The sequence below is a fragment of the Hordeum vulgare genome, chromosome 1H (genome assembly GCF_904849725.1).
Source record: "Hordeum vulgare subsp. vulgare chromosome 1H, MorexV3_pseudomolecules_assembly, whole genome shotgun sequence".
Lineage (NCBI taxonomy): Eukaryota > Viridiplantae > Streptophyta > Magnoliopsida > Poales > Poaceae > Hordeum > Hordeum vulgare.
The window spans coordinates 272,378,226-272,522,404 of NC_058518.1; positions in this window are offsets into that span (position 1 = coordinate 272,378,226).

A 144,179-nucleotide genomic window follows, 5' to 3' on the forward strand; every position below is an offset into this window, starting at 1 on the left:
TTCTTGTCATCTTTTCCGGTGAATTCAATTCAGTTATCCGTGGTCATCATATCCTTTTCAACCATTAAATTCTTTCCGATGTTGGAAACTCTTTCAGCCTATCTTTTTTATTCATTCCTCTCTTTTCTATCCGGAGTGTTGAAGATATCTCGGAAGTTTCATGTTTTCAATTCTTTTAATTATTTCGAGGTGCTAACCTCATCTAGTTTTCTTGTACCGGTGCAATATCTCCCGTTCTAGTAATCTTTTCTAATGGTGGTTTCCTTGAGTGGGCCCATAACCCACAGGTTCTTTCCCAAGATCTTATCTGGCTTCTGTAATCTTTCCCGGAGATCTCTAATTCTTTCTACTATGACATAAGTATGATTTTCATTAGTCATATTCCTTCTTAAAGTCAATTTGAATTATTTCTCATATTTGTCTCAACCTTTCATTCTTCTTTATTCCGGAGTGTCTCATTAATACTGGTGTGTTCCTCGTCATCATTCTCAGCTTGCAAATTCGAAGGGGTGTTTCTCTCAAATCTTTTTCCATTCTGGTGAAGATTGTCATCTCAGCTTCGTGTTATCCTCTCATTTGTGTCAATCATGAGTAATCCCTTTCTTGCTATCCGGTGGTTTTATGAGTTATTTTCATTCTCGTTCCTCCGAAGGCCATCATTTCAGAAGATTCTTCGTTCTCACCTTTCAGCTTTCTTCCTCAATTCTTCTCCATTGTTGTCTCTTCGTCCGTCTCTCGATTATTCCGGTGCCTTATTCAAGTTTTCTGTTGGGTGGCTCAAGATCTTTTCATTCTCTTGTATCTCCCTTAATTCTTGGTTTTCCCATTCAATTGTGAATTCTCAACGGTGCTTTCTTCAATTATGCTTCAAGTGGTGCTTATCTCTCTGCCTCTTCAAGATTCATTTGTAGAAGAATAAGTTGTATGCAAAATCCGTTGCTTGTCATCAACTAAACTTGATGAAGGAGGAGCATAACATAATTCTTATTCTTGTTCATAGTAATCTGAATTCTTCTTCCGGAGTGGATCATGGTTTCAATTCTTTTCTCGTGTGCTTATCTTTTTCCGGAGTTCCAAGTTCTTTTAAGTATCTCTTTGTGAGGCTTCATCTGAATCCTGGCAAGGTCATAATCTTATTCTTTTCTACCTTCTTATCTTTGCTTCATCCTTTTGTTACGGTGGTCCTTCATGGTGGCTCATCAAGGTTTCAATTCGTTCTCAACTGTTCTTCAAGATTCTTATTGGAGAACTTCAAGTTTTTCTTTTCTTGCATTTCCAAGTGCATTTGTTCTTCCTTATCCTTTGAGGTGGTATTATAGCAGTCTTGTTAGTGTAGGAGTCTCGAAGAGATTTCCTTTCAAGAATGAGTTAATTAAACCCACCAATCCTTTGATCATGAGATTATTCTTAACCCATGATTTCTTCATTGAGCTATCTTGGTTTTGATTTCACCTAAAGCTTTTCCTATGGATTGTTGCTATCATGGTGCTTGTCATTAATCCAAGTTCTCAATGTATCCTCTTGGTGTAAGATTTGTTCATATCTTGTTTCTTCCAATCAATCCTTGTTTCTTTTAGTGGTTGGTTGTCACCTCATATTTGTTGAGAGGATTTTCGTAAGCCCACTACTATCTTGTTCTTTTCGTTGTTGTTTTTCCAACAACTCCGTTCAATTCTTCTTCCAAAGATGCTTGCCAAGTTCATTGGAGTTAGTAGTTGACACTCTCTCTTCATTCTCTTCTTCCGCTTGAGCTAGTTCATATTCTCTTATTCCGGAGGCATTGTGATGTTGCTCTTTTGGGTCTATCTTCTTGTTCTGTCAAGATTGTGGTGTTCCCTTGTTCTATTTAGTTGTTTGTTATGTATATTGTCTATTTCTTCCATCTTATCGAATTTTTTGTCCCATTTTCCTACCGAAGTGCTGCCGAAATTTTCCGTGAATTCTTGCTTCTTTCTCATATCATTACTCATCGCTTTGCAACCTTCAAGGATCGTTGGTTTCACTCGTTTGTCAAAGAAGTGACTAAGTTTTTACCTCTTGTTCTTTCTCATCCGCTCCCCCTTTCATTCTTGGATCTCGGGGCGAGATCCTCTTGTAGTGTAGGAGAGTTGTGACAGCCCGATGCCGACGTTCAGAAGATTCCCCTCTCTTTTCGCTTTCGTCGTGTGTCTATTTCTTCTTTTATCGCATCATCATTGCATCATTCGCATCATCTGCATTGCATCGGCATCTCCATTGCCGCCAGTTTTCAAAACTTGCATCCGTTATTAGTTGCCTGTTCACGTCGTTGTTCGTTCCGAGCCTGACCGCAAACGCACGCGCCCGCGGCACCGTCGTAACTCTATTTTTAAAGCGTGTATAAAACTTTCTCCGATAGAGCTGGAATTTGTCGTGCGGTTTTATTTATATATAGGTAGGCCGCCTATCAAGTTACGTCGCAATCGGAGTCCGTCTGATAGCTGAACGGTCGACCGTAGCGGCACCGTATTTGGTGTACCGTCGGATATTTTTTCGGTGTTTTAAAATCGCGTTGCCGCGCCGCACCGTTTCCCTCTCTTCCCCGACTAGCCTACTCTACACGTTCACTTAGCCGACCGCGCGTTCGAGCTCGTACAATTCTGATCGCATGGGCAAAAACGGGGCCGAATTCGGATAACCCTAGCCCCCCGTTTGTCTATATATTGACCCCCCTTCCTATTTATTTAGACAGCCAACCCCCTGCCACGGGATCCGCACACCTACCCCCGAAACCCTAGCGCAGCCTCCCACCTCTCTCTTCCCTCCAGCCGCCGCGGGCCCACCGAGCCCGGATCGGGCCCGGGCAGGCCCAACCGGCCGCCGCCGCCGCCCGTTCAGCCTCGTGCCCCGAGCTCCCCACGCCTCCTGCCCGCAGCCACGCGCCGCTGGCCTCCCAAGCGCCTCCCCGCCCTCTAGCGCGCCGCCTCGCTGCCCCTCGTGCCTTCCCCATCGGACACGCTTCCGTCCGCCGCTCACCGGCCTCCGGCTGCTGCCCACCGGAGCTCCGCGAGGAGCTCGCCGCAGCCGCCTCCTCCCGCAGCGCCGCGTGCCCCGCCACCCACCGCCGGCCGGATCCGGTCCGATCCGGTCCGGGATGGGGCCCCTCCGTCGTCCAGCCGGTGCCGGAGTTCGGCCAGGTCCCGTGGAAGTCCCTCGCCGGCGTCGCCCGTGTACCTGCAACGCCGCGCCAGCAGTTTCGTCGTGGGGGAGACGGTCGCGTCCAGCCTCGGCTGGGCCCCGAGCCGGCCCAGGCCAGGCGCCCCCGCGGTGCGGCCCAACAGCAACTGTCGCGTGGCCGAAGAGCCTCCCACGGCCCAGCGCCTCACCTCCACCGCCTGGGCCCCGAGCCCCCTGCACCAGGCCGGCCCAAGTGGCCATGGTGAGCCAGTCCCCCGCCTGTGTCTTTTTTTATGTTGTGCCCAGTTCAGCCTGTTTAGCTATTTAGTGATTTTTTTTTTGGATTTAGTATATATTCCAGAAAAATGACGATATTTAAACGTCCGTAGTTCCCAACTCGTGTGTCGGATCGCGACGTGTAGCATATGTATCTCATGTAACTTTTCGAGTAGAACACGATTTTACAACTTGCATAATTATTTGAGGTGGTTTAACGTGCCAAACGCCTAGTTTTGCATGCTGTTTCAATAGGACACGCCCCGTATTTAATTTTCGTGCAAGTACGGATTGCGCGTATGCCGTAGTAGAATGCCCATGTTTTAGGAATCATTTTTGCATGTATTTTAGGGCGGTCATTGATATTTTTGCGTGTAGGGAATTGCCGCTAGATTATTTTCCGTGCCTAGGCCTTTATCTCGCATTTATGCGTGGCATTATTTTTGTTGTGCAACCCCACATATTTTATATGTTTTAGGGGTAGAAAAGTCCATTGGATTTTTCTGTGCAATTAGTTTTAGCATTAGAGCAAGTTAGTTCGCAAGATATTTTGCTAAGTTGCCCTTTTGTTTAATTCGTAGGATTTATTCCGTGCCTCGTTTGAATTAGTTGTCAACTAGGGAATTCTTCTTAAATGTTTTGTTTAGCCCCTGGTATTTTTAGTTGCAATAGAAATGCATGTTTAGGTGTGTTTTTATTGCCCTCAAGTTGCTAGAAATAGTGCTGATTTGGAGGTGCTGAAATATTTCTATGTGTGGAATCTGTTTTATTTTGTTGCTGTTTTGTGTTGCTTCTATCTTTTGATCTGTAGCTCTTTTGAGGTTGGTCCAATGGAGTTAGTTGTACCCCTTGTGTTTCTCTAGCATGCTGTAAATTGTCATGCCATTCGGGGTCCCGTAGATATAGGTTTTGTTGCTGTCAATATAGCTTCAGATCGAAAACTGCACTTTCATGAGGTGTTATTTTCACTAAGTCTGAAATAGTGTGTGGGAGGCCATTTTGTGACTTCTTTCCCTAGTGATCCATGATGCCATGCTAGTAGTTGTTAGTTGTTTGTAGTAGTGCTTCTTGCCCTCTTTCGTGCCATGCCTTGCTTGAGCATATCGGAGTTGTGTACCCCGTAGTTGTGGGGTGTAGAATATGCTATGTGGTTGATTTTGGCAGATTGTAGTGATTTCCCGTTTTGCTCGTAGATGTGGAACCGTAGCTCCGATTTGATCGTGTCCTACAGGAAACTTGCTTAGATTCTCGCGTAGTTTCATTTTCTCTTGCTGTTTGTATGTTTTGAAGTGCTCGTAGCTGCCGTTGCACACATTTTGCATTCATGCCGTCATATCTTGCGGCGTCCGTATCTTTTGATCCGTAGCTCCGTTGGAGATGTTCTCTATGTGTAGTTTGCTTGAAATGATGCGTAGAATCACGTGAACCTATTTGTTTTTCTGTTTAACAACTAATTAAATGTGTTAATTCAGATCTGGACAGAATTGTAAATTAACATGTGAGGTCGTCTCGGAGATGCTATATGTCATTTCCGACCTCATTTAAAATGCCTAGATAGGTAGTTTAATTATGCTTCACCTCTTGCCATGTTTAACCACAATTAATATTGCCGTGTACCTAATCGGGAGTGAACTAAACAATTAAACGTGGAGTTTCGTCAATATGCAACTCGTTGCATATTGAACTTCACTTAATGTGTAGTGTTTGATTGGGTGAACTGTCTTGCCGTGACTTGTTTGCATTCAGCCTGTCCATGCATCATTTGTGTTGTTGCATCGTGTGGTGAATTTCGTGTGTTGATTTGTGTTTCCGGTTTGCTTCGTCTCGATAGAGTTCCGCAAGCGTGTCGGATTGTGAGGACCCGTTCGACTACGTCAGTTCGTCTGCTTCACGGAGGCATTCTTCTTCCAAGCGGGATCTCAGGCAAGATGACCATTTCCCTAGATACCATTACTATCATTGCCATGCTAGTTTACCGTTTCTATCGTTTATGTCTCGTTGCCTACCACATGTTAAATATCAGCCTCTCAACAATGCCATGATTACCTTCAACCTGTTCGACCTAGCAAACCACTGTTTGGCTATGTTACTGCTTGCTTAACCCTGTGTTAGCGTTGCTAGTTGCAGGTGCAGGTTCTTCCATGTGAAAGCATGGGTTCCTTGTTATATCACCATATTTAAATGCTATTTAATTTAATGCAAATATATACTTGGTAAAAGGTGGAAGGCTCGGCCTTTCTAGCCTGGTGTTTTGTTCCACCTTTGCCCCCTTAGTTTCGGCTACCGGTGTTATGTTCCATAATTGAGCGCTCCTAACACGATCGGGGTTGTTATGGGGACCCCCTTGATAATTCGTTTTAGATTAAAGCTGGTCTGGCAAGGACCAACTTTGGTAGTACATTTGCCTTATCACTGATGAATTGCATAGGGAGTAATTAAACCGAGGAAATTTAATCAACCCCCGGGCCAGTGCTCCTCATGAGTGTTGGTCCAAATTGGCAGACTACGGGGCCACCGCGGGGCAACCTGAGGTTTGGTTTCTCCTTGTGTGACCCATCCGTCGTGTCCTGAGAACGAGGTACGGGACTCCTATCGGGATCGTCGACACGTCGGGCGGCCTTGCTGGATTAGTTTTACCTTTGACGAGATATCTTGTGCATCGGGATTCCGGTGATGCTTTGGGTAATGTCAGAGTTGAGGTTTTCCACTAGGGAATCCGACGAGATCGCGAGCTTCGTGATTGAGGATTTCTATGCGGCTTGTGAAAATTTGTGATGGACTAGTTGGAGCACCCCTGCAGGGTTAAATCTTTTCGGAAAGCCATGCCCGCGGTTATGTGGCAACGTGGTAGCTTTGTTTAACACTGGTTCTAGATAACTTGAAGTTAATTAATTAAAATATGCCAACTGTGTGCATAACTGTGACTGTCTCTTTCGTGAGTTCCTTCTCCGATCGAGGACACGGTGGGGTTATGTCTGACGTAGGTAGGTGTTCAGGATCATTCTTTTGATCATCAGTAGTTCACGTCCGCTATGCGTAGATCTTCCCCCTCTTATTTCTGGTACTCGTAAGTTTAGCCACCAAATATATGCTTAGCCGCTGCTGCAACCTCACCACTTACCATGCCTCACCCATTAAGCTTTGCTAGTCTTGATACCTTTGGAAATGAGATTGCTGAGTCCCCTGTGGCTCACAGATTACTACAACACCAGTTGCAGGTACAGGTAAAGGTTACCTGACGCGAGCGCGTTGATTGTTCATTTGGAGTTGCTTCTTCTTCTTCTTCTTCATCGATCTAGGATGGGTTCCAGGCCGGCAGCCTGGGATAGCAAGGATGGACGTCGTTCTTCTTTTGTCATTTATTTTCGTCCGTAGTCGGACCCTGCTCTTACTCTTGATGATTATGTAATGTACTGATGTGACTCTGATGTAGCTTGTGGCGAATGTAAGCCAACTCTTTATATATCTCTTCTTTTCAGGACATGTACTTGTAACGATATCCATTCTTGCGACACGTCGAGATGCGCTTCTATCCCTGACGAGGCCCTCGTGCCAAATTGAGGATAGGGTCGCATCTTGGGCGTGACAAGTGGGCTCCATTTCCAAGTATGCTTCGCAAAAGGCTTGAAATTGGCATAAGTTGCTGATTGATGTGGGGCCCAGGTATTGAGGTTGAAGATTGAAGAAGTGCAAGGCGTCTTGGAAGCATTTTGAGCCACGGGGAGAAAAGCCTCGTTCAAGGTGATCGCTGAAGATCATAACTTCTCCTTCGGCGGGTTGCGGTCGTAATTCTCCAGCAGCGGCTCTCCATCCAATCACTTCCTTAGGAGATAAGACTCCTACTGATACGCATCGTTGAAGGGCGATGTCACCATTTTTTATGGCAGCCAATCACATTTGGATGGTTTTGACATACTGACACATTCAGGAAGGAAAAGAGATGGATGCATGCGTTGGCGGGTTATTTCGATGAACGAACTTGTTCGAAGAAGCAAGGAACTCGAGAAAGAAATAATAAAGCAGTCTACAATGTTCAAGTCGCCTTAACGTAAAGGCGGCTCACCAAGATGGCGAGTTAGAAGTATATCAAAGAAGCCGGTATGAATGTGAAAACGGCTTATGGAGGAACCATGATTTGAGATTCCACTAAGTACGGGACAAACAACTTTCTACCAAAGTGCACAAAAATATGGATCTATCAATGGTTCACGAAAGAGAAGCTTAATAGTCCTAGATGACAGTAAAATATGGAGCAGCAAAAGATCGTTATCAAATGGGTCTCATGAAGCATCTAGGAGAAGTTATACAGGGAATTGGATACACTACATGCATCTGAGAATTTGTCGTCTGCCATGGCTGACGGCAAAGGGGGGAACCCCGGACGGCAAAGGCTTTGCTGTCCGTCAGCTGACGGCAAAGTAGACGGCAAAAAAATATCCGGTGAAGAGGTTATTTACCGTCTGCTTTTGTAAGGCGGACGGCAAAGAATCTTTGCCATGAGGGGGCAGACGACAAATAAAATGGGACGGCAGATCCACAGACTGTCTCGTCAAGTGCTAACGGCAGGCTTCTCCTCTTTGCTGTGAGCCCCCTCTCTCCCTCCCCACTTTGTCGTCTGCCCTCCTCCCTTTGCCGTCAGCCATGTTTGAGGACGACGGAAAAGGGGGCACCCAGCCCCTCTCTCCCTCCCCTCTTTGCAGTCTGCCCTCCTCCCTTTGCCTTCAGCCCCCTCATGGCAAAGGGGGCAGCCAGCCCCTCTTCCTCCACCTTTGCACCTAGCCCTCACCCCCTTTGTCGTTAGCCCTCACCCCTTTGCCGTCTGCCCTAAGTCCTTTGCCGTCTGCCCCTTCATGGCAAAGGCTCAAAACAGCCCATGTTTATTTTATTTTCTATTATATCCAGCAATTTTCACAATAATCAGGATATATATATATATATATATATATATATATTTGACAGAAATAAATTAGTTTTCGTACTCATAACCATATTAAAATAACTTCCATCCATAGTACATACATATTATGCAAGTTGCATCCGTACTAAACCATATATTACACTAGTTTCATCCATACATACAAAGTTTCATATAATTCTGTATACTACAATAGTTTCAGTACAAGCTTCCGTGAAGCCATGGTATAAGAAATCATATTCAAGCATTTCATCAATATAATCCAAGCTTCTTGTGAAGTGAATGTAATCTGCAATATGACAAATAAGAAAGTTAGAAGAAGAATACTAGATGAAGAAGAGAAGTATATATAGGTTATTTCGGACAGAACTTAGCTAAGTATAGGCCATTTAATAACTAAGTTAGGTGGAATAGGTCATCTTGGAACTACATAGCCTTATTATGTCATTTAGGAGAGAACTTAGCTAAGTATAGGTCATTCTAGAGCTAACTTGGATAAAATATGTCAATTTGTAGCCAACTATGATTATTAATCCATTTTGACCTTATTATGTCATTTTGGAGCTAAATTAGTAATTTTAATGAGCTAACCAAGGTTCTTATGATGTTTTTACCTAACTATGCTAATTATGTCATTTTGGAGGATAATTAGTTAAGTATGTCTTTGTTGGGGAAAATAGCCTACGTAGAAGAAGAAAGAGAAGAAGCAATAGGAGAAGAAGAAGGAGAAGTAAAAGAAGAATAAGAAGGAGGAGGATGAGGAGGAGGATAAGGAGGAGGAGAAGGAAGAGGAGAAGAAGAAGAAAAGAAGAAGGACAAGAAGAAGGAGAAGAAGGAGGAGAAGAAGGAGAAGGAGCTTCTCTCCTCCTTCTCCTTCTTCTCCTTCTTCTTCCTGCTTCTCCTTCTCCTTCTTCTTCTCTTCTTCTTCTCTTCTTCTTCTTCTTCTTCCTTCTTTTAATTTTTCCTCTTTCTTCTCCTCTTGTCCCCTTCTTCGGGCTAAATTAGCTAATTATGCCGTTTTGGAGCTAATTATGTCATTTTGGAGGATAATTAGCTAAGTATATGTCTTTTTTTATTAAATATGCCATTTTGGAGCTAACTAAGCTAATTATGCCATTTAGGTGGAAGTCAAGCTAAGTATAGGCCATTCTAGAGCTAAGTTGGGTAAAATATGTCATTTTGGAGCCAACTATGATTATTAAGGCATTTTGGAGCTAAATTGGCTAATTATGACATTTAGGTGGAAGCCAAGCTAACTATATAATATTCATGAGCTAACCAAGGTTCTTATGATGTTTTCACCTAACTAAGCTAATTATGACATTTTGTAGGATAATTAGCCAATTTAGTCTTTGTTGGATGAGTGTAAGCTGCGTAGAAGAAGAAAAAGAGAAGAAGCAAGAAGAGAAGAAGAAGGATAAGTAAAAGAAGAAGGAGGAGGAGGAGAAGAAGAAGGAGGAGAAGGAGCTTCTCTCCTCCTTCTCCTTCTCCTTCTCCTTCTTCCTCCTTCTCCTTCTCCTTCTTCTTCTCTTCTTCTTCTATTCTTCTTCTTCTTCCTTCTTTTCATTTTTCCTCTTTCTTCTCCTCTTGTCCCCTTCTTCGGGCTAAATTAGCTAATTATGCCTTTTTGGAGCTAATTATGTCATTTTGGAGGATAATTAGCTAAGTATATGTCATTTTTTTATTAAATAGGCCATTTTTGGAGCTAACTAAGCTAATTATGTCATTTAGGTGGAAGTCAAGCTAAGTATAGGCCATTCTAGAGCTAACTTGGGTAAAATATGCCACTTTGGAGCCAACTATGATTATTAAGGCATTTTGGAGCTAAATTGGCTAATTATGTCATTTATGTGGAAGCCAAGCTAACTATATAATATTCATGAGCTAACCAAGGTTCTGATGATGTTTTCACCTAACTAAGCTAATTATGTCATTTTGTAGGATAATTAGCCAATTTAGTCTTTGTTGGATGAGTGTAAGCTACGTAGAAGAAGAAAAAGAGAAGAAGCAAGAAGAGAAGAAGAAGGATAACTAAAAGAAGAAGAAGGAGGAGGAGGAGGTGGAGAAGGAGCTTCTCTCCTCCTTCTCCTTCTTCTCCTACTTCTTCCTCCTTCTCCTTCTCCTTCTTCTTCTCTTCTTCTTCTCTTCTTCTTCTTCTTCCTTCTTTTCATTTTTCCTCTTTCTTCTCCTCTTGTCCCTTCTTCGGGCTAAATTAGCTAATTATGCCTTTTTGGAGCTAATTATGTCATTTTGGAGGATTATTAGCTAAGTATATGTCATTTTTTATAAAATAGGCCATTTTTGGAGCTAACTAAGCTAATTATGTCATTTAGGTGGAAGCCAAGCTAAGTATAAGCCATTCTAGAGCTAACTTGGGTAAAATATGCCACTTTGGAGCCAACTATGATTATTAAGGCATTTTGGAGCTAAATTGGCTAATTATGTCATTTATGTGGAAGCCAAGCTAAGTATATAATATGCACGAGATAACCAAGGTTCTTATGCCATTTTGAGCTTATTATTTCATTTTGGAGCTAGATTGGTCATTTTAATGAGCTAACCAAGGTTCTTATGATGTTTTCACCTAACTAAGCTAATTATGTCATTTTGTAGGATAATTAGCCAATTTAGTCTTTGTTGGATGAGTCTAAGCTATGTAGAAGAAGAGAAAGAGAAGGAAGAAGAGAAGGATAAGGAGAAGTAAAAGAAGAAGGAGGAGGAGGAGGAGAAGGAGGTGGAGAAGGAGAAGGAAGAGGTGAAGAAGAAGAAAAGAAGAAGGACAAGAAGAAGGAGAAAAAGGAGGAGAAGAAGGAGAAGGAGCTTCTCTCCTCCTTCTCATTCTTCTCCTTCTTCTTCCTCCTTTTCCTTCTCCTTCTTCTTCTCTTCTTATTCTTCCTTCTATTCATTTTTCATCTTTCTTCTCCTCTTGTCCCCTTCTTCGGGCTACATTAGCTAATTATGCCTTTTTGGAGCTAATTATGTCATTTTGGAGGTTAATTAGCTAAGTATATGTCATTTTTTGTTAAATAGGCCATTTTGGAGCTAACTAAGCTAATTATGTCATTTAGGTGGAATGCAAGCTAAGTATAGGTTATTCTAGAGCTAACTTGGGTAAAATATGTCAATTTGGACCAACTATGATTATTAAGGCATTTTGGAGTTAAATTGGCTAATTAAGTCGTTTAGGTGCAAGCCAAGCTAAGTATATAATATTCATGAGCTAACCAAGGTTCTTATGCCATCTTAAGCTTATTATTTCATTTTGGAGCTAAATTGGTCATTTTAATGAGCTAACCATGGTTCTTATGATGTTTTCACCTAACTAAGATAATTATGTCATTTTGTAGGATAATTAGCCAATTTAGTCTTTGTTGGATGAGTCTAAGCTACGTAGAAGAAGAGAAAGAGGAGAAGCAAGAAGATAAGAAGAAGGAGAAGTAAAAGAAGAAGAAGGAGGAGGAGGAGAAGGAGGAGGAGAAGGAGAAGGAAGAGAAGAAGAAGAAGAAAAGAAGAAGGACAAGAAGAAGGAGGGTAAGAAGGAGAAGGAGCTTTTATCCTCCTTCTCCTTCTTCTCCTTCTTCTTCCTCCTTCTCCTTCTTCTCCTCCTTCTCCTTCTTCTCCTTCTTCTTCCTCCTTCTCCTTCTCCTTCTTGTTCTCTTTTTCTTCTCTTCTTCTTCTTCTTCCTTCTTTTCATTTTTCCTCATTCTTCTCCTCTTGTGCCCTTCTTCGGGCTAAATTAGCTAATTATGCCTTTTTGGAGCTAATTATGTCATTTTGGAGGATAATTAGCTAAGTATATGTAATTTTTTATTAAATAGGCCATTTTCGAGCTAACTAAGCTAATTATGTCATTTAGGTGGAAGCCAAGCTAGGTATAGGCCATTCTAGAGGTAACTTGGGTAAAATATGTCATTTTGGAGCCAACTATGATTATTAAGGCATTTTGGAGCTAAATTGGCTAATTATGACATTTAGGTGGAAGCCAAGCTAACTATATAATATTCATGAGCTAACCAAGGTTCTTATGATGTTTTCACCTAACTAAGCTAATTATGACATTTTGTAGGATAATTAGCCAATTTAGTCTTTGTTGGATGAGTGTAAGCTACGTAGAAGAAGAAAAAGAGAAGAATCAAGAAGAGAAGAAGAAGGATAAGTAAAACAAGAAGGAGGAGGAGGAGAAGAAGAAGGAGGAGAAGGAGCTTCTCTCCTCCTTCTCCTTCTCCTTCTCCTTCTTCCTCCTTCTCCTTCTCCTTCTTCTTCTCTTCTTCTTCTATTCTTCTTCTTCTTCCTTCTATTCATTTTTCCTCTTTCTTCTCCTCTTGTCCCCTTCTTCGGGCTACATTAGCTAATTATGCCTTTTTGGAGCTAATTATGTCATTTTGGAGGTTAATTAGCTAAGTATATGTCATTTTTTATTAAATAGGCCATTTTGGAGCTAACTAAGCTAATTATGTCATTTAGGTGGAATGCAAGCTAAGTATAGGCCATTCTAGAGCTAACTTGGGTAAAATATGTCATTTTGGACCAACTATGATTATTAAGGCATTGTGGAGCTAAATTGGCCAATTAAGTCATTTAGGTGCAAGCCAAGCTAAGTACATAATATTCATGAGCTAACCAAGGTTCTTATGCCATTTTAAGCTTATTATTTCATTTTGGAGCTAAATTGGTCATTGTAATGACCTAACCATGGTTCTTATGCTGTTTTCACCTAACTAAGCTAATTATGTCATTTTGTAGGATAATTAGCCAATTTAGTCTTTGTTGGATTATTCTAAGCTACGTAGAAGAAGAGAAAGAGAAGAAGCAAGAAGATAAGAAGAAGGAGAAGTAAAAGAAGAAGGAGGAGGAGGAGGAGAAGGAGAAGGAAGAGGAGAAGAAGAAGAAAAGAAGAAGGACAAGAAGAAGGAGAAGGAGCTTCTATCCTCCTTCTCCTTCTTCTTCCTCCTTCTCCTTCTCATTCTTCTTTTCTTGTTCTTCTTGTTCCTTCTTTTCATTTTTCCTCTTGCTTCTCCTCTTGTCCCCTTCTTTGGGCTAAATTAGCTAATTATGCCTTTTTGGAGCTAATTATGTCATTTTCGAGGATAATTAGCTAAGTATATGTCATTTTTTATTAAATAGGCTATTTTGGAGCTAACTAAGCTAATTATGTCATTTAGGTGGAAGCCAAGATAAGTATAGGCCATTCTAGAGCTAACTTGGATAAAATATGTCATTTTGGAGCCAACTATGATTATTAAGGCATTTTGGAGCTAAATTGGCTAATTATGTCATTTAGGTTGAAGTCAAGCTAAGTATATAATATTCATGAGCTAACCAAGGTTCTTATGCCATTTTGAGCTTATTATTTTATTTTGGAGCTAAATTGGTCAATTTAATGATCTAACCAAGGTTCTTATGATGTTTTCACCTAACTAAGCTAATTATGTCATTTTGTAGGATAATTTGCCAATTTAGTCTTTGTTGGATGAGTCTAAGCTACGTAGAAGAAGAGAAAGAGAAGAAGCAAGAAGAGAAGAAGAAGGATCAGTAAAAGAAGAAGGAGAAGGAGAAGGAAGAGCAGAAGAAGAAGAAAAGAAGAAGGACAAGAAGGAGAAGGAGCTTCTCTCCTCCTTCTCCTTCTTCTTCCTCCTGCTCCTTCTCCTTCTTCTTCTCTTCTTCTTCTCTTCTTCTTCTTCTTACTTCTTTTCATTTTTCCTTTTTCTTCTCCTCTTGTACCCTTCTTCGGGCTAAATTAGCTAATTATGCCTTTTTGGAGCTAATTATGTCATTTTGGAGGATAATTAGCTAAGTATAGGTCATTTTTTTATTAAATAAGCCATTTTGGAGCTAATTATGTCATTTGGGTGGAAGAAGGAGAAGGAGCTTCATGTAATTGGCGCTAAGTATGCTTAATAAACCATATTGGACGATTATGCGGTTGTTAAGCAAAATGCTAGAAATAACATACCATTATCGTCATCACGGCGATGAAGCGCGGTGGCTCTGGCTTGTGTCACCTGGAGAAGGCTGCCCTGGAGAAGGCTCCACTATAGAAGGGTCGTGCGATGCGTTTCGGGATATATTCTGCACCAAACATCGTTTGCAATGTGTCGTTAGCATGATGACACTCTTAAGATCACTGCATTGAAATGAAACTCACCGTCCCCGCCATGTTAATGATTGGCATCGGCGGAGCTACTTGGCCGGTCTTCTCGCACATATACTGTACATTTAGTTTCGACAAGTCAAACTTTTTAGTTATTAATGAAACGGACATTAAAATGCAATATTTGAAATAATATGAAGAAGAAACTTACCAAGAAGAGCTCGTATATGGCCCTGTTAGACGCATCATTCCGTGCCCTCTCTGCCTCCAGCAATGCAGTCGTCCTTCCTCCAGCTCCTTCATCTCCTTATCCTTCTCCACCAAAACCGCCTGCATTGCCTCTCTCTCTTTTAGAATAGCAGCCCGCAACACAACTCATTGTTAGCATTGTAATCATATTGGTTCCCACGCACAACATAATGCGGAAAGATAGTTGAGTCCATTAAACTAACCTCGATCGCGAGCTCGACTGGCCGTGGACGAGGTATTATCTCAGGACAGGAGCTCGTTTGGCGTGCCTTTATCTGCTGGAGATTGCTAGGAAAATGTATAAGGTCATCTCCAATGGCGATCGAGCCATGGGGCCTCCTGTTGCCAGCTACCATCACCAGCTCTAGATCAATAGGCCCCTCGCTCGGGTTAAAGTCCTCCCCTTTCCTCGCCTTCCCGTGATCTCTGTACTTCACGAGCTTGTGGTGGGAGGAGATGTTGGTGAAGTTTTCTGGATGCTCGAGGTCAGACTCAGAAAATGTCTTGACCATCTTGTACGAGGCAGTATGGGCCATCGCATACAGGTCATACATCTGTGGCACCTTCGTCTTATTGTGATGCGCCTAAAAGAGAGTGAGAGGAAATTGTATTAGTAAAGGGCTCAAGATAACATTAAGAATGAATTGCATGAGGCATGAAACAAACCACATACCCAGTTCTCGCCAAATTGATTAAGTTAACGCTCCCTTGATGGTGTGGCACACCAACCATTTTTCCACGCCTATCCTTGGCGTTGTTGTGGTTGGCCTCCCACGTTTCAGAGCACAACTGATCCACCAAGGCCTCCCAACAATCCATCTTATCCACACACCATCTCGGGGGCACCTAAGTTAATAAAGATAAATTTGAGCGCGTAACAGCAAAATCAAGGAAACTAACTACAAAGCCTTAATAATATGTAATTACCTTCATGTAATGCTCCTTCTCCATCTTAGAATCGCGACACTTCGCCTTGTCCTTCCTAATACGCCGTGAGGCATAGTAGTCTCGAACAGCCTGCACCCGAGCCTCGTGCCGAAAGTTTTGAAGTAGGCGGCAACATTCGTTTTCGATAACCTTTGCCACGTCCTCCTCGTATCCCTCCTCACACCTATAGTAGGTCTGCAAACGAGACAAGACCGATTAGTACAATAACTAGCTATGGTTGATTTATAATTGCGTAAAGGAGAAATTACCCAGAACTTTCGGATCACCATGCTGGCCCTTGTGTGGCACAAAACACCGTCGATCTCCACCTGAGCACCCAAGTATTGCTCCCAGGTCATTCCTACCTCTCTCTTCCGACCGGGCAACGTAACAAACCCCGGGAAGTTTTGACGGCAAAGCACACCAAGGACGATGTTGGGCTTGCGGACACCCTTGGCAACAATCCAACCCCTGCAGTATGAAAAATTAAAGCCAAAACATTTGATATTTGAGAAAATGTGAAGGCAAAAGGTTAAATAAGAGTAAATTAACTTACTTGTCCCCATTTGGCTTAATCGACCACCTCTGCTCGCGGGTCACCGGCACGAGCGGTTGCCCCGAACTACCACGCTGGTAGACGGTAGCCCCCTCACCCAGCTCCTCGTCGCTATCAGCATGGCCACTTGGCTCAGGCTGGGTCTCTGGGGACGTACCCTCATCCCTGCTTTGCTCCGGAGTCGCCTGGAACGAAGCCTCTGGGACACATGTCTCGTGGGTCGAAGGCTCATCGACCTGAGGCTCGTGAACCGGAAACCGTGTAGCCTCCACCTCAGACGAATTCACCCTAGAAGTCCTGTGCTCAGGTGAATCATCTTGGGGTGGCGGTGAGGAAGGCGTGGCATCCACCGCCCTACCTCTCCCGCGGCCACGTGTACATTTAGTACAACATAAGTACCAAGATGAGTAATAAAATGTATATAAGTACCAACATGACTACAACATAAATACCAACATGAGTAATACCTTTAGTACCTCTCGGCTTCGCGGGGGGTCGACCTCCTCTCACGGGGGCCGCGAGAGTCGAAGAAGCGGCGACTCCATGCATAGTAGAGAGCAACGCTCTCCGAAGAGGCGAGTCGGGAATGGAAGTACCCATCCCACCACCCGCCGACGAAGAAGGAGCCGCGGAGTGATTTCGACCCTTTCCCACCATCTTTCAACACCTGTCATGACAAAGAGTAAATGAAATTAGTACAACATAAATACCAACATGAGTAATAAAATGTATATAATTTAAGTGTATCATCTTCATAAATACAAACATGACTAATAAAAATTGAATACCTAACATGAACTCAATATTTATATATAGTAATAGTTGAATACCTCACATGAACTAATAACAATCGTGCTCGTCTATATATGTTTCGGGGTCAATAAATGCATCATGATCATCACTATCATCAATAAATTCATCATCATCATCACTATCAGGAAGAACATGTGGAAGGCCACCATTATGTAATCGGTCAAGAAGTGACAGGTCATCCGTAGCAGTAACCTCTTCTTCTACGGCTCTTCCTGTTCGGGCTCAGGGGTTAAGACGGATTCACTGTCACTGTCTACTTCAATGTTTTGGGGTGAAGTAGAGCGGTTCTTGAAACGTTTCTTGGACATGCGTGTTTCATGGAAGAATTCTCCTTCATATGTGTCTGGGTTAATGTGAGGTTCGTAATCCTCTTCATTGAGGGTAGGTGGTCTAAAATGTGGTGGCACTTCATAAACGACATCCCAACCTTTCAGATTTGGATCAGTTTGGCAGGCCCATGGTAGATAGAAAACTTGTGTCGCCTGTTGAGCCGTAATATAGACATCGGGAACATCTAAGTGGATGTTTTGGTTGATTTCGATTAGTCCTATATGTTCATGATTCCTTCTAGTCTCCCTCGGCTCAAACCAATAACATTTGAAGACTATGACGCTCGGTGGGTTTTCACCATAGAATAGAAGTTCATAAATTGCTTCAACTGTTCCATAATACTCGGTGCCTCCTTTGCCGATAGCATAGACAGAACAATTTGTAGTCATTAGGTCGGACATAGATAACTCTTTGCCAAAGGTAGGAAAGTGATACACGTTGATGTTGTATTTGTCAAATGAACGGACCTTATAGTCAAAACCATTAGCGACTTGTCTCAACTCGGCGTCCATAGACTCTGCATCAGCCAACAACTTTAATACGAAAAAATGGATGCATTAGCCGCAAATAAGACCAAGAAATCAAATGGACCATTACTGGTAATTAATTATCCTTTGTTTGAACCAAGAGATGAAACCGGGATAGTCGCCTCCATGCTTTGCGAGAAGCTCATACTCTTCGACGGAATCCTTTTCGATGACCGCTCCATCCGATAATTCGGCGACGTATCGACTATATCAAATATCCGGGAATAAGAGTAGTTGAAAGGAATTAGAAGTTGCGGAACAATAATTTACCGAGAACTTACTCGATGTACGGCCGCACTTCTGTTAGGTTGGTGAAGATATACAGTGAAATTGTCCGCCATTCTTTGACATCCAACGATTTCTCTTTCGAAGCACCTGATGGTGCGAGCTTCCCTTTGAATAGGCTGAGGTTGGATCGACCTTTTTTTGGATCGCCATCATTGTACCAAGGCTTCGGGTTATGCAAATGATATTTTTTGGCTTCGTAGTGTGCTGTCATGCAGTTTGCTGCCTCCTCAGTAATGAATGCCTCGGCCATCGATGCTTCAATTCTACGTTTATTTTTACACTTAGCTCGAAGCGTCTTATGCATCCTCTCAGTTGAGTAGCACCATCAATTTTGAACGCCCCCCCCCAATCTTGCATCAGTCGGGAGATGCGAAATCAAATGCTGCGTTGGATTAAAGAAGCCCGGTGGAAAGATCTTTTCTAATTTGCAGATCAACTCCGGTGCCAACTCTTCCATTTGATGGGCTTCCTCAAAATTGCCCTAGGTCTTCGTGAGCAAGCAAGTTCGATGCACACCCAGTAGTTTTCCTTTTGAGCTTTCACATACTTATAGCTCTAGTGCATCTCTTGTATGGAAATCCCTACTCATTCACATTGATATCTATTAATAGGCATCTCCATAGCCTATTGATATGCCGAGTCAATGTGACCATCTCCTCCTTTTTTGTCTCACAACCACCACCACATTCTATTCCACCTATAGTGCTATATCCATGGCTCACGCTCATGTATTGCGTGATAGTTATAAAAGTTTGAGAAAGTAAGAGTGCGAAAACTATTACTTGGCCGATAGCGGGTTGTGCATGATTTACTTTAGTTCTGTGAGGATGATGGAGCATAGAAAGACTATATGATTTTGTAGGGATAACTTTCCTTGGCCTTGTTATTTTGAAAGTTCATGATTACTTTGCTAGTTTGCTTGAAGTATTACTGTTGTCATGTCAATAGCAAACTATTGTTTCGAATCTTACGGATCTGAACATTCATGTCACGTCAAAGAAGTTGCAAAGGACAACTATGCTAGGTAGCATTCCACATCAAAAATTCATTCTTTATCACTTCCCTACTCGAGGATGAGGAGGAGTTAAGCTTGGGGATGCTTGATACGTCTCCAACGTATCTATATTTTTTGATGGTTTCATGCTATTATCTTGTCAAACTTTGGATGTTTTGGAGGCCTTTTATATATTTTTTGGGACTAACTTATTAACTCAGTGCCAAGTGCCAGTTCCTGTTTTTTCCATGTTTTTGACCCCTTTCACAGGAGATTTTAAAACGGAGTCCAAACGGAAGAAAATCCCCGAAAAGACTTTTTTCATAACGGAAGAAGATCGGGAAGCTTGAGAGCCAAGGCAGGGAGCCTCAGGGGCCCCACAAGCCCCCACCCCGTGGCCAGGGGGGAGGCCGCGGCCCACAGGCTTGTGGGCCCCCTGAGCGCCCCCTGACCTAGGGGTTGCGACTATAAATTCCCTAAAAATCCCAAAAAAATCAGGAGATCATCGAAAGTACTTTTCCGCCGCCGCAAGCTTCTGTGTCCACAAGATCCCATCTGGGGCACGTTTTGGTGCCCTGTCCGAGGGGAGATTCAGATACCGAGGGCTTGTTCATCAACACCATGACCTCTCCGATGATGCGTGAGTAGTTCACCATAGACCTACGGGTCCATAGCTAGTAACTAGATGGCTTCTTCTCTCTCTTGGATCTTCAATACAATGTTCTCCATGATCTTCATGGAGATCTATCCGATGTAATCTTCTTTTGCAGTGTGCTTGTCGAGATCTGATGAATTGTGGATTTATGATCAGATTATCTATGAATCTTATTTGAGTTTCTTCTAATCTCTCTTATGCATGATTTCATATCCTTGTAATTCTCTTCGAGTTGTGGGTTTTGTCTGGCCAACTAGATCTATGATTCTTGCAATGGGAGAAGTGCTTGGTTTTGGGTTCATACCGTGCGGTGACCTCACCCAGTGACAGAAGGGGTAGCGAGGCACACATCATGTTGTTGCCATCAAGGGTAAAAAGATGGGGTTTTTATCATTGGTTTGAGATTATCCCTCTACATCATGTCATCTTACTTAAGGCGTTACTCTGTTTGTCATGAACTCAATACACTAGATGCATGCTGGATAGCGGTCGATGTGTGGAGTAATAGTAGTAGATGCAGAAAGTATCAGTCTAATTGTCTCGGACGTGATGCCTATATGTATGATCATTGCCTTAGATATCGTCATGATTTTGCACGGTTCTATCAATTGCTCGACAGTAATTTGTTCACCCACCGTGATATTTTCTATTTTGAGAGAAGCCTCTAGTGAACACTATGGCCCCCGGGTCTACTCCACACCATATTTTAAGCCTTACACTTTTTACTTCATTGCACTTTCCGCCTTCAGATCTCACTTTGCAAACAATCTTGAAGGGATTGACAACCCCTTTGAAGCGTTGGGTGCAAGCTTGTTTGTGTTTCCGCAGGTACACTGGACTTGATGAGACCCTCCTTCTGGATCGATACCTTGGTTCTCAAACTGAGGGAAATACTGACTGCTCCTGTGCTGCATCACCCTTTCCTCTTCAAGGGAATAACCGACGCGAACAAGAGAAGTAGCAAGAACAATTCCTAGCGCCAAGGAAGGACTTTTTTTACCTTAGCACCTACCTCGAGACCTTAAAGACTCGCGACCTCCTGGACCGCGACCTCCTTACCACCATGATGACCCGCCGGATCCTGCCTCTGCAGAGGCGGCCGCATCTGATATGTCAGATGGGCGGCTGCCATGATCCCTGCCGTCTTTCCACCAAGAACTTCCGAGCCTGTGCGGTGGCTCGGAATGTGAACCTGATCTCCTCCGCCAATATCGACGAAGGTGGAGGTTGGGAATGGGGAATGACCCCTTACGACCGAGCCCATCCGGCTCCAGTGGTAAGTATCTTCCCAATCTTGTTTTGTTTATCTTTGAACTTGTTGTTCTGTCTTTTGAGCCGGCTGCCGACTCCATTGCTTAGCTGTACGAGAGCCTACAAGTACTCGACCCGCCCGCCGCCGACATGGAGACGTCAGATCCCTCAGAAATCGAGGATGAGGGGGTGATCGAGCCGTGAGCCGCTGCCTCCGAAGGTTCGGAGGAAGCGCTCAAGTCGGAGGGCTCCGAGCCGCCTGGTGAGCACCTAAAGCCCTCCCTTCTTGACTGGACGGATGATGATGAGATGCCACCTACTCCGCATGATGCAACCTTCGGGGAGGATCCAGAGGATCTTGAGGAAGTTACCAGCCCTCCATTGACGCGGGGCCACCACAAGGGTGGTGAGACAGCAGCTCCTGGTGAGACGGCCAGGAACAAGGGCAAGGGGGCAGCCACATCCAAGACGGCCCCCCAAGCGTGCCGCAACGGGACCTCCAACCGAAGGACGCGGAGGTGGAGCCAAGAAGCATCGCGCCGACGCCGGCAGGAAGCGGGTGCCCATCGTGGCGGGGTAAGAGTCCTTTGTTATCTCTTTTTGATTTGTTGTGCAAGGATAGGTTCCTCAAATAGTACTTGGCAGGGAGGCAGCAGACGTGGAGGAAGAAACTGCCTCCGCCACCGAGCGAGTCGGCTAGGCGACTGCTGATGCTGCCAAGAAGGCGTTGGATGGCGAGTCCACCCTTCGCTGGGAATCGACGACGAACAAGACGGCCGCGGGCCAATCTAAGCCCAGCCGTGCCGAGAAGCCCAAGGAGAAACGGTCGAAGGCCAAGCACGACCCCGCCAAGAGAGTGCGCGTGGAGGAGCCAGCTAGCGATGCGGCTCCGAAGCGCGCCCAAGGGGTTGAGCCAGCCAAGGCCGCCGAGCCAGCCACCTCCACGGCAGTGGACCTCGAGGTGATCCCCGACATGCCGGAAGCTGATGTAGACGGTGCGCCGGAGATGACCATGGAGGCGCCGGATGTGACCATGGATTCATCGGAGATGGCCGATCCACCCCCGGCTGCGGAGACGGCGTCGGCCAAAACATCGAGGGAGCCGGCCACCAACCCACCACGTGGAGATGGCACCATCGTCGCGGCCAGCCGCCGCTCGGACGCCCCAGGAGCTGGCCCGATCGCCGGGAGCCGCCCCATGAGGACTTGGCGCGTGGCCAATGCTGAGTGTGCAACATTGCCCCCAGGCACCGAGCTCAGCGGTGTCCCGAAGCTGGTGGTGTTGTTCTCCAGTAGCCGTGACAAGGTGAAGCAGGCAGCCCTGGTGGCCCAGTGTGACCTAGAACGTCTTGAAGAACGAACCAAGGTGAGTCTTCTGTCTTCTGCATCTTCTCTACCTTGGTTTGACTTTTTTCTTTTTCTGCTCTTGAATCAGTGGGGGCGCGCCAGTGCACCCTCTGGGTGTAGCCCCTGAAAATTGGGCCGGCCAAGCATTGGCCGGGCCGAATCTCCTTGTGCTATGCTCGTCTTTGCTTTTTTAGTGGGGGTGCGCTAGCGCACCCACTGGGTGTAGCCCCCGAGAATCGGGCCGACTAAGAGTTAGCCAGGCCGAATCTTACTTCTTGCTTTCTTTGCCTTGTTCGTAGGAGCTTCATGACGCCCAAGTGAAGGCGTACAACATGTTGTGGGCCCAGAACCAGGCGGTTGATGGCCAAGTCAGCGATCTTCAAGGCTGGCTGGACGTTGTCGTCTCGGAGCGAGACGCCTTCCGCGAGGCGGACAGGTGGTTCTAGCAGCAGCTAAGTCTTCTCGAGACGGAGAAGAAGCATCGTGAGGCGTCCCTTCAAGCCGAACTGGAGCAGCTGTGCACCACCCTTCAGGAGAAGGACACCTCCAATGCTGCCGACACGGAGCGCCTTAAGACGGCCCATCTCGAGGAGATGAAGATCAAGGACACTTCCCTGAAGGAGAAGGAGGATGCCCTCATCCAAAGGCAGGCGCAGCTGGCTAAGGCGATGGAGACGGCCGAGGCCCTCCGAGAAGAGCTCTCCCGCGTGACTCAAGAGAGCACGGCGCGGGAGCGCGAGGCCTTGGAGGAAGCTCGCGAGACCGACCTCCATTTCAACCATTAGCTTTTCTTTATCTTGTCTTGATATTTTCTTCTTTGTTGGCATGCTCTCTTATTCCTCTTTGCACCACTTCCCATACCCCAGGGATCTTTCCCGGGACACGAGAAGCGGCTGAAACGGCTGTGGAGACCAGCTGCGAGGAGCGTCGCGCTGCTGGTGAGGAGGTGGATGCCGATGTCGGCTGGACTGTGGAGGAGATTGTCATTGGCATCAGGGCCCGCCTGCTTGTACTGGCCGACTCCCTGGAGCGGCTCCAGAGTGCACGCTCGTCAATGATAAGGGCTTTGTGGCCCGAAGCCGTAGAGCCGGCGTCAACGAGCCGGATGTCCTGTTAGCTTGAAGCCGGTAGCGCCCGCCTCAACGCCTGGCGTGCCTCAGCCGCGCGCGCTGCTGCATACCTGGCAGTGCTTGGCCAAGTCCTGGTATCGAAACCTGGACTTGGGCAAGCTCGCAGCGCAGCGCGACGGCTCAGAGCGGGAGCGGCAGGCCATGGAGGACCAGCTGCAGATGAGGGCCAGCGGCATCGCTTCTTTCGCTGCGTGGGACGAGCTCAACTTGGAGCATGATGAATATGGCAACGTGGTCCCTGAGGACTTGTTCCATCTTTAGCCGTATGACGCCGATGGCAGCTCTGCTGAGGCGGCCCTTGAGGAGGAAGTTGCCGACTCCAGCAGCGAGGCTTATGCGGACTCGACCGCGAAGGACGGATCCGGAGGCTCTCGTGGTGGAGACGGCGCATCCGCCTCGGGCGTAGCCGGCGATGGTGAAGCCACCACTTCAGGAGCTGCAGCCGGGGCAATAGACGGAGCTGCCGCCCCTTAGCCTGTCCTTTTGTGTTTTTTCGTTGTCTGCATTGTATCGTCAGTCCAACAGTTCCACCCACTGGGGGTGTTTATTGTAATGAACTTCGGTCGTGGGCCTTTTGAATGCTTTTGAATGTAACATATGTTATTTCATTTTGCATTGAATTCGTAAACACCATGCTTGCTGGCTCGTATTTTCATCTTTTGATTCCTGTTTGACTCCTTTTTATCCAACTCCTTTATTCTCTCTAACATCCACCTCGCCATCCTGACAGCCGGGAGCCGGTCTGTGACTGGGACGAGGCTTCTGCCTTTGAGGATATTGGACGTAGATTTTTCAAAGCCATCAAGACTTTAAGACTCAAAAATGAGCCAGCAGAGGTCGGCTAGAATATTGAGATGGAAAGTGATGAAACCTACCCGGGCCGGCAACCCTTTTTGTAGTTGAACTTTTCATGCAACCAGCCTTCCCTGCCACCGCCTCGTTAGCCAGACAGCCGGGAGCCGGTCTGTAGCTTGTGCGAGGCGGCAAGGGTTCGACCCGCCGTACACTATACACTCATCTACAACTAAGGAAATCGTTCGGTTGGCTAGCGAGCCCCCGAGCCTGTGGAGCCGGACCAAGGGACTCACAAATGAGTGAAAACTCTTGCCACGAATCTGAAAGAGGTGTGTCCCAAGCACCGGCTTGAAACACCCATTGCATTCATTGAAAATCCCGAAAAGGGAGGAAGATACATACGTACATGCTCTTTTCTTTTCTCTCTCTTGCATTCTAGCAATAGAACGGGCGAAGCAATGACGCGTTCCATGGATGCTCCATTTCTTGGCTGGAGTCATCTCTCTTGCGCTTCCTTGACTTCTCGGCATTGATCAGATAGTATGCATTGTTATGCAATGCCCTGCTGATGATGAAAGATCCCTCCCATGGGGAAGAGAGCTTGTGCTGGCCGACTGTTCGCTGGATTTTTCTGAGAAACAAGTCCCCCGCTCTGAAGGAGAGAAGCTTGATCTTCTTGCTGTGGTAGTACCTCAGCTTCTGTTGGTATATGGCCATCCGGCTCAAAGCTAGATCCCGCGCCTCCTCGAGAAGATCAACACCGTATTCTCTTGCTCCTTCGCTTATGTCTCTGTGTATAATGTGACCCGAGGCGAGTCAAACTTGACATCTGTGGGGATGATTGCCTCGGACCCGTATACCAGAAAGAATGGTGTGAAGTCGGTTGACCGGTTCGGCGTGGTGCGGAGGCTCCAAAACACAGCCGACATATCTTCGATCCAGCAGTCGGCTGACCTGAGAAGTGGCGCCACCAGCCTTGGCTTGATGCCAGCCAAGATCAGGTCGTTCGCCCTCTCCACCTAGCCATTGGATTGTAGGTGTGCCACCAAAGCCAAGTCGAGTCCGATGCCTTCCTTGGAGCAGTAGAGTGCCAAAGCAACCTAGTCATTGTCGGTGATGATGTTGTGGGGGACGCCGTAGCGGACAACTATGTCCTTGATGAGCCTGATGGCCATCGGGACGTCAAGCTTCTTTATGGGTCTAGCCTCGATCCACTTGGTGAATTTGTCGATAGCCACCAAGAGGTGTGTGCTACTTCTCGAGCTTGCGTTGGTTTTTCCCTTGAAGAGGAAAGGGTGATGCAGCAAAGTAGAAATAAGTATTTCCCTGAGTTTGAGAACCAAGGTATCAATCCAGTAGGAGTATCAAGATGAGGCACCAATCTACCTGCGCAAAAACAAACAAAATTGCACCGAACACGATAAAGGGGTTGTCAATCCCTTCATGATTACTTGCAAGGTGAGATCTGATGGTGATGAAAGGTAAATAGAAACAAAAGTGCAGCAAGGTATTTTTGGTGTTTTTCTATGTAGATCTGAATATATGATGTGTAAAATAGACCTGGGGGCCATAGTGTTCACTAGAGGCTTCTCTCATGATAGCAAGTATTACGGTGGGTGAACAAATTACTGTCGAGCAATTGATAGACTAGCGCAAAGTCATGACGATATCTAAGGCAATGATCATACATATAGGAATCACGTCCGAGACAAGTAGACCGATACTGTCTGCATCTACTACTATTACTCCACACATCGACCGCTATCTAGCATGCATCTAGCGTATTAAGTTCATAACAAACGGAGTAACAACTTAAGCAATATGACATGATGTAGAGGGATAAATTCATGCAATATGATATAAACCCCATCCTTTTACCCTTGATGGCAACAACACGATGCGTGCCTCGCCACCCTTTTTGTCACTGGGTGAGGACACCGCACGCTATGAACCCAAAACCAAGCAATTCTCCCATTGCAAGAATTATAGATCAAGTTTGCCAAACGAAACCCATAACTCGAAGAGAATTACAAAGATACGAAATCATGCATATAAGAAATCAGAGGAGACTCAAATAATATTCATAGATAATCTGATCATAAATCCACAATTCATCGGATCTCGACAAACACACCGCAAAAGAAAGTTACATCGGATAGATCTCCATGAAGATCATGGAGAATTTTGTATTGAAGATCCAAGAGAGAGAAGAAGCCATCTAGCTACTAGCTATGGACCCGTAGGTCTGTGGCGAACTACTCACGCATCATCGGAGAGGCAATGGTGTTGATGAAGAAGCCCTCCGTGTCCGAATCCTCCTCCAGCAGGGCACCAGAACGGTCCCCAGATGGGATCTCGCGGAGACAGAAGCTTGCGGCGGCGGAAAACTATTTTCGTGGCTCCCTCTAGAGGTTTCGGGATTTTTGGGAATTCATAGGCCAAAGAGGTAGGGCAAAGGAGGCAAGGGGGGCCCACGAGCCTGCTAGGCTCCCCCCTAGGGCGCTCCTAGGGGGCTCGTGACCTCCCACGAGGCCTTCTGCCTTGGTTCTCAAGTGTTCTGCGAATCTTCTGTTATGGAAAAAATCATCCCGCAGGTTTTATTCCGTTTGGACTCCGTTTAATATTCTTTTCTGAAAAAGGTCAAAAACACGGAAAAAACAGAAACTGGTACTAGGCACTCAGTTAATAGATTAGTCCCAAAAATGATATGAAATGGCATATAAATGCATTAAAGACATCCCAAGTTGATAATATAATAGCATGGAACAATCAAAAATTATAGATACGTTGGAGACGTATCAGTGCGTCATGCCAGCTCGAGCGGTCTTGAATGGCCCCACCATATCCAACCCCCAGATGGCAAACGGCCATGACAGGGGGGTGGTTTTGAGGGCTAAAGCCGGCATGTTTCTCTGCACGCCAAAGCATTGGCATCCTTCACACTTGTTGACCATGTCCACGGTCTCCTCGAGGGCCGTGGGCTAGTAGAATCCGTGGCGGAACGCCTTGGCCACCTGGGTTCTATAGGCGGCATGGTGCCCACACTCATGCTTATGTATGTCTTTGAGGATCTCCTCCCCTTTTTTGATTTCACGTAGTGCTGGAACACGCCAGTCACACTACGCCGAACCATGTCGCGATTGATGATGGCGTAGGCTGCTGATCGATGCTGAATCTGCCTTGCCTCCGCCTCATCTTGAGGAAGTTCGCCGCGAAGGAGGAAGGAAAAGATGGGTTGAGCCCACGAGGGAGCCGACACAAGGGCTGGCTCCGTCTCAACCTGAGTATCAGGGGCTTCTGTAGCCCTCGCACCTGATGAAGGAATCGCATGCTCAAGACTTTCTGTCTCTGATGCCGTTGTGGCAGCCGCCACGCCGTCTACATCCATGACGGCCACCCACTGGGTGTCGAGCCGACAGGATTCGAGGCTTGGCATAGCCGGAATTGTTGTTGTAGCCGGCGAAGCAGTCGTAGCCGGCACAACAGTTAGAGTCGTCAGAGCCCGTGTAGCCGGCACAGGAGTTGTAGCCGGCAAAGCTGGTGTAGCCGACGTCGCTGGTACTAAGGGATCTGCCGGCACAAAAATCAATGTTGACTCCGGAGACGGCTTGATGGAGGGCTTGTGCAATTGTTCGAGGGAGACACCAGCTGGAATTGCCTGCCTTGTAGAGACACTTTTGGCTAAGGTATCCGCCGCCTCGTTGTCCTCCCTGGGGACATGATGAAACTCACAACCCTTGAAAGGGCCGCTGAGTTGCTCGACGAGGAAGCGATAGCTCGCCATGTTGGCGTCCATGGCGTCCCATTCGCCAGAAACTTGCAGCACCACGAGATCCGAGTCGCTGAAGCAAAGGATCCGTCGGATGCCAATCTCTCCGGCAAGCCGGAGGCCATGAGCGAGCACTTCGTACTCGGCAATGTTGTTGGAGGCGGCAAAGTGTATCTGGAGATCATACTTGAGTTGGTCTCCTTTCGGAGACGTCAAGACGATGCCGGCTCCCAGACCAGTTCGCAACTTCGAGCCGTCAAAGTGCATCCGCCAATGAGTAGAGTCTGGAGGCGGCGGCGCGAATTCCGTTTCGCCCCAATCGACGAGGAAGTCGGCCACCACCTGAGATTTGATGGCAGTGCGCGGCTCGTAGCGGATGTCGTGGTCGGCCATGGAGATGGACCACTTGGCAATCTGTTCCGTAGCATCACGGTTGCCCATGATTTCTGAAAGTGGAGCAGTGCTCACCACAGTGATGGCATGCTCTTGGAAGTATTGCTTCAACTTATTTGCGGCAAGGTAAACACCATAACACATCTTTTGACAGTGGGGGTAGTTTTTCTTGGAGGCGGACAAGACCTCGCTGAGGTAATAGATAGGGCATTGCACTAACAGCACCTTGCCCTCCTCCTTCCATTCTACTACCAAAACCACACTAACCACGCGAGTGGTCGCTGCAATGCATATGAGAATGGGTTCCCTTTCAGCCGGTGCCGCCAAGATTGGCACGCTTGAGATGACGCGCTTGAGGTCGCGGAAGGCTTCGTCAGCCTGGTCGTTCCACTCGAACTCTGTTGTTTTGTTCATTATTTGGTAGAGTGGAAGCGCCTTCTCGCCGAGTCGGCTGACGAACCGACTAAGGGATGCCAGGCAGCCGGCGAACTTCTAGACATCAAGGATTTGAGACGGCTTCACCATCCGCTCGATGGTTCCGATCTTCGCAGGGTTCGCTTCAATTCCACGAGGGGACACGACGAACCCCAAGAGACTGGAGTGCTTCTTGGTCTTGACGATGATGTCATCCACATAGACGTTGATGTTCCTGCCGATTTGCAGCAGGAGGCATTGCTGCATGCAGCGCTGAAACGTAGCACCGGCGTTCTTCAGACCGAACGTCATGGTGGTGTAGCAGTAGGCCCCGAAGGGCGTGATGAAGGAGGTCTTCATGCGATCAGCTGGATCCAGCTTGATTTGATGGTAGCCTGAATAAGCGTCCAGAAATGACAGCAGTTCGCAGCCGGCTGTGGAGTCGATCACTTGATCTATCCTGGGCAAGGCGAGAGGGTCTTTCGGGCACGCCTTATTCTGGCTGGTGTAGTCGATACACATTCGTTATGTATTATTCTTCTTCAGCACCAGGACTGGATTGGCCAACCAGTCCGGGTAGAAAACCTACATTATGAAGCCGGCTGCGAGCAGCCAGGCGATCTCTTCTCCAACTGTGCGTCGCTTCCCCTCGGCGAAGCACCACAAGGGTTGTTTCACCGGCTTAGCATCCGGCCGCACATGAAGCTTGTGCTCGGTGCACTTCCTCGGAACCCCTGGCATGTCTTTTGGAGACCATGTAAAGATGTCCTGATTCTCACGGAGGAAGTCGACAAGATCGCCTTCCTATTTGGTGCTGAGATTAGCACCGATGGTGACTCACTGCTTGGGGTTCGCAGGGTCGAGTGGCACCTGCTTGGTTTCTTTGGCTGGCTTGAATGAGCCTTCGCCGGCCAACTGGGATGATGGAGTAGGGATCGCCGGCTTCTCGGCAGACTAAGCCACTAGCCGGTCGATCTACCTTTTCTCCTCAGCAATCACCATGGCGTCGGCCAGACGGCTGCTGTATTGTCCGCACTCGAGCGACTTCTTGTAGTCGCCAGCGATGGTGATGATGCCCTTTGGACCCGACATCTTCATCTTGAGGTAGGCGTAGTGGCGGATGGCCATGAATTTGGCCAGAGCCGGTCTACCCAACAACGCGTGATACGGGCTGTTGAGATCCACCACCTCGAACCAGATTGGCTCGCGGCGGAAGTGCGCCTTATCACCAAAAAGGACGTCCAGCTGGATTTTGCCGATCGGCGAGCAGGACTGTCCCAGCACAATGCCATGGAAAACAGTGCTGGTCAACTGGAGATCCTTCTCCTTTAGCCCAAGCTTGAGCAAGGTGTCGAGGTAGAGGATGTTTACGCTGCTGCCGCCGTCGACCAACACCCGGCAGAACCGGCAGGTGAGCCTCTTGGAGGCGAAAGTGGGGTCGAGGACGAGCGCGTATGAGCCATGATTTGACATCACCGCAGGATGATCCACCCGGCTCCATTTAATTGGCTTTTCAGACCAATGCATGAATTGGGGAACCGGGGGGACCGTGGCGTTCACCTCATGCCGGCGTTGTCGCTGGTTGTGCTTGTCATCACCCTCACTGGTGAAGACGACGTTAGCTCCGTCTTAATGGGGGTAGTCGTCGTGGAGACGACTGTCGTTGTGAGGCGGCGGTGGTGGAGCCGATGCCGTCCGAGGAGTTGAAGCACGAGGCACCGTAGCTGCACCTGGGGGAGCCGGCAGACCCTCTCCTCGCGACAGTCGCTATGCAAAGCTGCACCATCGGAGGGTATGAGCGGCCGGCTTCGCCCTAGTATGCATCTTGCATGGCGCGTCGAGCATTTGCTCGAAGGTGAGCTTGGGCTGCCAGTTGTTCTTCCCGGTCCGCTGCCGTTGAGAGCCGGCTTGAGTAGCCGGTGCGTCTTCCTCCATGCTAGCCACCTGCTTGCTATTGGAGCGCGAATCAAGCTGATCCGCCTTGCGCTTGTTGTTCTGGCCACCTAGGTTGTCGCCAACCGGCTTGGGAGTAGTCAGCGTGGGGACAATCTTGTCCGAGGCGGTGACCTTGACCCGCATTGCGGAGTCGGCCATGGCGTACTTGTCTGCCTTGGCCATGAGCACCGCCAGACAGGTGGGCTCAGAGCACATGAGCTTGTGCTTGAGGAGAGTGCCGTCTCAGAAGCCGTCAATGAAGTACTGAATGGCTTGTACGTCATGCACTCCCTCGCGGGAGTTGCGCAGCTCGGTCCAACACGTGACATAGTCGTGAAGGGGTTCGTCGGGCCTCTGGACGCACATGGCCAGCTCGCGAGGCCGGCCAGGGTGCTTGTAGGTGCGAGTGAAGTTGCGGACGAACGCCTCCTTGAAGTCAACCCAGGAGTTGACGTTGCCGGCTGGAAGGCTGTTAAGCCATGTTCTAGCCGAGCCGGCCAGCATGAGAGGCACGCAGCGGGCGGCTACGCGCTTGTTGCCTCGAGCGATGCCGACTGCAGTGGTGTAGTTGATCAGCCAGTCTTCTGGCTTCGCTGTGCCATTGTACTTGGGGGTGTCCCGAGGGAGAGTGAAGCCTCGGGGAAACGACTCCCCTCGGATCCGAGGGCCGAAGCACGTCAGACCGATGGGGCCGTCCTCTTCTAGGAGAGTCGACTGCGCCAGGATGTTGAGGTGTCTGCGAGCATCGTTGTCACTGTGTGGGACGCGAGAGCCGATCCGGGCCGTGATCGGAAGGGTGTCTTGGGAGCTCGTGGCATTGGCCCTGTCCCGATGCCTCAGAGGAGGAACCTCACGCCCCGAATCCCCCTTGTCGCCACCATCTCTCCGACGCCAGCCAGAAGTCGGCTTGCTCTGGCGCTGAGAACGCCTGTCTTGGCTGGCCTCGCCCTTCTGGCCGGAAGATCCCTCGGCATGATGACGACCGCTGGGGTTACGGCGTGCTCCGGGATCGGCTCCTGGAGACTCCGATTGTGCTTGACCAGGGTCAAGCAGTGTCTGCTGCTCATTTGAGGCGTCAAGGAGACCCTTGACCCGCTTCTCCTAAAGGACGCGCTCCTCGCCCTCCAAACCTGGCATTTCTGCCTTGGCCGCCTGAGCAGGCCGCAAGTTAGCCGCAGGGGTCTCGTAGATGGGCTGCTTGCAGCCTAGGATATCGGCCACAACCCGGCCGCGGCCGCGGACCGTGTCGGGCCAGCTAAGACCATCAGAAGCCGGAGTGAGGCCATAAGCAGAGTTATACTCGCGTTGCGCGGCCTCCATGTGGTGTTTGGCCATGGCAATGACAATGCCCTCCTCCAGGATCTGCCTGCGAGCCTCCTCGAGCAAGGCTCACACGTCGGTGGGATTTGTTGAGGTGGCAATGGGCGTCTGCAAGTCGGCAAGGGTAGCACCAAGCGTGTCGGCTGATACCGCAGCGGGATCAGCAGCATCTGTTGACGCCTTGCCATGAGCCTTGCTGGTGCCGGCGCCAATGACCATCACCTCCATGATGTTGGAGACGAGAGCGACGTGATATGGGGCAAGACACCCCGCAGATGACGGTGGACCGTCAAAGACGAGCACGTCGCTGGGGTACTCATGAAATGCAGGTGTCTCCCCAAGGGATAGCCTACTGAAGCTGGCGCACAACGCGTCGACGTCGATGTCCTCGCCGTGGTAGCGAGGTCCATCGTCAAGGCGCAAGTCGCTAAAGAGAATGATGAGGTTCGCAACAGCAGCGATGACGACGCTGGGGAGTGACTCGTGGTTAGACTTTTCATAAGAATCCGTGAGACGGACTGGGACGTCGATCAACATCGCAGAAGCCTCCTCAAGGGTAGGCTCCACGGGTATGTTGATCGGTCCGGACGCGAAGCATCCGGTAGTGTAGGCGAAGCGCCCCGCCCAATGCGTAAATCCAGCCGATGCCGCGGACGGCCCCATGGTGCGCGCCAAATGTCGGTGTTTACTCACAACATATGCCATGGGTAGGCTAAAGATGGTGGTAACTGAAGTGACATCGGTGGACGCTGGGGACGAGGTTGGTACAAGCATGGAACGCAAGATGTACCTAGGTTCATGGCTCTCCATAGAGATAACACCCCTAATCCTACCGAAGTGTATAATGTACGAATGAGGATACAATGTGCTCCTGGAGATTTTCTACAAAGGAAGAAGAAGGAGCAGCCGGCTCGTGTCTACCTCTCCTGTATGAGTGTGTGTGTGAAGGATTCACCGACCGTCTGCATGAAGGGGGGTCGGGGGGTTTTATAGACGAACCCACCTACCTATAATAAGGATAAAATTACATGAGTGGGGCCCGGCTGGCAGCCTCGCCGGCTGGCCAGGGGGGCCACGGGGGTGTTGTCTTATCGCTGGAGGGGCCCGCCGGCTGCGAGGTCCCATCTGGCTATGGGGCCCATCGGCTAGCCAGTGAGGCTCTCGCGCAAGGCCGACGCATGATACGTGTAGTACGTCCGGCGTCGTCTTGCGAGATTCATCATGGGCCGCCAGTACGGCCGTCTCCACTGTTCCCACGCCGAGTGTGATAATGGAGTGGGAGTTTGACGGGCCGACACTATGCAGGATGATGGATCGGAGCCGGAGTAGGTCAACGGCATGGCCGCCGACGATGTACCTGTCGTGCGCTCCAATCCAGTACCTTGGGTGACGCGTAGCCACCTTTAACCGTAGGGTTTCGTCATGACCTACAGTCTGATGTGACTTGAGCGCTGATGACCCACAAGTATAGGGGATCAATCGTAGTCCTTTCGATAAGTAAGAGTGTCGAACCCAACGAGGAGCAGAAGGCTCTGATAAACGGATTTCAACAAGGTAATAACTGCAAGCACTGAAAGTAGCTGTAACAGGTGATTGTGTAGTGAGGTGAAACGTAGCGAGCAAAAAGTAACAAGTAACAAGTAGTAGCAACGGTGCATCAAGTGGCCCAATCCCTTTTGTAGAAAGGGACAAGCCTGAACAAAGTCTTATAGGAGGAAAAACGCTCCCGAGGACACACGGGAATTTCTGTCATGCTAGTTTCATCATGTTCATATGATTCGCGTTCGTTACTTTGATAGTTTGATATGTGGGTGGACCGGCGCTTGGGTACTGCCCTTACTTTGACAAGCATCCCACTTAAGATTAACCTCTCTCGCAAGCATCCGCAACTAAAAAAGAATAATTAAGATAACGTCTAACCATAGCATTAAAGTAGTGGATCCAAATGAGCCCCTCACGAAGCAACGCATAGACTGGGGTTTAAGCTTCTGTTACTCCAGCAACCCATCATCTACTTACTACTTCCCAATGCCTTCCTCTAGGACCAAATATGGTGAGGTATTATGTAGTCGACGTTCACATAACACCACTAGAGGAAAAACAACATACATCATATCAAAATACCGAATGAATATCAAATTCACATGACTATTATCAGCATGACTTATCCCATGTCCTTAGGAACAAAAGTAACTACTCACAAGACATAATCATAATCATGACCAGAGGTGTAATGAATAGCATCAAGGATCTGAACATAAACTCTTCCACCAAGTAATCCAACAAGCTTCAACGACAAAGAGTAATCAACACTACTAGCAACCTTACAAGTACCAATCGAAGTCGTGAGATGAAGATTGGTTACAAGAGATGAACTAGGATTGGAGAGGAGATGGTGCTGATGAAGATGTTGATGAAGATGCCTCCCCTATGACGAGAGGAGTGTTGGTGCTGACGATGGCGATGATTCCCCCCTCCGGGAGGGAAATTTCCCCGGCAGGATCGTCCTGCCGGAGCTCTAGATTGGATCTGCTCAAGTTCCGCCTCGTGGCGACGGCGAAACCACGAATAACCTCCCTCTTGATTTTTTTCCAGACCAAGACACTTCACATAGCAAAAGAGGGGGGCTAGTGGGCCTTCAGGCAGCCCACAAGCCTGCCCTGCGCCACCAGGGGTGGTGGTGGCGGTGAGCAAGCTTGTGGGGCCCTGGTGGCCCCCCTCCGGTAGTTCTTTCGCCTAGTATTTTTAATATATTCCACAAAAAATCCATGTAAATTTTCAGGGCATTTGGAGATGTGCAGAATAGTGGACTAGGATTTGCTCCTTTTCCAGTCCAGAATTCCAGCTGCCTGAATTCTCCCTCTTCAAATAATCCTTGGAAAATAAGAGAGAAAAGGCATAAATATGGTATCACAAGTAATATAACAGCCCAATAAGCAATAAATATCAACAAGAAAGCATGATGCAAAATGGACGTATCAACTCCCCCAAGCTTAGACCTCGCTTGTCCTCAAGCGAAAACCAAGTTCCATAAACATGTACACATGTTTGGGGACGAAGGTGTAGAAAAAACATAATACGGACATGAGGGCATCATGATCACACATAGAACAACAATATATCATAAAGATTCTTATGGGAAAGTAACAATTCCTTCACAAAGCAAAGCATGAAGCAAAAAACCTTATCAAGAAGTAACCAACAATAGTCCATAGTTATTGAAGCAATTGCAATTTATCACAACATCAGAAAGAGTCAAATAAGAGCTGTCAGGCAAACCCACATACTCAATCATCTCTTTTGTTTTCTACAATTGTTGTAACTCACGTGGTACTCATGGTGTCAAAGTTTCAGCTGGACACAGAGGAAGATAGGGGCTTATAGTTTTGCCTCCCAACCATTTACCTCAAGGGTAAAGTCAACAACAATAAAGCATAAGTACTCAACTCCAAGTTGATATATGAATGTAGATCTTTCCCAAGCATGTGACGGTAGCCAAGACAAAGGCAAAAAGGGAATTGGTGAAGATCACCATGACTCTTACAAGGGTAAAAAGTAAAGGTACAAGATAGGACCTTCGCAGAGGGAAGCAGAGGTTGTCATGCGCTTTTGAGGTTTGAATGTGTGTCCTATTAGTGCGGAAGAACGTCACTTTATATTGCCTCCTGTGATAAAGAACTTTATTATGCAGTCTGTCGCTTTTATGTCTTCCTCACCACAGGTTCGTACAAAGCTTATTTTCCACACACTAATAGATCATACATATTAGAGAGCAATTTTTATTGATTGCACCGATGACAACTTACTTGAAGGATCTTATTCAATCCATAGGTAGGTATGGTGGACTCTCATGGCAAAACTGGTTTGGAGGTTTATGGATGCACAAGTAGTATCTCTACTTGGTGCAGGAGTTTTGGCTAATATGAGGTGGAAGCAATCGTCACATGCTAAGGGATCTCTAATCATATAATATTGTTTGGAACCAAGCAAACACAATTCATTATGTTGTCTTCCTTGTCCAACATCTACTCCTAAGCATGTAATAGTTTGGTGAGTGCTCACAATTGTAAAAAGTGTCTAAGATGATATATTTATATGTGAACCTCTCTTTCCTTATTACTTCTTATTAATTGCAACAATGACTAATGTCTATGTTGATTTATTCTCAACATGTCTCAATCATCAGACGTGTCATAAGTGAAGTTATCACTTTCCATAAGATCGTCTCATGATCTTTCATGCTATCGTTCTTTTCATACTTTTGATCATGGCACAAAGCAAAGCCCTTAACTAAGACACTCTTTATTATATAACTCGTAAGCTCGAATACATCGGGGGAGAGACAAAAGCAAAAGACTCAAACTAAAAACTAAAGACTTATTCCTCTAAAAGAAGAAATAAAAACTGAAAAGGAAAGAACTAAAACAAAGGTAAAATAAAAAGATATAAAGGTGATACGATACCAGGGCAACTCCCCAAACTTTGCAGAAGCCAAGGGGATTGCCCATACCAATGCTTAGTTGTCTTCCTTTGGTGGTGATGGTGGTGTTGTTGGAGCAGTCTTGAGCTTGTCCAATTTCCACTTGAGCAAAAAGTTCTGCTCCCTTAGATCATCATTTTCTTCCTCAAGTTTCAACACTCTATGGCAAAGTTCCTGCTTACTCTACTGCAAGAAACGATAAGGGATAAACAAGGTCTTAGGCTTCTTCCTAAGGTCAGGGAGGCTTGACTTCTTGAACTCCACATGGGTGTTTGCAGGTTGAGGTAGAGGAGCCTCCTCTTCATTGGAACTCGTTTGCTCCTTCCCTTTGGGCTCATAGTCCTCTTCCTCATCAGTGGTCCAGCCATATGGTTCCAAGTCCCCATCAATCCTAGAGTTAGAACGATCATCGGCCACATAGATCTCTTCTTCTGAATCTTGAGAAGACATCTTGACCTAAATCTGTGGCAGACAACAAGCTCGAAACGAAAACAGAGGAAAACTGCGCGATACGGAGATCAAAACGTTCGTGTGACTATATATTGATTTTTTTTCTAGGCCAGAAGGAGTCCTCCACAAGAAAACGGAGTCCGGGAGGCACACGAGGTGCCCACAAGCTTGCCCACCACCACCAGGGGGTGGTGGCGGAGTGGGCCCTTGTGGCTTCCTCGTTTGCTCTCCGAACTGCTTTTTATTTTTCTAATTTTCCAAAAATTCCAAAACTGAGGAAATTTCCTATTGGAAAAGTATCGGAGTCCAATTTCTTGCCGAAACAGATACGTCTTCGTTTTCAAGGTCTGAAACAGGCTGATAAACATACCTTATGTACTCCTCTGGAGTTATGACATTGATGATATTGGTCTCAACATTTATGGGAGTACCAGAGATGTAATGCTTGATTCTTTGCCCATTTACCACTCTAGGAAAATTTCCTTCCGTGTTATTGATTTTGATGGCACCGGAACAATATACTTCCTCGACAACATAGGGACCTTCCCATTTAGAGAGAAGCTTGCCTACAAAGAATCTCAAACGATAATTGTATAGTAGGACATAATCACCTACATTGAACTCTCATTTCTGTATTCGTTTGTCGTGCCATCTCTTAACCTTTTCCTTGAACAACCTGGCATTCTCATATGCCTGGGTTCTCCATTCATCTAACGAGCTGATATCAAACAACCGCTTCTCACCGGCAAGTTTGAAATCAAAGTTGAGCCCTTTGATTGCCCAATAAGCTTTGTGTTCTAGCTCAAGAGGTAAATGACAGGCCTTACCGTAAACCATTTTATACGGTGACATGCCCATGGGATTCTTATAAGCAGGCCTATAAGCCCATAGTGCATCGTCAAGTTTGCTAAACCAGTTCTTTCGAGATCTATTAACGGTCTTTTGTAGGATCAACTTGATCTCCCTATTACTCAACTCAACTTGACCACTCGACTGAGGATGATAAGGAGATGCAACTCTACGGTTGACATCATACTTAGCTAGCATCTTGCCGAAAACACCATGAATGAAGTGTGAACCGCCATCAGTCATCAAGTATCTAGGGACTCCAAATCTTGGGAATATGACTTCTTTAAGCATCTTAATAGAGGTGTGGTGATCAGCATATTTAGTGGGGATAGCTTCTACCCACTTAGTAACGTAATCCACAGCAACTAAGATGTGAGTGTACCCATTGGAACTCGGGAAGGGTCCCATATAATCAAAGCCCCAGACATCAAATGGTTCAATGACAAGTGAATAGTTCATAGGCATTTCCTGACGCTTACTGATGTTCCCTATTCTTTGGCATTCGTGCAAGACAAGACAAACTTACGGGCATCCTTGAACAGAGTGGGCCAATAGAAACCTGATTGCAATACCTTATGGGCAGTTCTATCTCCAGCATGGTGTCCTCCGTAGGCTTCGGAATGACACTTCTGCAGGATCTGTCCCTGTTCATGTTCAGGCACACAACGTCTAATAACACCATCTACTCCTTCCTTATAAAGGTGAGGATCATCCGAAAAGTAGTGTCTCAAATCAAAGAGGAATTTCTTCTTTTGTTGATAGGTGAAACTGGGTGGTATGTATTTGGCTACGATATAGTTTGCATAATTGGCATACCACGATGCACTATGTGAAGTGCGGATGACATTTAATTGCTCATCAGGAAAGCTGTCATCAATTGGTAGTGGGTCATCAAGGATATTCTCTAGCCTAGTCAAGTTATCTGCTACAGGATTATCAACACCCTTTCGGTCAACGACGTGCAAATCAAATTCCAGTAGCAGGAGAACCCATCTGATCAGCCTAGGCTTAGCGTCCTTCTTCTGCATAAGGTACTTAATAGCAGCATGACCAGAGTGAATAGTGACTTTGGAGTCAACTATGTAAGATCTGAACTTTTCAAATGCAAACACGGCTGCTAAAAATTCCTTCTCCGTAGTGGCATAGTTTCTTTGGGCACTGTCTAGAGTTTTACTAGCGTAGTGAATGACATTCAACTTCTTGTCAACTCTTTGTCCTAGAACAACACCAACAACATAATCACTAGCGTCACACATGATTTCAAAGGGCAAGTTCCAGTCAGGTGGTTGAACAATAGGTGCGGTTATCAAAGCCTTCTTAAGTATTTCGAAGGCTTCCTCACAATCCTCATCAAAAACAAAAGGAACATCCTTCTGCAAGAGGTTGGTAAGAGGCCTAGAAATCTTAGAGAAGTCTTTAATGAACCTTGTATAGAAACCAGCATGACCTAGGAAACTTCGTATACCTCTATATCTATGGCGCAAGGCATTTTCTCAATTGGATCTACCTTAGCCTTATCAACTTCAATGCCTCTTTCAGAGATTTTGTGTCCTAAGACGATACCTTCATTAACCATAAAGTGGCATTTCTCCCAATTCAAGACGAGGTTGGTTTCTTCGCATCTCCGTAAGACTCGATCAAGGTTGCTGAGGCAATCATCAAAGGAAGACCCGTAAACAGAGAAGTCATCCATGAAAACCTCGACAATCTTTTCACAATAGTCAGAGAATATAGCCATCATACATCTTTGGAAGGTGGCAGGTGCATTACATAAGCCAAAAGGCATACGTATATAGGCAAAGGTACCGAAAGGGCAGGTGAAAGTGGTTTTCTCTTGATCAGATTGTGCAACAGGTATTTGCGAGAAACCTGAATAACCGTCTAGAAAGTAGAAGTGTGTGTTCTTTGATAGCCTTTCTAGCATTTAGTCGATGAACGACAAAGGATAATGATCTTTCCTGGTTGCCTTATTCAGTTTTTGGAAGTCTATCACTATTCTATAGCCGGTAATAATCCTTTGTGGGATTAGTTCATCCTTATCATTAGGAACGATGGTGATACCTCCCTTCTTAGGTACGCAATGTACTGGACTTACCCAATCACTATGAGCGACAGGATAGATGATTCCTGCTTCCAGAAGCTTTAATATTTCTTTTCTAACAACCTCTTTCATCTTAGGATTTAATCTACTTTGATGATCAACAACTGGTTTAAAGTCAGGATCGGTTTTAACCTTGTGCTGACATAGAGTAGGACTAATACCCTTAAGATCATCAAGAGTATATCCAATAGCAGTGCGGTGCTTCCTCAGAGTTTTTAGTAACTTCTTCTCTTCGCGCTCTGAGAGGAGAGCACTAATAATGACAGGATATATCTCCTTCTCATCAAGATAGGCATACTTAAGAGTATCAGGCAACTGTTTGAGCTCGAACACAGGATCACCCATTGGTGGGGGAGGATCTCCAAGCAGTTCACCAGGCAGATTATTCTTCAGAATAGGATGTTGTTCTAAGACAATTCTATCTATCTCATCTCTCTCATCCATATGCATATCATTTTCATGCTCAAGCAGATATTGCTCTAAAGGATCCGTAGGAGGTACGGCAATAGAGGCAAGAGAAATGATTTCATCTCTACCAGACGACGCTCTTTCATGGGTTTGTCTACCAAACTTGGAGAAGTTAAATTCCTGAGACACACCCTCGAAACTTACTATGACAGTCTGCTTAATGCAATCAATGTGAGCATTGACAGTGTTGAGAAAGGGTCTACCAAATATGATGGGACAAAAGCTATCTTGTGTAGTACCAAGGATGAGGAAATTAGTAGGATACTTCGTCTTACCACACAGGACTTCTACGTCTCTCACAATTCCCAGAGGGCAGATAGTGTCTCTATTAGCTAGCGTAATGGTGACATCAATGGGTTCTAACTCAGCAGGTGCAATCTCATCTTTGATTTCATCATATAGAGAACGGGGTATTGCACCAACACTAGCTCTCATATCACATAAACCATGGTAACAGTGATCTCCTATCTTAACAGAAACAACGGGCAGGCCAACTACAGGTCTGTGCTTGTCTTTCGCGTGAGGTTTAGCAATTCTAGTGGAGTCCTCACAGAATTTGATAACATGCCCGTCTATGTCTTCGGCTAAGAGATATTTGATAATAGCAACACTAGGTTCAACTCTAATCTCCTCAGGGGGTGCAAGTGGTCTAATGTAACCCCTACGTATCACAGTTGGAGCTTTAGAATAATCCTTCATCCTAGCAGGGTATGGTGGTTTCTCAGTGTAAGCAGAAGGAACAACAGGATCACTAAAAGCTATGATTTTCTCCTCAACTAGATTGGTTTTGGCTATGTTGCTTTCTACAGGAGGATGATATTTAAACCACTTCTCTTTGGGAAGATCAACATGAGCAGCAAAAGATTCACATAGAGAAGCTACTATCTCAGAGTCAAGTCCATACTTAGCGCTAAAATCTCTAGAAGTGTTTGTCTCAACAAAAGATTTAACGCAATCAAACTGGAAATTCATACCTGACTCCTTACCTTCTTCAAGCTCCCAATCTTCAGAGTTACGTTTGATTCTTTCCAATAAATTCCACTTGTGATCAATATCCTTCTTCATAAAAGAACCGGCACAAGAAGTGTCAAGCATGGTACGATCTTCATGAGAAAGCCGAGCATAAAAGTTTTGAGTGATGATTTCTCTCGAGAGCTCATGATTGGGGCATGAATATAGCATTGATTTAAGCCTCCCCCAAGCTTGAGCTATGCTTTCCCTGTCACGAGGCCAAAAGTTATAAATAAAGTTCCGATCACGATGTACTAAATGCATAGGATAGAACTTTTGATGAAATTCCAATTTCAACCGATTGTGGCCCCATGATCCAGCATCATCACATAGCCTATACCATGTCAACGCATTATCCTTCAAAGATAAAGGGAAGACTTTCTTCTTTACCTCATCCTCGAGCAAACCTGCAAGCTTAAATAAACCACAAACTTCATCTACACAGATTAGATGAAAGTCTGGATGTGAAGATCCATCTCCTGTAAAAGGATTAGCCAGCAGTTTCTCAAGCATACCCAAAGGAATTTCATAAAAGATATTTTCAGTAGGTACCTCAGGTTGAGGAGCAACTCCTCGTGCTTCCGTTCGTGGTGAACATACCCCGAACAAACTCCTCAAAGGAAGAGTTTCCATAGTGACAAGTGACAATAAATTTCAGCACAATATATAAATGTTTCCTTACCAATTTCCACTTACCAAAGGCGCTTCACTCCCCGGCAACGGCGCCAGAAAAGAGTCTTGATGGCCCACAAGTATAGGGGATCAATCGTAGTCCTTTCGATAAGTAAGAGTGTCGAACCCAACGAGGAGCAGAAGGCTCTGATAAACGGATTTCAGCAAGGTAATAACTGCAAGCACTGAAAGTAGCGGTAACAGGTGATTGTGTAGCGAGGTGAAACGTAGCGAGCAAAAAGTAACAAGTAACAAGTAGTAGCAACGGTGTAGCAAGTGGCCCAATCCCTTTTGTAGCAAGGGACAAGCCTGAACAAAGTCTTATAGGAGGAAAAACGCTCCCGAGGACATACGGGAATTTATGTCATGTTAGTTTCATCATGTTCATATGATTCGCATTCGTTACTTTGATAGTTTTATATGTGGGTGGACCGGCGCTTGGGTACTGCCCTTACTTGGACAAGCATCCCAATTATGATTAACCTCTCTCGCAAGCATCCGCAACTACAAAAGAAGAATTAAGACAAAGTCTAACCATAGCATTAAACTAGTGGATCCAAATCAGCCCCTCATGAAGCAACACATAGACTGGGGTTTAAGCTTCTGTCACTCCAGCAACGCATCATCTACTTACTACTTCCCAATGCCTTCCTCTAGGCCCAAATATGGTGAATTGTTATGTAGTCTACGTTCACATAACAGCACTAGAGGAAAAACAACATACATCATATCAAAATACCGAACGAATATCAAATTCACATGACTATTATCAGCATGACTTATCCCATGTCCTCAGGAACAAAAGTAACTACTCACAAGACATAATCATAATCATGACCAGAGGTGTAATGAATAGCATCAAGGATCTGAACATAAACTCTTCCACCAAGTAATCCAACAAGCATCAACTACAAAGAGTAATCAACTCTACTAGCAACCTTACAAGTACCAATCGGAGTCGTGAGACGAAGATTGGTTAGAAGAGATGAACTAGGGATTGAAGAGGAGATGGTGCTGATGAAGATGTTGATGAAGATGCCTCCCCTCCGATGAGAGGAGTGTTGGTGATGACGATGGCGACTATTCCCCCCTCCTGGAGGGAAATTTCCCCGACAGGATCGTCCTGCCGGAGCTCTAGATTGGATCTGCTCAACTTCCGCCTCGTGGCGATGGCAAAACCACAAAAAAGCTCCCTCTTGATTTTTTCCAGACTAGGACGCTTCATATAGCAAAAGAGGGGGGCTAGTGGGCCTTCAGGCAGCCCACAATCCTGCCCTGCGCCACCAGGGGGTGGTGGCGGTGGGCAAGCTTGTGGGGCCCTGGCGGCACCCCTCCGGTAGTTCTTTCGCCCAGTATTTTTAATATATTCCAGAAAAAAGCCACGTAAATTTTCAGGGCATTTGGAGATGTGCAGAATAGTGGACTAGGATTTGCTCCTTTTCTAGTCCAGAATTCCAGCTGCCTGAATTTTCCATCTTCAAATAATCCTTGCAAAATAAGAGAAAAAGGCATAAATATGGTACCACAAGTAATATAATAGCCCAAGAAGCAATAAATATCAACATGAAAGCATGATGCAAAATGGACGTATCAAGCGCCCTAGCCGGCTAGTTGCTTAACCAGCTAGCTTGGGAATGGCCGGCTCGCTTCTAGCCGGCCGGCGTGGCCTCGATGGCCAAAGGGATGTAGCCGTCTCGCCTTTAGCCGGCAGGAGCTTCCTTGCCGGCCAGAGAGATTCGGCCGTCTTGCCCCCAACCGGCAGGAGCTTCCTAGCCGGCCAGGGGGACTTGGGTTCATAGAATGAGTCGTATTGTTCCTTAAAGGGCACATATTCAGTAGGTGGGGGAGGCTTCTCAACCACAATAGCGTTGGGGAGGTTCCCCACAAGCAACAAACCAAGAGCAGAGTTGTCCATGGGGACAAAAAGCGGAAACAGTAAAACAAAAACAACACGTACAACGTAAAGGTTTCCTTACCAATTTCACTTACCAATAGCGCTACACTCCCCGGCAACGGCGCTAGAAAATGGTCTTGATGGCCCACAAGTGTAGGGGATCTACCTTAGCCTTTTTGATAAGTAAGAGTGTCAAACCCAACGAGGAGCAGAAGGTACTGACAAGTGATCTTGAGCAAGGAATAACTGCAAGTGCCGAAAGGTAACTTTTTATGGGTTTTCTAGTATAAGCAAAAAGGAAATAAATGCAAGTAAAGTAAATGGTGCCGAGGTGCAGAAAGTGGCCCAATCCTTTTGAACACAAAGGATAAGCCGAGGCACTAAACTTATAAAGACTAAGGCCTTCCTGAGGACACGGGAGATATAGTCAAGTGCTTTCGCCATACTCTGTCTAGTACTATGTTTTGTATTGATAAGTGTTATGTGGGTGGATCTTAACTAGTGCACCGTCTAGGCTAAGACAAGTACACTCTAATGATTAATCCCTATTGCAAGCATTCGCAAATAGAAGAGATAAATTAAGGCAAAGCCTAACCATAGCAATAAGATTTAGGATCCAATACTGCGTCATGCAAAAGTATGCGAACTGGGGTTGAGGTTTCTGTCACTCCGGCAACCCACCATAAGCATTCTTTATACACGATGCATTCCCCTAGGTCCTTAAAAAGGCGAAGTCTTATGTACTCGACGTTCACATAACAACACTAGAAGAATAACACCATAACTTAAATATCAATCAACACATCTTACTTCAACATCATATGACTACTAGCATCTACACTTTTGCCATGTCCTCAAGAACTAACGGAACTACTAACAAGACATAAAAAAGATCATGATCAGAGGTGATGAAAATATGATTAACAATCTGGTCATAACAATAATTCTCCAACAAAACTCAATAGCATTCACCACAAAATATTAATCAACACCGGTAGAGTAGAGGGGATGAGTAGTGCAAGGTATAACTGCAATTGCAATGGTGAAGTTGACGGGATGAAGATGGAGATGGTGCTGGTGATGGTGATGACGGTGATGATGATCTCGATGATGCCCGTGACGATGGTGATGACGATGAGGACGATCTCCCCTTCCAGGAGGAGTTCTCCCTGGCGAAATCTGCCCGTCGGAAAGGTCTTTTCTTCTGTCTAGGTTTCCGCCGCGGAGGAACTGCGAAAACTCTTCTGTCCCTGTAACTTTTAGGTCAAGGGGATAATATAGGCCAAAGGAGAGCACCGGAGGCGGGACCCACCACCCAGGCGGCCTCTGGGCGCGGCCTAGGGGTGGCCCACGCTAGCAGGTCTCCTGGGTACCCTGTGGCCCCCCCTCCGTCCTCCTTCGGCCAGTCTTCATGATCTGTTCGGAAACTTCTTCCCTCAAAATTTCAGGGCAGTTGGAGATGTTCTGATATTGCAACTCTTTGTGCTATTTTCTCCGCTGAATCCTGCGTCTGCTGTTTTGGCACCGGAAAGTTGTAAACTGTGTAAAATAACCCAAAACACTATAAGTACATCATCATAATGTGAAATATATCAATGATAGAGACAAATTATGATACAAAATAGTGATGCATTTTGGACGTATCACACATGACTATCAAAAACAAATCTAAGACCCCTGTCAACGTCTTCGCCATTCGACAACGATCTCAGGGACTACACCCACTGGGTGCACTCAGCGTGCCCCCAGTGGACTAGAAACCACTCGACTAAGTCATGATTTTACTCGAGGAGAAACAAGCAAGTGTACACCAAAATAAAACACCCAGTGGGTGTAGAGTCAAGATGGACAGGAATTCAATCACAAATGAACTTACAATCACACTTAGTCGTAGATTGGCACGAAGCGCTGAGCTAGCATCATAAGCCAACTTGCTCGCATCGTAGGCCTCCTTCACTCGCAGCATCATTTGCTTAGCCTGCATCATGGCTTCTTGACTATCTCCATTCTGGTCCTCTGGGACATGGTGCAGAGAGAATGCGGGCATCGGGTGAGTTGGTGCTGCAGCTAAGGTCACAAGAGTGGCCTGAAGTTGTCCGATCGGCGCTGAAACCACAAGAGTTGAAGGTGCTGGCGGGGCACTCGACAGCAGAACCTCAAGTCCAGCTTTATCTCTAGAAGAGTCAACAAGCTCTTGAGACAATGTAGCAGTCGACCTGTGAGGCTCCTCGTCGTCGTCCACGTGGATGACAGCTGCAGCTGCCAATCGACAACATTAACTTAGTCAATCGACGAATTATTTCCAAAAAATAAAGCAGGGTGAAGATTTGTTATACCTTGTTGAGAAGTGTCCACGTCAGCAGTTTCAATTCCATGTGCTCATCTTCGTCTCGCGGAGGTGACGTCACCGAGGTAGCAGCTCTAGCAAGCAAATTTCACTCGTTCAACAAAAACATGAAGTTCAACAACAGCAGAAGAAGGAAAATGAACACTCACGTTGAGGCAACAGGCACGGTGATCTTCATACGGGGCAGAGCCTTCCGAGGTTTTGGCAGGGCAGACTTAGGCTGCTTCGCAGCCTTTTTAGTCGACTCAGAGGTTGCGACCCGATCGCGCTTTGGATTCCTGGTGCATGATGTCAAGGTTCTCCTTGGGACACCCGCTGGGTCCTGGCATTGCTTGGATCATTGCTCGGTGCACGGAGGAGACTGAACATCTTCCTCGCTCTCCTCTGAGTCGTCCTCACCACCTTCACTGTCATCAGCATAATCAGTGTCTACGCTGCCACGTGCGCTCTCTTCTCCGTCATCAGGCTGTCCTCCGTTTGGTACGGGCGAGTAAATGTTCGTTAACTCCTGCAAGTTACAAACAGTAAAGTCAGTCGACTAAAGATCCGATCACTCGACAAAATATGAAAGCATTCGACAAAGATATAACTCACCAGGTTCGGCGGCGGGTTCGTGACAGAGAAGGGCAAGATTCGCTTGGCTCCCACAGGGTTGTCATAGGCTCCAGTGATGCTTCTGAGCCATTGTGCATCATTCTCCTCAGGGACTACCTCCAGATGTGTCCGAGTGGTATCTTTGATGCCCGAGTAATGCCACATAGTGTGGTCCCTCGCTTGAAGGGGTTGGATTCACCGACTGAGGAATGCCTTTAGTAGGTCCATACCCGTCACTCCACCACGGACCAAATTTACTACTGCATTCACTAATATTCTACCTGGAATTTTTGTCCTTAGCCACGTTCAATGTTCTGGGAGTGGTGGGGCGCTATAATGTGATGGGAGGAAAACCAGCCGACATATTGGGAGATGCAACATCCTTGCAATAAAACCAAGTCGACTTCCAACCCCGAACGAATTCAGGAAGAGTTATTGCCGGAAACGCGCTTTTGCTCCTCTTTTGGAGTCCCACGCCACCGCATAGTTGGGTGACATGGCTCTTACTGTGACTAGATTTGGCTTTTTTGACCGACTAAGACCGAATGGTGAAGATGTGTTTAAGCAGACCCCAGTGAGGTGAACAGCCCGGGAAGCATTCACACAATGTTATGAACGCAGAGAGGTATGTAATTGTGTTCAGAGGATAATGATGAAGTTTTGCACCGAAGAAATTCAAGAACCCACGGAAGAACGGATGGGGAGGTAGAGAAAAACCTCGCTCGATGTGGGAGAGGAGGAGGACCCACTCCCCGTCGCGCGGCTTGGGCTCGGTCTCTCCCTCCGGCAATCTCCACGACTTGTCGGCTATCAGCCCGTCAGTGACGAGATTCTTTACATCCTACATCATGACGGTCGACCGAAGGAAATCTCATTGGACCCACCCCGGCGGCGCCGAAGACCGGGCGCCCGACGGCTTCTTCCCCTTGACTCCCTTCTTGGCATGTACGAGCTTCTCCATCTTCCCCATTGTCATCGCGGCTGCGGTTGTCAAGGCGGAGCTGAGCGGCGCACGTGGAGCAGAGAGGGGCGGAGGAAAAGAGGGGAATTGCGGAGGATACTGTTCCATCCCTAGCATCATCTCGTTTTATAATTGTCCGAGTGAGTCGCTGACCTGTGGGGCCGCTGAATCCCTGTGTATCTAGATTTCAGAGGAAGCGCATTACGTGGCGCTAAAGACGGCGTGAAGATCGAGGCATCATGCCCCAACTTGCTATAGTTGTTGCGTCATCATCGCGCGACATGCACTTACCAAATTTTCGAATCCCATGAAATCGAGACCTGACGAAGCGACCCATCACATCAAGGGACCCTGCTTACCATTCGAACCAGATTCTGTACTCAAGTTCACTCCAATGCATGTCAAGACAGAATCGATCAAGGTGAATGACAAAGACTTCAATCGACCCATACTTCTGTGAAGCCCTAAAATGCGTTAGGGATCTGTGTGTCCTATGAGAATCTGCATCGACCCATTTTCCACTCGAACCCCGATCCATTCGGGGGCTAATGATGGGGATATGTACATAGCGTAGGGTCATAGGCCTGGCGTACATGTCCTACCCAAGGACACTACATTGGAGGACTTAAAGACTACAAGGAAGACTCCCACTAGAATCACCGTGGCGCATATGTCACTCGATGTATGCATCCACTCCGAGGCTTCTCCCTCCATTCGATGGTTTCCTTTCACTCGGAAGAACCAGAAGCCAGTCTACCGCAGAAGATCAGAAGCCACTCCAGGGAAGCCAATGGGCGGGCATTCGACTGGACGCCATATGTAGTATTTATTACGTACGTTACGAGTAACGTTAACCTTTATTACCATGATCGAACCCTTGGTTGTTGGGGATGGATGAGGGGCAACGCACTCTATATAAGCCACCTCCTCTCTGCACAAGGATTCGCACCCCTTGTAACCAACACATTCCACATGACAAAAGCTCCTAAGCATTGAGACGTAGGGTTGTTACCTCCATGAGAGGGGCCTGAACTCATACATATGTGTGTACAATCTCGACGTAGCTAAGACTCTGCCCTCTCCTTATGTACCCCTAACTTCTACTATCCGACTTGTTCCCACGACAGCTACCAAGCTTCTCCTTTCAAGCGTTCAACCTCATTATGTATATGATAGTGTAACTCCACCATACGAATATTCTTGGCATCAATTCCCTCCTAATCTTTAGTCATCTGCGTGCAAATTTTGGTTAACTCCATATTGTGTTCCTCTTGATTCTCTGTTGTAACACGCGTTTCGACGAGCTTCATCATCTCACCCATCAAGTCAGCTATGGCGTGAGTCGACGTCTTACTTGACCCGACCACATTTGGAGCTCGCGCCAAGCCACCAGAACCATTCGCCGCACCAGATTGCGTAATCAAGAGCCAATGTGGTCCCTACCATCTAAACGGTGACTTGTCGAGGCTGTTGAAGTGACCCTCGAACAATCTCGCCATTAGGGTAGCCCCCAAGCCTGCCATCAAAGAGCGGGCAGATGGACTCGGTATCTTCGATCGAAGACTCGCCATGAAAAAAAAGACGAGAGTGTCCCACTCGCCGCAGAGTTGTCCATGAGGTCCACCCCCTGAGTGAAGCCGACGAAGTCATGACTCCGCGATCTTGGACCCGGTGGGGTCGGGCGAGCTGAGCTGTCTCCATGATGTCGGTGCAGATGTCCGACTCGAGTCCTGACTTGCTGATGAAAATGTGGATCTTGCCGAAGGGGTCCCGGTACCCGTACTCAATTGAGCCGGCAATGGGACCCAGCCTGAATCGTTGATGTAAAGTTTGTTGTGGCGACTCTTGGTCATCTTTTCGATCATGTATACCTCGATCCTTGGAAGATATACTTCCAAGAACTCAACACTACCGTGTGTTGGCCCCATGATGGGCGCCGAGTTTCGTATATTTGTCACGACATATGACCTAGCGATAGGACTAAGTCTAGGATCCATTGGAACTAGGTGGTTGCTTGGATGGGGTTGATCGGGAATGAGATAAAAGGGTTTACCCATGTTCCGTCCCTCCAATGAAGTTAAAAGCCTACGTCATGTTTTGTGTGTTCTTGATGATGATCTCGATTACAAGGGTGCGGAATTGCTAACCTAGGTCTCGAGGATTTCTTACTCGATCTTCTACCTAGGGGTCTCCCCTTTATATATATATATATATATATATATATATATATATAGGTTGAGGCCCTGAGCTTACAATAAATTCCGGGTGGAACCACAACCCGTGACCTAATCTATCTCTTACTTTATCTTATTTCTCAAGTAAGGGAAAAACCTCCTACGACTCTCTTTGTGTGGCGTCCCGCCAAGGACTAGTCCATGAGCCGGCTTTCTTCGATAAGCCGCCTCCCGGGCTTTGTGCTTCAGGGCCTTCATAGCCCAAGTAATATCCCTACTCATGAGCCGCCATCAAGTAACTGGGTTATACCCTAGATGGGTCATCTCGTGGGGCATATCCCCAACAGAAAGTAACATTCGTATGATCTTGTGATGGCAAAGAAAGAAAAGTGACATAGTGCATTATAAAGGTTTCTATCATAAGGGGCATTATAAAGTGATATTCCTTTACATTAAATAGCACATGACAACCTCAGCTTCCCTCTGCGAAGGGTCTATCACTTACTTTCATGTATTTACTTTTATGCAAGAGTCAATAATGTTTATCCCTATTCCAATGTATTAATTCTTTAGTTGACAAGCGTCATGTGTTGGGGAATGATCCATATATATATATATATATATATATATATATATATATATATATATATATATATATCCAATTGGATGTAGGTGATCATGAGTCATGATTATTGACATTGTCCTTGAGGTAAATAAGTTGGGTGGCGGAAATAATGAAGCCCCTGTCTTCCTATGTGTCTGGTGGAAACATTTGCTCCAAAAGTAGGCACTGAGTGTCAGCAATCATAGAAGACTAAATGATGGTTAAGTATATGAACTTGCTAAAATAAAAGTTCTTACATAGACTCTTCTCCGAAATATGATGAATTGTGATTGTTACAATGACTAAGAAAATAGTTTGTTGATTGTCAATAAAGTTTATGCTTCATACTCCAATAATTGTGGACATTTATTACTTGTTTATGAGAAGTTATATGTTGAAAACTTTCTGCTATGTTATTATTCATGAATCTCTCATGTTTGTATTTTTTTTTATCGATACCTTTCTCTCTAATTATGTGGTCATCATTATCGAGTTTGGCTTTCGCTTGAGGATAGGTGAGGTCTAAGCTTGGGGGAGTTGATACGTTCATTTTGCATCATAATTTCTTATCGATAATTATATTATTCTTGGTCACTATTCCACTTTATGATACAATTATTGTGCATTTTCTCTTTGAATTTACAAGGTACATCACAAATAGGGAAATTAACGGAAACTGGAATTCTTGACTTGAAAACTAAGAAAAAGGTTGAAATTTCTGTGGACTCCAAATGACCTGAAACTTCATAAGGATTTTTTGTGGAATATTTCCGACTTTATGGAGCAAAGAAGTACCCGAGGGGGGCCACCTGTTGGTAGCAAGCCAAGAGGGCGCGCCCATTGCCCTTGTGCACGCCCTAATGGCTTGGGGCCACCTCATAGCTCCTCCGACCCTACACTTATGCTATATTATTGGTTTTGACCTAGAAAAAATATAAGAAGATAATTTAGAGATGAAGCGTCGCCGTCTCAAGGCGGAAATGTGGGCACATGCCCTTTTGCTCTCCGGGAGAGTGATTCTACCCGGGAAACTTCCCTTTGGGAGGGAAAAAATCAAAGCCATCATCATCACCAATACTTCCTGCTTCATGGGAGGACCAATCTTCATTAATATCTTCACCAACACCATGCCATCTCAAACTCTAGTTCATCTGTTGTATTCAATCCTTGTCTCAAAACCTCATATTGGTACATGTGGGTTACTAGTAGTGTTCACTACATCTCGTAGTTGTTGCTAGTTGGCTGACTTGGTGGAAGATAATACTTATTTATGCGTTATTATACCTCAGATCATTTATCATATTTATTATACCTTTGATCTTGAACATGGTGATGATTAGTGTCACGCCCAAGATGCGACCCTATCCTCAATTTGGCACGAGGGCCTCGTCAGGGATAGAAGCGCATCTCGTCGTGTCGCAAGAATGGATATCGTCACAAGTACATGTACTGAAGAGAAGAGTTATATAAAGAGTTGGCTTACACTCGCCACAATCTACATCAGAATCACATCAGTACATTACATAAACATCAAGAGTAAGAGCAGGGTCCGACTATGGACGAAAACAAACGACAAAAGAAGAACGACGTCCATCCTTGCTATCCCACGCTGCTGGCCTGGAACCCATCCTAGATCGATGAAGAAGAAGAAGAAGAAGCGACTCCAAATGAACGATCAACGCGCTCGCGTCATGTAACCTTTACCTGAACCTGCAACTGGTGTTGTAGTAATCCGTGAGCCACAGGGGACTCAGCAATCTCATTTCCAAAGGTATCAAGACTAGCAAGCTAAATGGGTGAGGTATGGTTAAGTGGTGAGGTTGCAGCAGCGGCTAAGCATGTATATGGTGGCTAACTTACGAGTACCAGGAATAAGAGGGGGAAGACCTACGCGTAACGAACGTGAACTACTGATGATCATATGAATGATCCTGAACACCTACCTACGTCAGACATAACCCCACCGTGTCCTCGATCGGAGAAGGAACTCCCGAAAGAGACAGTCACGGTTACGCACGCAGTTGGCATGTTTTAATTAAGTTAACTTCAAGTTATCTATAACCAGTGTTAAACAAAGCTTCCACATTGCCACATAACCGCGGGCACGGCTTTCCGAAAGATTTAACCCTGCAGGGGTGCTCCAACTAGTCCATCACAAATTACCACAAGCCGCATAGAAATCCTCGATCACGAAGCTCGCGATCTCGTCGGACTCCCTAATGGAAAACCTCAACTCTGAGATTACCCAAAGCATCACCGGAATCCCGATGCACAAGATATGTCGTCAAAGGTAAAACTAATCCAGCAAGGCCGCCCGACGTGTCGACGATCCCGATAGGAGTCGCGTACCTCGTTCTCAGGACATGGCGGATGAGCTAGACGTCGGGATCGCTAAACCTCTGGGTGACCCGAGGGGCGCCGGACATCGCTCAGGTGGGGCCAACACTCATGAGGAGCACTGGCCCGGGGGTTGATTAAATTACCTCGGGTTAATTACTCCCTATGCAGTTTATTAGTGATTAGGCAAATGTAGTACCAAAGTTGGGCCCTGCCAGACCAGCTTTAATCTAAAACGAATTATCAAGGGGGTCCCCATAACAACCCGGTCGTGTTAGGAGCGCTCGTTTATGGAACATATCACCGGTAGCCGAAACTAAGGGGGCAAAGGTGGAACAAAACACCAAGCTAGAAAGGCCGAGCTTTCCACCTTTTACCAAGTATATAGGTGCATTAAATTAAATAGCATTAATATGGTGATATAACAAGGAACCCATGTTATCACATGGAAGCATCTGCACCTGCAACTAGCAACGCTAACAACATGGGTAAGCAAGCGGTAACATAGCCAATCAGTGGTTTGCTAGGTCGAACAGGTTGAAGGTATTCATGGCATTGTTGAGAGGCTGATATTTAACAGGTGGTAGGAACGAGACGTAAACGATAGCAACGGTAAAACTAGCATGGCAATGATAGTAATGGTATCTGGGGAAATGATCATCTTGCCTGAGATCCCGCTTGGAAGAAGAACAACTCGGTGAAGTCAGCGAACCGACGTAGTCGAACGGTCCTCACATTCCGACACGCTTGCGGAACTCTATCGAGACGGAGGAAACCAGAAACAAACATCAACACTAGTATTCACCACCACAAGGCAAGACATGATGCAAACCCTAATATGATGCATGAACAGGTCATCGATGCACGGGATGGCACGGCAAAACACCTCACACATACACTACACATTAAATGAAGCTCGATATGCAATGGGTTGCATATCGACGAAACTCCACGTTTAAATATTTAATTAACTCCCGTTAATTATCACGGCAATATTAAATGTTGTTAACATGGCAATGAGCGATGAACCTACATGACAACCTAGTCGACAGCACGTCGGACTTTGAACAGGGCTACGGCACAAGAACAAGCAACACAAAATCATATGCCATGAATGCTTCATGCATGAGAGTTCAACACATCATGACTAGTAGGGAAATAAGCATGGTGTCGCCCTGGCGAGTGAGAGGAAAACAAGGCGGCGAATCGCAAACGATGCCACGGCAACGTTCCGGTCCCGATAACTCGAGGAGAAACCGGTGCCCACGTATGCGAACGCGTGCGGGAACGGTAAATAAAGATGGGGTGTTCCCGTATCTCGGGTTCCCATGTGTCGAGGGCTCGACGAAAAGGAAGACGACGTGCACGGCAAATAAACGGTGCAAACAAATGGTGCATAAATACGGTGCATTCATGCATTCGACTTGTACAACACATACATTCGTACATCACTAACACACGGTACACGACATGCCCCATCGGTATACCTTCGACGCGTGCGAATCGGAGGGGTTCGGTCGAAGCGGACGTCGTGGTCGTCGTGGAAGTAGACGTTCACGCGCCGGTAGTTGAGGTAGTGGTACACGGGCTCGTCGACGGTAGTCGTACTCTCGGCGTCGGCAGACGGTCTTCGGCGTCGGTAGTCGTTCACGAATCCGTGGATGCTCGGGGTCCGTCGAGGTCGTCGCTGTACTTGCCGGACTCGTCGACGACTCACGGTAGGCGGGGATGGTCCACGCGGCGACGCAGGCGGCAGCACAAGCAAACAACACGGCAAGCAGGGCAAGCAAGCAACTAAACCTATCTGGCAATCACAGCAATAAGCAGCGGCAGCTAGCGTCAGCCAGGCAAGGCGTCGCGCAACAGCACCACAACTACCTAGCGGCGGCAGGCAAACTTAGCAGCTGTTAAGCTAGCTAGCAGCAAGCAGGGCAACCAGCGATCAAGCATCAGCTAGCTCGGCCAACATCTACAGCAAGGAGCTAGCAAGCAATGGCAGCATGCTCAGTAACAGCAACTAGCGTAGGCAAGCAAATACGGCAAGCAGCGGCTAACGACGACAACAGCAGCACTCGGCGACACCCATCGGCAGCAGGAGCAGCAGCTAAGCACAGCAACAGCAAGACGCTCAGCAACAGCAACGGCAACCAGCAACGGCACACGGCAGCAGGCAGCGGTGCAGCACACAGGCAGCAGCATCTACAGCAGGCGGCGGCCACCACAAACACAAGCAAAAGGCAGCAGAGTCTTCATGGCGGCACGGCAGCGGGGAACCAGCGCAGGAGACGGTGGCCACGCGAGCTCGGACAGGACAGCGCGGCGACGGGCGTGGCGGCGGCGTGGGCAGGCGGCGAGCGGCGCAGGAGCTAGCGAGGCGGCGCGGCGTGCGGGAGACGGAGCAGGCGGACGCGGCGGACGGCGCGCGGCGGCGGGCATGGCGCGGCTGGAGCCGGCGAGCAGGCGACTGAAGGCGGGGTGCTGCGAGGCAGGGGCGAGGCGGCGGAGGAGAGGCCGGCGACGCGGGGCTGGCGCGGCGGAAGGCGAGGGCGGCACGGCGGGTCCGAAGGTGCTGGCGACGAGGAGGCGGCGAGGCACGGCGCTCGGGGAGGCGCAGCACACCTGCGACGTGGCCAGCTTGGGCAGGGCAAGCGGGCAACGGCCAGGCGGCGGCGCGGGCAGGCGGGTCCGAGGTGCGGCGCTGCAGGGCGAGGGCGAGCGCAGGCGGCGGCAGGGCGGAGCGAGCACGGCGGGGCGAGGGAGGCAGGGAGGCGGCGGCGCACGCGGGACAGAGGCGAGGCGGCGGCCATGGCGCTGGGGGGGTGGCATCGCGCGCATGTGGGAGGAGGCGCAGGGAGAACAAGGGAAGGAGGCGGCGAGGGAGGGACTAGGAGGCGAGGCGCTGGGCACGCTAGGGGAGGCTGGCGAGGGGAGGCCAGGGCCTTGGCCGGCTGGGCCTTGGCCTGGGCCCTCCCCCAGATGTTTTTTTTACAAAACCCGATTTTTCTTTTTTTCCTTTTTTTAAAAAAGAACGGTAAAAAAAATATAAACTCACAAGAAAAGGTTTTAACAGAAACACTAAAATAAAGAAAAAAAATGTCTTTTAACTACTTTAAAAAAAACGTACCCCACTATAAGAAATAGTTTTGGGCATTTTCAAAAGAAATAAAATGACACCTTTTTAAAACGAATTAAAAATCGAAACCCTTTTCCTATTAAAGAATAAAATCAACCCCTTTTACAAAAGATTAAAATCAAACTCCTTTTAAAAGAATTAAAAAAATCAAAACCCTTTTAAAAGAATTAAAAGGAAACTCTTTATTTAAAGGATAAATAAAAGCCTTTTAAAAGAGAAAATAAAACAGGAGGGTTTTAAAATAAAACAAGCGGAGAAATAAAACAAAACCCTAAGGGTTGCCCCGCAGTTGATAAAAGGAAAAATTTTAAAAGAAGACGAATATTTTGGAAGAGGGGTTAAGTTAGAAATCTTTAGCAAAACCACAAAACAACTTAGGAGGGGAGAAGAGGGGAGAAGGTTTAGGTCGGTGGTGCAACGGGGTTTAACGGTGGCTCTCACGCTCCCTCTCTCATCGCGCCAACAAACGACGCCACTCAGGAAACACTAACACCCAACAACACGAAGCCACAACCAACACCAATAAAACACAGATGACATGATGCCATGCATGATGCGATGATGCAACTACATGACGATGCAACGAATAAAAACTAAACACACGACGAAAACGGAATAAAGGGGGGAATCTTCTGGAACGTCGTTCTCGGGCTGTCACAACTCTCCCACACTACAAGAAGATCTCACCCCAAGATCTAAGAATGAAAGGGGAAGAGGAAGAGAAAAGTAAAAGGTAAACTTAGTCGCTTCTTTGACAAACGAGTGAAACCAACGATCCTTGAAGGTTGCATAGCGATGAGGAATGATATGAGAAAGAAGCCAGAATTCACAGAAAATTTCGGCAGCACTTCGGTAGGAAAATGGGACAAAAAATTCGAAAAGGTAGGAGAATTAGACAATAATCACAATAAACAAGTACAATAGAGCAAGGGACACCATGATCTTGATAGAACAACAAAATAGACCCATAAGAGCAACAACACAATGCCTCCAGAACAAGAGAATATGAACTAGCTCAAGCAGAAGAAGAGAATGAAGAAAGGAATGCCAACTATCATCACAATAGAATTTAAGAGCCTCCAGATAGAAGAATAGACGGAGTAGTTGGAAAACCAACAACGAAAAGGACAAGATAGTAGTGGGCTTATGAAAATCATCAACAAACAAGAGGTGACAACCAACCACTAAAAGAAACAAGGATAGATATGAACAAATCTTACACCAAGAAGATGCATTGAGAACTTGGATTAATGACAAACACCATGATAGCACAATCCATAGGAAAAACTTTAGGTGAAATCCAAACCAAGATAGCTCAATGAAGAAATCATGGGTTGCAGATATCTCATGATCATATAATTGGTGGATTTAATTATCTCATTCTTGAAAGGAAAACTCTTCGAGGCTCCTACACTAACAAGAATGCTATAATACCACCTCAAAGGATAAAGGAAGAACAATTGCACATATAAATGCAGAGAAAGGATACTTGAGGTTCTCCAACAAGAATCTTGAAGAACACTTGAGAATGGATTGAAACCTTGATGAATCACCATGAAGGACCTCCGTATACGAATGAATGATGCAAAGATAACAAGGTAGAAAAGAATAAGATTATGACCTTGCCAGGATTTAGATGTAGCCTCACAAAGATACTTAATAGAAGTTGAAACTCCGGAAAAATAAAGATAAGCACACGAGAAAAGAATTGAAACCATGAGCCACTCCGGAAGAAGAATTCATATTACTATGAATAAGAATGAGAATTATATTATGCTTATCCTTCATCAAGTTAAATTGATGACAAGCAACGGATTTAGCATATCACTTATTCTTCTTGAAAGACTCTTGGAGAGACAGAGAGGAAAAACACCACTCGAAGCAAAATTGAAGGAAGCACCGGTAAGAATTCACAAATAAATAGGAACACCATGAATTAATGGAGATACAAGAGAATGACGAGATCATAAGCCACCTGAGAGAAAACTTGAACAAGGCACCAGATAATCGAGAGACGAACGAAGAGACAACACTGGAGAAGAATTGAGGATGAAAGCTGAAAGCTGAGAACGAAAAAGTCTTCTGAATTGATGGCCTTCGGAGGAACGAGAAATAAAAACAACTCAGAAATGCACCGGATAGCAAGAAAGGGATACTCATGATTGGAACAAATAAGATGACGACACCAAGCTGAAATGAAGAATATCCAAGAGAATGAACCAAGATTCGAGAGAAACACTCCTTCGGTCTTGAAAGAAGAGAATGATAAGAAGAACACCACCAAGAACACTGAGACATTCCGTAATAATGACTAATGAAAGGTTGAACCAACATGAGAATTAAATTAAATGGATCTTGAAGAAATAATATGACTGATGAAATCCATACTTACGTCATAGTTGAAAAGACTTAAGGATCTCCGGAAAAGATTAAAGAGCCAGGTAAGATCCTGGGAAGAACCTGTGGTTTATGGGCCCACTCAAAGAAATCACCGTCGAAAAGATTACTAGAAAGATTGATATAGCACCGGTATGAAGAGAACTAGATGAGGTTGAGCACCTCGAAATAATTAAAGATCTGGAACCAGAAAGTCCGAGATATCTTCAACACATCGGATAGAAAAGGATGAATGAATAACAGGATATGTTGATAAGAATCTCCAACATAGGAAAAAAAATACAGGGATGAATGGATATGATGACACAGACAACTAAATTGAATTCACCGGAAAAGATGACAAGAATGAGTAAAGATGAACATGAAGCTCCTGAGAATCTTCACGATGAATCACCGGCTACGAAAGGAAGAAGAGATAGCGGAAGCACAATGAAATGAATGCGCTTGGATGAAATCCAATCACCGAAGAAAAAGGGCGGGAGGGTGGGGAAAACAAAAGACAAATTGGGCTAGATGAGATGAACTCCGGAATAAAATGAGAGAATGATCTGCAAAAATTAGAGAGGATTGAATTCAGTTGAAGAGAAGCACACCGGTTGAATGGAATTGATAAGACAACTGATTAAGCAAAAGGATTTGCATTCTCACATAAAAATATGAGAACACCTCTAAAAAAAGATCTGAAATCACCACTTGACATCGAAGCAACTGAATTACCATATTTCACCAAAACAAAGGGTGTGGCATACGGAACAAGCCAGAACAAACTCATGAGAAAGATTTCCGTTCGATATTTTCGTGGACAGGATCGCACGGGCACGATTTACAGTAGTCACCAAGTGCAAGGCAGTGCACCTGACATACGAAGCGTCCCCGAGTCGTAGCAAGCTACAAGGACTCTTTAAGACACAACGTGTACCGCTGTAAGTCGACCGTGAACAAACGAATCCACTAGATGTCGAACCCCAACCTAATATCATTCATTTGTTGGAAGATTATCCTATAAGCAACTACTTGAATTCCCACCTATGAATTCCCGAAATATCTGGTCATGCAATCTGGTACACGGATACAAGGAGTAATATCACACAACTCCTATACTAAACCGTCACTTGTATCACATCCGTCAACACACGACCAGAATCTCGGACCTTCATCTACAACAGACCCTCGTGATCACAACGATACAAAGTATGACAATACTCCCGAACAATCTGCACCAGTACTGGGGACATCGGGGTTATCTCGCCACTACTAGTATTGAAGCAATTATGAACATCCTTCGTTCTGAGATACTAAGAAATCTGAATGATAACGATGTGCTCAAGAATCCCCTGGAGCTCAACTCCCCGGAAGAAGATCAAGTCAGACAGGAGGCACCAAGACAGAACTCCGTCACATCGGCATCATATAGATCCCAAGAATATCCGCGTGATCCTAAAAATATTTTGAGTGGGAAGAGGAGTAGAATAAATTATTACGTCAAGATTCCTCACCACAGCATAGAAGAGGAGAAAAAAGAATCCTACTCTCCGATATATAACTAAGACTCAAATAGTTTTTCACTAGACTCGACTCGGCCAAGTTCGATCAATCAAGGGGGCTCCTAGGTCGGTCCTTGCTCTGATACCAACTTGTCACGCCCAAGATGCGACCCTATCCTCAATTTGGCACGAGGGCCTCGTCAGGGATAGAAGCGCATCTCGTCGTGTCGCAAGAATGGATATCGTCACAAGTACATGTACTGAAGAGAAGAGTTATATAAAGAGTTGGCTTACACTCGCCACAATCTACATCAAAATCACATCAGTACATTACATAAACATCAAGAGTAAGAGCAGGGTCCGACTACGGACGAAAACAAACGACAAAAGAAGAACGACGTCCATCCTTGCTATCCCAGGCTGCCGGCCTGGAACCCATCCTAGATCGATGAAGAAGAAGAAGAAGAAGCGACTCCAAATGAACGATCAACGCGCTCGCGTCATGTAACCTTTACCTGAACCTGCAACTGGTGTTGTAGTAATCTGTGAGCCACAGGGGACTCAGCAATCTCATTTCCAAAGGTATCAAGACTAGCAAGCTAAATGGGTGAGGTATGGTTAAGTGGTGAGGTTGCAGCAGCGGCTAAGCATGTATATGGTGGCTAACTTACGAGTACCAGGAATAAGAGGGGGAATACCTACGCGTAACGGACGTGAACTACTGATGATCATATGAATGATCCTGAACACCTACCTACGTCAGACATAACCCCACCGTGTCCTCGATCGGAGAAGGAACTCCCGAAAGAGACAGTCACGGTTACGCACGCAGTTGGCATGTTTTAATTAAGTTAACTTCAAGTTATCTATAACCAGTGTTAAACAAAGCTTCCACGTTGCCACATAACCGCGGGCACGGCTTTCCGAAAGATTTAACCCTGCAGGGGTGCTCCAACTAGTCCATCACAAATTACCACAAGCCGCATAGAAATCCTCGATCACGAAGCTCGCGATCTCATCGGATTCCCTAATGGAAAACCTCAACTCTGAGATTACCCAAAGCATCACCGGAATCCCGATGCACAAGATATGTCGTCAAAGGTAAAACTAATCCAGCAAGGCCGCCCGACGTGTCGACGATCCCGATAGGAGTCGTGTACCTCGTTCTCAGGACACGGCGGATGAGCTAGACGTCGGGATCGCTAAACCTCCGGGTGACCCGAGGGACGCCGGACATCGCTCAGGTGGGGCCAACACTCATGAGGAGCACTGGCCCGGGGGTTGATTAAATTACCTCGGGTTAATTACCCCCTATGCAGTTTATTAGTGATTAGGCAAATGTAGTACCAAAGTTGGGCCCTGCCAGACCAGCTTTAATCTAAAACGAATTATCAAGGGGGTCCCCATAACAACCCCGATCATGTTAGGAGCGCTCGTTTATGGAACATATCACCGGTAGCCGAAACTAAGGGGGCAAAGGTGGAACAAAACACCAGGCTAGAAAGGCCGAGCCTTCCACCTTTTACCAAGTATATAGGTGCATTAAATTAAATAGCATTAATATGGTGATATAACAAGGAACCCATGTTATCACATGGAAGCATCTGCACCTGCAACTAGCAACGCTAACAACATGGGTAAGCAAGCGGTAACATAGCCAATCAGTGGTTTGCTAGGTCGAACAGGTTGAAGGTATTCATGGCATTGTTGAGAGGCTGATATTTAATAGGTGGTAGGAACGAGACGTAAACGATAGGAACGGTAAAACTAGCATGGCAATGATAGTAATGGTATCTGGGGAAATGATCATCTTGCCTGAGATCCCGCTTGGAAGAAGAACAACTCGGTGAAGTCAGCGAACCGACGTAGTCGAACGGTCCTCACATTCCGACACGCTTGCGGAACTCTATCGAGACGGAGGAAACCAGAAACAAACATCAACACTAGTATTCACCACCACAAGGCAAGACATGATGCAAACCCTGATATGATGCATGAACAGGTCATCGATGCACGGGATGGCACGGCAAAACACCTCACACATACACTACACATTAAATGAAGCTCGATATGCAATGGGTTGCATATCGACGAAACTCCACGTTTAAATATTTAATTAACTCCCGTTAATTATCACGGCAATATTAAATGTTGTTAACATGGCAATGAGCGATGAACCTACATGACAACCTAGTCGACAGCACGTCGGACTTTGAACAGGGCTACGGCACAAGAACAAGCAACACAAAATCATATGCCATGAATGCTTCATGCATGAGAGTTCAACACATCATGACTAGTAGGGAAATAAGCATGGTGTCGCCCTGGCGAGTGAGAGGAAAACAAGGCGGCGAATCGCAAACGATGCCACGGCAACGTTCCGGTCCCGATAACTCGAGGAGAAACCGGTGCCCACGTATGCGAACGCGTGCGGGAACGGTAAATAAAGATGGGGTGTTCCCGTATCTCGGGTTCCCATGTGTCGAGGGCTCGACGAAAAGGAAGACGACGTGCACGGCAAATAAACGGTGCAAACAAATGGTGCATAAATACGGTGCATTCATGCATTCGACTTGTACAACACATACATTCGTACATCACTAACACACGGTACACGACATGCCCCATCGGTATACCTTCGACGCGTGCGAATCGGAGGGGTTCGGTCGAAGCGGACGTCGTGGTCGTCGTGGAAGTAGACGTTCACGCGCCGGTAGTTGAGGTAGTGGTACACGGGCTCGTCGACGGTAGTCGTACTCTCGGCGTCGGCAGACGGTCTTCGGCGTCGGTAGTCGTTCACGAATCCGTGGATGCTCGGGGTCCGTCGAGGTCGTCGCTGTACTTGCCGGACTCGTCGACGACTCACGGTAGGCGGGGATGGTCCACGCGGCGACGCAGGCGGCAGCACAAGCAAACAACACGGCAAGCAGGGCAAGCAAGCAACTAAACCTATCTGGCAATCACAGCAATAAGCAGCGGCAGCTAGCGTCAGCCAGGCAAGGCGTCGCGCAACAGCACCACAACTACCTAGCGGTGGCAGGCAAACTTAGCAGCTGTTAAGCTAGCTAGCAGCAAGCAGGGCAACCAGCGATCAAGCATCAGCTAGCTCGGCCAACATCTACAGCAAGGAGCTAGCAAGCAATGGCAGCATGCTCAGTAACAGCAACTAGCGTAGGCAAGCAAATACGGCAAGCAGCGGCTAACGACGACAACAGCAGCACTCGGCGACACCCATCGGCAGCAGGAGCAGCAGCTAAGCACAGCAACAGCAAGACGCTCAGCAACAGCAACGGCAACCAGCAACGGCACACGGCAGCAGGCAGCGGTGCAGCACACAGGCAGCAGCATCTACAGCAGGCGGCGGCCACCACAAACACAAGCAAAAGGCAGCAGAGTCTTCATGGCGGCACGGCAGCGGGGAACCAGCGCAGGAGACGGTGGCCACGCGAGCTCGGACAGGACAGCGCGGCGACGGGCGTGGCGGCGGCGCGGGCAGGCGGCGAGCGGCGCAGGAGCTAGCGAGGCGGCGCGGCGTGCGGGAGACGGAGCAGGCGGACGCGGCGGACGGCGCGCGGCGGCGGGCATGGCGCGGCTGGAGCCGGCGAGCAGGCGACTGAAGGCGGGGTGCTGCGAGGCAGGGGCGAGGCGGCGGAGGAGAGGCCGGCGACGCGGGGCTGGCGCGGCGGAAGGCGAGGGCGGCACGGCGGGTCCGAAGGTGCTGGCGACGAGGAGGCGGCGAGGCACGGCGCTCGGGGAGGCGCAGCACACCTGCGACGTGGCCAGCTTGGGCAGGGCAAGCGGGCAACGGCCAGGCGGCGGCGCGGGCAGGCGGGTCCGAGGTGCGGCGCTGCAGGGCGAGGGCGAGCGCAGGCGGCGGCAGGGCGGAGCGAGCACGGCGGGGCGAGGGAGGCAGGGAGGCGGCGGCGCACGCGGGACAGAGGCGAGGCGGCGGCCATGGCGCTGGGGGGGTGGCATCGCGCGCATGTGGGAGGAGGCGCAGGGAGAACAAGGGAAGGAGGCGGCGAGGGAGGGACTAGGAGGCGAGGCGCTGGGCACGCTAGGGGAGGCTGGCGAGGGGAGGCCAGGGCCTTGGCCGGCTGGGCCTTGGCCTGGGCCCTCCCCCAGATGTTTTTTTTACAAAACCCGATTTTTCTTTTTTTCCTTTTTTTAAAAAAGAACGGTAAAAAAAATATAAACTCACAAGAAAAGGTTTTAACAGAAACACTAAAATAAAGAAAAAAAATGTCTTTTAACTACTTTAAAAAAAACGTACCCCACTATAAGAAATAGTTTTGGGCATTTTCAAAAGAAATAAAATGACACCTTTTTAAAACGAATTAAAAATCGAAACCCTTTTCCTATTAAAGAATAAAATCAACCCCTTTTACAAAAGATTAAAATCAAACTCCTTTTAAAAGAATTAAAAAAATCAAAACCCTTTTAAAAGAATTAAAAGGAAACTCTTTATTTAAAGGATAAATAAAAGCCTTTTAAAAGAGAAAATAAAACAGGAGGGTTTTAAAATAAAACAAGCGGAGAAATAAAACAAAACCCTAAGGGTTGCCCCGCAGTTGATAAAAGGAAAAATTTTAAAAGAAGACGAATATTTTGGAAGAGGGGTTAAGTTAGAAATCTTTAGCAAAACCACAAAACAACTTAGGAGGGGAGAAGAGGGGAGAAGGTTTAGGTCGGTGGTGCAACGGGGTTTAACGGTGGCTCTCACGCTCCCTCTCTCATCGCGCCAACAAACGACGCCACTCAGGAAACACTAACACCCAACAACACGAAGCCACAACCAACACCAATAAAACACAGATGACATGATGCCATGCATGATGCGATGATGCAACTACATGACGATGCAACGAATAAAAACTAAACACACGACGAAAACGGAATAAAGGGGGGAATCTTCTGGAACGTCGTTCTCGGGCTGTCACAACTCTCCCACACTACAAGAAGATCTCACCCCAAGATCTAAGAATGAAAGGGGAAGAGGAAGAGAAAAGTAAAAGGTAAACTTAGTCGCTTCTTTGACAAACGAGTGAAACCAACGATCCTTGAAGGTTGCATAGCGATGAGGAATGATATGAGAAAGAAGCCAGAATTCACAGAAAATTTCGGCAGCACTTCGGTAGGAAAATGGGACAAAAAATTCGAAAAGGTAGGAGAATTAGACAATAATCACAATAAACAAGTACAATAGAGCAAGGGACACCATGATCTTGATAGAACAACAAAATAGACCCATAAGAGCAACAACACAATGCCTCCAGAACAAGAGAATATGAACTAGCTCAAGCAGAAGAAGAGAATGAAGAAAGGAATGCCAACTATCATCACAATAGAATTTAAGAGCCTCCAGATAGAAGAATAGACGGAGTAGTTGGAAAACCAACAACGAAAAGGACAAGATAGTAGTGGGCTTATGAAAATCATCAACAAACAAGAGGTGACAACCAACCACTAAAAGAAACAAGGATAGATATGAACAAATCTTACACCAAGAAGATGCATTGAGAACTTGGATTAATGACAAACACCATGATAGCACAATCCATAGGAAAAACTTTAGGTGAAATCCAAACCAAGATAGCTCAATGAAGAAATCATGGGTTGCAGATATCTCATGATCATATAATTGGTGGATTTAATTATCTCATTCTTGAAAGGAAAACTCTTCGAGGCTCCTACACTAACAAGAATGCTATAATACCACCTCAAAGGATAAAGGAAGAACAATTGCACATATAAATGCAGAGAAAGGATACTTGAGGTTCTCCAACAAGAATCTTGAAGAACACTTGAGAATGGATTGAAACCTTGATGAATCACCATGAAGGACCTCCGTATACGAATGAATGATGCAAAGATAACAAGGTAGAAAAGAATAAGATTATGACCTTGCCAGGATTTAGATGTAGCCTCACAAAGATACTTAATAGAAGTTGAAACTCCGGAAAAATAAAGATAAGCACACGAGAAAAGAATTGAAACCATGAGCCACTCCGGAAGAAGAATTCATATTACTATGAATAAGAATGAGAATTATATTATGCTTATCCTTCATCAAGTTAAATTGATGACAAGCAACGGATTTAGCATATCACTTATTCTTCTTGAAAGACTCTTGGAGAGACAGAGAGGAAAAACACCACTCGAAGCAAAATTGAAGGAAGCACCGGTAAGAATTCACAAATAAATAGGAACACCATGAATTAATGGAGATACAAGAGAATGACGAGATCATAAGCCACCTGAGAGAAAACTTGAACAAGGCACCAGATAATCGAGAGACGAACGAAGAGACAACACTGGAGAAGAATTGAGGATGAAAGCTGAAAGCTGAGAACGAAAAAGTCTTCTGAATTGATGGCCTTCGGAGGAACGAGAAATAAAAACAACTCAGAAATGCACCGGATAGCAAGAAAGGGATACTCATGATTGGAACAAATAAGATGACGACACCAAGCTGAAATGAAGAATATCCAAGAGAATGAACCAAGATTCGAGAGAAACACTCCTTCGGTCTTGAAAGAAGAGAATGATAAGAAGAACACCACCAAGAACACTGAGACATTCCGTAATAATGACTAATGAAAGGTTGAACCAACATGAGAATTAAATTAAATGGATCTTGAAGAAATAATATGACTGATGAAATCCATACTTACGTCATAGTTGAAAAGACTTAAGGATCTCCGGAAAAGATTAAAGAGCCAGGTAAGATCCTGGGAAGAACCTGTGGTTTATGGGCCCACTCAAAGAAATCACCGTCGAAAAGATTACTAGAAAGATTGATATAGCACCGGTATGAAGAGAACTAGATGAGGTTGAGCACCTCGAAATAATTAAAGATCTGGAACCAGAAAGTCCGAGATATCTTCAACACATCGGATAGAAAAGGATGAATGAATAACAGGATATGTTGATAAGAATCTCCAACATAGGAAAAAAAATACAGGGATGAATGGATATGATGACACAGACAACTAAATTGAATTCACCGGAAAAGATGACAAGAATGAGTAAAGATGAACATGAAGCTCCTGAGAATCTTCACGATGAATCACCGGCTACGAAAGGAAGAAGAGATAGCGGAAGCACAATGAAATGAATGCGCTTGGATGAAATCCAATCACCGAAGAAAAAGGGCGGGAGGGTGGGGAAAACAAAAGACAAATTGGGCTAGATGAGATGAACTCCGGAATAAAATGAGAGAATGATCTGCAAAAATTAGAGAGGATTGAATTCAGTTGAAGAGAAGCACACCGGTTGAATGGAATTGATAAGACAACTGATTAAGCAAAAGGATTTGCATTCTCACATAAAAATATGAGAACACCTCTAAAAAAAGATCTGAAATCACCACTTGACATCGAAGCAACTGAATTACCATATTTCACCAAAACAAAGGGTGTGGCATACGGAACAAGCCAGAACAAACTCATGAGAAAGATTTCCGTTCGATATTTTCGTGGACAGGATCGCACGGGCACGATTTACAGTAGTCACCAAGTGCAAGGCAGTGCACCTGACATACGAAGCGTCCCCGAGTCGTAGCAAGCTACAAGGACTCTTTAAGACACAACGTGTACCGCTGTAAGTCGACCGTGAACAAACGAATCCACTAGATGTCGAACCCCAACCTAATATCATTCATTTGTTGGAAGATTATCCTATAAGCAACTACTTGAATTCCCACCTATGAATTCCCGAAATATCTGGTCATGCAATCTGGTACACGGATACAAGGAGTAATATCACACAACTCCTATACTAAACCGTCACTTGTATCACATCCGTCAACACACGACCAGAATCTCGGACCTTCATCTACAACAGACCCTCGTGATCACAACGATACAAAGTATGACAATACTCCCGAACAATCTGCACCAGTACTGGGGACATCGGGGTTATCTCGCCACTACTAGTATTGAAGCAATTATGAACATCCTTCGTTCTGAGATACTAAGAAATCTGAATGATAACGATGTGCTCAAGAATCCCCTGGAGCTCAACTCCCCGGAAGAAGATCAAGTCAGACAGGAGGCACCAAGACAGAACTCCGTCACATCGGCATCATATAGATCCCAAGAATATCCGCGTGATCCTAAAAATATTTTGAGTGGGAAGAGGAGTAGAATAAATTATTACGTCAAGATTCCTCACCACAGCATAGAAGAGGAGAAAAAAGAATCCTACTCTCCGATATATAACTAAGACTCAAATAGTTTTTCACTAGACTCGACTCGGCCAAGTTCGATCAATCAAGGGGGCTCCTAGGTCGGTCCTTGCTCTGATACCAACTTGTCACGCCCAAGATGCGACCCTATCCTCAATTTGGCACGAGGGCCTCGTCAGGGATAGAAGCGCATCTCGTCGTGTCGCAAGAATGGATATCGTCACAAGTACATGTACTGAAGAGAAGAGTTATATAAAGAGTTGGCTTACACTCGCCACAATCTACATCAAAATCACATCAGTACATTACATAAACATCAAGAGTAAGAGCAGGGTCCGACTACGGACGAAAACAAACGACAAAAGAAGAACGACGTCCATCCTTGCTATCCCAGGCTGCCGGCCTGGAACCCATCCTAGATCGATGAAGAAGAAGAAGAAGAAGCGACTCCAAATGAACGATCAACGCGCTCGCGTCATGTAACCTTTACCTGAACCTGCAACTGGTGTTGTAGTAATCTGTGAGCCACAGGGGACTCAGCAATCTCATTTCCAAAGGTATCAAGACTAGCAAGCTAAATGGGTGAGGTATGGTTAAGTGGTGAGGTTGCAGCAGCGGCTAAGCATGTATATGGTGGCTAACTTACGAGTACCAGGAATAAGAGGGGGAATACCTACGCGTAACGGACGTGAACTACTGATGATCATATGAATGATCCTGAACACCTACCTACGTCAGACATAACCCCACCGTGTCCTCGATCGGAGAAGGAACTCCCGAAAGAGACAGTCACGGTTACGCACGCAGTTGGCATGTTTTAATTAAGTTAACTTCAAGTTATCTATAACCAGTGTTAAACAAAGCTTCCACGTTGCCACATAACCGCGGGCACGGCTTTCCGAAAGATTTAACCCTGCAGGGGTGCTCCAACTAGTCCATCACAAATTACCACAAGCCGCATAGAAATCCTCGATCACGAAGCTCGCGATCTCATCGGATTCCCTAATGGAAAACCTCAACTCTGAGATTACCCAAAGCATCACCGGAATCCCGATGCACAAGATATGTCGTCAAAGGTAAAACTAATCCAGCAAGGCCGCCCGACGTGTCGACGATCCCGATAGGAGTCGTGTACCTCGTTCTCAGGACACGGCGGATGAGCTAGACGTCGGGATCGCTAAACCTCCGGGTGACCCGAGGGACGCCGGACATCGCTCAGGTGGGGCCAACACTCATGAGGAGCACTGGCCCGGGGGTTGATTAAATTACCTCGGGTTAATTACCCCCTATGCAGTTTATTAGTGATTAGGCAAATGTAGTACCAAAGTTGGGCCCTGCCAGACCAGCTTTAATCTAAAACGAATTATCAAGGGGGTCCCCATAACAACCCCGATCATGTTAGGAGCGCTCGTTTATGGAACATATCACCGGTAGCCGAAACTAAGGGGGCAAAGGTGGAACAAAACACCAGGCTAGAAAGGCCGAGCCTTCCACCTTTTACCAAGTATATAGGTGCATTAAATTAAATAGCATTAATATGGTGATATAACAAGGAACCCATGTTATCACATGGAAGCATCTGCACCTGCAACTAGCAACGCTAACAACATGGGTAAGCAAGCGGTAACATAGCCAATCAGTGGTTTGCTAGGTCGAACAGGTTGAAGGTATTCATGGCATTGTTGAGAGGCTGATATTTAATAGGTGGTAGGAACGAGACGTAAACGATAGGAACGGTAAAACTAGCATGGCAATGATAGTAATGGTATCTGGGGAAATGATCATCTTGCCTGAGATCCCGCTTGGAAGAAGAACAACTCGGTGAAGTCAGCGAACCGACGTAGTCGAACGGTCCTCACATTCCGACACGCTTGCGGAACTCTATCGAGACGGAGGAAACCGGAAACAAACATCAACACTAGTATTCACCACCACAAGGCAAGACATGATGCAAACCCTAATATGACGCATGAACAAGTCATCGATGCACGATATGGCACGACAAAACACCTCACACATACACTACACATTAAATGAAGCTCGATATGCAACGGGTTGCATATCGACGAAACTCCACGTTTAAATATTTAATTAACTCCCGTTAATTATCACGGCAATATTAAATGTTGTTAACATGGCAAGGGGTGAGCGATGAACCTACATGACAACCTAGTCGACAGCACGTCGGACTTTGAACGGGGCTACGGCACAAGAACAAGCAACACAAAATCATATGCCATGAATGCTTCATGCATGAGAGTTCAACACATCACGACTAGTAGGGAAATAAGCATGGTGTCGCCCTGGCGAGTGAGAGGAAAACAAGGCAGCGAATCGGAAACGATGCCACGGCAACGTTCCGGTCCCGATAACTCGAGGAGAAACCGGTGCCCACGTATGCGAACGCGTGCGGGAACGGTAAATAAAGATGGGGTGTTCCCGTATCTCGGGTTCCCATGTGTCGAGGGCTCGACGAAAAGGAAGACGACGTGCACGGCAAATAAACGGTGCAAACAAACGGTGCATAAATACGGTGCATTCATGCATTCGACTTGTACAACACATACATCCGTACATCACTAACACACGGTACACGACATGCCCCATCGGTATACCTTCGACGCGTGCGAATCGGAGGGATTCAGTCGAAGCGGACGTCGTGGTCGTCGTGGAAGTAGACGTTCACGCGCCGGTAGTTGAGGTAGTGGTACACGGGCTCGTCGACGGTAGTCGTACTCTCGGCGTCGGCAGACGGTCTTCGGCGTCGGTAGTCGTTCACGAATCCGTGGATGCTCGGGGTCCGTCGAGGTCGTCGCTGTACTTGCCGGACTCGTCGACGACTCACGGTAGGCGGGGATGGTCCACGCAGCAACGCAGGCGGCAGCACAAGCAAACAACACGGCAAGCAGGGCAAGCAAGCAACTAAACCTATCTGGCAGCCACAGCAATAAGCATCAGCAGCTAGCGTCAGCCAGGCCAGGCATCGGGCAACAGCACCACAACTACCTAGCGGCGGCAGGCAAACTTAGCAGCTGTTAAGCTAGCTAGCAAGGCAAGCTAGCAGCCGGCTAACGCAAGAGCAACAACTATATGCAGTACAAGCTACATCTAGCCTCGGCTAGCAGCAAGCAGGGCAACCAGCGATCAAGCATCAGCTAGCTCGGCCAACATCTACAGCAAGGAGCTAGCAAGCAATGGCAGCATGCTCAGCAACAGCAACTAGCGTAGGCAAGCAAATACGGCAAGCAGCGGCTAACGACGACAGCAGGAGCACTCGGCGACACCCATCGGCAGCAGGAGCAGCAGCTAAGCACAGCAACAGCAAGACGCTCAGCAACAGCAACGGCACACGGCAGCAGGCAGCGGTGCAGCACACAGGCAGCAGCATCTACAGCAGGCGGCGGCCACCACAAACACAAGCAAAAGGCAGCAGAGTCTTCATGGCGGCACGGTAGCGGGGAACCGGCGCAGGAGACGGCGGCCACGCGAGCTCGGACAGGACGGCGCGGCGACGGGCGTGGCGGCGGCGCGGGCAGGCGGCGAGCGGCGCAGGAGCTAGCGAGGCGGCGCGGCGTGCGGGAGACGGAGCAGGCGGACGCGGCGGACGGCGCGCGGCGGCGGGCATGGCGCGGCTGGAGCCGGCGAGCAGGCGACTGAAGGCGGGGTGCTGCGAGGCAGGGGCGAGGCGGCGGAGGAGAGGCCGGCGACGCGGGGCTGGCGCGGCGGAAGGCGAGGGCGGCACGGCGGGTCCGAAGGTGCTGGCGACGAGGAGGCGGCGAGGCACGGCGCTCAGGGAGGCGCAGCACACCTGCGACGTGGCCAGCTCGGGCAGGGCAAGCCGGCAACGGCCAGGCGGCAGCGCGGGCAGGCGGGTCCGAGGTGCGGCGCTGCAGGGCGAGGGCGAGCGCAGGCGGCGGCAGGGCGGAGCGAGCACGGCGGGGCGAGGGAGGCAGGGAGGCGGCGGCGCACGCGGGACAGAGGCGAGGCGGCGACCATGGCGCTGGGGGGGCGGCATCGCGCGCATGCGGGAGGAGGCGCAGGGAGAACGAGGGAAGGAGGCGGCGAGGGAGGGACGAGGAGGCGAGGCGCTGGGCACGCTAGGGCAGGCTGGCGAGGGGAGGCCTGGGCCTTGGCCTACTGGGCCTTGGCGTGGGCCCTCCCCCAGATGTTTTTTTTACAAAACCCGATTTTTCTTTTTTTCCTTTTTTTTAAAAAGAACGGTAAAAAAAATATAAACTCACAAGAAAAGGTTTTAACAGAAAAACTAAAATAAAGAAAAAAAATGTCTTTTAACTACTTTAAAAAAAATGTACCCAGTATAAGAAATAGTTTTGGGCATTTTCAAAAGAAATAAAATGACACCTTTTTAAAACGAATTAAAAATCGAAACCCTTTTCCTATTAAAGAATAAAATCAACCCCTTTTACAAAAGATTAAAATCAAACTCCTTTTAAAAGAATTAGAAAAAATCAAAACCCTTTTAAAAGAATTAAAAGGAAACTCTTTATTTAAAGGATAAATAAAAGCCTTTTAAAAGAGAAAATAAAACGGGAGGGTTTTAAAATAAAACAAGCGGAGAAATAAAACAAAACCCTAAGGGTTGCCCCGCAGTTGATAAAAGGAAAATTTTTAAAAGAAGACGAATATTTTGGAAGAGGGGTTAAGTTAGAAATCTTTAGCAAAACCACAAAACAACTTAGGAGGGGAGAAGAGGGGAGAAGGTTTAGGTCGGCGGTGCAACGGGGTTTAACGGTGGCTCTCACGCTCCCTCTCTCATCGCGCCAACAAACGACGCCACTCACGAAACACTAACACCCAACAACACGAAGCCACAAACAACACCGATAAAACACAGATGACATGATGCCATGCATGATGCGATGATGCAAATACATGACGATGCAACGAATAAAAACTAAACACACGACGAAAACGGAATAAAGGGGGGAATCTTCTGGAACGTCGTTCTCGGGCTGTCACAATTAGTGAGTAGTTTCTTTTGTTCTCAAGGACATGGGATTAGTCTTGTTATTATTGATCATGTGAAGTTGGTATTCGCTCGATATTTTTATGATATGTATGTTGTTGCTTTCTTTAGTGTTATCATGTGAATGTCGAATACATGACACTTCACCATATTTTGGGCCTACGAGAAGATATTGTGGAGTTATAAGTAGATGATGGGTTTCTAGAGTGACTGAAGCTTAAACCCTAGTTTATCCGTTTTTTCATAAGGGGCTAATTTGGATCCACATGTTTCATGCTATGGTTACATTTATCTTAATTCTTCTTTCGTAGTTTTTGATTCTTGCGGGGCTAATCATATGTATGTTGCTTGTTCAAGTAAGAACAACACCTAAGGACTGACCCACCCACACATCAAATTATCAAAGTAACAAATGCAAATCAACTCAACATGATGAACCTGACTATATGGAAATTCCCATGTGTCCTCGGGAGCATTTTCCTTTATATAAGAGAACTTACGGGCTTATCCTTTCCTACAAAAAGGATTGGAACACCTTCCTGCACACTTGCTACTTTTTTTACTTGTTATTTGTTACAAATTATCTTGCTACAAAAATGTCTATCAGTATTACTCACAATACTTGTAGAGAATACATTACTAAAAACTGCTTATCAATTTCTTCTCTTCCTCATTGGGTTCGACACTCTTACTTATCGAAAGGACTATGATTCATCCCCTATACTTGTGGGTCATCACTGGACAACACTAGGATTTCAACAAGGAATAAGAATGCTCACACATCATAACCATGCCATAACCAATATTTAGATGAACATCATGTTAACACCCTTTAATTATCGATATTTCTACGAACCAACAACCATGTACTCACATATTTCATAGTACCATTTCAATACCATTGCCCCACAATTTCTCTTTTATGTGCTACATGAAAGTTTTTATTATAGCATCCTTGAATAACTATCCTTTTTGGACTAGTCTTATAACCATGCAAATTAGCGTTACCCCTATTAGACTCTTAAAAAAATATAAGTGAAGGACAATGGTGAAATTATTTCTATAAAATCTACACGCCACCATGCTCTAAAAGATATAAGTGAAGCACCAGAGCAACTTCTTAGTTCATAAGATATAAGAGAAGCACAAAGAGTATTCTGACAAATCATGATGAACACGTGTCTCTCTCAAATAGGTGAGTCCATCAAACAATGATTGTGGAAAACTAAAACAAAAGCAAACTATAACACACGACGCTCCAAGAAAAACACATATCATCTGAGGAATAAAAATATAGCTCCAAGTGACATATCGATGGATGGAGACCAAAGAGGGGATGCCTTCCAAGGCATCCCCAAGACTAGAGGCTTGAGTCTACCTAGGATATTACTTTTGTGCCACTTGAGCATCCTCAATCTTAGGGTCTTTCTACTTCATATTCCTTCATCCATCGCGATCGCACCCAAAACTTGAAAACGTGAGCACACAAAACTTAGCAGAAACCTCGTCAGATCCGTTAGTACAATAGGCAGACCATATACTTTAAGTACTGTTATAAATTAATTCATATTAAATTATTGCATAAGGTACCATATTCTAACTTATCCATGGCTTATACCACCGATATAATCTATAGCATCATCAAGACAAGCAAACTATGCAAGCAAAAACAAAAATATGTTCCTAGGCATTGGGTGAGATAATTATGGATTGCAACATGGAAATACATTCAACCAAAGACCGACTTTCACAATTAGCATCCTTGTAATCTAAGATAGTTTGTACATCGCTATTTAAAGTTTTGATCTCTCCAAAACCACTTTTATTCATATTTAACATTAGGATCACCATCCTCTGAATGAATGAGGTGCCTTCTAGCTAGAGTTGACTCATATACGGTGCCTTTATCATCAATTTTCAGTTTAGTAAATAAATATTCAATAGGACAAACGCCAATCATTTTATGGTCCTCATCATGATTACGGTAAAAACTGGGTGGAAGAGCTTTTTCTAAGAACTCTCGCTTAGCTCTCAACCTGTGATAGCCCGATGCCGACGTTCCAGAAGATTCCCCTTTTCTTTCCGTTTCCGTCGCGTGGTTATTTTTATTTGTCACATCATCATCGCATCATTCGCATCATCTGCATTGCATCGGCATCTCCGTTCCCGCCATTTTTCAAACTTGCATCCGTTGTTAGTTGCCGGTTCATCGTCGTTGTCCGTTCTGAGCCCGACCACACACACATGCGCCCGCGGCATCATTTAAATCTTCTCTTTAAAAGTGAGATTTGACGTGCGGTGTTATTTTAATATAGATAGGCCGCTGTCAAATTTCGTCGCGATCGGGGTCCGTTTGGTACCCGAACGGTCGACCGTAGCGGCACCGTATTCGGTCTACCGTCGCACGGTTGTCGGTGTTTTAAAAATCGTTGCCGCATCGCCCGTTTTCCCTCTTGTCTCCGGATAACTACTCTACATGGACACTTAACCGTTCCCGCGTTCGGAATTATTCGAATCCGACCGCGCGGTTGAAACCGGGGCGGAATTTCGCTAAACCTAGCCCCCTTTGCCTATAAATAGTACCTCCCATGCCATTTTTAGACACCCTGCCCCTTTGTCTTGAAATCCGTGCCAGCCACCCCCACCTTCTTCTCCTCCTCATCCTCCAGATCCGATCTGAAAGATCTGGACCGTCGGATCGGAGATCCAACGGACCAGATCCACCCAAGCCCGAAATATTCTCCTCCCGAGCTCCTGCCCGAGCTCCTCTCCAGCCCGACCCAAGCCCCCCCAGCCGGTCGCCAGACCCCGTCGCGAGCAGGTCGCCGACCCCTACCGGCCGGAGTGGCCCGCCGCCGCCTGGTCCCACCTGGAGTCGCGCCGGGGGGCTCCTTCCCGCGTCGCCCCGCCTCTCCCCCGCGCGAGCACCAGCGTGCAGCGGCTGGCAGATCGAGCGGTGGCTCGATCCCAGCACCCCCACCACGTTGACCGACGATTCCCAGGCTCGCGTCGTCCCACGAAGCCACGCGCGAGGCCAGCGCCAGCAGCCCCCGACCGCCCGAGCGGCCCAGCAGCTTCTGCCCCGGTGGCCCAACGAGATCGCCCGGCCCAGGCGCGCAGCTCCTCCCGGCCTCCTCACCGCACAACCTCCCGCCGACCAGGCCCAAGCGCCAGCCCATCTTCGTGCCCAGGCCAGCCGACGGCCCAAGGTAAGTTTCCCCAGTGCCCCCTCTAAGTTGTGCTCGAGCAATGGTTGATTATCCTGCGCCCCCCCCCCCCCCCCCCCCCGTGTAGCCCAATAGTGATTTTTTTAGGTTTTAGAATTTAATTAATTCCAGAAATAGACGTATATTTAGATTGCTCGTATCTTTTATTTCGTTAGTCGGATCGCGACATCTAGCATATGGATTTTGTGTAGAATCTCGCGTAGAATACGATTTTGCAACTTGCATAATTGTTTGACATAGTTTAGCGTGCCGAATACATAGTTTCACGTGTTGTCCCAATAGGATTCGTTCCACAGTAATCTCTCTTGTGTGTCCGGATTGCTCGTATGCCGTAGATAAAATGTTCATGTTTTAGGAACCCCTTTGCCATGTATTTTGGAGTAGTCATTTGTATTTTTGCATGTATGTTTCTGAAGCTAGTTTATTTTACCGTGTTTAGGATATTATCTCGCATTTACGTGTGGCAATATTTTTGTGTTGCAATCCCACATGTTTTATATGTTCTCGGGGAAGAAAAATCCATAGGATTTTTCTGTGCAATTATCTTTAGCTTTAGAGCAAGTTAGTTCACGCGATATTTTGCCATATTGCCCTCTTGTCTATTTCGTAGGATTTATTCCGTGCTTCGTTTGATGGAGTTGTCAACTAGAGAGTTGCCCTTGGATGTTTACTCTAGCCCCTGGTATTTTTGGTTGCAATAGAAATCCATGTTTAGGTGTGCTTTGGTTGTTCTTTACTTGCTAGGAAATAGTGATGTTTTAGAGATGTTGAAATATTTCTAAGTCTAAGATCTGTTATATTTCGTTGATGTCTTGTCTTGCTTCTATCTTGTGATGTGTAGCTCTTTTGAGGTTGGTGCAATGGAGTTAGTTGTAGACTTTGGGATTCTCTAGCATGCTGTGAATTTTCATGCCATTTGGAGTCCTATAGCTTTTGGTTTTTCTGCTGTCAATATGGCTTCAGATTGAAAGCTGCAGTTTCATAAACTATTATTTTCACTAAGTCTGAAATAGTGTGTGAGAAGCCATTTTGTGACTTCTTTTCCAAGTGATCCATGCTTCTATGCTAGTTGTTGTTAGTTGTATGTTGTAGTGCTTCTTGCCCTCTATCGTGTCATGCCTTGGTTGAGTATATTGTAGTTGAGTAGCTCGTAGTTGTGGGGTGTAGAAAATTCTATGTGGCTAATTTTGACAGATTGTAGTGTTATCTTGTTTAGCTCGTAGTTTTTGATCCTTAGCTCCGTTTTGATCGTGCCCTATATGAAACTTTCTTAGAATCTCGCATAGTTTCTTATTTTCCTGCTGGTTGTATGTTTTTAAGTGCTCGTGACCGTTGTTGCACACATTTTGCATTCATCCATCATATCTTGCGGTGCTTGTATCTTTTGATCCGTAGCTCCGTTGGAGATGTTCTCTATGTGTAAATTGCTTCTAACAACGCGTAGAATCGCGTGAATCTACTTGTTATTTTGTTTAACAACTAATTAAATGTGTTAGTTCAGATCTGGACAGAATTATAAATTAACATGTGAGGTCGTTTCGGAGGTGCTATATGTCATTTCCGACCTCATTTAAAATGCATAAATAGGTAGTTTAATTATGCTTCACCTCTTGCCATGCTTAACCACATTTAATATTGTCGTGTATCTAGTGGGGATAGAACTAAATAATTGAACGTGGAGCTTCGTCAATATGCAACTCGTTGCATATTGAACTTCACTTAATGTGTAGTTTTTGTTTGATGCGAATTGACATGTCGTGACTTGCACGTATTCAGCTACTCATGCATCATTTATGTTGTGCATCGTGTGGTGAATATCTTGTGTTGATTCTTGTTTCCGGTTTCCTCTGCCTCGATAGAGTTCCGCAAGCGTGTCGGAAAGTGAGTACCCGTTCGGCTACGTCGGTCTGTCTGCTTCACGGAGTCATTCTTCTTCCAAGCGGGATCTCAGGCAAGATGACCATTTCCCCAGATACCATTACTATCATTTCCATGCTAGTTATTTCGATGCTTTCGATTATGTCTCGTTGCCTACCACATGTTAAATATCAGCCTCTCAACAATGCCATGAAAACCTTCAACCTGTTCAACCTAGCAAACCACTTATTGGCTATGTTACCGCTTGCTTAACCCTGTGTTAGTGTTGCTAGTTGCAGGTGCAGTTGCTTCCATGTCAAACATGGGTTCCTTGTTATATCACCCTATTAAATGCTATTTAATTTAATGCACCTATATACTTGGTAAAAGGTGGAAGGCTCGGCCTTTCTAGCCTGGTGTTTTGTTCCACCTTTGCCCCCTTAGTTTCGGCTATCGGTGTTACGTTTCATAATTGAGCGCTCCTAACACGATCGGGGTTGTTATGGGGACCCCCTTGATAATTCGTTTTAGATTAAAGCTGGTCTAGCAAGGCCCAGCATTGGTTCTACATTTGCCCAACATAATAATTTTGTTACTACTGAAAGCATAGGGCGTCATGAACCCGAGGAGTAATTTCACATGATACAGGGAGGGTCAGTGTTGATGGTGTTGGTCCAAAACACAGCACCGTGCGGGGCTAACCCGGGGAAACTCGGGAGATTTCTATCAGGCCACCGTACGCTTCGCATATCCGTCGTGTCCTGAGAACGAGATACACGGCTCCTATCGGGATCGTCGACACGTCGGGTGGCCTTGCTGGATTAGTTTTACCTTTGACGAGATATCTTGTGTATCGGGATTCCGGTGATGCTTTGGGTAATCTTAGAGTTGAGGTTTTCCACTAAGGAGTCCGACGAGATCACCAGCTTCGTGAACGAGGATTTCTATGCGGCTGGTGGTAATTTGTGATGGACTAGTTGGAGCACCCCTGCACGGTTAAATCTTTCGGAAAGTCGTGCCCGCGGTTATGTTGCAACATGGAAACTTTGTTTAACACTGGTTCTAGATAACTTGAAGTTAATTTAATTAAAAGTTTCCAACTGTGTGCGTAACCATGATTGTCTCTTTTGTGAGTTCCTTCTCCGATCGAGGACACGGTGGGGTTATGTCTGACGGAGGTAGGTGTTCAAGGTCATTCATTTGATCATCAGTAGTCACGTACACTATGCGTAGATCTTCCCCTCTTATTTCTTGTAATCGTAAGTTTAGCCACAAAATATATGCTTAGCCGCTCCTGCAACCTCACCACTTAACCATACCTCACCCATTAAGCTTTGCTAGTCTTGATACCTTTAGAAATGAGATTGCTAAGTCCCGTGTGGCTCACAGATTACTACAACACCAGTTGCAGGTACAGGTAAAGGTGACTTGACGCGAGCACGTTGATTGTTCATTTGGAGTTGCTTCTTCTTCTTCTTCTTCATCGATCTAGGATGGGTTCCAGGCCGTCAGCCAGGGATAGCAAGGATGGACGTCGTTCTTCTTTTCTCGTTTGTTTTCGTCCGTAGTCGGACCCTGCTCTTCATCATGATGATTATGTATTGTCCTGCTGTGACTATGATGTAGCTTGTGGCGAGTGTAATCCAACTCTATATATATATATATATATATATATATCTTCTTTTCAGTACATGTACTTGTAACGATATCCATTCTTGCGACACGACAAGATGCGCTTCTATCCCTGACGAGGCCCTAGTGCCAAATTGAGGATAGGGTGGCATCTTGGGCGTGAAAAGTTGGTATCAGAGCAGTATCGACCTAGGAGCCTCCTTGATTGATCGAACTTGGCCGAGTCGAGTCTAGTGAAAAACTACTTTGAGTCTAGTTATATGTCAGAGAGTAGGATTCTTTTTTCTCCTCTTCTATGCTCTGGTGAGGAATCTTGGCGTAATAATTTTATTCGACTCCTCTTCTCACTCAAAAAAAAAATAGGATCACGCGGATATTTTTGGAATCTATATGATGCCGATGTGACGGAGTTCTGTCTTGGTGCCTCCTGTGTGACTTGATTTCTTTCGGGGAGTTGAGCTCCAGGGGATTCTTGAGCACATCGTTATCATTTAGGTTTCTTAGTTTCTCAGGACGAAGGATGTTCGTAATTGCTTCAATACTAGTAGCGGCGACATAACCCCGATGTCCCCAGTACTGGTGCAGATTGTTCGGGAGTACTGCCATACTTTGTATCGTTGTGATCACGAGGGTCTGTAGTAGATGAAGGTCCGAGATTCTGGTCGTGTGTCGACGGATGTGATACATTGGACGGGTTAGTATAGGAGTTGTGTGAATATTACTCCTTGTATCCATGTACCAGATTGCATGACCAGAAATTTCGGGAATTCTTAGGTGGGAATTCAAGTAGTTACTTATAGGACAATCTTCCAACAAATGCATCATGTTAGGTTGGGGTTCGACATCTACTGGATTCTTTTGTTGACAGTCGACTTACAGCGTTTCTCGTTGTGTCTTAAAGAGTCCTTGTAGCTTGCTACAACTCGGGGACGCTTCGTATGTCATGTGCACTACCTTGCACTTGATGGCTACTGTAAGGTTCGAGCCCGTGCGATCCTGTCCACGAAAATATCGAACGGAAATCTCTCTCATGACTTTGTTCTGGCTAATTTGCAAGCCTCACCCCGTTGTTTTGTAGGGATATGGTAATTCGAGTTGCTTCGATGTCAAATGGTGATTTCATATCTTTCCAAGAGCGATTCTCATATTTCTATGGGAACGCTAATCCTTTTGCTTAATCAATTGTCTTATTAATTCTTGTCAACCGGAGTCGTCATGTTAATTCTTTTCCAACCGGTGTGCTTCTCTTCAAGTAAATTCCATCCTCTCCTATTGTGCAAGATCAATCTCTATTTTCTTTCTGGAGATCATCTCATCTGTCCCGAGTTGTCTTTTTTTCCCCGCCCTCCAACCCTTTTCTTAAGTGATTCAATTTTCATCCAAGAGTTTTCTTTTCATTGTTTCTTCCGCTTCTTTTATTCCGTGTCATATCCAGTGATTCGTTGTGAAGATTCTCAGGAGCTTCGTGTTCATGTTTATTCAGTCTTGTTATCTTTTCTGGTGAATTCAATTCAAGCTATTCGTGTCATCATATCCTATTCGTCTTTCAATTCTTTCCCATGTGAAATTCTTATGAGCCTGTCTTGTTTATTCATTCCTCTCTTTTCTATCCGAAGTGTTGAAGATATCCCAGAGTTTCTTGTTTTCAGATCTTTTATTATTTCAAGGTGCTCAGCCTCATCTATTTTTCTTTATACTAGTGCAATATCCCTCTTTCTAAGTAATCTTTTCAACGGTGGTTTCTTCGAGTGGGCCCATAACCCACAGGTTTTTCCCAGGATCTTATATGTCTCTTCTGATCTTTCCGGAGATATCTAATTCTTTTCAACTATGATGTAAGTATGGATTTTGTCACTCATATCTTTCTTCTAGATTGATTTGTAATAATTCTCATATTTGGCTCAACCTTTCATTTTTCATTATTCCGGGGTGTCTCAGTATTCTTGGTGTTGATTCTCATCATCTTTCTCAGCTTGCAGATTCGAAGGAGTGTTTCTCTCAATCTTGGTCCATTCTCTTGGGGATATCATTTCAGCTTCGTGTTGTAATCTCAGTTGTCTTCGTTCATGAGTAATTCTTTTCTTGCTATCCGGTGCATTTCTGAGTTGTTTTCATTCTCGATCCTCCAAAGGCCATCATTTTAGAAGATTCTTCGTTCTCAACTTTCAGCTTTCATCCTCAATTCTTCTCAATTGTTGTCTCTTCGTTCATCTCTCGATTATCCGGTGCCTTGTTCTAGTTTTCTCTCAGGTGTTTCATGATCTCTTCTTTCTCATGTAACTCCATTCATTCATGGTTGCCTCGTTCATTTCAATTCTCACTGGTGTCTCTTTCAAGATTTCTTCTAGTTTGTGCTCATATCTCTCCTCAATCATTTCAAGAAGATTATGTGGTATGCTAAATCCGTTGCTTGTCATCAATTAAACTTGATGAAGGATAAGCATAACATAATTCTTATTCTCGTTCATGGTATTCTGAATTCTTCTTCCGGAGTGGCTCATCATATCAATTCTTATCCCATGTGCTTATCTTTATTTTCCGGAGTTCCAAGTTCTATTAAGTATCTCTTTGTGAGGCTTCATCTAAATCTTGGCAAGGTCATAATCTTATTCTTTTCTACATTCATATCTTTGCATCATTCATTTGTATACGGAGGTCCTTCATGGTGGTTCATCAAGGTTTCAATCCATTCTCACGTGTTCTTCAAGATTCTTGTGAGAGTAGTTGTCATTCTCTTGTTCTTTCTCTGATCCCATTGGTCTAGTTTTATTCTCTTGTTCCGGAGGCATTGTGATGTTGCTCTTTTGGGTCAATCTTGTTCTTTCAAGATAATGGTGTTCCCTTGTTATATTTAGTTGTTGGTTGTGAATATTGTCTATTTCTCCCATCTTATCGAATTTTTTGTCCCATTTTCCTACCGAAGTGCTGCCGAAATTTTCCGTGAATTCTTGCTTCTTTCGCATATCATTCCTCATCGCTTTGCAACCTTCAAGGATCGTTGGTTCCAGTCGTTTGTCAAAGAAGTGATTAAGTTTTTACCTCTTGTTCTTTCTCATCCTCTCCCCCTTACATTCTTGGATCTCAGGGCGAGATCCTCTTGTAGTGTAGGAGAGTTGTGACAGCCCGATGCCGACGTTACAGAAGATTCCCCTTTTCTTTACGTTTCCGTCGTGTGGTTATTTTTATTTGTCGCATCATCATCGCATCATTCGCATCATCTACATTGCATCAGCATCTCCGTTGCCGCCAGTTTTCAAACTTGCATCCGTTGTTAGTTGCCGGTTCATCGTCGTCGTCCGTTCTGAGCCCGACCACACACCGCACGCGCCCGCGGCATCGTTTAAATCTTGTGTTTGAAAAGTGTGTTGATAACTTTTTATGATTGGGGTGAGATTTGTCATGCGGTGTTATTTTAATATAGGAAGGCCTCCTGTCAAATTTCGTCACGATCGGGGTCCGTCTGGTACCCGAACGGTCGACCGTAGTGGCACCGTATTCGGTCTACCGTCCGACGGTTGTCGATGTTTTAAAAATCGTTGCCGCGTCGCCCGTTTTCCCTCTCGTCTCCAGATAACTACTCTACACGGCCACTTAACCGTTCCCATGTTCGGAATTACTCGAATTCGACCGCGCGGTTGAAATTGGGGCGGAATTTTGCTAAACCTAGCCCCTTTTGCCTATAAATAGGACCTCCCATGCCACTTTTAGACACCCTACCCCTTTGTCTCAAAATCCGTGCTAGCCACCCCCACCTTCTTCTCCTCCTCATCCTCCAGATTCGATCTGGACGATCTGGACCGTCGGATCGGAGATCCAACGGACCAGATCCACCCAAGCCCGAAATATTCTCCTCCCGAGCTCCTGCCCGAGCTCCTCTCCAGCCCGAGCCAAGCCTCCGCAGCCGGTCGCCGGACCCCGCCGCCAACCGGTCGCCGACCCCTGACGGCCGGAGTGGCCCGCCGCCACCTGGTCCCAGCTGGAGTCACCGCCGGGGGGGGCTCCTTCCCGCGTCGCCCCGCCTCTCCCCGCGCGAGCACCAGCGTGCAGCGGCTGCGAGATCGAGCGGTGGCTCGATCCCAGGCCCCACCGCGTTGACCGACGATTCCCAGGCTCGCGTCGTCCCATGAGGCAACGCACGAGGCCAGCGCCAGCAGCCCCCGACCGCCCGAGCGGCCCAGCAGCTTCTGTCCCAGCGGCCCAGTGAGATCGCCTGGCCCAGGCGCGCAGCTCCTCCCGGCCTCCTCACCACACAGCCTCCTGCCGACCAGGCCCAAGCACCAGCCCATCTTCGCGCCCAGGCCAGCCGACGGCCCAAAGTAAGTTTACCCTGCGCCCCCTCTAAGTTGTGCCCGAGCAAGGGTTGATTATCCTGCGCCCCCCTGTGTAGCCCAATAGTGGTTGTTTTAGGTTTTAGAATTTAATTAATTCCAGAAATAGACGTATATTTAGATTGCTCGTATCTTTTATTCCGTATGTCGGATCGCGACGTGTAGCATATGGATTTTGTGTAGAATCTCGCGTAGAATACGATTTTGCAACTTGCATAATTGTTTGACGTAGTTTAGCATGCCAAATGCATAGTTTTACGTGATGTCCCAATAGGATTCGTTCCGTAGTAATTTCTCGTGCCTGTCCGGATTGCTCGTATGCCGTAGATAAAATGTTCATGTTTTAGGAACCCCTTTGCCATGTATTTTAGAGTAGTCATTGGTATTTTTGCATGTATGTTTCCGACGCTAGTTTATTTTACCGTGTTTAGGATATTATCTCGCATTTACATGTGGCAATATTTTTGTGTTGCAACTCCACATGTTTTATATTTTGCCATGTTGACCTCTTGTCTATTTCGTAGGATTTATTCCGTGCTTCGTTTGATGGAGGTGTCAACTAGAGAGTTGCCCTTGGATGTTTACTCTAGCCCCTGGTATTTTTGGTTGCAATAGAAATCCATGTTTAGGTGTGCTTTGGTTGTTCTTTACTTGCTAGGAAATAGTCTGAGATCTGTTATATTTTGTTGTTGTCTTGTCTTGCTTCTATCTTGTGATATGTAGCTCTTTTGAGGTTGGTGCAATGGAGTTAGTTGTAGACTTTGGGATTCTCTAGCATGCTGTGAGTTTTCATGACATTTGGAGTCCTATAGCTTATGGTTTTGCTGCTGTCAGTATGGCTTCAGATCGAAAACTGCAGTTTAATAAACTGTTATTTTCACTAAGTCTTAAATAGTGTGTGAGAAGCCATTTTGTGACTTCTTTTCCAAGTGATCCATGCTTCCATGCTAGTTGTTGTTAGTTGTATGTTGTAGTGCTTATTTCCCTCTATCGTGTCATGCCTTGGTTGAGTATATTGTAGTTGAGTAGCTCGTAGTTGTGGGGTGTAGAAAATTCTATGTGGCTGATTTTGACAGATTGTAGTGTTATCTTGTTTAGCTCGTAGTTTTTGATCCGTAGCTCCGTTTTGATTGTGCCCTATATGAAAATTTCTTAGAATATCGCGTAGTTTGTTATTTTCTTGCTGGTTGTATGTTTTGAAGTGCTCGTGACCGTCGTTGCACACATTTTGCATTCATGCCATCATATCTTGCGGTGCTTGTATCTTTTGATCCGTAGCTCCGTTGGAGATGTTCTCCATATGTAAATTGCTTATAACGATGCGTAGAATCACGTGAACCTATTTGTTTTGCTGTTTAACAACTAATTAAATGTGTTAGTTCAGATCTGGACAGAATTGTAAATTAACATGTGACGTCGTTTCGGAGGTGCTATATGTCATTTCCGACCTCATTTAAAATGCCTAGATAGGTAGTTTAATTACGCTTCACCTCTTTCCATGCTTAACCACATTTAATATTGTCGTGTATCTAGTCGGGATAGAACTAAATAATTGAACATGGAGTTTCGTCAGTATGCAACTCGTTGCATATTGAACTTCACTTAATGTGTAGTGTTTGTTTGATGTGAATTGACAAGTCGTGACTTGCATGTACTCAGCTGCTCATGCATCATTTATGTTGTGCATCGTGTGGTGAATATCTTCTGTTGATTCAAGTTTCCAGTTTACTCTTCCTCCATAGAGTTCCGCAAGCATGTCGGAAAGTGAGGACCCGTTCGACTACGTCGGTTCGTCTGCTTCACGGAGTCATTCTTCTTCCAAGCGGGATCTCAGGCAAGATGACCATTTCCCCAGATACCATTACTATCATTGACATGCTAGTTATTTTGATGCTATCGATTATGTCTCGTTGCCTACCACATGTTAAATATCAGCATCTCAACAATGCCATGAAAACCTTCAACCTATTCAACCTAGCAAACCACTTATTGGCTATGTTACCGCTTGCTTAACCCTGTATCAGTGTTGCTAGTTGCAGGTGCAGTTGCTTCCATGTGAAACATGGGTTCCTTGTTATATCACCCTATTAAATGCTATTTAATTTAATGCACCTATATACTTGGTAAAAGGTGGAAGGCTCGGCCTTTCTAGCCTCGTGTTTTGTTCCACCTTTGCCAACTTAGTTTCGGCTACTGTTGTTATGTTCCATAATTGAGCGCTCCTAACACGATCGGGGTTGTTATGGGGACCCCCTTGATAATTCGTTTTAGATGAAAGCTGGTCTGGCAAGGCCCAACATTGGTTCTACATTTGCCCAACATAACAATTTTGTTAATACTGAAAGCATGGGGCGTCATGAACCCGGGGAGTAATTTCACATAATACAGGGAGGGCCAGTGCTGATGGTGGTGTTCCAAAACAGAGCACCGTGCGGGGCCAACCCGGGGCAACTTGGGAGATTTCTATCAGGCCACCATACGCTTTGCTTATCCGCCGTGTCTTGAGAATGAGATACACGGCTCCTACCGGGATCGTCGACACGTCGGGTGGCCTTGCTGGATTAGTTTTACCTTTGACGAGATATCTTGTGTATCGGGATTTCGGTGATGCTTTGGGTAATCTCAGAGTTGAGGTTTTCCACTAAGGAGTCCGACGAGATCGCGAGCTTCGTGAACGAGGATTTCTATGCGGCTGGTGGTAATTTGTGATGGACTAGTTGGAGCACCCCTGCAGGGTTAAATCTTTCGGAAAGCCGTGCCCGCGGTTATGTGGCAACGTGGAAACTTTGTTTAACAGTGGTTCTAGATAACTTGAAGTTAATTTAATTAAAACGTGCCAACTGCGTGCGTAACCGTGACTGTCTCTTTCATGAGTTCCTTCTCCGATCGAGGACACGATGGGGTTATGTCTGACGTAGGTAGGTGTTCACGGTCATTCATTTGATCATCAGTAGTCACGTCCGCTATGCGTAGATCTTCCCCTCTTATTTCTTGTAATCGTAAGTTTAGCCACCAAATATATGCTTACCCGCTCCTGCAACCTCACCACTTAACCATACCTCACCCATTAAGCTTTGCTAGTCTTGATACCTTTGGAAATGAGATTGCTGAGTCCCCTGTGGCTCACGGATTACTACAACACCAGTTGCAGGTACAGGTAAAGGTTACTTGACACGAGCGCGTTGATTGTTCATTTGGAGTTGCTTCTTCTTCTTATTCATCATCGATCTAGGATGGGTTCTAGGCCGGCAGCGTGGGATAGCATGGATGGACGTCGTTCTTCTTTTCTCGTTTATTTTCGTCCGTAGTCGGACCCTGCTCTTCCTCATGATGATTATGTATTGTCCTGCTATGACTCTGATGTAGCTTGTGGCGAGTGTAAGCCAACTCTCTCTCTCTCTCTCTCTCTCTCTATATATATATATATATATATATATATATATATATATATATATATATATCTTCTTTTCAGTACATGTACTTGTAACGATATCCATTCTTGCGACGCGACGAGATGCGCTTCTATCCCTGACGAGGCCGTAGTGCCAAATTGAGGATAGGGTCGCATCTTGGCGTGACACAACCTAGTGGTTCTCTCCTTACTTTCATTGATAGATACTTGGATAGATTTAATGGAATTATTAGTATCATGCTTAGGTGACGATTTTTTATTTTTAAGAGTTCCCCTTAATGAGCAACCCTATCCATATTCCTAGCCATATCGTCATCTTAATGTAGTTTTTCTTCTACAATAGAGTTGAAAATATTTTGAGAATTAATAAATTCTTTAATTGTGATCTCAAGATGGAGGGTATCCTATTATTATTAGAAGAATAATTTCCATAGAAATTACCAAAATTATTAGAGGAATTACCGGGCTATGATCGAGCATTGAAATTTCCTCTATAAACATTGTTGTTGAATTTTTTTTGAGAGACAAAGGTCACATCAATATAATATTATTTTTTTCAATTAAGGTAGATAATCTTATCATTGGGATCAACATGAGCATGTTTACTAGTAACCATATTCATAAGAGCATCCACCTTATCACTCAAAGTGGTAATTTATTTAACAAAATTTACCTTCTTACCTGTTGGAGCTTGCTTGGTGTGCCATTGAGAATAATTTGTCATGATATTGTCTAGAATTTATGTAGCATATCCCAATGTCACTTCCATAAAGGTACCACCTGCAGCAGAATCTAGAATTTCTAGACACAAAGTTCAGTCCCGCGTAATTTTATTTTATAATCGTCCATAAACTTAAGCCATGAGTAGGACAATTTCAAATCATCAATTTAATTCTCTCCCATGCTTATGCAACATGTTCTTGCTCATGTAGTTTAAAATTCATAATTTGATTATGAAGAGAGATAATCTTAGTAGTAGGAAAATACTTGGCAATAAAAGCATCTTTACACTTATCCCATGTTCCAATAGTATTAGGAGGTAAAGATGAAAACCAGGCTTTAGCTTTGTATTTTAATGAAAAATGAAATAATTTCAATTTGACTACATCAGTATCCATATCCTTTTTATTCTATATATCACATAATTCAACAAATATATTGAGATGCGAAGTCGGATCCTCATTAGGACTTCTGGCAAATTGTTCTTTCATGACAAGATTTAGCAAGGCAACATTAACATTATAAAACTCGACACTAGTAGTGGGTTGTTAGAGCATATTTCTGCATATGTGGTTTAGGTAATTGATGAGAATCCCTATGGACTTATGGTTGCCTTGAGTTATATTCGAAGGATTTGTTCATAGGCACTTGAAGTCCATATGTTGGTTTCAAGGAGTTTATATGATGACCAAGGTGGTATTCAAGGTTTTGTCCAAAGATTGGTCATAGAGACACAAGGTTGATCAAGACTAGGTCAAAGAGTGAATCAAGTTGATCAACACGCAAAGCATACAAGATGTACCGAGAGGAATCAAGTGATCCTATGGTATGGTAACCATTGTCCATTACGCTTTGTGTACTAACCCATGGTCTTCGTCGGAGTTCTATGTGGGGTTAGGTGTGCTTCCATGGGCTTGCGTCAAGAGGAATATCTCATACAACCCATGGAGGATGACATCAAATGGTGATCTTTATCAAGACTGCGGTGTGCAAGTTAAAGTGGAGCATCCCGAAGAGATCATGCTTGAAGCTTGCCATCCATTGTGATGGCAATGGACTTGTGAACATGTGCTCAAGAGTGGCTCACCCATAGTGGAGTATGGGGGAGCAATCTACTAGTCTTCATTGAGCCGGTACAATAAATAAAGGTGGTCCACCTTGAGGAGGATAACATCATCATCATCTAGTTCAAGTGGACTATGCGCAAGGCAAAGGTTTGTCCCTGATAGGTTTTCTACTTTACCGGTCTTAGTGTGTTACTTGGGAGACCGGTTTATAGGATAGATTATCGTACTATCAAGGGGGCTCTCAAGTGAGCAGCTTGATAGTTTAATTCATTGAGATCTCAAACCATTGCATTCTTGGCCTCGTCTTATTTCTTGGTTCTTGGTTCGATTTTCTTTGTGTGGGTTCTTTAGCTTATGGCCATCTTCATGACAAGCTCGAGTTCATTGAAAATGGAGTTCATGTGCTTCTTGTATGATGTTTTTTATGTTGGAGTTTTTTCCAGTTCTTCATTCATAGAGGTATCACATATCTATAGCATTGGCATTTATTCTCCATTGCTTGATAGTATTTCTTGTCATCTATCCAACAAGCTTGAGTTTGCCCATTTCGGACTTCATGTGCGAAAGTTATGGCAGTTTCAGTTTTGTTTGGGCTGAAGTACTGCTTTAAGAGGTAGTAGAGAGCGGTAGTACCTCTCAAGCGGTACTACCTCTCCCCTGAGTGGTAGTACCTCTCTAGCGGTACTACCTCTCCACCGAGCGGTAGTACCTCTTAGGCGGTACTTCCGATGACCATTACCGCTTCCAGTTCCGCTTATTTTATTCTTCTGGTGTCCAATATGCTTGAGCGATAGTAGAGCGATAGTAGAGAGTGGTAGTACCTCTCAGGCGGTACTGCCTCTCCCAGAGCAGTAGTACCTGTCGAGCGGTACTACCTCTCCCCTGAGAGGTACTACCTCTCAGGCAGAACTACCACCCGTATTTTTCTGTCTCGTTGGGTTGTTTTGACCATGCTAAGCGGTAGTACCGCTCCCCCGAGTGGTAGTACCCCTTGAGCATGACTTGTGGGCATAACACTTGGATTTTGGAATGCCTATTTAAGGGGTCCTTCTTCCCCAATGGTCCCTAACACTTGATCTCGTTTTCTTCCCCCATTGTTGACCTTCTTCGAGCTTGCTAACTCCCAATCCCTCCATTGATTCTTGGTAGTTCTTAAGGGAAAAGTGAGAGGAGATCTAGATCCACATTTCCACTAATCTCTTTATCCTTTTTTTAGGGGAACCCCTTGGATCTTGATCTTGGAGTTCTTCGTGTCCTAGTTCATTCTTCCTCTCATTTTCTTCCATAGCATAAGTTGTTGTGGTGGGATTTGAGAGAGAAGGACTTGGGCACTCCGTGTGCCCTCTCCATTGAATTTAGTGCATAGGTTTGAGTTCTCCACGGTGATACATGGAAGTGAAGTTTGAGAAGCATTTTACTCTTAGGTGTTTGAGGACCCTAGAGATTGTTCCTATTGGGTTACTTGGTTCCCTAGATGGTTGGTGGTGCCTCGGAGCTCAATCATTGTGGTGTAAAGCTCTGGGCAAGCATTGGGGTCTCCAATTAGGTTGTGGATATTTCCCTGAGCATTTGAGATTACCTCTAAGCCATATACCTTTGTGGTGAAGCTTCGTGGGGTTGTTGGGAGCCTCCAATTAAGTTGTGGAGATTGCCCTAACCTTGTTTGTACGGGTTCGATGAATGCCCTCAAGGGTCCCTTAGTGGAATCACGACATCTTGCATTGTGCGAGGGCGTGAGGAGATTACGGTCGCCCTAGTGGCTTCTTGGGGAGCATTGTGCCTCCACACCGCTCCAAATGGAGATTAGCATCCGCAAGGGTGTGAACTTCGGGATACATCATCGTCTCCTCGTGCCTCGGTTATCTCTTACCCAAACCCTTTACTTATGCACTTTATTTTGTGATAGCCATATTGTTTCTTGTTATATATCTTGCTATCACTTAGTTGTTTATATTTCTTAGCATAAGTTGTTGGTGCACATAGGTGAGCCTAGTTGATTGATGTTTTGTGCTTCATTGATTAAATATTAGTTTTATTCCGCATTTGTTCGAGCCTAAACCATAATTATTTTAAATCGCTTATTGACCCCCCCCCCTCTAGGAGACATCCACGTCCTTTCAATTGGTATCAGAGCTAGGTCTCTCATTATTAGATTTTACCACCTAGAGAGTAAGGATGTCGACTAGGGTATTAGGATTCTCCGACACTCTTAGTTTCAATGGCACAAATTTTGATGTTTGGGTATTTCACATTTTTAATCTCTTTAGGGTCATGGACCCAAATTTAGAGCGAATTGTACATATGGTTTTTTATCCTCCAAAGGATTCTCAAAACATATCTTTAGAGGATGAAAAAAAACTCTTATCTCAATGCTCAGGCTTCTAATGTGCTTTTTGATGATTTGAGCAATGTAGTTATATTTCAACTCATGACATTCCAGGATGCTCATGAGTTGTGGACAAAGCTTCAAGATAAATATGGTGTGTCCAAGATTTGTACGGATGATTGTTCTCCCTCCACCTCTGGTCGTGTTGTCTTCTCAACTTCATCTACTTCACCTACATGTGGATTGCCACAAGGTAATGATTTGGTGAGTAGTGGTGATCATTGCAATGATGATAGTGGGCTTATTGTTGATGATCCTTCATCACTATCTTATTGCAATGCTTGATCTTTGGACATTAACACTTCGAGCACTCTAAATGTTTTACATGCTTGTGTTGGTAGTCCTTGCATATCGTGTAGAAATTGCTTGACTAAATCATATGATGATACACTTTCTATATCTTGTTGACATGATAAAAATGTATCTGTTTCCTCGAGTTGTTGTGCTAACAATGTAGAGGAAATCCATCACTCCATGGAACAATATGTGGCTTTGAATGATGCTTCATGGGATCCTACATCATCATCTATTGTTTCTCACTTTTGCCTTATGGCTAAGGCTTCAAAGGTATCTCCTACTATAAATCCCAATATATCTCATGATGATGATGTGATGATAATAAGGATGAGGATCATGATGAAGAGAGTGATAATATTGCTTCCTTAAAAATTAAGGGGGAAATGATTTTTAAAGCTCTTCGTAAGAATAAAATTGCTTGTTCCAACTTCATGGAAATCATGTCTATTTCCATTGAGGGCAAGAAATATATTGAGTTGGAAGCTAATCTCGAGGAGCATGTGGCCAACATTGAGGAAATAGAAGGTCATGAGCGTATTTATGCTAATGAGACCGCGTAGCTATCTCAAGCTTTGGAAAATGGACAAACCACCAAGGAATCTCTTGAGGAGACCTTTGCTCTAGAATTATCTAGATTAAAGGAATCCCATGATAGGGATCTCGAGGTGGCTAATGATTTTAGAACTAAAAATTATAAGATTGAAGTTGCACATGCTAAACTCCTTGGGGACTTTGAGAACCTCGAAAATGGCTCAAGTGTCATTAAGAGCTCGCTCATCAAACTCACCGAGTCTGATGCTCAACTTGAAGCTTCATAGGCCAAAGAGCTTGCCAAGTTGCCTTCTCCTCTTGTTGTTAATGATGATTCTTGTGCTACTAACTCTATTTCTTGTGAAGCATCCATATTAAAGGAGAATATTGAGCTAAGGTCTCAACTTGAGTTGCTATCTAGCAATTATGGGAAATTAGAAGAAAGTCATGTAATGCTCACAAGCTCTCATGATGATATTCTACTATCCCATAATGTGCTACAACTAGCTCATGAGGCTAGTACTACTAAGTTAACATCTAGTGAGCCTCATGTGGACATTAGCACTATGTTTAGTCAAAATGCTTTATTGACATTTGCTAGTCCTCGTAATTCATCTGCTCATAATGTTGCTACATCTTGTGATGAATTTTTTCCTTGCCTTGTTGCTCTAACAATGAAGCTTATATTTCCTCTAGTACTTGTGTTGATACTAACCATGTAGAGGAAATCAAAGAGCTCAAGGCCCAAGTCACTTCCTTGAAGAATGACTTGGAAAAGAGTCATGAAGGGATGTCCACACTCAAGAATATCTTGTGTGGTAAAAAATCCCCAAATGACAAGGGTGGACTTAGATTCAACTCCAACAAGAAGTAGAAGTCCAAAAGCTTCAAGAAGAAGAGCCAAGAACAAGTAAAGAATTTCGCCAAGATTATTTTCTTCATGTGCAAAATTGAAGGGCACCACGTTAGATCTTGTCCATTAAAGAAGAATCCCCATAGTGACAAGCAGCAAGGGAAGCGGCCACAAATTCAGTTTCATGCTCAACCACAAGTTGAGGAAAGGTCACTTCCCAAGAAGACTCAAGTTAATGCTTCTCATGTTGAGAAATCAAGTGAGAAGAACGTGAAGAGTAGACATTGCTACTTATGTCGTGAGAAAGGTCACGTCGCTTCTTCATGCATGAAAGGTCACTTATCCAACCCAATCATTATTGATGATATCTATTCTCTTGGGAAGGATAAGGTTGACAATGTGTTTGCCAAGTTTGTTAGCACTGAAAGTGGTGTCAGGAAAAGAACCATTTGGGTAGCCGAGCCTATTGTGACTAACCTCTTAGGAACCAACTTGGTTGGGGACTAACACGCCCAAACTTGATCAATAGGCGATGGTGGAGGGCATTGTATACTTGGCTAAATTATAAATAATTAAGGGATCTTCATCATTCATATTATCTCAAGCCAAGTCATTTGGATTATCGAGTTGCTATCTTATATCCAATGTGCCTCCTTACGGTAACATGTACTTAGATTGTTTACATTGTTAGTTACTTTCCGCTTTGCATGTCGTGGTTTTGTACCTTGCATGTATTTGTATATGTTGTGCTTGCAACTTTCTTATCTTGAGTAATCAAGTATGTGTATTTTGTTTTGCACATGATGTACATGTGAGTCTTGTGTTGAGCATTTTTGCATCTTGTTTGTAACTTTGTTGGTTCTTTTGAGAGATTAATGGATTATCCCATTTTGGGGGAGTGATGTGCTTTGTGCACTTCACAATCCTAAATATGTGTGTACATGAATACCGCTTAGTATTGATATTACAATATTATCTAGTCTCTATGTGGTATGTCTTACTCATGATAAATTTAAATTCTAAATGGTCCATTAATTATCTCTTGTTGGTTTTCATTTGCCACTTGTTAATATGCTATGTGTATATTACAAGCCTACAAAATGTGTACATTTGAGATATTGCCACTTAGTGTTGATATTGTAAATTATCTTGTTACTAGGTGGCATGTTAGCTCTGAAGTGTCATCTGCTTGTGTTTTTGGTGTACAAATGACGTTAGATATATTTGCAATCTACCAATGGGAATTATTTCCAAATATTTCTTGTCCTTTGACAATTGGTATTCCCTTCATGTGGTAGATTTTACGAATCATCTTTACATTGGATTTTTTGTATCGTTTGTCTTCCTTGCATCTTGTGGATCTTTTTGAACATGTCTAGTGTTTTTATAGATATAGAGGAAGTGACAATCCGATGTTGTGCATTTTGTATTTAAATGCAAAATCTATATAATGCACATCTCTTGGGGGAGCTATCCTCTTTTCCTTAGAACACTCTCTTTATGCGTTCATCATAAAATCTTTTGATCCCCATCAAGCATGCGTTGGCGGGACGCAAGTATTTCTTTTTATGGTGCTTTGTGACATCATGAAAAATTGTCGAGGGTTTGCTTTAACCTAGTTCTATTTTGGAAACTAGATACCTCGTGTTTGTTTTCCTTCAATTGGTATATTGTTTCCTTTTATTTGGCATGTGCAAATGGATATATCATTCCTTGATGTATCTCTTAGTTGGTATCCTTCAAGTGATAATTTTTCATTTGGTATCTTACCTTGTCTTTTGGTATCTTATTAACTAGGTGTTGATTTGATTCTTGGAAGCCTTGAGCATGCATACTTACTGTATGTGCTTTCTTTGACATGTTATGTTTCTTTGACCGAAAATATAGGGGAAAATCCACCATGTCATAAATTGGCTAAAGTGTGCATGAAATTCAATTTCATATCCATATGCACATATTTATGCGGAGTTTGTCCTATGTATTGTTGGTTCTCTAACTCTTTGGTCCCAATCAGTTTGGGCACCATTTTGTTTGTGGTATTGTTCTAGGAACAATTGGAGATGCATTGGATGCTCGGCTCACTTACAAGGAAGGTGTTTCCACCATGTGCTTATTGGAGCCAAGTTGGGATGACCGACAAACCATTATCTACTACATCAATCCAATGCTATCTCTTTAACAAGTATCTACTTCATGCATACATTTCTTGCATTTGTAGGTTGCATCACTCTATGAATTTCTTGATTCGTCCTTGTGGCACTTGCTTCCTTTCTCAAAGCATCCCAATGATGATGTATTAATGGTATTAGTGATGTCTTTGTTGTTTGTATGTTGGAAGTTCATTTATGTACAATAAGAAAATATTAGGCCATGTACTATGCTTTCAAGCAAATATCTTATTGGTATATTTATGACTTCCTTTTGGATATATTGTTAGTTCCTTATTGTAACTATTCCGTGTGTACATACATCTTTGTGGATATATATCATCATGATTGTCTTCTACCTAGAATATTTTACGCATGAGAGAAGTTGCATCTCTAGTTGATATCCTCTTTTGTTTCACGTCCACTGTTGTATTTCCTTTTTCTGTTTTTGGTGGTTTCGTGAAAGGATTTGTCTTGCGTGCGGATCTTATATCCTTGCATCTTGATGCACTCAATGGTGGTGAAGATTATTTTTTCCTCATGCTTGTCTTGATGAGGGTTTTCCATTCGATTGGTATCCCTCCTCTTGAAAAGGCTATTATTTCCTATCTTCACCATGGGTTGTCACAAGAGTTGGTTCTTAATTTGTTTACTAGTAAGCTTGTGATCCCATTTGCTAGTACTGTGGGGGGGGAGGATATGTCTTGCACTTTGTGCCTCATTTCATTAAGACTATGTTGATGCTTAATGCTCATCCTTATGTTAGGCTTCTTAAAGTGTTGGAAATATGCCCTAGAGGCAATAATAAATTAGTTATTATTATATTTCTTAGTTCATGATAATCGTTTATTATCCATGCTATAATTGTATTGATTGGAAACACAATACTTGTGTGGATACATAGACAAAACACTGTCCCTAGTAAGCCTCTAGTTGACTAGCTCGTTGATCAAAGATGGTCAAGGTTTCCTGACCATAGGCAAGTGTTGTCACTTGATAACGGGATCACATCATTAGGAGAATCATGTGATGGACTAGACCCAAACTAATAGACGTAGCATGTTGATCGTGTCATTTTGTTGCTATTGTTTTCTACGTGTCAAGTATTTGTTCCTATGACCATGAGATCATATAACTCACGGACACCAGAGGAATGCTTTGTGTGTATCAAACGTCGCAACGTAACTGGGTGACTATAAAGATGCTCTACAGGTATCTCCGAAGGTGTTCGTTGAGTTAGTATGGATCGAGACTGGGATTTGTCACTCCGTGTGACGGAGAGGTATCTCGGGGCCCACTCGGTAATACAACATCACACACAAGCCTTGCAAGCAATGTGACTTAGTGTAAGTTGCGGGATCTTGTATTACGGAACGAGTAAAGAGACTTGCCGGTAAACGAGATTGAAATAGGTATGCGGATACTGATGATCGAATCTCGGGCAAGTAACATACCGAAGGACAAAGGGAATGACATACGGGATTATATGAATCCTTGGCACTGAGGTTCAAACGATAAGATCTTCGTAGAATATGTAGGATCCAATATGGGCATCCAGGTCCCGCTATTGGATATTGACCGAGGAGTCTCTCGGGTCATGTCTACATAGTTCTCGAACCCGCAGGGTCTGCACACTTAAGGTTCGACGTTGTTTTATGCGTATTTGAGTTATATGGTTGGTTACCGAATGTTGTTCGGAGTCCCGGATGAGATCACGGACGTCACGAGGGTTTCCGGAATGGTCCGGAGACGAAGATTGATATATAGGATGACCTCATTTGATTACCGGAAGGTTTTCGGAGTTACCGGGAATGTACCGGGAATGACGAATGGGTTCCGGGAATTCACCGGGGGGGCAACCCACCCCGGGGAAGCCCATAGGCCATTAGGGTGGCGCACCAGCCCTTAGTGGGCTGGTGGGACAGTCCAAAAGGGCCCTATGCGCCATACAAAGGAAAATCGAAGAGAAAGAAAAAAAAGGGAGGTGGGAAGGAAGGGAAGGACTCCCACCCACCAAACCAAGTCCAACTCGGTTTGGGGGGGGAGCCTTCCCCCCTTGGACTCGGCCGACCCCCTTGGGGCTCCTTGAGCCCCAAGGCAAGGTCCCCTCCCTCCCACCTATATATACGGAGGTATTGGGGCTGATTTGAGACGACTTTTCCACGGCAGCCCGACCACATACCTCCACGGTTTTTCCTCTAGATCGCGTTTCTGCGGAGCTCGGGCGGAGCCCTGCTGAGACAAGGTCATCATCAACCTCCGGAGTGCCGTCACGCTGCCGGAGAACTCTTCTACCTCTCCGTCTCTCTTGCTGGATCAAGAAGGCCGAGATCATCGTCGAGCTGTACGTGTGCTGAACGCGGAGGTGTCGTCCGTTCGGTACTAGATCGTGGGACTGATCGTGGGATTGTTCGCGGGGCGGATCGAGGGACGTGAGGACGTTCCACTACATCAACCGCGTTCACTAACGCTTCTGCTGTACGATCTACAAGGGTACCTAGATCACTCATCCCCTCTCGTAGATGGACATCACCATGATAGGTCTTCGTGCGCGTAGGAAAATTTTTGTTTCCCATGCGACGTTCCCCAACAATGGTATCAGAGCCAGGTTAATGCGTAGATGTCTTCTCGAGCAGAACACAAAATTTTTTGTGGGCGGTCATGTGCGTTTTGCTGCCCTCCTTAGTCTTTTCTAGATTCTGCGGTATTGTTGGATCGAAGCGGCTCGGACCGACATTACTCGTACGCTTACGAGAGACTGGTTTCATCGCTACGAGTAACTCCGTTGCTCAGAGATGACTGGCGGGTGTCAGTTTCTCCAACTTTAGTTGAATCGAAATTGACCGAGGAGGTCCTTGGATGAGGTTAAATAGCAATTCATATATCTCCGTTGTGGTGTTTGCGTAAGTAAGATGCGATCCTACTAGATACCCATGGTCACCACATAAAACATGCAAACAACAAAATTAGAGGACGTCTAACTTGTTTTTGTAGGGTATGCTTGTGATGTGATATGGCCAACTATGTGATGTGATATATTGGATGTATGAGATGATCTTGTTGTAATAGTTAATATCGACTTGCACGTCGATGGTACGGCAACCGGCAGGAGCCATAGGGTTGTCTTTATAACTAACGTTTGTGCTTGCAGATGCGTTTACTATTTTGCTAGGACGTAGCTTTAGTAGTAATAGCATGAGTAGCACGACAACCCCGATGGCAACACGTTGATGGAGATCATGATGATGGAGATCATGGTGTGACGCCGGTGACAAGAAGATCGTGCCGGTGCTTTGGTGATGGAGGTCAAGAAGCACGTGATGATGGCCATATCATGTCACTTATGAATTGCATGTGATGTTAATCCTTTTATGCACCTTATTTTGCTTAGAACGACGGTAGCATTATGAGGTGATCTCTCACTAAAATTTCAAGACGAAATTGTGTTCTCCCCGACTGTGCACCGTTGCTACAGTTCGTCGTTTCGAGACGCCACGTGATGATCGGGTGTGATAGACTCAACGTTCACATACAACGGGTGCAAAACAGTTGCGCACGCGGAACACTCGGGTTAAGCTTGACGAGCCTAGCATGTGCAGACATGGCCTCGGAACACATGAGACCGAAAGGTCGAGCATGAATCATATAGTTGATATGATTAGCATAGAGATGCTTACCACTGAAACTATTCTCGACTCACGTGATGATCGGACTTGAGATAGCGGATTTGGATCATGTACCACTCAAATGACTAGAGAGATGTACTTTTTGAGTGGGAGTTCTTAAGTAATATGATTAATTGAACTAATTGTCATGAACATAGTCTAATGGTCTTTGCGAATTACGATGTAGCTTGCGCTATAGCTCTACTGTTTTTATATGTTCCTAGAGAAAATTTAGTTGAAAATTGATAGTAGCAAACTTTGCAGACTGAGTCTGTAAAACCGAGGATTGTCCTCGTTGCTACGCAGAAGGCTTATGTCCTTAGTGCACCACTCGGTGTGCTGCACCTCGAGCGTCGTCTGTGGATGCTATGAACATCCAACATACACGTTTCTGATGACTACACGATAGTTCAGTGCAAAATACTTAATGGCTTAGAAGCAAGGCGCCGAAAACGTTGTAAAACGTCACGGAACATAAGTGATGTTCTAAAGAGATGAAATTGTGATTTCATGCTTGTGCCCTTGTTAAGAGGTATGAGACCTCTAACAAGATTCTTTGTCCACAAAGTAATGGAGAAAAGCTCAGCCGTTGAGCGTGTGCTCAGATTGTCTGAGTACGACAATCACTTGAATCAAGTGGGAGTTAATCTTCCAGATGAGATAGTGATGGTTCTCCAAAGTCACTGCCACCAAGCTGTGAGAGATTCGTGATGAACTATAACATATCAAGGATAGATACAATGATCCTTGAGCGATTCGCGATGTTTGACACTGCGAAAGTAGAAATCAAGAAGGAGCGTCAATAAGTTGATGGTTTGTAAAACCACTAAGTTTCAAGAAAGGCAAGGGCTAGAAGGGATACTTCGTGAAACGGCAAAACAGTTGCTGCACTAATGAAGAGACCCAAGATTAAACCCAAACCCGAGACTAAGTGCTTCTGTAATGAGGGGAACAGTCACTGAGGCGAAGCAACTCTAGATACTTGGTAGATAAGAAGGCTGGCAGAAGTCGAAAGAAGTGTATTTGATATACATGATGTTGATGTGTACTTTACTAGTACTCCTAGTAGCATGAGGGTATTGGATACCGGTTCGGTTGCTAAGTGATTAATAACACGAAATGAAAGCTATGGCATAAACGGAGACTAGCTAAAGGCGAGGTGACGATACGTGTTGGAAGAGTTTCCAAGGTTGATATGATCAAACGTCGCACGCTCCCTCTACCATCGGGATTGGTGTTAAACCTAAATAATTGTTATTTGGTGCTTGCGTTAAGCATGAACATGATTGGATCGTGTTTATTGCAATACGATTATTCATTTAAGGAGAATAATGGTTACTCTATTTTCTTGAATATTCACCTTCAATGGTTTATTGAATCTCGATCGTAGTGTTACACATGTTCATGATATTGGTGCCAAAAGATACGAGTTAATGATGATAGTACCACTTACTTGTGGCACTGCCGCTTGAGTCATGTTAGTATAAATTGCATGAAGAGGCTCCATGTTGATGGATCTTTGTACTCACCTGATTTCGAATCACTAGTGACATGCAAATCATACCACATGAGCAAGGCCTTGTTTTCATTGAGATGAAATAAGATAGTAACTTGTTGGAAGTGATACATTTTTGATGTATGCAGTCCAATGGGTGCTGAGGCACGTAGTGGATATCATTATGTTCTTACTTCACTAACGATTTGAGTAGATACAGGAGTATTTACTTAATGAATCACAAGTCTGAAATGTTGAAAAGTTCAATTCCGTTTCAGAGTGAAATTCGTCGTAACAAGAGGATAAACTGTCTACGATATGATCATGGAAATGAATATCTGAGTTACGAGTTTTGGTACGCAGTTAAGACAATGTGGAAATTGTTTCGCAGTTCATGCCACCTGGAACATCATAGTGTGATGATGTGTCTGAACGTCATAGCCATGCACTATTTGGTATGGTGCATACTATGATGTCTCTTATCGAATTACCACTATCGTTTATGGGTTATGCATTAGAGACAACCGCACTAACTTTAAATAGGGCACCGCGTATTTCCGTTGAGCTGACACAGTATAGACTGGGGTTTAGAGAAATCTAAACTGTCGTTTCTTGAAAGTTTGGGGCTTCGACACTTATGTGAAAAAGTTTCAGTCTGATAAGCTCGAACCCAAAGAGGATAAATGCATCTTCATAGGATATCCAAAACAGTTGGGTACATCTCCTATCTCATATCCGAAAGCAAAGTGTTTGTTTCTAGAAACGGATCCTTTCTCGAGGAAAGGTTTCTCTCGAAAGAATTGAGTGGGAGGGTAGTAGAACTTGATGAGGTTATTGAACCATCACTTCAACCAGTGTGTAGCAGGGCGCAGGAAGTTGTTCATGTGGCGCCAACACCAATTGAAGTGGAAGCTGATGATGGTGATCATTGAGCTTCGAATCAAGTTACTACAAACCTCGTAGGTCGACAAGGTCGCGTACTGCTGCAGAGTAGTACGGTAACCCTGTCTTGGAGGTCATGTTGTTGAGCAACAGTGAACCTACGAGTTATGGAGAAAGCGATGGTGGGCCCAGATTCCGACAAATGGCTGGAAGCCATGAAATCCGAGAGAGGATCCATGGATGAAAACAAAGTGTAGACTTTGGAAGAATTACTTGACGGTCATAGGACTATTGAGTAAAGATGGATCTTTAAAGGAAAACAGACGATGATGGTGATAAGTCACTATTAAGAAAATCTCGACTTGTCGCAAAGATGTTTTCGACAAGATCAAACAGTTGACTATGATGAGACTTTCTCACTCGTAGCGATGCTAAAGGTCTGTTAGAATTATGTTAGTTGTTGATGCATTATTTATGAAATATTGCACGTAGGATGTCAAAACATTGTTTCCTCGACGGTTTCCTTGAGCAAACATTGTATGTGATACAACCAGGAGGTTTTGTCGATCCTAAAGATGCTAGCAAGTATGCAAGCTCCAGCGATCCTTCAATGGACTGGTGCAAGCATCTCGGAGTTGGAATATATATACTTTGATGAGATGATCAAAGATTTTGGGTTTGTACAAGGTTTATGAGAAACTTGTATTTCCAAAGAAGTGAGTGGGAGCACTATAGAATTTCTGATAAGTATATGTGGTTGACATATTGTGGATCAGAAGTAATGTAGAATTTCTGTAAAGCATACAAGGTTGTTTGAAAGGAGTTTTTCAAAGGAATACCTAGATTGCGCTACTTGAACGTTGAGCATCAAAGATCTATGGAGATAGATCGAAAACGCTTAATAGAAGTTTCAACAAGATGCATGCCTTGACAATTTTTGAAGGAGTTCAAAATAGATCAGTAAAGAAGGAGTTCTTGGTTGCGTTGTAAGATGTGAATTTGAGTAAGACTCAAAACCCGACCATGGCAGAATAAAGAGAATAGACGAAGATCGTCTTCTATGCCTTAGCCGTAGAATCTAAAGTATGCCATGTTGTGTACCGCACCTGATGTGTGCCTTGACTCAAAGTCTGTTGAGAGGTACAGAGAGTGATCCATAATTGAATCACTAGCAGCGGTCAAAATTTATCCTTAGTAACAAATGGACTAAGGAATTTTTCTCGATTCTGGAGGTGTCTAAAGAGTTCGTCGTAAAGGGTTACGTCGATGCAAGCTTTGACACTAATCCGAATAACTATGAGTAGTGAAACGGATTCATATAGTAGAGTAGATATTTGGAGCATTTCCGAATAGCACGTAGTAGCAGCATCTATAAGATGACATAAAGATTTGTAAAGAACGCACGGATCTGAAAGTTTCAGAACCGTTGACTAAAACCTCTCTCACGAGCAAGACGTGATGAGACCCCATAACTATATGGGTGTTGGATTCGTTGGAATCACATGGTGATGTGAACTAGATTATTGACTCTAGTGCAAGTGGGAGACTGTTGCAAATATGCCGTAGAGGCAATAATAAATTAGTTATTATTATATTTCTTAGTTCATGATAATCGTTTATTATCCATGCTATAATTGTATTGATTGGAAACACAATACTTGTGTGGATACATAGACAAAATACTGTCCCTAGTAAGCCTCTAGTTGACTAGCTCGTTGATCAAAGATGGTCAAGGTTTCCTGACCATAGGCAAGTGTTGTCACTTGATAATGGGATCACATCATTAGGAGAATCATGTGATGGACTAGACCCAAACTAATTGACGTAGCATGTTGATCGTGTCATTTTGTTGCTATTGTTTTCTGCGTGTCAAGTATTTGTTCCTATGACCATGAGATCATATAACTCACGGACACCGGAGGAATGCTTTGTGTGTATCAAATGTCGCAACGTAACTGGGTGACTATAAAGATGCTCTACACGTATCTCCGAAGGTGTTCGTTGAGTTAGTATGGATCGATACTGGGATTTGTCACTCCGTGTGACGGAGAGGTATCTCGGGGCCCACGCGGTAATACAACATCACACACAAGCCTTGCAAGCAATGTGACTTAGTGTAAGTTGCGGGATCTTGTATTACGGAACGAGTAAAGAGACTTGCCGGTAAACGAGATTGAAATAGGTATGCGGATACTGATGATCAAATCTCGGGCAAGTAACATACCGAAGGACAAAGGGAATGACATACGGGATTATATGAATCCTTGGCACTGAGGTTCAAACGATAAGATCTTCGTAGAATATGTAGGATCCAATATGGGCATCCAGGTCCCGCTATTGGATATTGACCGAGGAGTCTCTCGGGTCATGTCTACATAGTTCTCGAACCCGCAGGGTCTGCACACTTAAGGTTCGACGTTGTTTTATGCGTATTTGAGTTATATGGTTGGTTACCGAATGTTGTTCACAGTCCCGGATGAGATCACGGACGTCACGAGGGTTTCCGGAATGGTCCGGAGACGAAGATTGATATATAGGATGACCTCATTTGATTACCGGAAGGTTTTCGGAGTTACCGGGAATGTACCGGGAATGACGAATGGGTTCCGGGAGTTCACCAGGGGGGGCAACCCACCCCGGGGAAGCCCATAGGTCATTAGGGTGGCGCACCAGCCCTTAGTGGGCTGGTGGGACAGTCCAAAAGGGCCCTATGCGCCATACAAAGGAAAATCAAAGAGAAAGAAAAAAAAGGGGGAGGTGGGAAGGAAGGGAAGGACTCCCACCCACCAAACCAAGTCCAACTCGGTTTGGGGGGGGAGCCTTCCCCCCTTGGACTCGGCCGACCCCCTTGGGGCTCCTTGAGCCCCAAGGCAAGGTCCCCTCCCTCCCACCTATATATACGGAGGTATTGGGGCTTATTTGAGACGACTTTTCCACGGCAGCCCGACCACATACCTCCACGGTTTTTCCTCTAGATCGCGTTTCTGCGGAGCTCGGGCGGAGCCCTGCTGAGACAAGGTCATCACCAACCTCCGGAGCGCCGTCACGCTGCCGGAGAACTCTTCTACCTCTCCGTATCTCTTGCTGGATCAAGAAGGCCGAGATCATCGTCGAGTTGTACGTGTGCTGAACGCGGAGGTGCCGTCCGTTCGGTACTAGATCGTGGGACTGATCGCGGGATTGTTCGCGGGGCGGATCGAGGGACATGAGGACGTTCCACTACATCAACCGCGTTCACTAACGCTTCTGCTGTACGATCTACAAGGGTACGTAGATCACTCATCCGCTCTCGTAGATGGACATCACCATGATAGGTCTTCGTGCGCGTAGGAAAAATTTTGTTTCCCATGCGACGTTCCCCAACATAAAGTGCTTTCCATGACTCACACACATCATTTTGGTTGAGTCTATTTTTAAGTTGCCTCTTTTACATGTTGCTCAACCATATGTTTGGGTCAAGTGCTATGCTTATTGTCTTATCTAATTTTCTTGCACTTGTTGAGTATTTGTATTGTTTTCGGGGGAGTAATGATCCTATTTTGTGCACTTGTATCCAAATACAAAAATTCTTAATAGTGCACAAATCATGGGGATCTTCTCTAGTTTCAATAAAACACTCCTTTGCCCATATCATAATATCTTTTATTCATGTGGTTCAAAGGACCATGTGATTGCCTGTTCCTATTGGTATCTTTTGATTGCTTGCTTCTCTCTTTTGTATGTCTTTGTGCCATACGATACTTTTTGCAATCTTTGGGTCCTCGATATAGTTCGTTCTCCTCCAACTACTTATCATTGTATATGTGTATTTCTTTGCACCCACTTGTTGAGAAGTACATAGTTTTTGTAGGACCACCTATTATATTGGCTTTCTAAACTTTTCGTCCCTTTTGGGAATCGATGCCAATGGGGGACAAGTTTAGAGAGTTTAGTTTGGACATTTTAAGAAAGAAAAAATTTTGCTTAAGCATTTGCATCTCATACCCATGCATTGCATGTGTTATCTTATTAGTGCTTATGTCCTTATATAAACTCTCTTCAAAGTGATTGTCATTACCAAAATGGGTGAGATTGTTAGAGCATGTTTCTCCATATGTGGTTTTGGTAATTGATGACGATCCCTATGGACTAGTGGTTGCCTTGAGTTACATTCGAAGGATTTGTCCATAGGCACTTCTTGAAGTCCATGTGTTGGTTTCAAGGAGTTTATATGATGACCAAGGTGGTATTCAAGGTTTTATCCAAATATTGGGCATAAAGACACAAGGTTGAACAGGACTAAGTCAAACAGTGAATCAAGTTGATCAACACACAAAGCATACAAGATGTACCGAGAAGGATCAAGTGACCCATGTTATCGTAACCACTGTCCTTACGCTTTGTGTACTAATCCATGGTCTTCGTGAGAGTTCTATGTGGGGTTAGGTGTGCTTCCATGGGCTTGAATCAAGAGGAATATCTCATACAACCCATGGAGGATGACATCAAGTGGTGATCGTCATCAAGATTTCACTGTGCAAGTTCAAGTGGAACATCACGAAGAGATTATGCTTAAAACTTGCCATCCATTATGGTGGCAATGGACTTGTGAAGATGTGTTGAAGAGTGGCTCAGCCATAGTGGAGTATGGGGGAGCAATCTTCTAGTCTTCATTGAGTCGGCACAATAAAGAAAGGTGGTCCATATTGAGGAAGATAACATCATCATCATCTAGCTCAAGTGGACTATGCGCAAGGCAAATATTTGTCCTTGATAGGTTTTCTATTTTACCGGTCCGAGTGTGTTACTTGGGAGATCGGCTTATAGGATAGATTGTCGTACTATCAATGGGGCTCTCAAGTGAGTAGCTTGATCATATCATTCATTGAGAGCTCAAACCATTGTATTCTTGGCATCATCATCTTTCTTGGTTCTTGGTTGGATTTTCTCTATGTGGGTTCTTGAGCTTATGGTCATCTTCATGACAAGCTCGAGTTCATCAAAAACGGAGTTCATGTGCTTCGTCTATGATGTTTTTTATGTTGGAGTTTTTTTCTAGTTCTTCATTCATAGAGGTTTAAGATCTCTATATCATTGGAATTTATTCTCCATTTCTTGATGTTACTTGTGATCATCTATCCAACAAGCTTGAGTTTGCTAATTTCGGAGTTCGTATGCGAAAGTTATTGCAGTTTCAGTTTCGCTTGGGCTGAAGTACTGCTTTAAGCGGTAGTAGAGAGCGGTAGTATCTCTGAAGCGGTACTACCTCTCCCCCGAGCAGTAGTACCTCTCAAGGGGTACTACCTCTCCCCCGAGCGGTAGTATCTCTTAGGCGGTACTTTCGTGACCATTACCGCTTCCACTTCCGCTTATTTTATTCTTCTGGTGTGCAATCTGCTCGAGCGTTAGTACAGCGGTACTACCTCTCAAGTAGTACTACCTTTCCCCGAGCGGTAGTACCTCTCAGGCGGTACTACCTCTCCCCTGAGCGGTACTACCTCTCTAGCAGAATTACCACTCGTGTTTCTCGTTGGGCTGTTTTAACCATGCAAGCGGTAGTAGCGCTTGAGCATGACTTGTGGGCATAACGGTTGGATTTTGGGATGCCTATTTAATGTGGCCTTCTTCCCCAATGGTCCTTAACTCTTGAGCTCGTGTTCTTCCCCCATTATTGACCTTCTTCGAGCTTGCTAACTCTCAATCTCTCCAATGATTCTTGCTAGTTCTTGAGGGAAAAGATATAGGAGATCTAGATCCACTTTCCACCAATCTCTTTCTCCTCTTTGTGAGGGGAACCCCCTTGGATCTTCATCTTGGATTTCTTCGTGTTCTTCTTCGTTCTTCCTCTCATTTTATTCCATAGCATTAGTTGTTGTGGTGGGATTTGAGAGAGAGGGACTTGGGCAGTCTATGTGCCCTTTCCATTGCATTTGGTGCATAGGTTTGAGTTCTCCATGGTCATACGAGGAAGTGAAGTTTGAGAAGCTTATTACTCTTGGGTGTTTGAGCACCCTAGAGCTTGTTCCTCTTGGGTGCCTTGGCACCCTTAATGGTTGATGGTGCCTCACAGCTCAATCATTGTGGTGTAAACATCTAGGCAAGCGTCGGGGTCTCCAATTAGGTTGTGGAGATTTCCCCAAGCATTTGAGGTTACCTCGAATCCATATACCTCGAATCCATATTCTTCCATTGTGGTGAAGCTTCTTGGTGTTGTTGCGAGCCTCCAATTAAGTTGTGGAGATTGCTCCAACCTTTTTTGTACGGGTTCAGTGACCGCCTCAAGGGTCCCTTAGTGGAATCACGACATCTTGCATTGTGCGAGGGCGTGAGGAGATTACGGTGGCCCTAGTGGATTCTTGGGGAGCATTGTGCCTCCACACTGCTCCAAACGGAGATTAGCATCCGCAACGTTGTGAACTTCGGGATACATCATCGTCTCTGCGTGCCTCGGTTATCTCTTACCCGAACCCTTAACTTATGCACTTTACTTTGTGATAGCCATATTATTTCTTGTTATATATCTTGCTATCACTTAGTTGTTTATCTTTCTTAGCATAAGTTGTTGGTGCACATAGGTGAGCCTAGTTGTTTTAGGTTTTGTGCTTCACTAATTAAACGTTAGTTTTATTCTACATTTGTTCAAGCCGAAACTATAATTCTTTTAAATCGCCTATTCACCCCCCTCTAGGCGACATCCACGTCCTTGCATGGGTGGTATATGAGTACTAATAAAATCATTATTATTAGTATTGGAGAAATCGCACAACTTGGTATTATCTTGAGACGTAGTGATGAAGCAAGTAAACTAGCAAGCAAGATAAACAAACTAGCAAAGATAAATAATTTTATGTTTTTCACATATTTAGGCAAGCAAAGAGAACAAGTGAATGATAATTTGTGTGAAGGTACTTGATAAGAATTTGGTGATACTCCCCCGCAACGGCGTCAGAAATTCTTCCTCTACTTGTAAACTACATTGGGTATTTCCCCGACGAGGAGGGGAGATGTAGCATAGTAGAAATAGGTGTTTCACTCAGTGAGAACCAAGGTTACCGAACCAATAGGAGGACCACACAAATGCCCATCGTCACCACCTACACACAAAAGAGCACACACTTGCATCCAAGGCGGACAAGAGGGTTGTTAATCCCCTTGAACTCTTTACTTGCAAGTATTAAGTAGTGATAGATATATAATATAAATATAAAATAAAATAACAGAAATAAAAGTGCAGATTATTTTTATAGTTTTTGTAATATGATTTGTGAAGACCCGAGGGCCATAGTTTTCGCTAGAGGCTTCTCTCTAGAAGAAAGCATAAAGTGGGTAAGCAAATTACTGTTTGGCAATTGATAGAAAAGCGCATAGTTATGTGATATTTATTCACGACAATGATCACACACATATGCATCATGTCCATAAGAAAATATACCGACTCTACCTGCATCTACTACTATTACTCCACTTATTGACGGCTATCCAACATGCATCTAGAGTATTGAGTAACAACAGAGTAATGCTTGAAGCAAGATGACATGATGTAGACAAAGTAAAATCAACTAATATGAACAAACCCCGTCGTTTTATACTTAATGGCAGCAACACAGTACATGTCATGTCCCCCTCTGTCACTGGGATTGACCACCGTAAAAATTTAACCCATCATAATGCACCACTCCATTGAAGATAAATCAATATAGTTGGCCAAACCAAACCGATAGATCGGAGAGAAATACAAAGTCCCATAATCATGCATATTAGAATTCAGAGATGACTCAAATACTTTTCATGAATAATCAGAACATAAACCCACAATTCATCATATCGCAACGAACACACCACAACGAGGATTACATAAGATAGATTGCCGCGAGAATCGCAATGATCTTTGCATTGAAGAACATAGAGAGAGATATAGCCATCTAGGTACTAACTATAGACCCATGCATATGTCTATGGTAGACCACTAACACAACACCATTGGAGAAACAAGGTTGATGTAAAGGCCCTCCATGATCGATCCCCCCTCTAGTAGGGAATTCGAATAGGGATCCACATGGGATCACGGCAAAAACAAAATTGCGTCAACAGAAGTATTCCGGGTGGCTCTTTGTTGTTTTCCCAACATATTAGGATTTATAGAGGCAGAGTAAGGGCAAGAGGCGTCGTGAGGTGGTCCCAAGCCATCAGAGCGTGACCACCCTAGGCGTGCCTTTTTGGCTTGGTGCCACCTCATGCGTCGTCTAGTCTCCCTCAGAAGCTTCCAGGTCTTAATTTTGTGAACAAAAAATCATCAAAAAGTTTCATCGCATTTGGACTTCGTTTGGTAATGATTTCCTGGAAAGCCAAAACACACAGAAAACAACAACTGTCACTAGGCACTGGGTTAATAGGTTAGTTCCTAATAATGGTATAAAACATCATATAAATAATCCAAGAATGATAATCTAAAATCATGGAGCAATAAAAAATTATAGATACTTTGGAGACATATTAGAGGCCGAGTTGAACCTTGAGCCGGTAACCTAGTAGTTGCACAAGATGAAAGGCCATATCAACAATATATGAACAACTATTTGTGGTAAGTTTTGCTTGCTTCGTGTCATCAATAATTTTTTGTATGAAGAGTCGGCAATTTTCTAAGTTGTTGATATTGTCATTCGGATTGAAAATAGGCAAACGTAAATCACTAAATCTTGTTTGTGGGAATTTTCCCTTATCAAACTACAAGCCGTCTACAAATTCTTGGAGGAGCTGTATGTGGGAGGAGTAAATTGCTTGATCGTAGCGAAAAATGTGTCGGCTCCCCCATGCAATATTATGGATATGATTAACGACTTCTCCATGGTACTATAGTGTATCAAAGAGCTCAACATATTAGCTTACAGATGGGGGGCCATGAGCGCACTTGCGCTAGACAAAGCCTATCACCCGGAATTAAACCCTGCTCTTCTGGCAGACTACTTCCCTGAATTGAATGCAGAGGACACACCTTTTACCAAGGCACATTTTAGTAGTTGTTTATGGGAGATCCAACATGTTGCTACTAAGATTGCAATGACTTGGATCTCACGAAGTTTCAAGTTGGATTCAATGAAGACGAAACGTGCATGAACATGCTTTAGCCCAAAACAGTTGAGATAATTCCACCATGTAGGCTTTCTTGTGCTTTGCAAGCCGTCTCATCATCAAATATTATCATTTTATACATGGAATTTTAAGCCTTGTCCTTAATGTAGTGGGTTCCCGAAATCCCCAAGATGTCCGAAGATGAACAACAAGAAAATCCTGAAGAGCCACCTGCCCGCGACCCGACGTCGGCTGAAGCAGAAGGCAATAAATCAGAATCTAACCTGTCGACTCAAGATGCCATGTCTCATGCAACAACAAATCCACATTTTGCAGTTTTGTTTAAAATCTTGATGATAAATTTAGCCTAGATGTGGCTTGTAATAAATTTTGCGTTGTTAGTGCCATCGAGCACTTGGCAATATCAAAACTGATGCTTCTTTTGTTGTGATATTAACAGTTGGCCATGGTTACAATGCAACCTAGTAATTTAGCTTTATGCAATGGCTCCTTAGGTACTTCATTTGAATTGCATAAGTCATAGAAATATAAATGAAACCTCGTTTGAATTAAAAAACTTGATCCTGCAAATAATAAATATATGTATATAGATAAATAATTATGGAAAAAATAGAAATACAAAGTATTTGACCAAGTGAATACAATAAGTAGACTCGAAATTAAAATGTCAGATACAGGTCGACTTGCGAGGCTCGATGTAGAGGCCGACTTTTGGGGCTCAAATATTTTAGTTTACCTTTGATATCTAGAAAGTAGGCTTTCACGTGACTTAAACCGGTGTTTTAACGTTGATGAGTTCAGGGTCAACAAATTCCATAATAGGCATGAGTGTGATTGACTTATCAAATGTACAATCGATTCAACTTTTGTGAATAGCAACAGGCTAAAATGAAGGCATAACAAAGTACTTATGATGACATATGTCGGGTCAAAAGGAATATCATAGCTAAACTCAGTGAGGTTGAAGCCCCCAAGTGACCAATGATCAAAGATAAAGACTCAACACACAACTTTTTGAGGTGAAATTACATAAAAACTCTAGGGTCGAGAGGTGCTGACTTTATTTCCTTAGATCACAATAGTATTTACATAATAAAAGAATAACTGGGTAAAATGGAAAAGATGACTTATGAAATAAACCTAGGTAAAATAAGGATGCACATGTGCAATGTTCCTAGGTGTGTTACTTTATTCACTAGAAGTGCATGACTTGTTTGCTTATCATATGTGAACTTGGTAATATGACTCGTTGTTGAGATTTTTACTGATGACGAAAGGTCCTTCCCAAAGGGAAGAGAGATTATGCATTCATGTATGTTCTTTGGAAGGTACTACTTCAGACTGTACAGCTGTCATAGTGACGTAGGTCTTGCAGATATATCTTTGATCGTGTTCTTCTTCCGAGGCATCAAGAGAGTCTTGATGAGCTTGCTCATTTTCCGCTTCAACATATGTTGTTACCCTCACGGAATCATGACAAATATCACTTGGTAGCACGACTTCTGCACCATAGACCACGAAGAACGACGTATAACGTGTTGACCTGTTGGGAGTAGTTCGTATGCTCCAAAGTACCACAGGAAGCTCGTCAACCAAGTGGCCAGGAATACGTTCAAGTGGAACCATAGGTCTTGGTTTGATCCCATGCAACAACTCTTGATTAGAACTCTCCGCTTATCCATTGGACTGTGAATGTGCAATTGAAACGAGAACAAATCGAATGTCTTCTTTATGACCAAATTGCTCCATATCTCCTTTAGATAGGTTAGTTACGTCGTTAGTAATAATGTTGTGTGGATATCTGATACGACAAATTATCTTCTTCATAAATTTGACTGTTGTGGCAGCATCACAAATACTGACCGGCTTTGCTTCAACCCACATTGTGAATTTGTCAACTGCGATGAGAAGGTGAGTCTTCTTGCAAGATGATGGTTTGAAAGGACCGGCTATGTTAAGCCTCCAAAATGCAAACGGCCAAGTAATGGGGATCATCCAAAGTTCTTGAGCCGACAGATGTGCTTGACGTGCAAATTTCTGGCATCCATCACACTTGCGAACGATGTCCTCAACATCTGCATGAGCTATAAGCCAGGAAAAACATGTGAAAGGCTTTTGCAACCAAAGATCCAGATCCAGCGCGATGTCCAGCCTCGAGAGTGGATCTCATTAAGAATCTCACGACCCTTTTCAGGAGAAACACAATGTTGAAAAAACGCGTGTAATGCTTCTCCTACGCAATTCTCCATTGACTATGGACATAGACTTAGACCGCCCAGTAATCTGTCGGGCGATGAATTCCTCTTGAGGGAGCTCGCCACGGGTAAGATAAGCTATCCAAGGTACTGTCTAGGTTGGTGTGGCATGAGCTGTGATCACCAGTGCAGATTTCGGGTCAATAATAGCGATGTCTTCTTCTGTCGATAATTTTACTGACATGTTATGTAGAATATCCAAAAAACATTTGGTGGAACATGATTGCGTTGGGAGCCCAAACAGACAGTGTATCTACTACATCATTAAGTCGTCGATCTATGTGGACCACCTGGTAACCCTTAACGTGACCAGCCACCAAGCCACCTCGACCATGCGTATACCACGAAGCAATGCCTCATATTCTTCTACATTGTTAGTATAGGAAACATGAGTCTCAAAACATAACAAAACTTACCACCTCGTGGAGAAGTTAAGACAACTCCAGCCCCCGAGCCTTCCAATCATCTGGACCCATCAAAGTGTATCATCCAATACGTGTTGTCTAGTTTCTCCTCAAGTGCTTGTAACTCAATACAGTCATTGATAAAATCAACCAAAGCTTGGGACTTCATAGCTATGGGTGGCACATACTTCAGATGATGTGGATCGAGCTCAATAGCCCTCTTAGGAACCCGACGTGTAGCTTCTCAGTTATGGATAATGTACCCAAGAGGAGATGAGCTCACGATAATAATAAGGTGCTCTTGGAAATAATGTTTCAATATGTGGCTAGCCATGAATACACCAAAGACTAGTTTCTGCCAATGTGGGTTGCACTGCTTAGATTGTGTCAAAACTTCGCTGAAATAATAGACTAGCCGCCGCACTGGGAATTGTTTGCCTTCCTCTTTGGGCTCCACAATGATTCTGATGCTAGCGGCCTTACTGTTGGTGGAGATGTATAACAATATCGATTCTTTCTTCTGAGGGGCAACAAGGATTGTCGACTCAGATAACTATTTCTTGAGGGATTCGAAGGCTTTGTCCGCAACAGTTGTTGACCCGCAAGTATAGGGGATCAATCATAGTCCTTTTGATAAGTAAGAGTGTCGAACCCAACAAGGAGCAGAAGGAAATGACAAGTGGTTTTAACAAGGTAATCACTACAACCAATTGAAGTAGCCGTAATAGATAGTTGTGCAGTAAGAAAATTTGTAGCAAGTAACAAGTAACAATTGTAACAAGGGTGCACCAATGTGCCCCAATCCTTTTTACAGGAAAGGACAAGCCAGAAAGTTCTCTTGTAGGAAGTAGATAACTCTCGAGAACACATGGTATTTGTCGTCTAGTCGCGTTCATCATGTTAAGTGCATCTGCGTCTCATACTTTGATAATTTGATATGTGGGTGGACCCGTGCTAGGGTGTTTTTCTTACTTGAAAAAACAACCCTCTTATGATTACCCCCTCTCATAACCATCCGCAACTATGAAAGAATAATTAAGATAAATCTAACCATAGCATGAAACATATGGATCCAAATCAGCCCCTTGCGGAATAACCATAAACTAGGGTTTAAGCTTCTGTGACTCTCACAACCCATCATCTACTTATTAGTCCCCGATGCTTTCCCTTAGTCCCAAATATGGTGAAGTTTTATGTAGTTGATGTTCACCTAAAACCACTAAAGGAAGATCAATATACATATCATCAAAATAACAAACGATTATCAACTTCACATGATTACTTATAACAAGACTTGTCCCATCTCCTCAAGAACGAAAGTAACTACTCACAAATCATCATCATGTTCCAGATGAGAGGTGTGAATAATATGCTTAAGGATCTAAACATGTAATCTTCCACCAACTAAACCAACTAGCGACAACTCCAAGGTGTAATTAACACTACTAGCCCAGAGGTACCAATGTGAGGTTTGGATACAAACATTGAATACAAGAGATGAACTAGAGTTTGATATGAGATGGTGCTAGGGAAGATGTAGATGAATATTGGCTCTCCACAATTGAGGAAGAATTGATGATGATGATGTCTTTGATTTCCCCCTCTTGAAGGGAAATTTCTCCCATAGAATCGCTCCAGTCGAGAGCAAAAGTACTCCTTCCCAGGTTTCACCTCGAGACGGTGATGCTTCATCCTGAAAGATGTCTCTTGATTTTTTTCTAGGGCAAATAGGCTGATATAGGAGAAGAAGGGCACTTGGGGCACGAGCTTAAGGGGCGTGCCCCTAGGCTCATGGCCTCCTGGTGGCCCCTCTCCTAGTATTTCTTTCACCGATATTTTTAACATATTTCTAAATAAACCTCCTTCAATTTTAGGTCATTCAGAGTTCCAGAGAATATACAACTCTTCTGTAGCCCTTTCCGGTCCACAATTCGAGTTGCATCATAAGATTGCATCATAAAGTGAAATAATGACTCAAAACATAATAAATATGAATGGGAAAATATGATGCAAAACGGACGTGTCAACTCCCCCAAGATTAGACATCGCTTGTCCTCAAGAAAAAGACGAACTTGATAATTATGACCACATGCTTAGAGACAGAGAGAGATGTTGATAAAGTAAAATACGGACACACATGCATCATAATCATTGTCATAAAAAATATCATCATATAACTTCTCGTGAACTAGTGGTAATTCATTCAGAACCTTGAGTATGAATCATAAACCCTATTGAAAACTAACCATCTATGTTCTTAGTCACTCAAACAACTAGATGACACCTCACACGTTGTTGCGAAATAATAGTGAGAAAAGAGATAAATAAGTTGAATAAACTTGCAAACCACATCATTTCTGAACTAAATAAATCTATTCATTATATTGAACAATGCACCACTGTCTAAAAAATAACAAAAGACCCCCTTCAATAAAATACAAATATTAGATAGTGATTCAGTTTCCATTTACTAAATAAAGTGACCTAGCCATTCATCTACACATCGAAAACATCTTCCACACAAAGACCAAAGTGGTAATGGTTCTCCTCGGTTGCTTGCATCATATCTTACTTCTTATCTTCATCTAGCAAGGGTAACAAACAACTACCCGCATTAACAGGGGGCACAATGTTGGTAGTGTAAAAGTGGAAAAAAGAAAGTGTGTAAGAAGAGTTGCATGATAGTAAGAACAAAACCATACTATTTCAGGAAGTGCCACGATATATGCAAAAAAAAAATCGAATCCCTCGCTACTACATTATGTGAAAGAAATATTATAAAAAAATTAGCGAGAAAAATAAGTTAAATAATGGAATAAAGTAGTCATACAATTTGTCTTAGTAAGGGAAGACCAGTCAAGGGAGAAGAATTTTAAACTTACCACGGTGATGAAACTTTGGTTCAAAACTTAAACATGGCATTCCATAAGCATTTATGAATTCTATCAATTTTATTCTAGGTTTCGTAAGTCGAGATAATATGTTTGAAAGCAACGACATGTAAGTTAAGTTGAACAACAATAAAAATCAAGAGGGATTAGTAAAGTAAATCTTGCCAATTGTGCAAAGCCAAACTAAAGGTGTAGAGTTGAAGAAATTCAATAGCAACCAAAGAATAACTATAACAAAGAATATTATGGGCATCATATACCATCAAAAAAATCTTTGCATATTTTTGTAACATAATTTCTTCAGTTGTCGTTTTTAGCGATGCACGATGGTACAATATGTGAAAAAATGACTGCCAATAAAATGGCACAACATAAGTTAACTCCAGCAAATGGTAGCATTGTGTATCTCAAAGAGATTCAATAACATGATTAATTGACACAACCTTCTAGATTAAATCAGATCAGTAAAAAATCTGCAATGAAATGACAATGTAAAACAAAGCAAATTTATAATTGAATTTTTAAGGGAACACTAAATAATTAATTTAGGGAATCAGCCTACACTGAAGGATATGCACGTCCAAACATCAGTACATCAAAAACAACGTGTACTCTTATTCATGGCTTCAGGAGACATGAGCTACGAACTTAGAGATGGGATCAATCTAGCCACACATGTATCATGTCCATCCGATGGTGGATTGATACTTGTGATTTGTGTTGGTTTTTTCCTGAAGAGCAGGGGGTGATGCAACACAATACATATTAGTATTTCCGTCAATGAGAACCAAGGTTATCAAACCAATAGGAGAACCACACAATTTCTTGTCTTTAGTGCCTACACACAAAAGAGCACACACTTGCACCCAACGTGGGCAAGAGGGTTGGCAATCCCCTTGAACTCGTTACTTGCAAGTAATAAGTAGTGTAGTTAGATAGTTTGATAAATATAAATCGAAAATAAATAGAAAGTAAATAAGAACAACAAGGTATCTTGTATTTTTTGTATTTATATTTGTGAATATACCCAGGGCCCAAAGTTTTTGCTAGAGGCTTCTATCTCGTAGAAAGCATACAGTGGGTAAACAAATCATTGTTGGGCAACTAATAGAAAAGCGCATAGTTATGCAATATTTATTCATGGCAATGATCATTACATATAGGCATCATGTTCATAAGCAAGTAGACCGACTCCTGCCAGCATCTACTACTATTACTCCACGCATCGACCGTTATCCAGCATGCATCTAGAGCATTAAGTAAAACAGAGTAATTCTTGGAGAACAATGACCTGATGTAGACAAAGCAAATCCAATTAATATGAATCAACCCCATCATTTTATCCTTAGTGGCAATAATACAAACATGTGTCTTGTCCGTAACTTTGTCACTAGTATATAGAGCACCACAAGATTGAACCAACTACAACGCACCTCTCCCGCTGAAGATAAATCAATCTAGTTGGACAACCTACATCGATAGATCACAGATAATTACAAAGCTATCATAATCATGCATATATATGTAATACCAACAAGGAAGTATCTCATCAACTAGGCGGATCAACGGGCTATGGAGATGCCCATCAATCGATATCAATGCAAGGAGTAGGGATTGCCATGCAATGAATGCACTAGAACTATAAGTGTATAAAAGCTCAACTGAAGCTAAGTGGGTGTGCATCCAACATGCTTGCTCATGAAGACCTCGGGCATTTGAGGGATCCCTTCATCAGAATATATAAGCCAAGTTCTATAATGAAAAATTCTCACTTGCATGTGAAAGTGACAAAACATGAGACTCTCTGTATAGAAAATATGGTGCTACTTTGAAGCACAACTGTGGAAAAAGAGGTAGGAGCACTCTCCCTTCTCTCTTTTCTCTCATTTCCTTTTTTTCTTCCTTTTCTTTTTTTGTTTTCTTTTCATTTTTCTCTATTTCTCTCTCTTTTTATTTTTTTATTTTTTTTCATACGGGGTCTCATCCCGAATTGTGGGGAAATCATAGTCTCCATCATCCTTTCCAAATTGAGACATTGCCCTAATAATGAAAGCATTACACTTCTATTTACTTACAACTCGATATGAAAAAGTACTAAGCAATATGACTCTATATGAATGCCTCTAGTAGTGTACTAGGATATGCAATGATCTAGCATAACATCTACAATACTAATAAATGGTGGCTTTGCCACAAAAACTATGTTAGCTACATGATCATGCAAAGCAATATGACAATGAGTGTCTTAGTCATATGATGTAACAGTGAAAGTTTCATGACAATATATCTCGGAATGGCTATGGAAATGCCAAGATAGGTAGGTATGGTGCTGTTTTGAGGAAGATATAAGGTGGCTTACATGCAACGGAGTGTATCATGTCACGGGTTTTGGATGCACCGACGAAGATCGCACAGATCCTCGAGGTGAGAATGGGCAATGCATGATACCGAAGAGGCTAGAAAATATGAGGATGTGACAGTTTATACATCCATGGATTCACATTAGTCTTGAAGAATTAACATACTTATTGCAAATTTTTATTAGCTCTCTCGAAGAAAAGTACTACTCGCATGCCCCTAGGAAGGAGGTTGGTATGAGTTAACCATCGCATGCCTCCGACCTAAACAACACTAGGATTTATAACGAGGAATAAGAATTCTCACACATAATCATCATGCCATAACCAATATTTATATGAACAACAAATTAATACCCCTTAGGTGTCGATATTTCTACTAACCAAAAACCATGCACTCACGCCCTTTCATATTGCCACATCAATATCATTAACTCACAATTTCTCTTTTATGCGCTCCATGAAAGGTTTGATTATGCACTCCTTGAATACCTATTAATTTTGGACTAGTCTTATAACCAATGCAAATTACCGTCACTATTTATTAACTCTCAATAAATTTAGGTGAAGAACCATGCTCTAGAATATATAAGTGAAGTACTAGAGAAACGACCTAGCTCAAAACATATAAGTGAAACACAAAGAGTATTCTAAAAAATCATGGTGAACATGTGTATCTCTCAAGTGGGTGTGTCCAGCAAACAATCATTATGGAAAACTAAAGCAAAAAACATCCTAAGATACGTTATGCACCAAGCAAAACTCATATCATGTGATGAATAAAAATATAGCTCCAAGTGACATACCGATGGATTGAGTCGAAAGAGGGGATACCTTCCGGGGCGTCCCCAAGCTTAGATGCTTGAGTATTACTAGAATTTGACTTGGGGTGCCTTGGGCATACCCAAGCTTGGGATATTTGCCGGTCCTTATTCCTTCATCCAACGTGATAACACCCAAAACTTGAAAACTTCGGCACACAAAACTCAAGAGAAAACTCATGAGATCCGTTAGTAGGATAGGCAAACCATAAACGTTAGGTACTGTTATAAATTGATTCATATTTTATTATTGCATAAGCTATTGTATTCTAACTTCTTCGTGACTTATACTCCCCGATAGAATCCATATCATCATCAAAACAAGAAAATTGTGCAAGCAAAAAAACAGAATTTGTTTAAATCAGAATAGTCAACACTTAAAACATACTTCTGTAACTCCGACAACTTGAGGAATCTGTATAAAAATACCGTGCAACAAATTCAGATCAAAAATACTTTCCAGTAAAATCAGAAAAATTCTACACTGGATGTAAAATTTCTATTTCTACACTGTATCAATTCTACTTATAATTCAAATCATCCCAAAGGCTTTATTTGGCACAAGCACTAATTTAAACATAAAACACAATTATTGCAGTACAAATAATCATGTTAACTCACACAAATTGAAAGTATTAGGTTGTCTCTCAACAACCTCTTTATTTATATCCATTGAGATAGGCTTGGGATAATAATGATGCTAACATAAAAGACAAGAATTGAAGCACAAAGGGAGCATCATATAGCATGTGAAAAACACATCTAAGTATAACATACTTCCTATTCATAGGAATTTTATAGTAAAATAAATTATCAAGACAAGTGATATCTAGCATATGCAAATAGGAAGGCATTAACAAATTGAACATCAAGAGAGGTAAGTGAGTAACATGAAAATTTCTATAAGCATATTTGCCTCTCTCATAATAATTACATGTAGGATTATTTTCAAATTCAACAATATAGCTATAATACGAAATATTGTATCCATGATCCACATGCATAAGACGTTTATAATATTTGAAGACAGTGGGATTAGATTTATCATTCTCCAAATTGGTGGGATTATTATTACCTAAAGTTGATGTTCTTCCAAAGCCACTTTTAGTAGCATTGCAAATATTATTATCAATAATACATTCTACATAAAGCTCAGAATTATCAAGATCGCAAGAATTATCGTGATGATCACCCCAATCATGATCATTAGCACAATTGACAGTACTTGAACTTATACTAGCAAAATCGCAAGCATGCTTCTAAGTCAAGGAACTATAATGAATCACATTATAAATATCTATTAACACTTCATCGCAATTTTCAGATTCATTATTTTCAAGAACGACCTCATAAATATAATCTAGTGCACTCGACTCACTAGCAAATGGTTCAACATAATCGGGTCTTTTGAAAAGATTAGCAAGTGGATGAGGATCCATTTATCTTATACTTTTTGTTTATGTGTGACAAAGATAAAGATAGCATTTCTAGGAAAGTAAAGAGTAGAACAAATGAATGATAATTTGTGTGTAGGTACTTGATAGGAATTTGGTGATACTCCCCGGTAACGGTGCCAGAAATCCTTCCTGATAGTTGTGACATGCGTTGGGTTTTTCCCTAAAGAGGAGGGGATGATCCAACACAGTATACATAAGTATTTCCCTCAGTGAAAACCAAGGTTATCTAACCAATAGGAGGACCACAAAATTTCCTGTCTTCAGAACCTACACACAAAAGAACACACACTTGCACCCAACGCGGGCAAGAGGTTTGTCAATCCCCTTGAACTCGTTACTTGCAAGTATTAAGTAGTGTAGTTGGATAGTTTGATAAATATAAATGTAAAATAAATAGAAATTAAATAATAATAGCAAGGTATTTAGTATTTTTGTATCTATATTTGTGAATAGACCTGCGGGCCATAGTTTTCGCTAGACGCTTCTCTCTCGTAGAAAGCATACGGTGGGTAAACAAATTACTATTGGGCAATTGGTAGGAAAGCTCATAGTTAGTCAATATTTATTCATGGAAATTATCATTACATATAGGCATCACATACGTAATAAAGTAGACCGGCTCCTGCGTGCATCTATTACTATTACTCCACCCATCGACCGCTATCCAACATGCATCTAGAGTATTAACTAAAACACAGTAATGCTTGAAGAACAATGACATGATGTAAACAAAGAAAATACAATTAATATGAATGAACCCCATCATTTTATACTTAGTGGAAGAAATACAAACTTGTGTCTTGTCCCCTACTTTGTCACCGAGATATAGAGCACCGCAAGATAAATCAATCTAGTTGGCCAAACTACATTGATAGATCGGAGAGAATTACGAAGCTGCCATAATCATGCAATATATGAAAGACCAGCAAGGAACTAAATATAATATCATGAATAATATGAACCTAAACCCACAATTCATCAGATCCCAACAAACGCACCGCACAAAAAGATTACATCAAATAGATCATCGCGAAGAGAGAGAGAGAGAGAGAGAGAGAGAGAGAGAGAGGGAGAGAGAGAGATCTCGGTACTAAATACGGATCCTGGGTATGTGGGGAACTACTCACACATCACCATGGGAGGAACACTAATGATGTAGAGGCCCTCCGTGATCAATCCCCCCTCCGGCAGGGCATCGGAAGAGGGCTCCAGATGGGCACAAGGCAGGATAGAAGCTTGCAGCAACGAAAAAAAGTCTTTCGGGTGGCTCCCTAGGGTTTTTTGGATTAATGAGAATTTATAGGACTCAGAGTAATGCCAGAGGCCAAGGAAGGTGGCCCCAAGCAATCAGGGCATGAGCACCCTCATGTGCGTGCCCTGTTGGCTTAATGCCACCTTGTGGAGCATATGGTCTACCTCCGTAGCTTCCATGTATTTATTTGGTCCAGAAAAAATCATCGAAAAGTTAGGAGGTATTTGGACTTCCTTTGGTAAAGTATTCATGAAAAGCCAAAGACATTTAGAAAACAACAACTAGCAGTTGGCACTCAGTTAATAGGTTAGTGCTTAAAAAATATAAATGAACAAGTAAATGCATAAAAAGCATCCTAGAATAATAATATAATAGCATGGAAAAATCAAAAATTATAGATATGTTGGAGATGTACCACGGATGCCAAGGTAGGGCGGGTGAGGCATACCTTGTGGTGAAGTGAAAATATTGATTGACTGTCCATTGCAAAACCGTTATGATGAGCTGCCGTTTGTTGAACAGAGTCAAGTAGGAGAGGAAGTGCGACATCGGCGTGCGGTGGCTATGTGGCGGAGGTGGGCATCCCCCATCTACGTCTGTCTCGTTCTAGAAGCCTCCATACCCCGCCTCCTGCTCAATATATACCAACAGATGACGGGTGTGGATCATGGAGACTCGAAATTCATCTCTAGCATGGTAATGTGAAACCTGGTTACATCAGAAATTGATGTGGTGGGGACGAAAGCTTAAAGGGAGAACAAATATGATGATGATGGAAGCTTAAAGGGTAGAATCCCTCCATTTATTAGTATTGTAGTTATGCAGAGAAGATAAATAGGATCTAGCTTTGAAATTTAGTGGACGGAGGAATTAACTGGGAAATGTGTAGGGGAGTTAATTTAGAGATTATTCGGTCGAGATTCTTATCACTAACTCCATAACGCGGGTGGCGGTGATAGAAAAGGATGACGTTTGAATAGAACTGTTGAGGTGGCATGTGTGATGACATGGATACGCTGCATGTTGAGATAAATCCTATAGCAAGGATGGATCTCTTAGGCATATATGATTTTAATCCATCATATTTTCAGAAGGATTCTATGTCAGAGCTTTATTAAGCAAGTTTACATACTCAACTATCGTTTAGTCTTCTATGATTGCTGACTCTCAAAGCATATTTGTGAAGGAAAAAGACTCAACTAGACACATAGGAAGGAGTTTATAGCTTTCACCACCCAACTACTTATTTCAATGAAAATGTCAACATTAATAACTCATGATCACCTATATCTAGCTGGATATACATGTCTGGATATTCCCCACCATATGAGGCTTTCCAAGTAGAGAGTAATTAAAGATGGAATAGGGATCAACATTATTGACTCTTACACAAAACTAAATACATGAAACTAAAAGATAGGCCTTTGCAGAGGGAAGCAGAGGTTGTCAGGCACTTTTCATTTGAATGTGCAAGATCTTATTGGAAAGGAATGTCATTTTATATTTGTCCTTATGATAGAAACCTTTATTATGCAGTCTATCGTTTTTATTTCTTTTCCATCACAAGTTTGTAAAAATCTTATTTTCCATTACAATAAAATATCATACATATTTAGGAGAAATTTGTATTGCTTTTGCACCGATGACAACTTACTTGAAGGATATTACTCAATCCATAGGTAGATATGGTGGATTATCATGGCAAGAAACTGCGTTCAAGGGTTCTATGGATGCACTAGTAGCATCTCTACTTGGTGCAAAGTTTTGGCTTGCAAAATATTATGAGCAAGCACCACATGTTGGAGGATCCATAACAATATAAGTTCTATGTGATAAGAAAACATAACCTATTACATTGTCTTTCTTGTCCAACATTAACTAATTGATCATGGATGGAATTGGGGGCTCACAATCGTAAAAGATGTCCAAGATAGTGTATTTATATGTGAGACCTCTCCTTTGTTATTACTTTTCATGAATTGCATAAATGACTAATGCTAGGTTTGTCAACTTCCAACAAATTTTTATCAGTTATACTATTTTTGTGTGAAATTATCACTCCCCATGGGATTAGCATATGATCTGTTTATTTCTTCTTTTCATTGATAAGATTGCTGCAAGAGGGTGAAGTAATCAAACTTAAACTACCCTTTATTATATAACTCTCACATCGATTACATAGATAGATATTTCACAAAGGAAACACCCGAAACTAAATCACACTAAAACTTTATTCCTCTAAATCATAAGATAGCTAAGGTCGAACTGAAATAGGCAACGATGGTAAAAGTGATGGTGATACGATACCGGGGCACCTCCCCCAAGCTTGGAACAAACCAAGGGTGGTTCCCATACTCGTGTACTCAAGTTTCCTTCTTAGGCGATGGTGGTGATGTCCTTCGTGACAAAGAGTAGGGCTTGCCTCAAGTCCCGCATCTCCTCAAGCAATTGTTGGGTCATGGTTGTGTTCCTTTCCAATTCCACCATGAGATGTTTATTCTCCGACCACCAACAACTCTTTCCTACATCACTTTCACTTGGATGAGATATGTCCCAATTGGATGGTCTATGCATGCAAGAGGTATTCTCAACCCATAGTTATGGATTAAATTATGAAACTGAATTCCGTGTAACCTGCCGAGGGGTCCCCTTGGGTTGGATTCATGTTGTACTGCTTGGACGAATTGGCTTCTTCTCCCCATAGGCGGGCAAGGATTTGGAGAGGTGGAGATGCCACCAAGCATGCCTCGCTCTCATGCAGGGAGTTGCACTTCCATGGAGTGAGTCCTCCTCTGAGATAAATTCCTCGGTTCCCTCTCTTTTGAGCTCCATATGCAACAACCAAGCATCATCCCCAATATTGCTGGAGGAGGACAATGACATAGCTTCTAGATCTTGATATCCTAACATAAGATAGCTCGAAACAAGAACAGGGGGAAAAGGTCAAAACATCAAGGAGTATATATAATGATTTTTCCATGCAGGACAAGTTTACGAAAGGAAAACAGAGTCGGGAAAGTCCACAAAGGCTGACGAGCTGGAGAGGCGCGCCCAAGGGGGTAGGGTGCTCCCCTAGGCTCGTGGACTCTTGGTGCACTCTCTCAGGTGGTTATTATTTCTACTTTTTACTAATTATTAGAAATTGCTTTCATGGAATTATTGGAGTGAGTTTTCTTACCGTACCACATACCTACTCATTTTTAGGATCCTAGAGCATTCTGGAAGGTCTCTATTCTGTGCTCCTCCGGTGACATCGTTTGGATAATATTGGTTTCATTTTTAACGGGGTTCCTAAAATATAATGTTTAATTCTTTGCCCATTAACCGCCTTAGGATTGGTGCCTTCAGCATTGTTGATCTTGATGGCTTCGGAGTAATAATGATCCTCGATAATATAGGTTCCTACCCATTTGGAGAGGAGTTTTCCTGCACTAAATCTGAAACAAGAATTGTATAATAGTACTTCATCACCGTCATTAAATTCTCATTTTTGTATTATTTTTTCATGCCATCCTTTGCATTTTGATAGGCATGTGTTGTCGATCCATCTCGCGAACTCATGTCAAATAACCTCTTTTCACTCGCAAGTTTAAAATCATAATTAAGTTCTTTAATTGACTAATAATCCTTATGTTCCAATTCTAGAGGTAAATGGCAAGCTTTTCCATAAACCATTTTATAAGGATACATATTCGTAGGAATTTTATAAGTGGTTCTATATGCCCACAATGCATCATCAAGTTTCTTACACCAATTCTTCCTAGATCTATTAATGGTCTATTGCAAAATGAATTTTATCTCACTATTTCTCAATTCAAATTGACCACTAGATTGTGGATGATATGGAGAGGCAATTCTAGGATTAACATCGTGTTTAGCTAAGAGTTTTGAAATGCACCATTAATAAAATGTGAACCACCATGAGTCATTAAATATCTAGGGACTCCAAACCTGAGAAAGATAACTTCTTTAAGAATTTTAATAGAAGAGATATGATCAGCACTACTAGTTGGAATAGCTTCTACCCACTTAGTAACATAATAAACAACTATTGAAATATGAGTGTACCCATTAGAGGAAGGAAAACGTCCCATATAATCAGATCCCCAAACATCAAATGGTTCGATAAGAATTGAGTAGTTCATAGGCATTTCCTAGTGTCGGCCAATATTACCAATTCTTTGGCATTCATAACAATAAAGGACAAACTTACGTGCATCCTTGAAGAGAGTAGGCCAACAAAAACAAGATTGTAATACCTTATGTGCAGTTCTATCTCGAGCATGGTGTCCTCCATATGATTGAGAATGACACTTCCATGGGATTTTTTTTGTTCATGCTCACGCACCATCATCTAATAATACCATCTACTCCTTTATATAAAAATGTGGGTCATCCCAAAAGTAATGTCTCAAGTCAAAGAAGAACCCTTTTTTGCTGATATGTGAAATTAGTTGGTATATATTAAGCAACGATGTAATTAGCATAGTCTGCATACCAAGGACTATTACGAGAAGTAAAAGGATATATAACAGCTAATTTCTCATAAGGAAAACTATCATCAATAGGCACAGGGTCATCAAGAACATTTCCCATCCTAGACAAATTGTCTGGTACGGGATTTTCACTCCGTTCCTATCGACAATACGCAAATCAAACTATTTTAATAAAACAAACCCATATAACCAGTCTAGGTTTAGCATCTTCCTTTTCCACAAGATATTTAATAGCAACATGTTCATTGTGAATTATTACCTTAGAATCAGCAATATAAGATCTGAATTTATCAAATGCAAACGCAGCTGCTAGAAATTCTTTCTCACTAGTGGCATAATTATTTTGAGCGCTCTCTAGGGCTTACTAGAATAATGTATAACATTCAATTTCCTATCAACTCTTTGTCATAGAACAACACCAATATCATAATCCCTATCATCACACATTATTTCACAGGGTAGGTTCTAGTCACGTGGTTGAAAAATGCATGCAGAGATTAAGACTTCCTTAAATATTTCAAAAGTTTCTACACAATCATCATAAAAAACAAATGAAACATCTTTTTTCAAGAGATTGGTCAGAGGCCTAGAAATTTTAGAGAAGTCTTTTATGAACCTCCTATAGAAACCAGCACGGCCTAGGAAACTTTTAATACCTTTAATATCTTTAGTACTTGGCATTTTCTCAATTGCATCAACTTTAGCTTTATCTACCTCAATACCTCTTTCAGAGATTTTATGCCCAAGCACTATACCTTCATTCACCATAAAGTGGCACTATAGGATTGAAAGTATGTCTAGAGGGGGTGATTAGACTAATTGACAAGATAACAACTTAGCTTTTCTCAATTTTTAGTGTGGGCCAGTTTGAGCAACTATGACTAGTCAAGTACACCCTACACATGCACATCTAATAGTGTAGCAGCAGAAAGTAAAACATGCAAGTGTAAATAAAAGGGTAAGGTAGGGAGATCAAACACAAAGGTTGACACGGCGATTTTTGGCATGGTTCCAATAGGTGGCGCTATCGTGCGTCCATGTTAGTGGAGACTTCAACCCACGGAGGGTAACGGCTGCGAGAGTCCACGGAGGGATCCACCCACAAGGGCTCCACGAAGAAGTGGCCTTGTCTATTCCACCACGGCTTCCGTCCACACAAGACTAGCCTCACTCATGGTAGATCTTTACGAAGTAGGATATCTCCATGTCCTTACAAACATCTTGGTTCAACTCCGCAACACGAAGTAGGAGGCTCCCAAGCGAAACCTAACCAATCTAGGAGGAACCACCCTCCAAAAGGTAATAGATGTGGTAGAACGATGAACTCATTGCCCTTGTGCTTCAAACGATAGTCTCCTCAACACTCAATCACTCTTCCTCAGATTTGGTAGGGGTAGGAGAGATTGATCTTGTGGAAAGAAACTTGGGGAGGCTAGAAATCAAGGTTCAAATGGTTGGAATGGAATCTATTGATCTCAACACATGAGTAGGTAGCTCTCTCTAAAAACTGGATCTAGCAGGTGTAAGTGTGTACTCAGTGCTTCCTCTATGAATGAGAGGTAGGTGGAGGGGTATATATAGGCATCCCCCAAAATTCAACCGTTACAACATTATTTCCCAACTCGGTGACACCGAAATGAATCTTGGTGGTACCGAGTTGCACTAAATGTGGCAGCTTTTGAATTCTCGGTAGTCCAATGATGCATATGTTGTGATTAATTACCAAAACCACCCAAGGGAGCAATTGTGCTTTCAATCTCACCCTTTTTGGTAATTGATGACATCATATAGATCAAAGCTTCGACAAAATATATAACCAGTGATTAGCATCATGGATCTGAGAAGTATGTGAAAAGTAAGATCTCCCCCTAAATTTGTGCATTATTTTAAATTTGTGTTTGAATGCAAATGCACAATTGATTAGGATAAATGGTTACTCTTTCATGTTACATACAACTTGTTGGTGCGCATAAATGATATGAATGAATAGCAATGCACATAGCACCAACAAGCAATTGAATGATCATCATGTAGATAGATCAAAAGTAATAACATGGTAGCATTAAACAACCAAAGCGTATGATCAAACACACATCTAAACGGATAAACTCATCCAAGAGACCAAAAGTTTTGAAAAAACAAATGAGTGCAAATAAAGTGCAAAAGCTCGCCTCTCTCGAAGCCCTATTGATCAATACACTTCTTCCCCTATGGCAACAAGTTACAAAAAAGTTCAAAGGTCTATATCTAAGCGTCTCTCTGGGCATGATCTCCTCCGGTAGCTGAAGTTGGAGTAAGCATCAATGAAGGCTTAGGTAGATGTCACTGGAGGTGGAGGTGTAGACACTAGATGTGCTAGGGCAGGAGCTGAAGCTTGAGTTGATGAAGATGGTCTTGCTTCCGGTACTGACACAACTACTAACCTAGTGTGGGTAGTGATCCGAGTGGTAGTATGAAGAGGCGAATCATCATCATCATCATCACTAGAGCGTGGAATCTTCACTGAGTCAACTTCATGCTAAAGCTGCTCAATAATGGTGGTTAACTCTGTCACCTTCACATCCAGGTCATGGAATTTTGTCTCCGCGTTCCTCTCTAGGCTCTTCTGGTTTAGAAAGATCTATGGAACTTTCTTCTTCATCCCCTGGATGGTGCTAACCAAAAAGGACATCTGCTCATATCTGGTTTTGAGCTGTGGGGGTTGAGCTGGAGCATTCCTAGCAGCCTCTGCAGCTGATGCCTTTGCTTCCTCTCTAACAGTAGCTGAGCTGGGATGCGTGTCTGAAAGCACAATTGCTCCCTAGGGTGGTTTTGATAATCTATCACAACATATGCATCAGTAGACTAATATGTTTTTCCAAGTATATTTCAGAAAAGTTCAAAAGATGCTTTGGCTAAAGGCTTATGTGGAGATGCCTCTTGATGCAAGAAAGGAATAAGATTGGCTCAAGCTTCAAGCTAGAAGACTCTTCATTTTATATTTGTGAGAAATCACTTTTGAGTCCATAGGAAATCCAATACTATTAAAAGGGGGTGAGGTAGTAGAATGAACTGGTTGCTCAAGTGCTCAAAGTTAGCCACCAAAATACTCAACCATTTTCCCACATAACCATTTTGTCCAATTCCACATACTCAAATTCGGTGTCACCAACTTTCATATTTCGGACCCACCGAGTTTGACCTCACACAGAAACCCTATCCATTCCCACCAAATCAGTGCAACCGAATCCATATCGGTGCTACCGAGTTCAGGGTGACCAACTTTTTGTTGCCTCGGTACACAAAATCGGAATTTCCAAGTTTGAGTATCGGTGCCACCGAGTTTGGTTAGTTTGAATGTTAGCCACCTTTTTGGTGCCACCGAGTTGTGTATATCGGTCCCACTGAGATTCAAAATTTGCTGCCTTTTGTGCTAATTGGTACCACCGAGTTTACGACTTCGGTGTCACCGAGTTTGCCACCTTAGGTATACCGGTTAGATTTTGTGTGCTGCCTATATATTCCCCTTCACCCACCTCTCATTCGTGGGAGAAGCACTCAGGACACACACTTCATTGCCAGATCCATTTTCTCAGAGAGAACCACCTAGTCATGTGTTGAGACCAAGATATTCCAATCCAATCATTTGAAACTTGATCTCTAGCCTCCCCAAATTGCTTTCCACCAAATCAATCTCTCCTACCCGTGCGTATTCCGTGAGAGAGTGATTTTGTGTTGAGGAGACTATCTTTAGAAGCTCAAGAGCAAGGAGTTCATTGATCTACCACATCTATTACCTTTTGGAGGGTGGTGCATCCTAGATTGGTTAGGTGTCGCTTGGGAGCCTCCTACTTCGTGTTGTGGAGTTGAACCAAGATGTTTGTAAGGGCAAGGAGATCGCCTATTTTGCGAAGATCTACCGCGAGTAAGTCTAGTCCTTCATGGGCGGAAGATGTGGTGGAATAGACAAGCCCGCTTCTTCGTGGACCCCTTGTGGGTGGAGCCCTCCGTGGACTCTCACAAACGTTACCCTTCGTGGGTTGAAGTCTCCACTAACATGGACATACGATAGCGCCACCTATCGGAACCATGCCAAAACTCGCCATGTCAACCTCATGTGTTTGATTTCCCTACCTTACTCCTTTACTTTACACTTGCATGTTTTACATTCCGCTGTTATACTCTTAGAACCGCATGTGTTGGGTGTACTTGACTTGCCATAACTGCCAAAGCTGCCTCTCAACTAAAATTGGGAAAAGGCAAAAAAATATCTTGTCAAGTAGTCTAATCACCCCCCCCCCCTCTAGACATACATTCAATCCTACAAGTGGTATCACAACTTTGGTCTCCATTGCATTGGTTTCACAACCTAGGAGAGTATGGCGTCTAGGAGATTGCCGTCCTAGGAAGCGAAGAGATGACCGACAAATTCATCATCAATAAGATACTTAGAGCTCTTGATGGAAAGTATGACACCGTGTGCACATTGATCCAAATGATGCCAAACTACAAATATCTCAAGTCAACTGAAGTCATTGGTAGGATTGTTGCTCATGAGATGTCACTCAAAGACAAACATGAGCTGCACAACAAGTCAAGCGGTGCTTGCAAAGCTTCATGTAATGCTCCTGCTACTTCAAAAGACAATCTTGTCACTGATGAAGAGATAAGCCTCATGGTCAGAAAATTCAACAAGTTCTACAAGAGTAGAGGCAAAGAAAGAAGCTCAAGCTCAAGACATGATGAGAAGCGTTCTTCCAGTTGTGACGGAAACTACTACAATTGTCGGAAGCCTAGACACTACTCCAATGAGTGCTCGGCTCCCTACAAATGAAGAGAAGAGTCACCTCGAAGACGAAGCTCAAGAGATGAGTCACCTCGTAGAGAGAGAAGGAGTAGAGAAGATCGTTATGAATGAAGACACTCACGGAGAGGCAATGAATCAGAGAAGAAGGACAAATACACCTACAGTATCTCAAGAAGAAGACATCAAGGTCATGTTGGTGAATGGGTTTCTGGCTCCGAGTCTGACAACTATTCTGAGAGAAGCTATCACTCCAACTCTGATTATAGTCAAGATGAAGGTGTCGCCGGCGTTGCACTTGTTTCCTCCAACTCCTATGAACTATTTGATTTAACAAATGATGGGTTCGGAAACTTCTTCATGGCTAAAGGCCCCAAGGTATCACACCCCGAGTATCTTGATTTTAATAGTGATGAGGATGAGTTGTTAGGAGAAGATGACTTGCCCTTTGATAAAACTAGTGATTGCAATGAAAATGAACTTGCTAATTATCATGCTAGTCAAGAGAAATCAAGTGATGATGATAAGAAAGAGATTGAATGACTTACTCAAGAATTAAAAACTCTTAAGTTAGCTCATGAGACTACTCTAGAAGATCATAGAGAGCTTGCAAGAACTCATGAGAAGCTACACTTCAAGAAGCTCAATTTGGAGCAAGAACATGAGTTCCTAAGAGCGATCAATGATTATCTTCAAAAGAATAGTTCTTCTTATCTAGCCAAACGATTACTCTTGTCTAATTTTGTTCCACCAGTTAAACATAAGAACACTAGTAACAAAGGCAAGAAAGTTTCTTCATCTAGTAAAAACAATGCTAAAGCTAAACCTAATGTTCTTGCTAGTATCTCTCTTGATTGCACTAATGATTCTCTTAGCCAAGTTACACTTGAGCAAGAAAACGATTTTTTGAAAGGGATTATAGAGAGAGGTGTCTTCAAGAGTCTTGTCAGAAGTAACATATTTGAGGAAATTGTGCGCAAGCAAGGAGGACATCGGAAGAAACAAGGTGTTGGTTGTTGGGGATCGTACTAATTTCAAAATTTTCCTACGCCATGGAAGCATCTATCTATGGAGAAACCAACAATGAGAGAGGTTGTATAGTATCTCCATACCTTTGAAGATCGCTAAGCAGAAGCGTTACTATGAACGTGGTTGATGGAGTCATACTCGTAGTGATTCAAATCGCGGTGGATTCCGATCTATGTGCCGAACCACGGCACCTCCATGTTCAACACACGTACGGCTCGATGATGTCTCCTTCTTCTTGATTCAGCAAGGAGATAGGATAAGTTGAGGGAGAGCTCCGGCAGCACGACGACGTGGTGGCGGTGGAGCTATGCGGTTCTCTGGCAGGGCTTTGCCAAGCGCTGCGGAGGAGGAAGAAGAGAGAGGTAGGGCTGTGCCTTGGGAGAGATCAATTGCATGTCTCAAAAGGGACACAAACCTCAAGTATATATACGAGGAGAGAGAGGGAGGGCTGCCTTGTCCCCTTCTCCAAGGAGGAGAGGTTCGGCCGAACTAGGGGAGGAGTCCACCTCCCGCAAGGGAGGTGCATCCCTTCCTTTTAAACCCCTTTTGCTTTATCTCCTTTATCCCTAGCCGCACGGGCCTTTCGAGAAGGCCTTGGCCAGCCCGATAAGGGCTGGTCCACCTCCTCTAACAGCCCATGAACTCCTTTGGTCGTCACACCCCTCCCGGGGGTCCTCCAGCACCCTCCCGGCACTCCCGGTACACTACCGATGAGCCCGAAACTTTTCCGATAACCAAAACAGGACTTCCTATATATCAATCTTTACCTCCGGGCCATTCCGGAGCTCCTCGTGACGTCCGGGATCTCATCCATGACTCCGAATAACCTTTGGTAACCACATACTATTCCCTTTACAACTGTAGCGTCATCGAACCTTAAGTGTGTAGACCCTACGGGTTCGGGAGACATGCAGACATGACCGAGACATCTCTTCGGCCAATAACCAATGGTGGGGTCTGGATATCCATGTTGGTTCCCACATGTTCCACGATGATCTCGTCAGACGAACCACGATGTCAAGGATTCAATCAATCTCATATGCAATTCCGTTTGTCTACCGGTATGACACTTAGCCGAGATTCGATCGTCGGTATCCCTATACCTTGTTCAACCTCGTTACTGGCAAGTCTCTTTACTCGTTCTATAACACATCATCCCGTGACAAACTCCTTAGTGACACTGAGCTCAAAATGATGATGAATTACCGAGTGGGCCCAGAGATACCTCTCCATCACACGGAGTGACAAATCCCATTCTCGACTCGTACAACCCAACACACACTTTCGGAGATACCCGTAGCGCACCTTTATAATCACCCAGTTACGTTGTGACGTTTGGTACACCCAAGGCACTCCTACGGTATCCGGGAGTTGCACAATCTCATGGTCCGAGGAAATGATACTTGACATTAGAAAAGCTTTAGCAAACGAACAACACGATCTAGTGCTATGCTTAGGATTGGATCTTGTCCATCACATCATTCTCTAATGATGTGATCTCGTTATCAATGACATCCAATGTCCATGATCAGGAAACCATGATCATCTATTGATCAACGAGCTAGCCAACTAGAGGCCCACTAGAGACACATTGTGATCTATATATTCACACATGTATTATGGTTCCCGGTTAATACAATTATAGCATGAACAATAGACAATCATCATGAACTAGGAAATATAATAATAACCACTTTATTATTGCCTATAGGGCATATTTCCAACAGTCTCCCACTTGCACTGGAGTCAATAATCTAGTTACATTGCCATGAATCGAACACCCATAGAGTTTTGGTGCTGATCATGTTTTGCCCGTGGAAGAGGTTTAGTTAACGGGTCTGCGACATTCCGATCTGTGTGTACTTTACAAATATCTATATCTCCATCCTCGATGTATCCATGTATGGAGTTGAAGTGGCGCTTGATGTGCTTGGTCTTCTTGTGAAACCTGGGCTCCTTTGCAATGGCAATAGCTCCGGTGTAGTCACAGAATAGAGTCATCGGGCCCGACGCACTTGGAATCACTCCTAGGTCGGTGATGAATGCTACGACAACAAAAAGACCTTCCCCGGCAACGCCAGGATTTCTTCTTGCTACTTCTCTTGCTTGCGTCGGTTTTTCCCTTGAAGAGGAAAGGGTGATGGAGCACAGGAGCAGTAAGTATTTCCCTCAGTTTGAGAACCAAGGTATCAATCCAGTAGGAGAATCTCATCAAGTCCAGAGTACCTGAACAAACACAAAGAGCTTGCACCCAACGCTATAAAGGGGTTGTCAATCCCTTCAAGATTGATTGCAAAGTGAGATCTGAAGGCGGAAAGTGCAACGAACGAAAAGTTTAAGGCTGAAAATATGGTGTGAGTAGACCCGGGGGCCATAGTGTTCACTAGAGGCTTCTCTCAAAATAGCAAATATTACGGTGGGTGAACAAATTACTATCGAGCAATTGATAGAACCGCACAAAGTCATGACGATATCTAAGCAATGATCATACATATAGGCATCACGTCTGAGACAAGTAGACCGATACTTTTTGCATCTACTACTATTACTCCACACATCGACCGCTATCTAGCATGCATCTAGTGTATTGAGTCCATGACGAACAGAGTAACGCCTTAAGCAAGATGACATGATGTAGAGGGATAATCTCAAACCAATGATGAAACCCCATCTTTTTACCCTTGATGGCAACAACACGATGCGTGCCTCGCTACCCCTTCTGTCACTGGGTGAGGTCACCGCACGGTATGAACCCAAAACCAAGCACTTCTCCCATTGCAAGAATCATATATCTAGTTGGCCAAACAAAACCCACGACTCGAAGAGAATTACAAGGATATGAAATCATGCATAATAGAGATCACAAGAAACTCAAATAAGATTCATAGATAATCTGATCATAAATCCACAATTCATCGGATCTCGGCAAACACACCGCAAAAGAAGATTACATCAGATAGATCTCCATGAAGATCATGGAGAACTTTGTATTGAAGATCCAAGAGAGAGAAGAAGCCATCTAGCTACTAGCTATGGACCCGTAGGTCTATGGTGAACTACTCACGCATCATCGGAGAGGTCATGGTGTTGATGAAGAAGCCCTCCGTGTACGAATCCCCCCTCCGGCAGGGCAACAGAACGTGCCCCAGATGGGATCTTGTGGAGACAGAAGCTTGCGGGGGCGGAAAAGTACTTTCGATGATCTCCTGATTTTTTCTTGGATTTTAGGGAATATATAGGCGCAAAACCTAGTGCAGAGGTGGCCCAGGGAGCCCACAATCTAGGGAGGCGCGGGCCCCCCTGGCCCCGCCATGAGGGCTTGTGGGGTCCCTGCAGGCCTCCTGCCCTGATTCTCCGGCTTCCCGATCTTCTTCTGTTTCGGAAAAAATATTTTTGGCAGTTTCATTCCGTTTGGACTCCATTCAAAATCCTCCTCTGAAAGGGGTCAAAAACATGGAAAAAACAGGAACTAGCACTTGGCACTGAGTTAATAAGTTAGTCCCAAACTTATATAAAAGGCATGCAAAACATCCAAAGTTTGGCAAGATAATAGCATGAAACCATCAAAAAGTATAGATACATTGGAGACGTATCAAGCATCCCCAAGCTTAACTCCTGCTCGTCCTCGAGTAGGGAAGTGATAAAGAATGAATTTTTGATGTGGAATGCTACCTAGCGTAGTTGTCCTTTGCAACTTCTTTCATGTGACATGAATATTCAAATCCGTAAGATTCAAAACAATAGTTTGCTATTGACATGAAAACAATAATACTTCAAGCAAACTAGCAAGGTAATCACGAACTTTCAAAATAACAAGGCCAATGAAAGTTATCCCTACAAAATCATATAGTCTGGCTATGCTCCATCATCCTCACACAACGAATATAAATCATGCACAACCCCGGCATTGGCCAAGTAATTGTTTTCGCACTCTTACTTTCTCAAACTTTTTATAACTATCACGCAATACATGAGCGTGAGCCATGGATATAGCACTAAAAGTAGAATAGAGTGTGGTGGTGGTTGTGAGACAAAAAGGAGGAGATTGTCACATTGACTCGGCGTATCAAAGGCCTATGGAGATGCCCATTAATAGATATCAATGTGAATGAGTAGGGATTGCCATACAAAGGATGCACTAGAGCTATAAGTATGTGAAAGCTCAAAAGCATAACTAGTGGGTGTGCATCCAACTTGCTTGCTCACGAAGACCTAGGGCAATTTTGAGGAAGCCCATCATTGGAATATACAAGCCAAGTTATATAATAAAGATTCCCACTAGCATATGGTGGTGACGAAATGAGAGGCTCTCAATCATGAAGAACATGGTGCTATTACGAAGCACAAGTGTGGAAAAAGATAGTAGCATTGTCCCTTCTCTATTTTTCTCTCTTCTCTTTTTTTTGAGCTCTTGGGCCTCTTTTTTCTCTTCTCTTTGTTTTATTGGCCACTTTGGCCTCTCTTTTTTTTATTCCTCACATGCGACAATGCTCTAATAATGATGATCATCACACTTTTATTTACTCACAGCTCAAATCTTAGAAATGACTCCATAGGAAATGCCTCCGGCAGTGTACCGGGATGTGCAACGATCTAGCTTGGCGTATGATGTTGCAAGATCTCGCTAGCTATCTTACGATCATGCAATGGCAATATGAGAGTGACGACACAAGTCATGAGACGGAACGATCGGAGTTGCATGGCAATATATCTCGGAATGGCTATGAAAATGCCATAGTAGGTAGATATGGTGGTTGTTTTGAGGGAGGCATTTGGTGGGTTTGTGTACCGGCGAGAATTGCGCGGCACTAGAGAGGCTAGAAATGGTGGAATGTGAAAGTGCATCTATACCATGGACTCACTTTAGTCATGAAGAACTCACATACTTGTTGCGAAAGTTTTTATTAGTAATCAAAACAAAGTGCTAAACGCATACTCCTATGGGAAGGGTTGGTAGGTGTTAACCATCGCGCGATCCCGACCTCAACACAAAGGATGACAATCAATAGATCAATTATGCTCCGAGTTCCTAACATAGCGGTTCACCATACGTGCATGCTACCGGAATCACTAACTTCAACACAAGTATTTCTAGATTCACAACACCTTACTAACATAACTCTTAATATTACCAAATCCACGTCTCAAAACTAATTGAGAGGAATCAAAACTTCTCTTTCTACTCACTGCACATGAAGATGGAGGTATCCTCTTTGGGTACCTATCTCCTTTGGGACTACTCTCATAGCATAAGCCAACTACCAAGTCAAGCACCGCCGTGCTCTAAAAGATATAAGTGAAGCACATAGAGCAAAATTATCAAGCTCAAAAGATATAAGTGAAGAACAATGAGCATTCTAGCAAAATCACGATGAGTGCATGTCTCTCTCTCTCAAAAGGGTGTGCAGCAAGGATGATTGTGACACAACAAAAAGAAAAGACTCCTAAGATACAAGACGCTCCAAATCAAAACACATATCATGTGGTGAATAAAAATATAGCTCCAAGTAATGTTACCGATGGATTGAAGACGAAAGAGGGGATGCCTTCCCGGGGCATCCCCAAGCTTACGCTTTTTGGTGTCCTTGAATTTGGCTTGGGATGCCTTGGGCATCCCCAAGCTTGAGATCTTTCCACTCCTTATCTCTTTGTCCATGAGAACATCACCCAAAACTTGAAAACTTCACAACACAAAACTTAAACAAAAACTCGTGATAACATTAGCATAAGAAAACAAACTACCACCTCTTTTGGTACTGTAGCAAACTTGAATTCTATCTATATTGGTGTTGGGCTACTGTATTCTCACTTTTCCATGGCCAGTACCCCCCGATACTAACCATAGTTTCATCAAAACAAGCAACCAACTCAACAAAAACATAAATCTGTCAAAACAGACCAGTCTGTAGCAATCTGTATACTTCGTATACTTCTCGTTCCTCAAAAATTCTGAAAAATTACGACTGCCTGGGAAAAAGGCATATCAACCAGAAGCAAAACGAATCAACTCAAAAGCTCTTTCTGAATAAAAATGAAAAATCATCTAGTGCGCGAAAAGTTTCTGTCTTTTTCCAGCAGGATCAAACAACCATTACCAAGACTAGTCATAAAGGTTTTGCTTGGCTCAAACACAAAAAGAAACACAAAAAACACAATCACAACAGAATTATGAAAGTGTGGACGCAACAAAACAGAAAGAAAAAGATAAATTCATTGGGTTGCCTCCCAACAAGAGCTATTGTTTAACGCCCCTAGCTAGGCATAAAAGCGATAGAATCGCGTATCGTCGTCTTTGGTACTCAAACCATAAGTGGCCCTCATCATGGATTCATAAAGCAATCTTATTTTCTTTCTAGGAAAGTGCTCCATTCCCTTCTTTAAAGGAAATTGAAATCTAATATTCCCTTCCTTCATATCGATGATAGCACAGATAGTCCTTAGGAAAGGTCTACCAAAAATAATAGGGCATGTAGGATTGCAATCAATGTCAAGCACAATTAAATCCATGGGTACATAGTTCCTATTTGCAATAATAAGAACATCATTGATCCTTACCATGGGTTTCTTGACAGTAGAATCCGCAAGATGCAAATTAAGAGAACACTCTTCAATCTCATTAAAACCCAGAATATCGCATAAAGACTTTGGAATCGCAGAAACACTAGCACCCAAATCACACAAAGCATTGCATTCATAGTTTTTGATTTTTATTTTGATAGTAGGTTCCCACTCATCATGAAGCTTTCTAGGGATAGAGACTTCCAATTCAAGTTTCTCTTCAAGATATTTTATCATGGGTTCGACGATATGATCGGTGAAGGCCTTGTTTTGGCTATAAGCGTGTGGAGAGTTTAACATGGATTGCATCAAGGAAATGCATTCAATCAAGGAGCAACTATCTTAATTGAATTCCTTGAAATCCAAGGTAGTAATTTCATTACTACTCAAAGTTTTAATATCTTCTACTCCACTTTCAATGCTTTTAGCATCAAGATAGATGGACTCCGAATCATTGGGGCACTTAAGTGGATTCATATCCAGCCCCATAATCATTAGGTTTGTCACAACAAAACAAAGATTCAATGGGATTCACACCAAGCAGTTTAAGATCTTCGTGATTCTTATCATGAGAACACGCCTTTTTAAGCCATTCATGTCTAGCACGAATTTGGGCGGTTCTTTCTTTGCTCTCAATCATGGAAACACGCATAGCTTTCAAAGTTTCATCCATATTGATCTTGGGAGGAGCACATCATTAGGATCTAAAGGAGCACTTCTACTAGCAACCAAATTCATTAACTCATCCATCTTGGCACTCAACGAGTTAATTTCTTCTATAGCGTGTACGCTCTTACTAGTAGGTGACCTTTCAGTGTGCCACTGAGAGTAGTTCGTCATGATATTGTCTAGGAGCTTTGTGGCCTCCCCTAACGTGATTTCCATGAAAGTTCCACCTGAGGCAGAGTCCAAGATATTTCTAGAAGCAAAATTCAAGATAGCATAAAAGATTTGAATAATCATCCAAAGACTCAAGCTATGAGCGGGACAATTTCTAATCATCAATTTCATTCTCTCCCAAGATTGTGCAACATGTTCATGATCAAGTTGCTTGAAATTCATGATATCATTACGGAGAGAGATAATCTTAGCCGGCGAAAAATACTTGGAAATATAAGCATCTTTGCACTTATCCCAAGAATCGATACTATTTTTGGGCAAAGACGAAAACCAAGTTTTTGCGCGATCTCGCAACGAGAAAGGAAAAAGCTTCAATTTAATCACATCATTATCCACATCTTTCTTCTTTTGTGTATCGCAAAGCTCAATGAAGGTATTGATATGGGATGAGGCATCTTCACTAGGAAGGCCAGAGAATTTCTCTTTCATAACAAGATTCAGCAAAGCGGCATTGATTTCGTATGACTCTGCACTAGTGGCGGGAGCAATCGGAGTACTAATAAAATCATTATTATTAGTATTCGAGAAGTCACAGAGTTTGGTGTTTTCATTCATGGTGACTTCAGCAAGCAAGCAAGCACACAAGCGAACAAAGAGCAAGCGAGAAAAAGGGCGAACGAAAAGGCAAACAAAAAAGGCAAATTGGTGAAGTGGGGGAGAGGAAAACGAGAAACAGCTGCCAAACAAAGTAAATGCAAGAGATGAGTTTGCGACACTTACTTGGATGAGTTCTTGACTTGATCCTTCCAGGCAACGGCGCCAAAAATTCTTCTGCTACAGAAACAAAAAGTCTTTCCCCGGCAATGCCATGAATTCTTCTTGCTACTTCTCTTGCTTGCGTCGGTTTTTCCCTTGAAGAGGAAAGGGTGATGCCGCACAGGAGCAGTAAGTATTTCCCTCAGTTAGAGAACCAAGGTATCAATCCAGTAGGAGAATCTCGTCAAGTCCAGAGTACCTGCACAAACACAAAGAGCTTGCACCCAACGCTATAAAGGGGTTTTCAATCCCTTCAAGATTGATTGCAAAGTGAGATCTGAAGGCGGAAAGTGCAACGAAGGAAAAGTGACAGGCTGAAAATATGGTGTGGAGTAGACCCGGGGGCCATAGTGTTCACTAGAGGCTTCTCTCAAAATAGCAAATATTACGATGGGTGAACAAATTACTATCGAGCAATTGATAGAACCGTGCAAAGTCATGACGATATGTAAGGCAATCATCATACATATAGGCATCACATCCGAGAAAAGTAGACCGATACTTTCTGCATCTACTACTATTACTCCACACATTAACCACTATCCAGCATGCATCTAGTGTATTGAGTTCATGACGAACAGAGTAACGCCTTAAGCAAGATGACTTGATGTAGAGGGATAATCTCAAACCAATGATGAAAACCCCATCTTTTTACCCTTGATGGCAACAACATGATGCGTGCCTCGCTACCCCTTCTGTCACTCGGTGAGGTCACTGCACGGTATGAACCCAAAACCAAGCACTTCTCCCATTGTGAGAATCATAGATCTAGTTGGCCAAACAAAACCCACAACTCGAAGAGAATTACGAGGATATGAAATCATGCATAATAGAGATCAGAAGAAACTCAAATAAGATTCATAGATAATCTGATCATAAATCCACAATTCATCAGATCTCGACAAACACACCGCAAAAGAAGATTACATCGGATAGATCTCCATGAATGTCGGGACCCCGATCCTAAGCCATAGGAATCCAGCCTGTAACACATCACATCTCTTTGCGGTCTCACGCACGGTTATCCCCACGGCTGCAGCCTTACCTTAGCCGGGACCGTTTGCGCCTTTTGACTCGCATATGCAATTGTGTCACTAGCAATCCAATGTCAAAGAACCCGGATCAACATGTTTAGTCATAAGCTAAAGCGGCAGTTCCGTACACGGACAAGCATACATGACCCAGCAAAGCAGGTGTCGGTCATCAGCGAATGTAGACGAGTCGTAGCAAGCTACAAGGACTCCATTACAACGTGTGACATGTCCAAGAGGTACAGACACAGCAGCTAAGAAGGACACATGTCGGTCAACCAATGTGTCCGGAGCAGTAGCGAACTACCATGGCTCGATGGAATCACAAAGGGGCATTTCCCTGTAAGGAGTGCTACTAAGGCATACGACTAGGTATTCGAACCCCATACATATCAAGTACAACACACGTACACATGGCATACTGATATGTATAGATACATTGATGGCATCATAACATAACCATAAACATACAAACTCTATATAGAAGGCTCGGAAGAGCCTCACACATAATATTACACAGAGAGGGGCCTCACGACCCATCATCATAATTCATACACACAAGTCTTACAAGCCAGCGAAAGAGTAAAAATGTCTGAGTACAGACAGATGGAAAGACAAAGGCACATGGCCTGACTATCTACAGACCCATCCTAGGGCCAGATCGTAGTTGGGATACCAGCTACTCGTCGTTGTTGATGTCTAGGTAGAACCCTCCATTAGGGTCATTAACAACCTCTGCAACAATTTATTAAGCAAACGTGAGTAAAAAGTACTCAGCAAGACTTTAGGGTAAACTATCTACTCATGCAATGTATCAACAAGGAGTTGTGGGGTTTCATGCAGAAAGCCAGCATTTGACTCTTGGCTAGACAACTTGCATTTTTAAATAGTTTTGACAACTATGTTTCTCGCACACGAGTCCACTAACACCACAACAATACTCCATCGTGGAATCATTCTGTCTCCCTATGGAAATGCCGTCCACGACACTCACGCTTATCTTGAAAATTTTGTGAGTAGCCATTATAGTTATCTATGAACAACATATGTTTCCAAGTAGTCCATATCCGCGGACGCGGCTATTCGAATAGATCATAACCCTGCAGGGGTGTACTTCTTCACACACGCTCTCGCCACTTATCGTCATGTGCACGTCATGCACCTCGGCACCCTTCAAACGGAAGCCCAGCGAGGGAGTCGGCCACGACCGTTAACCATGCTAATACTTAGTCCAGGTCTATCGCCTATCTGAGGGTAACCCGCACGGAAGTCCGGCCGAGGTTTCCGCCACGGCCCCAAACGATGTGCGCAGGGTTCCCAAGCCCACCATCCGGGTGCCACTTGGTACACCGTGCCACTGCCTACCGCATCATAGCCCACCTCTAAGGTCAGCGCTACGCATGGCCTCCAGCATGACTATAAACACGAGAAACTACTTGCAACTCCTGGACCGAGTACTAAGCGGTTAATAAGTCGAGCGGGGTCATATTTCAGATCCCAGCATGTGGTAGTATCTTGTCTTGGATTACATACACGGAGCTCAGTTCCTAAGGACGGTTCCAATGAAACAACCCGCCATGTACTCCTACATAGCCTTTCACCGGTACCTTTACCAAATCAAGTTCAACACACAACCTTTACTACTGAACACATTATCAGTATTCTGTTCATCATCCAGATGACAGACCATACACAACTCTAAGCATAGCATATGTAGCAGGATAAGACACATCATGGCTCAAGCAACTACCAGGTATGCTAGGTTGCAAGGTTCAGCTATTTACCGTGACAAGAACAGGTCATGCAAAGGAAGTGGGTTCAACTAACGTGGCAAAAGCATTTGAAGCATTTGAACCTAATGCAATAAGTAAGAGCAGGAGCGAGAACATGGGATTTATCAGGATGATCAAAATGGTTGCTTGCCTTGTTGCTCAGCAGAGGGGTGATATCCGTCAGTCGGATAGTCAGACGTATCCGGAGGGGCGGAGCCTACCGGAATAACAACAATCAATCAATATCAAACATATGCAACAAAATGATGCATGAAATGCAATGTAGCATGGTTTGAAATGACTAGCAGAACCCTTTGGGGTAATCTTGATTTGAAATCATAATTCAAATATCATTTGAATTATAATTTATCAAATTCTTTTAATTGATTTGACCTGGTGCTGTTTCATAACTTTGTTTCTCATGCATGAAAATAGCACCATCAGATTCCTTGAATTTTTCTGATCCATTTATATATATTATTTGTCAAATTTGGAGTTATATTCAAATTTCTATGAATTTCCAAAGTTTTCAACTTATTATGGAATTATTTTTAAACAGAAAAGTCTTTATTGCATCAGCATGAAGTCAACAGGTCCAACTCGCCGTT